Raw genomic sequence first — 144,179 nt, 5'->3', positions numbered from 1 at the left:
ATAATCACTCTCCATATATCGCTTATGGCTGGAAGACATGTCAATATAAGAAACATTAGTAATTTATATGTAAAACAGTGTAGCAAAACAAGTAAACTTTACATCAAATGATCAACTAATATAAAACTACATATGTACATTCAAACTTAATATAAAGAATAATAATTAAAAACCCGAAAGGCATAGGGACAAAATAAAACAAACAATGCACAATTTTGTTATACAATTAAAAGGGTAAATATTTTAACAAAATAGGTAATATGATTTCTTTTTTGTATTTGCTTAACGTCCTATTTACAGCCAGGGTCATATAAGGACGTGCCAGGTTTTGGAGGTGGAGGAAAGCTGGAGAACCCAGAGAAAAACCATCGGCCTACGGTCAGTACCTGGCAACTGTCGCACGTAGGTTTCGAACTTTCGACCCAGAGGTGGAGGACTAGTGATAAGGTGTCGGGACACCTGAACCACTCGGCCACCGCTACCCCCTAAATGTATGTAAGCAGTAGCTGGTGACAATTTTAACGGTGAGTTTCCTAAATTTTGTAAACGAATGTCGTTCTACAAAGAAGTATCAATAATGCCTAACGATAATCCGTACACGACCTCGGAGCTTAGAAAAAAAAGAGAATCAAGAAAAGGTTGAATAAAATTGCGAGGTTAACCAAAGCTATTTCAGACATTTATAAATCAAAATCACAACGAAACAAAGTTAAAACATGACCAAATGCGCGTATCACTTTTACGAAAATGTTCATGGCATTATTGGTGGGTATTCATTTTCCAATTTTAAGTCATATTGGCGCCTACTTAAAAGGGAAAATGCTACCATAAAGGTACATCAGGTGAATTGAACCAAAAGGTATTTTCTAAATAACATTTTTTCTACTGTTAGTCTAAGTGAGACCAGCGTTTCTCAATGCTCAATTTTTGGGCCACTTTTGTTTTCAAATCTTTCAATCTGCCTCTCGTCTATTTGCAGATAATTCTTTACTGCTGAAGTCATCATAATCTTGTCTTGAAATTCAAGAAACTTTGAATATTGATCTAGATAAGTCAAACACATGGGCTAAAACATGGTTGGTTACTTTTGAGCCCGATAGGACAGATGTGTTTTTTGATCGGTAATTTTGCAAACATTCATAATGATTAAGATTTACTGATCAATTTTAACTTTTAGTTCTGATGCAAAATGGGGAATATGCTTGCGAATTGTGGGATGGATGTGCTCAATTCGAATAGGAAAAGCTAGAGAATGCGCAAAGAGAAGAAACTGGAAACTCTTGTTAGCCGTAGAAAACGTAGAAAACTCTAACTGCTGTATAAGACGCACACCAAATTATCTCTGGGACTTCATAAATCATCTACTTCCATCTGTCATCGGTGAAAACCTTAAATTGAGACTCACTCTTTTATACCATCTACTCTTGACAGAATGCCTTAAATGATACAGTACGGATACTCCCTACCTTAGGTGTATCGAAGCCTTCGTTAAGGTCTAATTTAGATGTTAACACTTATTTATTTCTTATTATAGAGATATGATTTTTTCATAGAGATATAAGTCTTCTAGGTGTAAATGTATATTGTGTCACTACACTTCTAGGTGTAAATGTATATTGTGTCACTACACTTCTAAGTGTAAATGTATATTGTGTCACTACACTTCTAGGTGTAAATGTATATTGTGTCACTACACTTCTAGGTGCAAATGTATATTGTGTCACTACACTTCTAGGTGTAAATGTATATTGTGTCACTACACTTCTAGGTGTAAATGTATATTGTGTCACTACCCTTCTAGGTGTAAATGTATCTTGTGTCACTACACTTCTAGGTGTAAATGTATATTGTGTCACTACACTTCTAGGTGTAAATGTATCTTGTGTCACTACACTTCTAGGTGTAAATGTATATTGTGTCACTACACTTCTAGGTGTAAATGTATATTGTGTCACTACACTTCTAGGTGTAAATGTATATTGTGTCACTACACTTCTAGGTGTAAATGTATATTGTGTCACTACACTTCTAGGCGTAAATGTATATTGTGTCACTACACTTCTAGGTGTAAATGTATATTGTGTCACTACACTTCTAGGTGTAAATGTATATTGTGTCACTACCCTTCTAGGTGTAAATGTATATTGTGTCACTACCCTTCTAGGTGTAAATGTATATTGTGTCACTACACTTCTAGGTGTAAATGTATCTTGTGTCACTACACTTCTAAGTGTAAATGTATATTGTGTCACTACACTTCTAGGTGTAAATGTATCTTGTGTCACTACACTTCTAGGTGTAAATGTATATTGTGTCACTACACTTCTAGGCGTAAATGTATATTGTGTCACTACACTTCTAGGTGCAAATGTATATTGTGTCACTACACTTCTAGGTGTAAATGTATATTGTGTCACTACACTTCTAGGTGTAAATGTATATTGTGTCACTACACTTCTAGGTGTAAATGTATATTGTGTCACTACACTTCTAGGTGTAAATGTATATTGTGTCACTACACTTCTAGGTGTAAATGTATATTGTGTCACTACACTTCTAGGTGTAAATGTATATTGTGTCACTACACTTCTAGGCGTAAATGTATATTGTGTCACTACACTTCTAGGCGTAAATGTATATTGTGTCACTACACTTCTAGGCGTAAATGTATATTGTGTCACTACACTTCTAGGTGTAAATGTATATTGTGTCACTACACTTCTAAGTGTAAATGTATATTGTGTCACTACACTTCTAGGTGTAAATGTATATTGTGTCACTACACTTCTAAGTGTAAATGTATCTTGTGTCACTACACTTCTAGGTGTAAATGTATATTGTGTCACTACCCTTCTAGGTGTAAATGTATATTGTGTCACTACACTTCTAGGTGTAAATGTATATTGTGTCACTACACTTCTAAGTGTAAATGTATATTGTGTCACTACACTTCTAGGTGTAAATGTATATTGTGTCACTACACTTCTAAGTGTAAATGTATCTTGTGTCACTACACTTCTAGGTGTAAATGTATCTTGTGTCACTACACTTCTAAGTGTAAATGTATATTGTGTCACTACACTTCTAGGCGTAAATGTATATTGTGTCACTACACTTCTAGGTGTAAATGTATATTGTGTCACTACACTTCTAGGTGTAAATGTATATTGTGTCACTACACTTCTAGGCGTAAATGTATATTGTGTCACTACACTTCTAGGTGTAAATGTATATTGTGTCACTACACTTCTAGGTGTAAATGTATATTGTGTCACTACACTTCTAGGTGTAAATGTATATTGTGTCACTACACTTCTAGGTGTAAATGTATATTGTGTCACTACACTTCTAAGTGTAAATGTCTATTGTGTCACTACACTTCTAAGTGTAAATGTATATTGTGTCACTACACTTCTAAGTGTAAATGTATCTTGTGTCACTACACTTCTAAGTGTAAATGTATATTGTGTCACTACACTTCTAGGTGTAAATGTATATTGTGTCACTACACTTCTAGGTGTAAATGTATATTGTGTCACTACACTTCTAAGTGTAAATGTATATTGTGTCACTACACTTCTAAGTGTAAATGTATATTGTGTCACTACACTTCTAAGTGTAAATGTATATTGTGTCACTACACTTCTAGGTGTAAATGTATATTGTGTCACTACACTTCTAAGTGTAAATGTATATTGTGTCACTACACTTCTAAGTGTAAATGTATATTGTGTCACTACACTTCTAAGTGTAAATGTATATTGTGTCACTACACTTCTAAGTGTAAATGTTTATTGTGTCACTACACTTCTAGGTGTAAATGTATATTGTGTCACTACACTTCTAGGTGTAAATGTATATTATTTTGCATATATTTACACCATTTTTTGGATGGATGACTTGTCAGAACGAACGAGAGAAGGAAAGATTGATAAAATACAAATTAATTAAATATCACTTTAAATTATACTTGCCCTATTTGTAGTTTCTGGGTATAAGATACTGGTGGACAACCATCAGTGCACTAATGATATGCGATAACTCGTATGTAATCTTAGATAGGCCTATACAATACTTGTTGATAGTTACTGTAAGCTAGACTTCTCAATCCAACTAAAGAATTTGTAATGTTTACATAAGTTCCAAAGCTAGATAACAAGTGACGAATAACAACTTTAAAACGTGCATTCAATGATTGTACAGCTTACTGGCGACAGTCATAATAAAAGTCTAAAATCAAAGTTTCAAACATTAAAACTAGAGATCCATGGGCCTTAATGGTCACCTGAGTTTTGAAATATTTCTGTCAAATTCACCCTTCTTGACCCCGCTCATCAACCACTGGGTGTTAGTCGGGCCAAACATTTGCATATCACCAAAATGCCTTCCAAAACTGCTAATTCTAACCAAGCTACATGAAGAATGAATTTCAAAAATTTTTTTTAACAATTGATGGTCAAAAATGTGATTTTTTCCTGATATCAACTATAGTTAAGTTTACCTCCTCCCCAGGGGTAAACGTGAGACCCCAGGGACATGAAATTCAACATTTTTGTAAAGCACCTTAGAACTGTCCCATCAATGAAGAGAAGAGTATCCTAGTTTACCTTATTCTTGAGAAGATTTTTGAAATTACAGTTAATTTGACCCGTTTGTTTGGCCCCGCCTACCAGCCCCAGGGGGTCAGTCAGGGTCAACATGTGCGTGCTATCAAACTGCTTTCTATTGATGACAACGTTAACCAATTTAGAATGAAAATCAATAGAAATCAAACAAATGATAGTCAAAATTGTGATTTTTCTATATAAACCAGAGTAAAGTTTACTCCCTTCTAAGGGGCAAGCGTGAGACCCCAAGGTCATGAAATTCACTATTATGGTAATCTATGAAGAGTATTTGATTCTACCTTATTTTGGTTATCAAACAAATGACAGTAAAAATTAAATTTCCCATTATAAACAAAAGTAAAATTTACCCCTCCCCCCGGTTCATGAAATTCACAATATCTATGAAGAAAATTTTATTCTATCTTATTTGGGTCTTCAGAAGAAGATTTCAGTCAAGTTGACCTTTTTGACCCTGCCCCTCAGTCTCCCGGGTGAATGGAACCATATAATTCACAATTGGGGTTGACCTGGTGCCATGAAAAGTCTTTGCAACATTTCAATAAGATTGGTTCAGGGGTTACTGCCACTTTGTCTCAGGTGACCTAAAAAGGTTCAAATGTACTGAAATCGACATATATGGTCTTCAATTCCGTTACACAATATCATCCAAAAATTACAAGAATCAACAACAAAAGCTAAAAAGGCTAAAATATATAAATATCTAAATTTGTATTAATGTAATACTCCAATACAAAAAGGAATTCTACAAGTGTATGAGCAATTATATCAGATACTAGATATTTGTAGTCAAATTGACACACGTCGTCGCAGACTGTCATGAGGATGTAGCCATAGATTAGGATTGATGATGTAGCCATATATTAGGATTGAGCATGTAGGCATAGATTAGGATTGAGCATGTAGGCATATATTAGGATTGAGGATGTAGGCATAGATTAGGATTGATGATGTAGGCATAGATTAGGATCTAGGATGTAGCCATAGATTAGGATTGAGGATGTAGCCATAGATGAGAATTGTAGACTTCTTTCTGTTGCCTGTTAGAGCAGCATTATTGTTCATATACATTGTACGTGTGTCAGGTTGTCAAAGGTATCACATGAGAACACTGACACTACAAAGTTCATATGTACCAAAGTTAACCGAACAGTATATAATGTCGCGATGTTAATGGTAGCTATGTAGGTTCCACTAAAAAAAAAAAAAAAGTTACTGAATGTCCTTTCTTCTGTAACATAGCGATACCTACTTCCCAGAATAGATAATCTACTCTCCGGAAAGACAATGACAGGTAACTGGTATCTGGAATTGTAATTCAAATGGCTGGATTTGACCCAACTCACCTCCTGTCAACTGTACGGGACAACCACTAAGTATGATGCGACTTTGCATAATTCAATTTGTGGTCAGCAAAGGGGGCACCACGTTTTGTCATTTCACACCTCGTTTATCAGGCTGTCTCTGGAAAACCTACTTCTTGACGCTGGCGAACTTAATGAACGCTGCAAAAATGGCCTTACTTCCTGTTGTGGCATTGGAATGTCCGTTTCGTCATCCTCCTCCGTTTCACCGTCAGCATTGTGATAATCCACCTCTACCATTGGGTTCTGCAACTCGGCATGACGTCTTATCGAAAACAGATTCAGTAGAATGTTTTCAGTAGGATAAGATAAGTGAGGGGAAAGGCGTTATACAAAAGCAGGCCGCAGGTCGTCCCTATCCATAGCACGATTTCTACGGAATGGAAAAGTTAGGATGCACACGTCAAAACCTATGTTTTCGTAACATATAAATTATGACAAAATTACAAAAATGTATTCAATGTGTGGACCCCTTTTGGCCCCGCTCCCCGTGCCCCTGGGGGGTCAGCCCCATCATATGCATAAATTCGAACCCCACCCACCTTGGGATGTTTCCTATTAAATTTGGTTAAATTCTGATCAGCGGTTCGGAAGAAGAAGTCAATTGTGTTGACGGACGGACGGACAGACGCCTGGCTCAACGGTATGGCATAAGCTCACCTTGGTCCTTTGGACCAGGCGAGCTTATAATGGAAAAGACAATGAAATTTCAACGTGTTTTGCTTATCATTACAATTATTTCACTGTTTGAAAATCTTTGTGTTTATACTAAAATTACGTATACAGACTACTTACGGTCAAACAATATTACTTACCTTAACGCCTTTCTTTTTTTCATTTTAGGAAAACAAACTATACAGACGATTATTACAACTGCAACGGCAGTTATAACAAAAGGAACTGCTATATGTACGGTGTTTTCACATGTCTTTCCTGTGAACATAGAAACGATTAATCATAAAACGTGGGAAAATGATAATAAATAAAAAACAATGTGCTTTACTGAACAGGATTTCTCTCTGTATACTACAATTTACAGTGATTCGGTCAGAGTAGGAATAAAACCCTTAGGTGTTGCTGGTCAAAACAATGGCTGCCAGCTACTTTCGGCCTGGAGAGCTTTCGAATGCTAGCATTTATAATCCACAGCACAAGAAATAAAACAACTTCACAAGTTATGAGAGTAATATTTTATAATTAAAACAAAATGTGGTCAACACAAAATAATTATAAGCGCCGTTATTGATCTAGGAATTATCAAATTGTCAAGTCAATGTCGTCACACTCACAGGGGCTCGTTTCCGAAATGCAAGACACGACATTAAACATTAACATTAAAAGTCCAGTATTCATGTAAAAAATTGAGAAAAATCGACATGGTTTCCGGTGTGTGTGTTAATTGGATTTTAGTTTTGTGGTTTTTCACTGATGTCAAAGGCCTACCTTACAAAATCAAGCCCGTATGAAGTTAAAAATCGTCTGCTAAGATGTGACTGGTCAGACTTGAATCTGTTTCGAACAAAATACAAATGTATCCTTTGAATCGTTTTCACCTACTGTCAAGACGACTTTCATTTAGAATTTAAGAACTGATATTCTTCTAAAAATAACGTAAATCCAGTCGATAGAAACTTAGGTGTTTCCGAGGAATCGAGTCTGTCCTGTGCAATCTAGTCAAATATGTACCATTGTAACATGTTACTCGGAACACTTATAACAACAAAACCAGTCAAATATGTACCATTGTAACATGTTACTCGGAACACTTATAACAACAAAACCAGTCAAATATGTACCATTGTAACATGTTACTCGGAACACTTATAACAACAAAACCAGTCAAATATGTACCATTGTAACATGTTACTGGGAACACTTATAACAACAAAACCAGTCAAATATGTACCATACAAAAGTTTATTGTGATATATAGAAGATAAATGTGTACCATAGCCCAAACCGGCCGGTGTAAAAGTGATAATGTACGCATCACTATAGACTGCGTTTTGAGACTAAATGGCGAGATTTTCATATAAAAAGAAGAAAAAAACATCTGTGCGTGTTTACATGAAAGAGATGGCTGTAAATTTAGTACCAGATAAGTCAAATACATAGTTTACTTATAAAATAATTTATTGTGTGAGTTAATATTTAGTTTTAATAACTGATTTTATTCGCAGGGTAGCAAGTGTAACTTCCAGCACAACGAGTATCCCGCAGAACTTTCAAAAAGTAATATGAATTGCTCGTTCGTCTCGTCCTACGCGGCATACTTCGCTCTCTAAGCTACTATCTGTCCATCTTGTTGCCGATGTGAACGGTCACACCGCGTTGGGAATCCCATGAAAACGAGGTCTAAACCTCGTCAGATAATAATGAGACTAAGGTCTTATGAGGCTAAACGAATTCTTTTGAAATCTAGTAAGAAGTTCAGAGAGTGTCCTACTACAAATTCGGTGTCGGTAAACGAGGATCTGACCAAACACCGCGACAAACTTGCGTTTCACTGCCGCCAATTCATTATTATTAGCGAGGAATCCATCTAACGCAGTGGTCCAAACCTGGACCTGGGACGGGAAGAATGAATTACCATGTCTCTAATTATTAACGTATGTATAGGTGTGTTGATGAATACATTTGTGTAAAGGTGTGTTGATGAATACATGTGTATAGGTGTGTTGATGAATGCATGTGTGTAAAGGTGTATTGATGAATACATGTGTGTATAGGTGTGTTGATGAATACATGTGTGTATAGTGTGTTGATGAATGAATGTGTGTATAGGTGTGTTGATGAATACATGTGTGTATAGGTGTGTTGATGAATGAATGTGTGTATAGGTGTGTTGATGAATACATGTGTATATAGGTGCGTTGATGAATACATGTGTGTATAGGTGTGCTGATGAATACATGTGTGTATAGGTGTGTTGATGAATACATGTGTGTATAGGTGTGTTGATGAATACATGCGTGTATAGGTGTGTTGATGAATACATGTGTGTATAGGTGTTGATGAATACATGTATGTATAGGTGTGTTGATGAATACATGTGTATAGGTGTGTTGATGAATACATGTGTGTATAGGTGTGTTGATGAATGCATGTGTGTAGGTGTGTTGATGAATACATGTGTGTATAGGTGTGCTGATGAATGCATGCGTGTTTAAGTATGCTGATGAATACATGTGTGTATAGGTGTGCTGATGGATGCATGTGTGTATAGGTGTGCTGATGAATGCATGTGTGTATAGGTGTGCTGATGAATACATGTGTGTATAGGTGTGTTGATGAATACATGTGTGTATAGGTGTTGATGAATACATGTGTGTATAGGTGTGTTGATGAATACATGTGTGTATAGGTGTGTTGATGAATGCATGCGTGTTTAAGTATGCTGATGAATGTGTGCATGTGTGAGCTAATGAATGAATGTGTGTATATGTAGGCCGATGTCTGTATATGACAATTGTAGGCGAGTGATTGTGTGTCAATATGGCTAGCCATGATGTAACCTTTACATGCGTCGTCGTGTAAGTGTCATGGTGCATGTGCATAAGCGTTCTAGCGGCTATATCTGTGTGTACTCAATAAGGTGCGTGCTGGTGTATATATATATATATATATATATATAATATATTAAGTGTTGGCGAATTAAGTATCGGCTGAGGAGGAGGGGGGGGGGGGGGGGGGGGGGGGTCGTTTTTACAACATTACGATATTTTTCGTTGTTTATACCTACTATATTTGTGTAACTGTTCCATGTTCTATGTCTATATGTGATCGTATGTAATTTACCTGTGTCTTAATAAAGGGGCAGATTGCCTCGAAAATTCGACAATTTACTTGTCTGTACTGTCGTTATTACTACTTGACACACACACACACATATATATATATATAATATAATTATCCTGTTTTTGATTGATTTTTCTTATGTATTTACTGTATACATATTTGCATATATGAACATTTGATTCATGAATTACCATTTACTATTTTGCACCCGCCAAATATGCATGCTGGTGCTTATTGGGTAAGTGATATAATGTACACATATGGCTGTGTGTTTAGTAAACAGCAGGCCAAATTACAATCATTCCCCCTTAATACTAGATGCCTACCCGATGTAATATAACAATTTTCATTTTCAATTTTAATGTTTTGTTACTTATGTTATTGTACTGTGATGACTTACGAAACCTACTTTCATATTCCTATTGAGAAGTCATTTGTACTACTAAACTCTATTTACTTTATTACTCAGTGGCACTTTGTTTTATCACCTGAACCTCGTCTTCTGCAAACTGAATATATTTGGACACGGAGATATCCTTACTATGCCTATCATATTACATAATGTCTGTTGATTATTTTTCGTACCGTGTCAGTATCGGTTTGTATCATGCGAGGTCAAGTCGGTTACCCTTGAGCAAACAAATAGACCTACTTTTTGTATTAGCGACCAATTTATTTTTTGTTTACAACATCAATGCGCTACCTATTATAGTTATTCTTTATGTGCTTATTGATGATAAACATTCCTTAGACACGTGTACTGTTAAGAAGTTGGATAAATATTCTGATACTATACACCTTGTACATACACTTCCTATTTTGAAGTATATTGTATCCTATATACTGGTATTATTTTCATGTCTTTATTTCCCCCTTTTACGTTATGGATCGTACCCTGACCTTGTCTTTACATGTGTTATTGAAAGGTTTTTTTACTGTGACTGGTATATTTTTTCTGATATGTTTTCTAAAATTACTCCTTCGCTGTGGCGATATTGAAAGTAACCCGGGTCCCGAACGTCCATCCCCTTTCTGATTTATCCATTCTAAACCAAAACTACTTATCGGTGGTGCACTACAACGTCCAGAGTTTATTACCAAAAACAGACATAATTTTAGTGAACTATATCAATATGATATTTTATCATTTACTAAAACTTGGTTATCATTAAATACAGAAAAGTCAGACGATCTTTTCCATTCTAAATTTCCTGACCCATTTGTAAAATCTCGGTCAGATATGGTGGGCAGACGTATTGCCGTATATGTTGATAAAAGTATTACTGCGATCCGTCGTTCGGAATTTGAAGTAAATAATCTTTAATGAATTTGGATAGAACTACAGTTTAACAACAAATGATTATGCTGGGAACTTTTTATAGACCTCCAAACTCTGGAAATAAAATTTGGAATTTAATAAATTATTCTATTGATATGGTAGCTAATTATAAATCTGACAATATTTTAATTACAGGTGATTTTAATGAAAATCAGTTAGTTACTAATTCGCATCATATCATTGACATAATGTATCGATATAATTTCATTTAATTTGTTGACGAGCCTACTCATTTTACAGAACACTCTTCCTCTCTTTTAGATATATTTATGACAAATGATATAAATGTTATAAAGGAAGTTGTTGTGGGCGAATCCTTTTTACCAGCTGAGACTAAATACTACTGTCATATTTACACTTTTTTAGATATTGGTCTTAATACTTTTAATATGAGTATCGAAATGGATATTTGGTTATATAAGAATGGTGATTATAAGATGTTTTGTGATAGATTGAATGATATATACTGGATTAGTCCCCTTGAATATTTAACAATTGATGAATTCGCTGGGTTTTTTAATTCCACAATTTTGAACATTGCAAAAGGATGTATTCCTAATAAAACTGTAACAATAAGGCAAAATGAACCACTATGGATGCATAATGAAGTTAGAAAATTAATAAGGGTTCGGAAACGATTACATCGGAAAGCTAAATGTACACAAAATCCATATCATTGGCTACAATTTAGACAGACAAGAAATAAATGTATTGATGCTATTACGAGAGCAAAAAATGAACATATTTTAAAGTTAACCGGTAAGATCAAATGTATGTCTACATCGACAGGAGACTGGTGGAAATTGATTAACACTTTTACAAATTTTCAGCCAAAACATCTCATATACCAACGCTGACGCATAATAATATATACTATGGAGATAATAAACAAAAAGCAGATATTCTTAATAACTACTTTATTAGTCAATCTACGATTTATGACTCTAATATAACACTACCCTGTAATGTAAATACCCCTGATTAAATAATAAATAAAAATATTAATATTACTGAACAAGATGTTGAAGATGCAATCAATATGTTAGATATTTCCAAAGCTTCTGGTCCTGATAAAATGAGTCAAAGAATAATTAAGGCAGCAAACACACAGTCTGTTATTTCAATTCTTGCCAAATTATGGAAAATAGCGAATGCTACACCAGTTTTTAAGAAAGGCGATAAAACTACTGTTTCAAATTATAGACCCATATCTTTGATAAGTATTGTTGGCAAATTAATGGAAAGGTGTATTTTCAAACACGTTTACAATTTTTTTAGAGATACAATTTTTTTTACAAATTGTGAATCAGGGTTCACACCTTGGGATTCTGCAACAAATCAATTGCTAGACATTACAAATGATATTGGGAGGGCTTTAGACGCGGGTAAAGAAATTATTGCCGTATTTTGTGATATAAGTAAAGCCTTTGATCGTGTTTGGCACAGGGGTCTTATCCATAAATTGAAAGAATCTGGCATATCTGGGAAACTAATAGCTTGGTGCGAAAATTGTTCATCTGACAGAAGTCAAAGGGTTGTAATAAATGGTATTTCTTCGGAAACTCAATATATCAAAGCAGGTGTACCTCAAGGTTCAATCTTAGGACCTCTTTTCTTCCTTGTATACATAGATGATATTGTGAATGACATAAATTATAAAATAAAATAATTTGCTGATGATACAGCCTTGTATATTTAGCAATATATTTTGCTTTTATTATACCTATTTTGAAATATTCTGATATTGTCTGGGATAATTCACCAAATTACTTGTATCAAAAATTAGAAAACATTCAAATAGAAGCAGCAAGAATAGTTACAGGTGCTACAAAATTGTCAAGTGTAAATTTATTGTATAAAGATGTGGGATGGGAAAAAATTATCTAAAAGACGGGAAAATCACATAATTGTACAGTTTCATAAAATGTATCACAAGAAAACTCCATTTCATCTATCAGATCTTATTCCAGGTAAAGTATCAGATAGTCCTAGGATTAATACACGAAATTCAAATAATTTACTCTCAATTAATTGCAGAACTCAGTTTTACAAAACCTCATTCTTAAATGCCTCAATACAGTTATGGAATGCATTACCAGTTGATATTCGAGAAAATCCGTCTGTCAGTATAATCAAAGGTTTTTTTACAAAGGGACAAACTAATAATCCCCATTTATTTAACATTGGAAATAGAAATATTCAAATCTTACATACAAGATTAAGGCTCAAATGTAGTAATCTTAAACAGCATTTATATATAAGAAATTAAGAGGAAAGTCCATTATGTTCGTGTGGGTTAGTAGAAAGTACTTACCATTTTTTAATATCGTGTGACAAGTACAACATTATCAGACAAAATACCTTATTTCAGTTAGATATACTATTAACTGAAAAAACTTTGCTATGGGGAAATGATACTTATTCAATACAGAAAAATGATCAAATATTCTTGACAGTACAAAATTATATTAAGCTAAGTAAACGTTTTAGCTGATATTTTTGAACCCATTATGCCATCTATCGAATGTATAATAACATACATTTATACGTAGCTGTATAAGGTAATTTTCTTTCCAGTTTTCACTGTTGTTTATTTCTACTAATAATTCTATTCACCACATAGATATATGTCTATTGGTTTTAATTGTAGCCAATAACTATCATTATTTCATTTCATATTGATGTAAGGTGTTCCAGTTCGAAGATTTAAATTTGCCTTTGTATGTAAATGGGAAAGGAATTAATATAAGCTCTAAGCTTGTTTTCCCATCCCATAAAAATATTTGTATATGTATTGAATATTTTGATTAATGAATAATAATATTGTTTAAACTAATTTCAACGACGGAATCCCTCTTTGATGACATATATATATATAAAAAGGCATGATAATTAAAGAATTGTAAAATAAATATGCACTTTGTGCTAATTCTAAAATTCAAAATTGAGACGGCTATAATGCTATGATATAGCGGTATACTCGTATAAGGGCTTGAAATCATTATAATCCTTGATTAAGATAACAACAGAATGCTGTTTCCAATACTTACCATCGGAAGTCTTATCAACATGCGTTTGTTTTGAACCGCTTTCCACCGAAGCATTATACATCCTTTTACACTTCGTTAACTTCATTCCTAAAGACAACAAATATATAATCTTTACGATAACACTATTGTAATTCGTGTGTGGTTATACTTAAAATTTCGTTAAGATATTTTACAGTTGATACACATTCTCTCTTTATTACGTCAAATCAGTAAATGTCAATATGATTTTCTTTCAGAATCCAACTTTTCTTACCGTCGGTGTTACGAATGACAGGTCCACACTCAAAAGGTGTGTCTATTACACTATGAATACACGGACTGTCAATGTTCTCTTCATCATCACAACTCTTGTAGCTTTCCTGGACACTGGACTGATGTTTGCACTTCCTAATAACCTAGATCAACAAAAGGTGGATGGTATAAAGGTCACATATATATGTATGTTAACACAACACGATCACACAGAACGGACTGTTTCTGTTATTTATTCCACTGATGCGTGTTTGTAAGGGGGTACTTACAGAGATATTCTGACAGCGGTCTCCATGGTAGTGGCCTATCCCATTCCGTACTGCAATGTAAGGTGACAAGTCTTTGAAGCTAGCTGTGTCTTATTACAGTACATATACATACTTTTCACAAATGATGCTCCAGAAGTACATCATAGTTCGTACAGTACATTATCTAGAAGTACATCATATTTAGTACAGTACAATATTTAGAAGTACATAATAATTAGTACAATACATTATCTAGGAGTAAATCATATTTAACACAGTACATTATCTAGAAGTACATCATAATTAGTTCAGTACATTATCTAGAAGCACATCATAACTAGTACAGTACATTATCTAGGGGTTCATCATTTTTAGTACAGTACATTATCTAGAAGTACATCATAATTGCATTTAATATGATAATTCGAACTAATACATTCATTTTTAAGACCAAGGGAAGGAAAATGCGAGTTTTGCGATTACACGATATGTGTAATGCTAAAGTAGAAATGAATTATACAATGTACTTACCCGTCAGACACCAATAATACTTACCCGTCGGACATTAATGATACTTACCCGTCGGACACCAATGATACTTACCCGTCGGACATTAATGATACTTACCCGTCGGACACTAATGATACTTACCCGTCGGACATCAATAATACTTACCCGTCGGACACTAATGATACTTATCCGTCGGACATCAATGATACTTACCCGTCGGACACCAATAATACTTACCCGTCGGACATTAATGATACTTATCCGTCGGACACCAATGATACTTACCCGTCGGACGTTAATGATACTTACCCGTCGGACATTAATGATACTTACCCGTCGGACATTAATGATACTTACCCGTCGGACACCAATAATACTTATCCGTCGGACATTAATGATACTTACCCGTCGGACACCAATAATACTTACCCGTCGGACATTAATGATACTTACCCGTCGGACACCAATAATACTTACTCGTCGGACACCAATAATACTTACCCGTCGGACATCAATAATACTTACCCGTCGGACACCAATAATACTTATCCGTCGGACACCAATAATACTTACCCGTCGGACATTAATGATACTTACCCGTCGGACACCAATAATACTTACCCGCCGGACATCAATGATACTTACCCGTCGGACATCAATGATACTTACCCGTCGGACATTAATGATACTTATCCGTCGGACACCAATAATACTTACCCGTCGGACATCAATGATACTTACCCGTCGGACATTAATGATACTTACCCGCCGGACATCAATGATACTTATCCGTCGGACATCAATGATACTTACCCGTCGGACACTAATGATACTTATCCGTCGGACATGAACGATACTTACCCGTCGGACATTTACACTTATAGATGGGTCCTGGTGTGGCGCTACAGTTAGACTCCTCTGTTATCAGATGACCTCCATTAAAACATGCTTCGTTGCTATCGCAACCTGTGGTTAGATTTTTGTTTATAATAATTATAAATGTAGAGACGGTTTTTTATTTACGATAGTTATACATATAGAGACGGTTTTTAGCTCTCTGGACGGAGTCCAGGAGAGCTTACGCAGTCATTCTCATGTTTTTGCCGGAAGTAGAATTATTAAAATTTTGTGGACAGAGGATATCAGAAACAGTGGGACTGTCAGAATGGATTTCAAGACACATGATTGGGGTCGACACGAACTAGATTTGATAAGAAATTTGAGTTGTTAATTGTTTTCATTTTCGAGTAATCGTCAATTTACGGTGTCATTTTGGACATATTCGGTGTCACAGGGACATGCCGAACGTTATTCTGAGGAGTTATGAGGCAAAGTTCCTATATCAACCCACTGTAATGTGTATATAGTAATGTGCTGCAACACACGTATCCCTGTGCCGCTGCAAAAAAAATGCTGCTATGCGTGTTACTTTATACACATTATGTCGTCTGCTACAGTGTACAGAGTGTCTCGCGAGGTATACGTATACGTCCCTGGCAAACACACTGATATGAAACATTACTATGTGAACGGATTTTGACAATATTTCGTCATGTTATGAAGAAATGTCCATAGTTTCTTATCATAATATTAATTTATTTTTCCGTTGAGTATTTATGGAGCAATACAGAATTGTCTACACTGATAATTTCCGTGTGACGCCATTTCTCTATATGACGTTACTAAAATAACGTCAAAATGGCGTTCAAAAAATTAGGTATTGTATAAAAAAATATATGATTTCTCTAGTCATATACATCGGAAAACAGTGAAAATATTATGAGATGAAACAGGAAACAATTCTCTATAAGAGTACAAAATTTCATTTAAAACGATCAATACACAAAGTCAGGAAAATTCATTGAAAAAGTTAAAAACACAAAGAATATATAGCAAAATTAAAAAAAAAAAAAAAAAAAGACTAAAATTGGCACGTTACTGTATCAACGTCCAGAGAGCTACGAGGCCCTTGGCCTCTTGTTTTTATTACGATAGTTATACATTTAGAGGCGGTTTTTATTGTATTTTTATCAGGCCACAATGTTAAACAATTAGCATCATTCATTAAAAGGAATAAACGTATCATACGGCATACACTTTGAATATAGTGAGCAGCGAGTTTTTTTGGTGATCTATTGTATAATGGTACATTTATGCATATTAATATGTGGTCAGGTTATAAAGTAAAACAGTATACAAAGTTACATGGTTTTATTGATAGTACTCCGACACACTAAAACAGTATACAAAATTTTATGGTTTTATTAATAGCACTCTGACACACTAAAACATTATACAAATTTTCATGGTTTTATTGATAGCACTCTGACACATAAAACAGTATACAAATTTTCATGGTTTTATTGATAGCATTCTGACACACTAAAACAGTATACAAAGTTTACTGGTTTTATTGATAGCATTCCGACACACTAACACAATTATTACATCTTTATGTGGTGAGTTGATAAAATACAATTGTAAACACAGTCATATCATTCCATGGTTGTTTGATTTGTATAATAGTAACAATAAGCTAGCATTGTGAACGTTAACATCAATAAGTATATAAATTCTTACGTACAAAGTTTCCGCTGTTTTGGGTCACAATCCAGTTCCAGTTGAGCCGTGATGCCAGCACAAAAGCATTCCAGTGTCACGTATACATGATCCCCTCCATATTGACAAATTATTTTGTTTTCTGTAAAATACATGTTACACAAAAAACATTGAAAAATTTAGTCAAGTTTCTACATAAATACATGTAAGAGAAAATCACAAAATGTTTGGACCAAGAGGCAGAATGGGCTTGCATCGCTCACTCGGTATTCACTTCTTAGATAATTCTCTGCCTTTCAGTTAATCAGACGTCATTTGAATGTTTATATAAATATTAAAGGTCATTTATTTTCGCAAACGTTGCTATGTTTTCAAAGGAAGCTACTAGCAAAGTATCATGATTCTTGTCCATTTGGTGAGAAAAGGTCGTTTGAATGCTTTAACAAATTTGAACTCTGTGACCTTGAATATGAGACAAGGCGATATATTTTCATTAACTTTAAGGGGGCTCCATCCCAGAAACCTATCAGCTAAATACCATGGTTATAGGCCTTTGATATGAGAGAAGCCATTGGAATGCATCAACAAAGTCGACCCCTGTGACCTTGACATTTGTGAGAAGATGTTTGAATATTTTAAGAAATTTGAAAACTGTGACCTGAATGTAAGTCAGGGACTGGTTAGTGAGGACACCCTTAAATGTTTCTACAAAGTTTACCCAGGGGCGCTCAAGGCATTTTTCTCAAACCTTGCGCGACTCCATCCCAGGAACCTATCAACCAAATACCATGTTACTACTAATCGCTAGATGATGTTTAAATGATTTAACGTTGACCCCTGTGACGTTGAATATTGGCCAGGTCTTTACTTTTCATCAACTTTTTCAAGACATATCCAAAGAACTTATCAGCCAAGTATTTTCACCCTTTGACTCTAGGTTAATGAGAGGAAGTCAATACAAGCTATGGACAACGGACAACGGATGGATGGACGGACGGACGCAGCACTACGTCATAAGCTCGCATTGCCTGGCCTTAATGACCAGGACAGCTGAAACCTTTATAGTCTAGTGGTTCCTTTGTCACCACCCTAGTTGTTATTTCCAGAGTGTAACTTTTCCTGACCTACATTGTGACGGGTGTCGTCAATGAGACGCCTATCCTTTGGAACACCTGTTTATCCTTTCACGTCTTCAAGGATCTCCATATCAATCTATATTTTTGTTTATATTTTGCCCACGTTTTATCGCGTCCGATTTAGAATGACGGTTTCGTTATTTTGTCGGTATTCTCTGTAATTTTTTTCATATATAATAATAGCAATTAATTATTCACTATCCTACAAAAAGTCTTATGTTATTTTTGAAAAAATCTTCATTTCTTTTTTACTTGTATTTTGCCTACAAATTAATAACCTTAAATTTGCTACTGTTAACCTGCTTTTGTATTCATTTATTTCATGAACAGTGGAATTTTGTAAATCTAGAACAGCTATAAATATTTGTTATTAAAATTCGTTTACTTGCCTGATTTCTGTTCAGTACACTGCATCCTGGTTTTTGCTAAAAACGTAAACAAAAAGAAAAATAATAACACAAAAAAATAAGTATGGAAATCGTCCTGTGTGTAAAATTTGTGTAAACACATAAAGAAAAGTAAATATTGTTGAGAGCTTAAACGTACAGTTAATATATCTTACTGGCATTATTTGAAATTCTTTGACATTTAACAAATAGCTAAATAACCAGTACACACTTACCAAGCAGCTTTTTATAGTCCATGCTATGTATATACTGGTGTGTCGAGACAAATACACACGTGTCAGAGTCTGAAAAATACGAGTCGTAAATTATTAGTGTACATGAGCTGTCTGCCAGAAAACGTGTTAAAAAGGGTGGTCATACTAAACTAATACATATGGTTATTTTATCATTACGTCGACCATTTCCTAACACAGTCAATGTTGTTAGTCGCGTGTGTTAAGTAGATTAGTGTGGGAAGTGTTCCGTTACCTTGTATATCATGTCTAATTCCTTATGAATAGCTACGCCGGTCAAGAATAATATGCATAATTATTTTGTACATAACTCCTTCCCTTTATTCAACATTTTAGGTCTGTTTTCATTACTTCCTTTATATATACATGTATATTTTATATGTTGATTTTCATAGTTTGGACTACGCCTAGCATTACTGACGAGTCCTAGAAGAAATAAACACTGGTTTGATGCAGTTTTATATATTATAAAAATCATATAAGGGATACTTTTCATTTGTTGTCATTTGTCATACAGATAATGTCTTGTTTTGCCAATTCAATTCCTTAGGAACCAGATGATCGATTCAATCTATCCGAAAAGAGCATCACCTGGGGCTACTGAATTTATGTCGCAAGTAATGTGTATCAAAATCTTAGCGGACAAATTGTTTTGATAATTTTTGCGATTTTAAACCAAACACCGTTTTTTTAACATGAAACATGATAATATAACGTAAGATTTGATGAGGAGGATGTACAAAGGCATGATTATAATTGATACGAGGGGATGTACATGGGAATGATTATAATTGACGAGGGAATGTACATGGGAATGATTACAATTGACGAGGGGATGTACATGGGAATGATTATAATTGATACGAGGGGATGTACATGGGAATGATTATAATTGATACGAGGGAATGTACATGGGAATGATTATAATTGATACGAGGGGATGTACATGGGAATGATTATAATTGACGAGGGAATGTACATGGGAATGATTATAATTGACGAGGGAATGTACATGGGAATGATTATAATTGACGAGGGGATGTACATGGGAATGATTATAATTGACGAGGGAATGTACATGGGAATGATTATAATTGATACGAGGGAATGTACATGGGAATGATTATAATTGATACGAGGGGATGTACATGGGAATGATTATAATTGACGAGGGAATGTACATGTGAATGATTATAATTGACGAGGGGATGTACATGGGAATGATTATAATTGATACGAGGGGATGTACATGGGAATGATTATAATTGATACGAGGGAATGTACATGGGAATGATTATAATTGATACGAGGGGATGTACATGGGAATGATTATAATTGACGAGGGAATGTACATGTGAATGATTATAATTGACGAGGGGATGAACATGGGAATGATTATAATTGATACGAGGGGATGTACATGGGAATGATTACAATTGACGAGGGAATGTACATGGGAATGATTATAATTGATACGAGGGGATGTACATGGGAATGATTATAATTGACGAGGGAATGTACATGGGAATGATTACAATTGACGAGGGGATGTACATGGGAATGATTATAATTGACGAGGGAATGTACATGGGAATGATTATAATTGACGAGGGAATGTACATGGGAATGATTATAAATGATACGAGGGGATGTACATGGGAATGATTATAATTGACGAGGGAATGTACATGGGAATGATTATAATTGACGAGGGAATATACATGGGAATGATTATAATTGACGTGAGGATATTTACAAGGGAATGATTATAATTGACGTGAGGATTTACATGGGAATGATTACGATTGACATGAGGATATTTACATGGGAATGATTATAGTTGACATGAGGATTTACATGGAAATGATTATAATTGACATGAGGATATTCAAGGGAATGATTATAATTGACATGAGGAGGATTTACAAGGGAATGATTATAATTGACGTGAGGATTTACATGGGAATGATTATAATTGACGTGAGGATTTACATGGGAATGATTATAATTGACGAGAGGATTTACAAGGGAATGATTATAATTGACGTGAGGATTTACATGGGAATGATTATAATTGACGTGAGGATTTACATGGGAATGATTATAATTTACATGAGGATATTAACATGGGAATGATTATAATTGACATGAGGATTTACATGGGAATGATTATAGTTGACATGAGGATATTCAAGGGAATGATTATAATTGACGTGAGGATTTACATGGGAATGATTATAGTTGACATGAGGATATTAACATGGAAATGATTATTATTGACGAGGGGATGTACATGGGAATGACTATAATTGACATGAGGAGGATATTCAAGGGAATGATTATAATTGACGAGGGAATGTACATGGGAATGATTATAATTGACATGAGGAGGATTTACATGGAAATGATTATAATTGACGAGGGGATGTACATGGGAATGATTATAATTGACGAGGGAATGTACATGGGAATGATTATAATTGATACGAGGGGATGTACATGGGAATGATTATAATTGACATGAGGAGGATCCACATGGGAATGATTACAATTGACGAGGGGATGTACATGGGAATGATTATAATTGACATGAGGATTTACATGGGAATGATTATAATTGACATGAGGAGGATTTACAAGGGAATGATTATAATTGACGAGGGAATGTACATTGGAATGGTTATAATTGACATGAGGAGGATTTACAAGGGAATGATTATAATTGACGTGAGGATTTACATGGGAATGATTATAATTGACGAGGGAATGTACATGGGAATTATTATAATTGACGTGAGGATATTTACAAGGGAATGATTATAATTGACGTGAGGATTTACATGGGAATGATTATAATTGACGAGGGAATGTACATGGGAATGATTATAATTGACGTGAGGATATTTACAAGGGAATGATTATAATTGACGTGAGGATTTACATGGTAATGATTACGATTGACATGAGGATATTTACATGGGAATGATTATAGTTGACATGAGGATTTACATGGAAATGATTATAATTGACATGAGGATATTCAAGGGAATGATTATAATTGACGTGGGAATGTACATGGGAATGATTATAATTGACATGAGGATTTACATGGGAATGATTATAATTGACATGAGGCGGATTTACAAGGGAATGATTATAATTGACGTGAGGATTTACATGGGAATGATTATAATTGACGTGAGGATTTACATGGGAATGATTATAATTGACGAGAGGATTTACAAGGGAATGATTATAATTGACGTGAGGATTTACATGGGAATGATTATAATTGACGTGAGGATTTACATGGGAATGATTATAATTGACGTGAGGATTTACAAGGGAATGCTTATAATTGACGTGAGGATTTACATGGGAATGGTTATAATTTACATGAGGATATTAACATGGGAATGATTATAATTGACATGAGGATTTACATGGGAATGATTATAATTGACGTGAGGATTTACATGGGAATGATTATAATTGACGTGAGGATTTACATGGGAATGATTATAATTGACATGAGGATATTCAAGGGAATGATTATAATTGACATGAGGATTTACATGGAAATGATTATAGTTGACATGAGGATATTAACATGGAAATGATTATAATTGACGTGAGGATTTACATGGGAATGATTATAATTGACGTGAGGATTTACATGGGATTGATTATAGTTGACGAGGGGATGTACATGGGAATGATTATAATTGACGAGGGGATGTACATGGGAAGGACTATAATTGACATGAGGAGGATATTCAAGGGAATGATTATAATTGACGAGGGAATGTACATGGGAATGATTATAATTGACATGAGGAGGATTTACAAGGGAATGATTATAATTGACGAGGGGATGTACATGGGAATGATTATAATTGACGAGGGGATGTACATGGGAATGATTATAATTGATACGAGGGGATGTACATGGGAATGATTATAATTGACATGAGGAGGATCCACATGGGAATGATTACAATTGACGAGGGGATGTACATGGGAATGATTATAATTGACATGAGGATTTACATGGGAATGATTATAATTGACATGAGGAGGATTTACAAGGGAATGATTATAATTGACGAGGGAATGTACATTGGAATGGTTATAATTGACATGGGGAGGATTTACAAGGGAATGATTATAATTGACGTGAGGATTTACATGGGAATGATTATAATTGACGAGGGAATGTACATGGGAATGATTATAATTGACGTGAGGATATTTACAAGGGAATGATTATAATTGACGTGAGGATTTACATGGGAATGATTACGATTGACATGAGGATATTTACATGGGAATGATTATAGTTGACATGAGGATTTACATGGACATGATTATAATTGACGTGGGAATGTACATGGGAATGATTATAGTTGACATGAGGATTTACATGGGAATGATTATAATTGACATGAGGAGGATTTACAAGGGAATGATTATAATTGACGTGAGGATTTACATGGGAATGATTATAATTGACGTGAGGATTTACATGGGAATGATTATAATTGACGAGAGGATTTACAAGGGAATGATTATAATTGACGTGAGGATTTACATGGGAATGATTATAATTGACGTGAGGATTTACAAGGGAATGATTATAATTGACGTGAGGATTTACATGGGAATGGTTATAATTTACATGAGGATATTAACATGGGAATGATTATAATTGACATGAGGAGGATTTACAAGGGAATGATTATAATGATTATATTATAGTGATTATAGTGATTATAGTGATTATAATGATTATAGTGATTATAGTGATTATAATGATTATAATTTACATACCTGCAGCTAACAGCGTGAAATATGCAGTGAAAAATGCAACAAAAACTGAAAAGAGTCTTTGTAACATTTCAGTTTAGATCTGTAATAAAGCAAAATTAACATGACAGGAATTCCATACCAGAGATGTTTTTACACAGAATTAAACATGGAATTTACATTGAAATCATCACAGGAGAGCTGAATTTTAAAAGTGGTCGTCTTTGAATCTGAGGGGCCCCCAAAAATATCAATATTCTGTTATGACCATGTTAACAAAATCTTGAATTCCTTTCTGTAAAACTTAAATTCAATAAAGTTTTTGGCCGCTGTGGTGGCTATTTTTTATACGTGATGAACCTAAAAAAAACAACATTTGGTCAGGACTATGTACTTATCGCTTTTCAATGAAAACCTTCAGTAGAACTTGAAGTTCAAAATAGATTTTCAAGATTGCTTTCACTTTTAATTCCTGGTTCTTTTTCATTGAATCACTTCAAAAATGTAAATTGATTTGGACAACGCATGACGACGTATTCATCACAGTGCAACTACGACAGGAATTAGCCCAATGTATCATGTGCACTATGTGTTGGTGGTCCGAAGCGTACATTTGACCACTTCACTATTAACAATGTGTCAATACACGCTGCAGCAACCATGGCTGCCGTAGCTACCAACGTCGCACCACACTCTGCATTTTATTTTCTTCGGACTGTATTTAAACGATTTATTTGATTGAACGCTACCCATAGGTAACCGTTGCCAACTGCGGGCATACTACCGTACATGTATACGCAGTCAAAATGAGGTACAGTCCTTAAATATTTATGCACAGCAGTTTATTCTATATGAATATCAATAATTTACCTACCGTTTAGTATTATCTAATGATAACATAATAGTCTAGTAATTATAATTAAGTACCTCTAGGGGAAGGGTTACTACCTTAACACCATTGAACTAGTCTTTGTATATCTGTACCACCTGTTTCCACCTTAAGGAGAAGACTTCGATAGGCTATGCCTAGTGTTTAATCCTATTGATTTTTCTATTATGTCAATAAAATTTGTTGAAACTGAAATATATTTGAACATATAACATTGTTTTATAAAATATGTTCACATCTTTAAATTAAAGTACTAACATACAGATGCGGTTTATTTTATTGAAAGTCTATTTTTAGTTTCCACTGTCGAGAGATGGAAAAGGGAATTCCCTTAAAAAATAGTTCCGGCAAGTATCATGTGAGATACTAACAGAAACATAGATAAAAACTGTGGGTTATTATTGTAAGATTACATAGGTGTGTGATTAAAACAAAACCATGAGTTTCTTGTGCAGAGGAAAATATGACGGGTGTGCCAAGAGACAAGTCAGGTCAGCACATACGGGTGGTTTTGCCTAATGACATTTCTTCATATCTAACACATCCGAAACAAGCTTCTAACTTTTGGATCATAAATAATATTTATTATGCATGGGAAGCCATAGATTCGTCAATAATGACCTGGTCTATATAAATGACAGTGTGCTGAAAATGTAACAAACCTATAAATGACCCCCGGAAAGAATGTCCTAGAAGCTTTTGAAAATTCTACGAAACCTATGGAAAATACATCCGATATTCAAAACCCAATTGAAAGGACCGTTCTGTGAAAGGTAGCGAAAAGTCAAAGATATCATTTTCTTAATCAGAAGTGTTCTCATGTTGTTATCGTCTTTAAAGATACCTTGCGGCGATTTAACAAAATAAAATATCATCTTACATTTTAATCGATGTATACCTTTTTATTTGTCAATTTGAAAGAAACAGGGGTAAATGTTGTTCAAAAAATAGAAATACAGAAATGAGGGTGGGTCGGAAAAACTGCTCGTTTTCTGAATGTAGGAAGTTCAGACGTACCTAAGTAAGATCGCCCGAAAATTCGGACTTCTACATAGCAAGATCGTCAGAAAATTCCGACTACAACATAAATAGTAAGAAAATTCGGATTATTATATAGTAAGATCGTCAGAAAATTCCGACTACTACATAAATAGTAAGAAAATTCGGATTATTATATAGTAAGATCGTCAGAAAATTCCGACTACTGCATAAATAGTAAGAAAATTCGGATTATTATATAGTAAGATCGTCAGAAAATTCCGACTACTACATAAATAGTAAGAAAATTCGGATTATTATATAGTAAGATCGTCAGAAAATTCCGACTACTACATAAATAGTCAGAAAATTCGGATTATTATATAGTAAGATCGTCAGAAAATTCCGACTACTGCATAGTAAGATCGCTGGAAAATTCGGATTAATACATGAGGTCGTCAGAAATTACTTCGACTACTACATATATAGTGCGATCGTCAGAAAATTCCGACTACAACCTACACTGTAGTCAGATCGCTAGAAAATTCGGTGAAGTGTTTTTTCTTCAGAATGTTTTTTTTTTTTGCCTTTTTGACCCAAAATACATGTAAAATAACAAACTGTAGATTCTGCAAACGTGGGATGTTTCAGCGAATGGTTTGACCCATTTTTTCTTACTCGAAACGCTGCTATTCGCCGGTAGTTACCTACATACATGTACATTTATATATTAGCCGTATACACATTTCGTTCTGTGAGGAAATCTCCGTTATCGGCCCCCTTACTACACTTCAAAAACTTCTCCTTGCCCGACTAGAATGGGCACTGATATCAAAACACTGATCACGGCCCGATCACAATAAATATGTCACTTGATATAATTATTTTGTTACTTACTGGTTAATCGCCTACACAACTGTCTTTGTTAGGTTTCATCTCACCCACAGACGCTTGCATATAAAATGTGAATAAAAAAAAAATACATGACATGTAGTGTACAGTGGAGTACACGGCTGGACGGCTTCATGAACGAAACGGAACCTCACCACACTTCAATCGACTAAAAGATGGCGCAAACGATATCCGACCGTCACCAAGAAACATTCATCTTGAACCTATTGTGTCACATAATACGAATTGTTAATCCAAAACAAATTTAATCCGTGAAAATATCACCGAATTCCTCCTCGGGTCTCACCAACACACGTATTGTCAGCGTGGATAGCCTTCTGTTTATGTGAGTCATATGTCAGCCAGAACGTAAGTCATTTACACTGTAAACACGCACACCATACGCAATGACGGCAGTTACAATAAACATAGGATATCTGAATGTCGTTCTTGACCTACATAATAAACTCAAAAAGAAACTAGATTTGATCAAGATCAAAACACGGGATTTCCAACAAGAAAATGATCGCAGACATGTTCTCGTTCTGACGAACGCTTTTGTACGTTTTACCTACGATTTCTCTTCGTTTTCTCTTCGCTTCCCTTCTTTAACCAATCTTTAAAATAACGTTTTCTTTCACATACGATGAAAATATACCGCTTTAAAAGAATTTGAATTTTTCGATTTTGTATAATTTGACCTCCGTGAATCGTGTATCCCGTACCTTGTATCGTGTTTACTGTACTGTGAATCGTGTATCTCGTACCTTGTTTCGTGTTTACTGTATTGTGAATCCCGTTCCATGTATCATGTATCCCGTATTGTATTATGTATCCAGTAACATGTATCGTCTATCCCGTACCGTGTATCCTGTAGTGTGTATACCGTACATTGTACCTTATATCGTGTTTACTGAACAGTGAATCGTGTATCTCGTACCTTGTTTCGTGTTTACTGTATTGTGAATCCCGTTCCATGTATCATGTATCCCGTATTGTATTATGTATCCAGTAACCTGTATCGTCTATCCCGTACCGTGTATCCTGTAGTGTGTATACCGTACATTGTACCTTATATCGTGTTTACTGAACAGTGAATCGTGTATCTCGTACCTTATTTCGTGTTTACTGAACAGTGAATCGTGTATCTCGTACCTTGTATCGTGTTTACTATACTGTGAATCGTGTATCTCGTACCTTGTTTCGTGTTTACTGTACTGTTAATTGTGTATCTCGTACCTTGTATCGTGTTAACTGTACTGTTAATTGTGTATCTCGTACCTTGTTTCGTGTTTACTGTACTGTTAATTGTGTATCTCGTACCTTGTATCGTGTTTACTGAACAGTGAATCGTGTATCTCGTACCTTGTGTCGTGTTTACTGTACTGTGAATTGTGTATCTCGTACCTTGTATCGTGTTTACTGAACAGTGAATCGTGTATCTCGTACCTTGTATCGTGTTTACTGTACTGTGAATTATGTATCTCGTATCGTGTATCCCGTATTGTATCCTGTATCCGGTAACATTTATCGTCTATCCCGTATCGTGTATTTCATAGCGTGTATACCGTATCTGGTACCTTGTATCGTGTTTACTGTACCCTGTATCTCGTACCTTGTATCGTGTTTACTGAACCATGAATCGTGTATCCCGTACAACGTTTCGTGAATCCCGTAACGTGTATTGTGTATACTGTATCATGTATCTCGTACCAAGGAACCGTGTATCTCGTATCAAGTATCGTGTATACCATACAGTGTATCATGTATCTAGTACCATGCATACCGTACCGTGTATCTCGTACCAAGTACCTTGTATCTCGTACCAAGTATTGTGTATACCGTTCCGTGTTTCGTGTGTACTGTACCGTATATAGTGTAGCCCACACCATGTATCGTGTTTACTGTATCGTATGTCGTGTATCCCGTAAAAATATCGTGAATCCTGTACCGTCTTTCGTGTATATCATACCGTCATCTTCGGGTTTTATTTTTTTTTTTTTTTTTGATGATTTGACCTTGGAACGTTGCATATATCTTCATAAAAGCGTTTTCTTCTATAGATGATCAAAATAAACAGATTTTAAAAGAATTTGAAATTTTTGATTTTTTTTGGCATTTGACCTCGGTGACCTTGAACGAAGGTCAAGGTCAATGAAAAGTAATAGAATTTGTAGGCATCCGTACGTGCTATCACTGGGCCAAATATCATATCTGTGTATGTAAAGATATTTGAACAGAGGATAATTAAGTGCATTTTTGGGACAAATTTGAATTTTGGCGGGAAAACAAACATTTTTTAAAGTGCTATTTCTACGTCATTTTTTATCGCACGACCATAAAACTTGCACAGTTCGTCTTAATTAAACATGCACTTTAAAATGAACTTAAAAAGTTAACTCAATTTTGTTTTTGAGTTTTTGACCTTGATTTGACCTCATGCTTAGACCTTGACCTTGACATATTTTCTGATAACATGTTACGGAGAAAAGTTAGCTCTGACCATAACCTACAAGATAAACCGATTGTGCAAGAAATCAAAGTACTGGAAGTACTGTAAACGAACATTATTGTTTAATGCAAAATCAGTAATCTTCTTAGTTTTAAGTTGATAAATTTACTGATATCGGTTTAGGAATTAATTGCAAATAATTTGAAATGTTTGCAGCTGTTCTGATTTGATTGTACACATGCATGTTTCTGTAAGGTCCTAATTGAAATTGGAAGTTTGTTGATCTATCTTGGATCGATGAAAATAAAATATGTCTTCTTTCTTTCGGGAAGGCATCATCAGTTATAATACAGCCAGGACTCTGTGACCTTATTGATGCCAACTTCTAATATGAACTAAATTTAGGCTTGTTCCATCGTTAGTTTGGCATACATAGTTGTATTTCAACTTAATATGATGAAACACACATAAAGAATTACTGAAAACCAAAACCAGAGCTGCTAATCAAGGCCCGAATTAGGAATGTATCCTATTGAAACTGTACTCAAGCATTGATGGTACTTCAAAACAAAAAACTTGACTCCTTTTGTTCAGGAATCATTTGATGTTAATAAATCTGTATATGAGAAGATAAACTTCTGGTATAATTACAGGATGGTAAACAATGTGATAAAGAATAACAACCAGATAAAGACCATCTTCATCGAATAATTCAGAAAAAAGGAAAAGAAAACTTCAAGATTCATTTTCAACTTCAAACCTGATCACAAAGATTACAGTCCATTCGATGGGACGACACATTCCCTATTTATTGTCCTTTTCCAATGTTGATCATCCAATCATACTGAACCACACAATTCAGCAATGTAATTGCACAGATCACACCTTTATGTGGTGAGAACATTTTTGGGGGTGTTATAAGATTCCATAACTGTATGCAAATTGTGAAGCATTCCATATCTATAACTATATATATATATATATATATATATATATACAGTACGTGTATATATTTACACATATCAAAATTGGAATGACACAGGAGATTTGCAAGTTTAAGTCCACCATCAGTCATGGGAGGTTTATGTAAAATGTTATATTTACCGGGGTAATTAGTAATTTTGAGAATATATTTATGAAGCTCTATTCTGTACATTCTACAAGTGCTTAGAGAATGGACACAATTTTATGTTCTCCAATGTCAAAATTAATCATATGTAAAATATTAGGGGCTTATTCGCCATTCTAGGCCTGATTGCCGTCATAGTAAAATTACCAAAATGGACTTGAAATCAATATTTTTAAGAGAATGATCTATGACTTGAATATTTCATAAAAATAATGTAATACATCGTTTATTCACTTCATTCAGATCTTCAGACACCACATAATTTGTGAAGTCATATATAGAAATATATGAACCATTTTGTTATTGATTTATTCACACAAGTAAGCACTAGATGTAAGCAGTAAGTATATGTACCGCTATCTACTGGCATGACTTTGAGTACAGTAAACTACACTCGCTTTGTGGATATTGACAGGATAACATATATTTACATACTAATTCAATTTTAGAATTGTAACTGAAATCTTGTAACAGCATGGCACAAATAGTCATCTGAACATGTGTTGTATATTGAAAAATTATTTAAGGTAAATTTTCAGTTTATCAATTCATTGATTACTCCGTGTTTGAAGTATGGTATAGTGAGAATTTCAAGTCCTGATCATGACTTGATGAAAATTTTAAATTAACAACTTATTAAAATGAATTTGTTTGAAAAATAACACAAGTTCCACAGCAATATTATATAGAGAATCCATCACAATATATCAAAAGTTATAAAACTACAAATAATAATTAACGGCTGAATATCAAATTAAGTGAATATCACAAGTCTTTTTGCATTTGTTTTTAGATAATCCGGATTTCCGTTTTCCAGCTTTAACAAAAAAACGAGAAGTATTTTAATTGCCGTTATAGTTGAATTACCAAAATGGACCTGAAATCAGTACTTTTAAAAAAAGAATGATCTATGACTTGAATATTTCATAAAAATAATTTAATACATCGTTTATTCACTTCATTCAGATCTTCAGACACCGCATAATTTGTGAAGTCATATATAGAAATATATGAACCATTTTTGTTATTGATTTATAGTTCACACAAGTAAGCACGAGATGTAAGCAGTACGTATATGTACCGCTATCTACGGCATGACCGAGTACAGTAGACTACACTCGCTTTGTGGATATTGACAGTATAACATATATTTACATACTAATTCAATTTTAGAATTATAACTGAAATCTTGTAACAGCATGGCACAAACAGTCATCTGAACATGTGTTGTATATTGAAAAATTATTTAGGTAAATATTAACTCATTTGCTTGACTTCAATTTTCAATTTATCAATTCATTGATTACTGTGTTTGAAGTATGGTGTAGCGAGAATTTCAAGTCTTGAACATGACTTGATGAACGTTCTAAATTAAAAAATTATCAAAATGAATTTGTTTGAAAAATAACACAAGTTCCACAGCAATATTATATAGAGAATCGATTACACTATTTCAGAAGTTATAAAACTACAAATAACAATTAATGGCTGAATGTTAAATTAAGTGAATATCACAAGTCTTTTTGCATTTGTTTTTAGATAATCCGGATTTCCGTTTTCCGTCTTTGAAAAAAAAATACGTAGGCGTATTGCATAGTAAACGTAGCCATGTGTACATATGTAACAGCTGATTTCAATCAGATTGACTTAACATGAACTTAACACCGTCTCAGTAGTTCGTCACAATCGAAAATTTGATCGTGAATTCGGTATTTGCAAATTCTTTCAAAATACTTCCAGGTAAAGGAAAAAAATGCATATGGTCTCTAGATATACACACACCAAAGATTAATAGATCCTATATTGGGTCCATTCTCTCGTAAAAATATCGATTCGGGTCCACTATCGGCCATTTCGGTAATTCAACTCTAACGACAATCGGGCCGCGATTCGCAAATGAAAAATTAATTTAAAATTCGTAAACCTCTAATATTTTACATATGATACAATTAGGCATTGAAAAACATATATGTGGGTCAATTCTCTGAAAATAATGCCAATTTATATTATAATTGAGCCCCATTTTTCTTCGTTTCGGTATTTCCAAGTCTGCTTCACCTGTGGTCCGTTTCAGTAAATATTCTCGACTTTGCCGAAATAAAAACAAGCTATATAATTGTTCATTTTAAACATGACAACTGCCGACCCGACGTATCTAAAAGTGTTATTGTTGATATCATCTTAATATATTGCCGTAGTTATCTGTCACTTCGATTGTAAACCCCCTGCCAAAGGCATGGAAGAATCGACCAATCAAATTGGTTTAACGTTTGATTTCCGTAATCTTGCAGTTACCTCCCTTACAACAGTAAATACGTTCCAAGTATCGCCTACAACAACCAATCCCGTGCACATGGCAAACAAGATATTATCATTTGCATTTGATTTATTGGTCGTTTTCGTCAAAGGAAAATGGAATATGGGAATCGATGACAATGTTAACGCTATGACCAGTCACCCCGACCACAAATGCCACCTAGTATCTACCTTTCTCGCAAACATGTACTGTACGCAGTACAGTAACCTATAGTATGATACAATGTATCGTCTCGTATGCCATTATTGATATATTTCTTTCTCTAAATTATAGAAATATTCATCTAGTTGATAATGATGTAACATTCTAGAATATATATAATACACATTTAAGTAAATCGCGGACATATTTGCAGACCGATGCTATAATGTCAGCCGTTTTGGAATGAACACGGAAGAGCAAAACTTTCTAAACATCCGGAGACGAATGCGCCTGCGCAATATTTGTTTACATAAATATATTGACCTGGAGTTATTCGTAAAGTTCAGGTTCATTTAGTCTTCACATTTCGCTAGCGTTATGCATTTCTCAAATCGTATGCATCTTGAAAACATCTACTGAATACATTTCAACATTTTCGGTAAAACTACTACATAAAACGAAGATGTTTTTGCAAGTAAATTATTTGAAGCGTAAGGCAATGGGGGCAGCCATATTTCATTGAAACAGACAGTAGATGGCGTATTGGTGAATGTGGCTACCAAATATGGTCATATTTCTCAGTCCAGTTCTTGATGGCAATAACCGGCAATTAATGTTCGTTTAAAAAAACGAACAAACAAACAGCTACAGTTAAAAGATTTTTTTTTAAATTTTAGTTTTTGGGACTATTTGATCTTGAATGAAGGTCAAGGTCAATGATAAATGATAATGTTTGTAGCTATTCTTATATGCTATTGTTGTGCCAAAAATCAAGTCTGTAGGTGTATAAATGACGGAGAAGAAGCATTTTAAGTCCATATCTCCGTCATTTTTTATCCGATTATCAAAATCAAACAAGAAATATCTTTAAAAAAGATAAACGGCATAGTTTTAATGCTGGTGGTTATAATGTAAAACTACTGGTGAAATAAATTAACGAACTACGATGTAATTAATAAATGCGCAGTTTCAGCACGGATAACAAAATTATATCAGTTTGAATCATTTTTGGTGATAATAAGACTACAAATGTGTCATTTGAATAGATGCATCCACTTATTCAGCTTGCATTCAATTTAAAAGGGACATCACGGTAAAAACGTTGCAATTTTCACTGAATGTACGCGTTTTGTTCCTTTCCAGTTATGTTTCTGTGCTGTTCCAATGTTCACAGTCAATCCCTATGTCCAGCTTGACCACTCGATTTAGTTGGGAATCCCCCTCTAAATTTAGCGCGGAAATTATTTTTAGATCATTACGTGACTGTTTTGAAATCGTGGCAACACAAACACACGATAGTTTACAAGGCGATATCTATATTCCATCTGGGTTAGTTGGATAACGATATTATACACAGTGGTTTAAATGTTAAATAACACGTTCTGTAAATATTACGGCACACATATTTATGTGTAAATAAGTGTAAACACTGTTCATATAGTATAGTGACAGTAGCGATGTACTGGTACAGACTGTATTTGTGTAAATATTACCGAGATTATCATGACCTACTATCAAACAATCAAGCAGAATACGAGCGGCGTCCGTATTACTGCTGGTTTCATGTTTGAACTGTTACAATCTATTGTACTGCTTCCCAAGTTTAATTCTAGGATTGTGTTTGACCCATTTTCCTATTATTCTCTTCATTGCGGAAGCTGTTATAGTTTTCAAGCGCAGTCGATTCACATTGGAAGCCATTTTTGTTTCCGTATATGTCACAACATTTGCATATTCAGCATTTTGCATTGACCGCTACATTGACTAATCACATACTTCATCTTGACCAGAACGCCACCTGTCGCGTCATATCCGGGGCCAAAACCAAATTAGACGGCTATGCCGAAAAATTTGCACACTCCGTCTCAGTGGTTCATGCCACAGGGGCTTGACACGATTTTCCAAATGATGGTCCATATATATATGTATTATAGTGTCAAGGGAACTAACAACACAGAGGGGGAAAACGAATGTATTTTTTTAAAAAATATTTTTTTTCATTCTACGGGCCAAAGATCTTGACACTATAATACATATATATATGGACCATCATTTGGAAAATCGTGCCAAGCCCCTGTGGTTCATGCTCTTTCAAGCGAGAGGAAAAAAATGTTTAGTTTCAGAATTTTTTTTCCGACATTTTGTTTACCCCATAGCGAGGTCGTGACCTTGACATATTCTCTGATAACATGGCATGGGTAAAAGTTAGCCCCGACCATGATCTACAAGACGCACTGGGTGCGTATGGAATCGAACGAACTTTTATGAAGTTATGATCGTTCTAAAATCGTTTTTAAAAAATCTATTTTTAGATCTGTGACCTTGACCTTTGAACTTATGATCACCAAAATGTTTGTGTAATGTTCGGCTTGAAGTTCTCTATCATGTACTAAAATATGAACGTTTTGTCTGTTTCCGTTTTCGAACGAAAGTGTTATCAAGAAGTGTTAAGAATAATTATATAAGTATTTATATAATAATCCGAATTTTTATGTTAATGACCGTAGCGACTAAACAACAACTGTTCTGAATACATATTGACAAAATTAGATGATATGACCACACGGGAACATTGTACGATGTTTACTTGCCGAAATATACGCAATTCAATTCCAATCCAAACCTCCACACAGCTTCAGGTCGCCATCTTTGCTCAAATCAAAGCATCTGTGCGTTTGAAAGAGTCAGTACTGCAAAGCTTCTAAACGATCTTGTGATAAAAATTTTAAGATTATAATAGAAACGAAATGTGAATTTTAAATTGATTTGATTTCAATTATTTTGCTTTAGGTTAGCGAATCGTAGCAATTATTTACGATGGAACTTTAATGTTCCACTAAATACTGATCACAATATTTTTATTTTTACATTTTTTTTATTTCTTTCACTTCGGTTCATTTTAAGTGGCAATTTAGATTTCCTAATAAATTCGCGGGAAATGAATTTGATGACGTAACTGGAAGCCCACATGCTATTAGAACGTGACCCGGAAGATATGCATGACGATAATAAAAACAGAAGATAATTTAACATTATACCGGATTTTTTTCGCATTTTTTGCGACACTAATGTGCTAAAATACAACGGAAGGTAACACTGATTTTGTTCATAGCTATCGTATCAAGTAAAACGAACAGTTATTGCGGAAATAGCAGTATTTACTTTACCTAGTTGAGATATACCTACTTTCGTTTTACAGTTTACAGATATGGTCGTATAAATAATTCACCTTTTCAACCATAGTCGGTCTAATTGCTTATCCGCGGGATTTTTCAATTAAGAATATTTGTACTTCTCATGTACAGTGCATCTTTGTTTAAAATTGACTGGTATGCAGGTCTGATCCGACTTCCCTCGTGATCAGCTGACCCTGACCACAGGTCCACGTTACGATCGTATCCTTTCGTAAACACTTCATAATAAATGTTTATATTATCCACGGCAGATTCATCTTGATTACTACAATTTTCTACCTTCTTGCAGATATATAATGTTAAAGATAATGTAACTATAAATTGAAAAATACTGCACATATCAACGTATTTTTTTTAACCATAAATGTTTCGCACTAAACAAATCGTATGCCGTCTCCACACAATAATTATCATTTCAACATCCCATAATTTACGCAAATACGATGCGAGCGCCATAAGCGCGAGCCAATTTTTTTTTTTTTTTTTTTTTGCGAGGGGTCTGGTGCCGCCCAGCGGGTCCAGGGCAACGCAGAAAATAAATATAGTACATTTGCAATCATTCGGGATCGGCGTGGATCCAGGATTTTTTAAAAGGGGGGTCCAGTAATTTAGTGATAATGCGAGCCGATTTTTTCCCTTCTTTTTGCGAGGGGTATTGGGGCCGCCCAGCGGGTCCAGGGCAGCGCCCTGGTATGGTGGACCAGAGGAGCGAAGCCCCCCGGCGGAAAATGAATAGAGTGGGGGTACGTAATTTCGCACACTTTCGGTATGTTTTTAAATACATTTACGTCAAATCAATTTCAAATCAAGAAAGAATACCTCACATTGTTAGATGTACAAATGCTTCGTAACATACAAGTGTGCAACCTGATATGTGCACACATATCACTGCGCAAGGGAGCTGTTGTTAACTTGTGTTTATTGCTGGGTTTGAAAACGATCGGTTACGTAATTTCGCACATCCATCTAACTTCTTTAATTTTGTTGGTAAAAATAGTTTCCAGTCATTTTGTAGACAAACAACATCCTAAACTAAGATAAAGCCCAATGCCATGATTAACAAGGATGGATAGTATTGCAACAGCAATACAAAGTCCCCTTCCTGACCTAGGAGTGCACCTGTTCATTTCCCATTTTATAAACTGTTATACTGATCATGTATACCAAGTTTCGTTAAAATCGGAGAAGTACTTTAAGAGGAGTTGTACGGACAAGCCTCAACCAATGAGAAGCCGGAGGTCATTTTGAAAAATGTTTTTTCGAAAAATAGGATGCACAACTACATGTTGTACTGATAATGTATACCAAGTTTCGTTAAAATCGGAGTAGTACTTTAGGAGGAGTTGTCCGGACAGGCCTCAACCAACGAGAAGCCGGCGGCCATTTTGAAAAATGTTTTTTCAAAAAAGGAATGTGGGAATACCTGTTCTAGGTAAATGTTCCCTTTTTTCGGAGGAAATTTTTTAAAGCCTTAAAAATGGGAATATTTTTTTCCGAAAATGTTTTCTTGAAGGTAACGAAAAAACTTAATCTTGTACATCCGGAACATTCGACAACAGATGCCAGTTCCGTTTCATGTTATACGGTTTTTCCTCATTCGTACCTATCGGTAATTATTATCACTCTATTCACGTTTAAACCGCTCATTCTTATCCCTGTTGTTTTTATGTCTTGTTCTCATTATGAAATCAATCAACTTCACAAATTATCATCAACTTATCGAATCTATGTGATGAAGTTAAGCAAAATTTCGTATTAAGATATAAATATTGACTTACCGGGCTAGTGCAGACGACCGACACACAGGTCTGAGGATTGATATACTAGTATTAAAGTCGGAATGTTCCGGAGACCATCAAAGTTTGTGTTTGTTGACCTTAGGCAAACGGAAGGTTGCTGCAAATTTCATAGAAAGTATGTCTTTTTAATCAAATTTTAACTCTCTTATTCATAACAATGCCCGTATGCTCTCATTCGGCTAACCTCGGCTCAGTTATAATATACATATTCAGTCAAAAATACGATTATGCAACACATTTACCATAAAAACGATTATACAGTTTAACAGACTTTAATTGAACGTAACTGTGCATTATGGTTTACATCCGCTTTCACTTTACCTTTCATCCACGTACTCATTCTAATGAGAGCCGTTACTTTTTATTTCAATTTCATTCGTAAACCATTATTATACAGTTACGCGTTGATCCCTACATCCGCCATAAAAGACGGGTAAATAATATATGATACACAGTATATGACACGTGATGTACAGTATACGACATGTGATATACAGTATACGACACGTGATATACAGTATACGACACGTGATATACAGTATACGACATATGATATACAGTAAATGACATATGATATACAGTATACGACAAATGACAGTCGTTCCTGGTATTTATTATAATAATAATACTATATTGTACTCCAAATTACTTATATCAAATTATTTTATTGAAATTTACATTCAACACCGTTGTTTGAACTTAACGCGCATATCGCTATATACACCAACAATGGAGATTGGGGGTGTTGTATTTGTATTGTAGGCTAGTATTTCTACCACGACCCAAAAGGCCAGTGCACATATCTGCACAAAGTTTTGTATGGAATTATCCATGTAATCCTTAAACTTTAAAATAAACCGTTTTGCTCTTTCTAGCATTAAAATATCGCTTTTTGGAAGGCATCATAATTCCTTATTACACGGAGACACCATAATTCACGCCTATTATTACATGGAGACACCATAATTCACGTCCAATATTACATGGAGACACCATATTTACGCCCATTATTACACGGAGACACCATAATTCACACCAATCAAAACAATGGAGACACCATAATTCACGCCAATTAATACACGGAGACACAATAATTCACGCAAATCATTACAATGGAGACACAGTAATTCACGCCCATTAATACATGGAGACACCATAATTCACGCCTATTATTACACGGAGACACCATTATTCATGCCCATTTTGATTGATTTAAACATATTTTATTTGTAATTTACAATTTGTTACAAAGGGATTGGGCACAAGTTTTCCAACTTATATTAAGCCCTCTCCCGATACAATTTTACATTGAGAGAAAATTCACATGATGGCAGTTTTATTTACATATTTACAATCTAATTTTATAAGAAGTAGAGAAAGAGAGAGAGACAGACAGAAGGGGAGTGAGACGGAGAGCCCATTATCGCAAAGAGGACACCATATTCACGCCCAATATTACATGGAGACACCATAATTCACGTCCAATATTACATGGAGACACCATATTCACGCCCAATATTACATGGAGACACCATATTCACGCCCAATATTACATGGAGACACCATAATTCACGCCCATTATTACACGGAGACACCATAATTCACGTCTACTATTACACGGAGACACCATTATTCATGCCCATTATCACAAAGAAGACACTATAATTCACGCCCATTATTACACGGAGACACCACAATTCAGCCCATTATTACACGGAGACACCATTATTCATGCCCATTATCACAAAGGGGACACTATAATTCACGCCCAATATTACATGGAGACACCATAATTCACGCCCAATATTACATGGAGACACCACAGTTCACGCCCATTAATATATGGAGACACCATAATTCACGCCCATTATCACACGGAGACACCATTATTCATGCCCATTATCACAAAGGGGACACTATAATTCACGCCCAATATTACATGGAGACACCACAGTTCACGCCCATTAATACATGGAGACACCATAATTCACGTCCATTATTACACGGAGACACCACAGTTCACGCCCATTAATACATGGAGACACCATAATTCACGTCCATTATTACACGGAGACACCACAGTTCACGCCCAATACTACATGGAGACACTATAATTCACGTCCATTATTACACGGAGACACCATAGTTCACGCCCATTATTACACGGAGACACCATTATTCATGCCCATTATCACAAAGGGGACACTATAATTCACGCCCAATATTACATGGAGACACCACAATTCACGCCCATTAATACATGGAGACACCACAATTCACGCCCATTAATACATGGAGACAGCACAATTCACGCCCATTATTACACGGAGACACCATTATTCATGCCCATTATCACAAAGGGGACACTATAATTCACGCCCAATATTACATGGAGACACCAGAATTCACGCCCATTAATACATGGAGACACCACAATTCACGCCCATTAATATATGGAGACACCATATTTCACGCCTATTATTACACGGAGACACCATTATTCATGCCCATTATCACAAAGGGGACACCATAATTCACGCCCAATATTACATGGGGACACCACAATTCACGCCCATTAATACATGGAGACACCACAATTCACGCCCATTAATATATGGAGACACCATATTTCACGCCTATTATTACACGGAGACACCATTATTCATGCCCATTATCACAACGGGGACACTATAATTCACGCCCAATACTACATGGAGACACCATAATTCACGCCCATTATTACACGGAGACATCATAATTCACGCCCAATACTACATGGAGACACCATAATTCACGCCCATTATTACAAAGGAGACATCAGAATTCACGCCGATTATTACTTGCACGTACTGCACAGTACTCTTCATACTGTTAAACTATTGTTCGACATTGCACCAACACATGATATCGTTAATTTCTGGAGGACGACGCTCATATATTTCGATAGTCTTCTTCCTGTACATTTCGGCGTCGATTTCATTATCTGTAGGCACCCACACATTATCATCGTTCGGACATATAAATGTAGATTACATCACAGGTGCCTGACTCGTTTTATAAAATAATAACATATAGAGTACATATAAATGAGAAAGGTTCTGAACTCCCCCAGGCTTGAAATCTGATGTATTTATTTCTAAGTACCGTAGCTTCGGTTGTATTGGGTGGATTTTTTCGAAGTAGGACTTAAATTGAAGAGAAATGGTCAATCTTTAAAATAAGCCAAACATGTTGTCGATTTCTCGATATTAGTTTACGAAATCGGGCGTGAAACTTCAAAATCCCCTCGATTTTGTTTAGTCGGACAAGTTGACGTATCGGGGTCAACACACTTTGACTCTATTGGACATAGCTTTAAATACGAAGTCCACGGGTTAATCAAGAGGTACGCTTCATCAGATCACCGAATACAACTATTACATACACTTACTTTATGTATTCGAGCACCCTATCGACGGCCCTTGGACTTTTTATGCATACAGATAGCAGATTTTCCCCTTGAGTAGCCATGTTGTGCCAGCCGCGGTGAATTTAAACAAGCATTCTGATTGGTTAAACACATTTCTACAACCAATCAGAAAGCATTACTTAAATGGCGAAGGAATTAACTTCCATTCTACAATGTTTTCCCCAGGAAAAATATAGAAAGGAGTTTCCTTAAAGTGAAGAGAACTGGTAAAATTGGGGTCTTTTTTATAAAGACCTACTTTTCATATTTGTTCTGGTTTGGCCACAATTGTGCTTTCAAAGACAACAACCGCCAGCAAGATAGAGAAAAAAAACCACACAAACAAAACGCATGTTTGTCCGCGATATATGTCTTCTGATCTACTAAATCTATAATCATATATTGTAACTACTTAATTTAAAAAAACCCTTCAAAATCTGATTTTAAAATGATAATATACATATGTATCAGGAGCGTGTCGGGGCCAGTTTGCGTACGTCAAACTGCACCCGACTCGCCCTTGTGGACCAACAACCCAGGTTCGATGGGTAACTTGTATCTGTCGTATAGAGAGAGAACAAACGTCTTGAACTACAATTAACACTTTATTAACGATGACATAAACATTTACAACATAAAATTACATATAAATGGACAGCAGCATAAGCCTACATGTAGCTATACAATAAACATCCTAACCTAAAACCACCCCCATACCTGTACGACCTAACTAAACCCAACATCCCAACTAATACTACCCACCCAAGACCCTACATACCCTAACGTTACATTAGTACTAGCGAGAAAGACGTAACAGCACACAGGAAAATAATCCATCAGACTGCCCAGTATACGATACACCACCCTGAATTTATCCCACTTTTTAACAATACAAAACTATAAGGACCAATCACGACAGAGGATACACAGGCACGACAGACACTGACAAAAAAGCAAGCGACTACGAACAATGCACGACAAAAACATCGACCAGAGACAGAACACGTGAACAGAGGACTAGCAAATGTCAAAGTGACACAGGTACACATAGTACAGACACAACATATAGACATGACATATAGTTATCGTTAAGCTTAACCCTGTCAGCTTAACCTGTCAGTACATATATATACGATAACATCCCCGCTACACATATAAGGAAGCAGTTTTGATTCGTGAATTTTACTGATATTTTAACTAAATGATGCAAATCAGTTTGTGTTTGTTTTATAAGAAATTGTCCCAAAACCTACCAGCATGTGGACGCAAAACAGTAAACACAACTGCGTTATATATCGGGCTTACTGACTGATACACACAGTAGCGGCCGCATTGCATGATATTGCGGTGTTTACATTCATGAAAAAACTAAGTATATCACTGATAGATATCCATGTATAAGATAGTACATCATGTAGGCTACAACTCACCTGCTTCTTCTCGGTGTGTGCATGAGCTTGGCTTCCTCAAAAGTGTTGTGGAATACCAAGAATATCTAAAAATAGCTTCCCGGTATTCCCATTTCATAAATAAATAAGCTGTCTGGCTACTACTAAAATGCTGGACGACGGATAAACGGAACGATTGAACATGCTAAAATTATGTCTGATGGATCTGCCACTGTGCCTCCGCACTGGGATATATACATGTAGCACGTAACACCACAGACACCCTAGGCCTGCTTACGCATATGGCGAGTGATACCAGTGTATCGCTTGTGATGATAATCAAAAATGATAATTGAAACCTCAATTTTAGCCTGTTTTCCCTCAATTACTTGTGTTATGGTAACATGCATAGCTAGTAAAATATATAATATATATATATATATATAAGGGTCAAAGAAGTAATATGAACAGTATAATCCAGATAACACTGGATCCTCACTTAAATGTATGGAGGATACGAAATCCGCCCCTTTATCAAAACACAAAAAAAATCACAAATACAATCACATAATATATATAAGAAGTACTGGAAATACAATAAAATACAATAAGAATAATGTTTTAGTAACTGGAGAAACCACAATGAACCCTTCGGCAAACGTGGGCCGAAGGCGGATACTAGCGTGACTGCATCATGTTCAAACACTAGAACGCTATGCGACCAACGGCAGAGATATTTTGAATTCCCCCGCACGTGAAAGTATTCCGAAGAGTTCAAAGACGATATATAACATTTAGAGTATTACACAAAGTCTCATAAATATGAGTACCACAGGCTGGACACAAACACGTGTGTGGTGTAAACAAATTTAAAACATGTGACATGAATGTAATGTATGCAGTGAAGTTGATTCCTTATTCCTTATTACATTACTTATTCGATCCCATCATTACATATTCGTTTCCCCTTTACTAATTAACCCTTTGAGCGGTTCAAAACTTACCATAAACATTTCCATTCCATTCCTTACTTACACCTTATTACTTATTCAGTTCTTTCATTACTTATTTGAATCCTTCATTACTTACTCGTTTTCTCTTTACTAATTAACAGTTTAAATGGTTCAAAACTAATTATTATTAAACATTCCCATCATCAAGTCGACCATTCCGATCGTTATCCATACCTTATAACTTATTAAATTCCCCCATTACCTATTCGATTCCTTAATTACTTTTTCGATTTCTCACTTTAAATGGTTAAAAACTAACCATTAAACATTCCCAATATCCATTCCACCTTTCCATTCCTTTTCCATACCTTATAAGTTATGGCAATGTTTATTCGTTAGTTCTATATCATTTTTATTTTTCATAAGCAACTGGAAAACAATAGGTAATGAATCGAATACATAATGAGGAAATCTAAAACATAAAGAGTTCTGATTAAGGAATTAAAAGTTAGCATACATAATGAAACTGTTAAATCAGTTTTATAAACATTTGTCAATAAGCAATGGGGAATCGAACAAACGATCAGAAACTCGAGCAAATAATTACTTCTAAATTGGGAACGGAAGATTCAATAGTATTATACCATTTATATAGTGTTTATAGGCAATGCAGAATTGAATATGTAAAGAGATGTGGTAGGGTCAATAGTCATCTCATTGTATTGTCAAGTGTATTTATATGTGTTACCGGTTACAGAGAGTGTTCTCTGTTTACCTGTGTGTCTATTTATAGTGTCCATGTGCGTTCAGTGGTCATGTAATGTTGTGTCTATATCGGTAACCTGTTTGTCCGGTTGTGTCCAGGTATGTCAGAGTGTGAAGTGCATGCAAGTACATTTAGTGACACCACCTCAAACATTAAAGACTAATTTTGAGGAAATAAAACAATAATTGATTGTTTGCTTATTGGTTATATACAGATACAATTTGTTACAATTAGATGCTTCATAATATAGTAATCATATCTAATTGATTTATTGAGAGATATTGTAAAAAAACCAATCTAAGTAATACATTACTGCTACATGTTTATATACAGTATACTACTATTATGTAAGTACATATGAATATATATTTCATTTTTTTATAAGTATATTCCGAAATATTTAATCCAATCTTATTGTTGGATGAGTCACTTTTGAGTTCCATGTATGCTGAAATAGACTATACCTAAATATTTACATTTGCTCCGCATTTTCCCATTGACACAACGCTAAGAAGCAGTTGCCACCATACACTTATAAAGAATAACGCTCTTCCGTGAATTAATTCATATATTCTTCTCACTGAGAACCTGCTTCTTTATGAAAATTCTAATATATCAGAACAGGAAAATGAATTCATTTTCATGCATACTCAGCAATATATCCAAGATTCTCTCAATACACTGTATGATGCTGTCAAATAATGATGTAATCATTTGAATATTGTTGTAATAGATCTTTTCCTATGCCGACGGCACATGAGACACGGATATTCAAGGACATTTGGAATGACCAGGAGAACGACAACCAAAGCTCTCGATCGATCGATCGATCGACTATATCGACAACAACATGAAAATCACTGTTCATAGCTTAAAATATAATGTTCAACAGGTAAACGCATGCAATGTTATAATAGCAAAAACAACATGTTGGTAAAGTGGGGATGAATCCTATGATGGTGTAAACGTGACTGCAATAGGCAAATATTTCAATTTCTACTCAAGTTGGACTCGATGAAACTACCAAACTTAATCTGTTTCATTTGCTCATGAATTTGACCAGATTAACACTGATCAGTGCGTATGAATACATGGTTAAAATCCTTCCGCGGAACGATTTCACTTTTTCTACATTGTTGTTATAAACATGGATTATTTATTAAAATTATCAAATTTATAATGTATTCTTGTATTTCATGAAAGACCAGATATGCTAGATACTTCTATTTTGACAAAATAATGCTGTTTTTAATCCTAAAATTGCGGACTATTTTACTCGACCGACTAGACATGCACAATCCGGAACTCCTCGGGCTTTTCCGCATTTGGACTTGCACAAGCTTTGAGACATTAATATCTAGACCGCCTTTTCTATTCGAAAAAAAAACAATTGAAATATAAGGATTGAATCTTGATTTGATCGATTTCATGGGGTCATGAATTGAGTTGCTCTTGAGACAAATTCAACATGAACTGCTTCGCAGTTCATTAAATTTGTCTCAAGAGCAACTCAATTCATGACCCCATGAAATCGACCAAATCAAGATTCAATCCTTAAATATTTCAATTTCTACTCAAGTTTGACTCAATGAAACTACCAAACTTAATCTGTTTCATTTGCCCATGAATTTGACCAGATTAACACTGATCAGTGCGTATGAATACATGGTTAAAATCCTTCCGCGGAACGATTTCACATTTTTTACATCGCTGTTAAAAGCATCGAATAATTATTAAAATTATCAAATTTTTAATGTATTCTTGTATTTTATGAAAGACCAGATATGCTAAATACTTTTATTTTGACAAAGTAATACTGTTTTTCAATCCTAAAATAGCGGACTATTTTACTCGACTGACTAGACATGCACAATCCGGAACTCCTCGGGCTTTTCCCCATTTAAACTTGCACAAGCTACAAGATATTAATATCTAGACCGACTTTTTTATTCGAGAAAAAAAATTGAAATATAAGGATTGAATCTTGATTTGGTCAATTTCATGGGGTCATGAATTGAGTTGCTCTTGAGACAAATTCAACATGAACTGCTTCGCAGTTCATTAAATTTGTCTCAAGAGCAACTCAATTCATGACCCCATGGAATCGACCATATCAAGATTCAATCCTTAAATGATTGTCCTTGTTTGTCATCATGGGCAATGTGTTCTATAAATCATCCAGCTGAATGCTACATTAAGTGAGACGTTGTGAATTATATTGCCATGCAATCAAATGGCATCGAATGTAAAGCATTAAGATAATGGAAGACACGACAAATTATTGTCCTCCCTCCAACGTCCTCCCTCTGTTGTAATTGTCCTCCCTCCCACGACCTCCCTCTGTTGTAATTGTCCTCCCTCCCACGACCTCCCTCTGTTGTTATTGTCCTCCCTCCCACGACCTCCCTCTGTTGTAATTGTCCTCCCTCCCACGACCTCCCTCTGTTGTAATTGTCCTCACTCCCACGACCTCCCTCTGTTGTTATTGTCCTCCCTCCCACGACCTCCCTCTGTTGTAATTGTCCTCCCTCCCACGACCTACCTCTGTTGTAATTGTCCTCCCTCCCACGACCTCCCTCTGTTGTTATTATCCTCCCTCCCACGACCTCCCTCTGTTGTAATTGTCCTCCCTCCCACGACCTCCCTCTGTTGTAATTGTCCTCCCTCCCACGACCTCCCTCTCTTGTAATTGTCCTCCCTCCCACGACCTCCCTCTGTTGTTATTGTCCTCCCTCCCACGACCTCCCTCTGTTGTAATTGTCCTCCCTCCCACGACCTCCCTCTGTTGTAATTGTCCTCCCTCCCACGACCTCCCTCTGTTGTTATTGTCCTCCCTCCCACGACCTCCCTCTGTTGTAATTGTCCTCCCTCCCACGACCTCCCTCTGTTATTATTGTCCTCCCTCCCACGTCCTCCCTCTGTTGTAATTGTCCTCCCTCCCACGACCTCCCTCTGTTGTAATTGTCCTCCCTCCCACGACCTCCCTCTGTTGTTATTGTCCTCCCTCCCACGACCTCCCTCTGTTGTAATTGTCCTTCCTCCCACGTCCTCCCTCTGTTGTTATTGTCCTCCCTCCCACGACCTCCCTCTGTTGTAATTGTCCTCCCTCCCACGACCTCCCTCTGTTGTAATTGTCCTCCCTCCCACGACCTCCCTCTGTTGTTATTGTCCTCCCTCCCACGACCTCCCTCTGTTGTAATTGTCCTTCCTCCCACGTCCTCCCTCTGTTGTTATTGTCCTCCCTCCCACGACCTCCCTCTGTTGTAATTGTCCTCCCTCCCACGTCCTCCCTCTGTTGTAATTGTCCTCCCTCCCACGACCTCCCTCTGTTGTAATTGTCCTCCCTCCCACGACCTCCCTCTGTTGTTATTGTCCTCCCTCCCCTATAAAGAACTCACATTTCTCTCGGCAACATGTCTGCAATCGTTGATGTGGAGGAACTTCAGAATATTCTGAAATCAGTTTCTACCCATTGTGTGTTGGACCCAGTTTGATCGTTGGCTGATCATTGTAGTACTCCAGTATTCCTCCATGGAAGGTTTCTTTATTATGCTCATGTTGAACATAATTGCTAGAAAGCTGTGGAAATCTGTCATTCCTATCCTTTTCCATTCCCTGGTTCTCGATCTTGGTCGAATATTTTGGTCATATAATTGACCCTTGGCGTACCTGCATTATTTTGAAATACCCATATTGTATACTCCTTAATAGTCACAAATACCGAGTACATGTACACTGATACGTTCCCCTGGGGTAGCTGTATTTAGTATATTGATAAAACCTCAAAAGATACATGTACACTTATACATTCCCCTGGGTAGCTGTATTTAGTATAAAACCTCAAAAGATACATGTACACTTATACATTCCCCGGGGAAGCTGTATTTAGTATAAAACCTCAAAAGATACATGTACACTTATACATTCCCCGGGGTAGCTGTATTTAGTATAAAACCTCAAAATATACATGTACACTTATACATTCCCCGGGGTAGCTGTATTTAGTATATTGATAAAACCTCAAAAGGATACATGCTGTATTCCCGTTTACTTTTACAGCATAAACTCATTTCAACGACGAAAAGTCACCCAATTGTAAATAAAATAAGGGCATCATGTAGAGGAGACACGACTTGTGACGTCATTATGTTGAGGTGACACGACATGTGACGTTATTATGTAGAGGAGACAGGACTTGTTTATGTAGAGGTGACACGACTTGTGATGTTATTATGTAGAGGAGACAGGACTTGTTTATGTAGAGGTGACACGACTTGTGACGTTAGTATGTCAGAGGAGACACGACTTGTGACGTCATTATGTAGAGGAGATACGACTTGTGATGACATTATGTAGAGGTGACACGACTTGTGACGTTATTATGTAGAGGAGACAGGACTTGTGATGACATTATGTAGAGGTGACACGACTTGTGACGTTAGTATGTCAGAGGAGACACGACTTGTGATGACATTATGTAGAGGAGACACGACTTATGACGTCATTATGTAGGGGAGACACGACATGTGACGATATTATGTAGAGGAAACACGACTTGTGATGGATTTCTCACAGAATGTATCGAATTTTCAAACATCAAATGAAAGTGCTCATAAAGTTGGGATTTTTCCGATGTGAGGACCAAAGTCGGATTTTAGCGATCAATCTATAAGGAGTTATTTTAAGGATAGCGGGATAACAAAGGATGCAATTTATGTGATGATGACTACAAATGAACGCGCACGTATAAAGAATTAATAACAGAGAAAAAACTCTTATTTGGACATTTAACTTAAGCTATCGCTCGGATACTTCACTTCAGCTTTATATAAGCCGAACACTAGACTTGATCAAGCTATTGCTCGGACACCTAGTTTTAGTTAGCGTTTGGACACCTAACTTTGGTTAGGGTTCGGATACCTAACTTTGGTTAGGGTTCGGACACCTAACCTTGGTAAGCGTTCGGACACCTAACTTTGATAAGCGTTCGGACACCTTACATTTTTAATCTCTTATTTAGACCAGCATGATTTTATGAGCACGAATGAGAGCCTGTATGTGACAGCGCGTTACTGAGAGAGCGCTTGGAGTGTTTCATTTCAAATGTACACAGTGTGATTTAGAGTTTGAATTTTGAGGTTTATAATCGAAAGACAAAACATATTTAATAGTCTGATTTAGTATTGTATATTTCACTGGAATGACTCGAGAAGTTCGTTATCTCAAAAATGATATTTACCAAATCTGTTTATTCAATAATTAATGCTCACTCAGTACAAATACATTGGAAAATCACGTGGTCAAATAATTATCAACACGACCGCATTATTGGTAGATTTCCACGTAAAATACGCTACACGCATGCATCGATCCTACACAACCACTTCTACAGGCGATCTCCGTCTGTGGATTTAATGTATGTATATATATCTATATAGAACTTCTACTCGTATATTTTATATATTATTTACAGTGGGTCCGATGGGAGAAAGTGAGGGTAAATGAATGTTGTTAATGTAACTCTAAATGTGGCAGTGCTATACTTGTATAACACGGAGAGCTGCATAGAGGATAGTGAGCCTCTGAATATAAATGGTAATTCCCAGAACATAAATAGGCTCTCTGTCATGGTGGGTTATTGGGTAAAAATAGCCATGCGGCTTTACAATCACTGGTGAATATCACTAAAAAATTCCCGGATATTAAAACTGTACATGATTTCTAACATACAGCTTTGATTTGATAGATGTTATAAAGTTGTTGGTAATATGGTTTGAATTTGTTTGATATTAAGGATATTATATTCTAAAATATAATTTGGTATGGAGGTTCCCTCGGGTAAAACATATGTAACAGGAGAGGAGAAAATGTAGCGGCCAGACCGGGGTTCGAACCCGGGACCTCCGGACACTAGCCGGATGCTCTACCAATGTGAGCTACCTGGTCACCGATGATCGACACAGTCTACACACCTCCCTCCTTTTTTTCCCAAGTCTTCGCCCTCGAAGACATACGAGACCCTTAAACCACCACCGTGGGTATTTTAGTTGGGCGCCAAATTTATAACAGGAGAGGAGAAAATGTAGCGGCCAGACCGGGATTCGAACCCGCCACCTCCGAACACTAGCCGGAAGCTCTACCAATTGAGCTACCTGGTCACCGGTGGTCGACCATGTCCAGTCCCGCTACCCATATATAGAGTAGGTGATAAATAGTTCCCTCGGGTAAAACATATATACAGTAGGTGATATACCGGTCCCTCCGATATAATATACAGCAGGTGATATACCGGTCCCTCGGATATAATATACAGTAGGTGATACACCGGTCTCTCGGATATAATATACAGTAGGTGATATACCGGTCCCTCCGATATAATATACAGCAGGTGATATACCGGTCCATCGGATATAATATACAGTAGGTGATATACCGGTCCCTCGGATATAATATACAGTAGGTGATATACCGGTCCCTCGGATATAATATACAGTAGGTTATATACCGGTCCATCGGATATAATATACAGTAGGTGATATACCGGTCCATCGGATATAATATACAGCAGGTGATATACCGGTCCATCGGATATAATATACAGCAGGTGATATACCGGTCCCTCGGATATAATATACAGCAGGTGATATACCGGTCCCTCGGATATAATATACAGCAGGTGATATACCGGTCCCTCGGATATAATATACAGCAGGTGATATACCGGTCCCTCGGATATAATATACAGTAGGTGATATACCGGTCCCTCGGATATAATATACAGTAGGTGATATACCGGTCCCTCGGATATAATATACAGTAGGTGATATACCGGTCCCTCGGATATAATATACAGTAGGTGATATACCCGTCTCTCGGATATAATATACAGTAGGTGATATACCGGTCTCTCGGATGTAATATACAGTAGGTGATATACCGGTCCCTCGGATGTAATATACAGTAGGTGATATACCGGTCCATCGGATATAATATGCAGTAGGTGATATACCGGTCCCTCGGATATAGTATACAGTAGGTGATATACCGGTCCCTCGGATATAATATACAGTAGGTGATATACCGGTCCCTCGGATATAATATACAGTAGGTGATATACCGGTCCCTCGGATATAATATACAGTAGGTGATATACCGGTCCCTCGGATATAATATACAGTAGGTGATATACCCGTCCCTCGGATATAATATACAGTAGGTGATATACCGGTCCCTCGGATATAATATACAGTAGGTGATATACCGGTCCCTCCGATATAATATACAGTAGGTGATATACCGGTCCCTCCGATATAATATACAGTAGGTGATATACCGGTCCCTCGGATATAATATACAGTAGGTGATATACCGGTCCCTCCGATATAATATACAGTAGGTGATATACCGGTCCCTCGGATATAATATACAATAGGTGATATACCGGTCCCTCCGATATAATATACAGTAGGTGATATACCGGTCCACCCGATATAATATACAGTAGGTGATATACCGGTCCACCCGATATAATATACAGTAGGTGATATACCGGTCCCTCGGATATAATATACAGTAGGTGATACACCGGTCCCTCGGATATAATATACAATAGGTGATATACCGGTCCCTCGGATATAATATACAGTAGGTGATACACCGGTCCTCCCGATATGATATACAGTATGTGACGTACCGGTCCCTCGGATGTAATATACAGTAGGGGATACACCGGTCCCTCTGATGTAATATACAGTAGGTGATACTTCATTGATGCCATAGTTGATCCTGATATTCGCCTGCGCTTGCGAGAAGCCCAGTTAGACACCTTAACCCACGCTGAAATTATTGCTATGCGGCTTGAATTCCATAAATTACCGGATAGGTTCAGAAATCGACCGGTTCGAGCTTTCGAAGGGAGAAGTGACAAAGACAAAATATCAACAAATCCTCTTTTGATTCTTCGAATGTCTCTGCCAATGATCAGTTAACTCAGTCTCTAAGAAGCGAGATTGACAGTCTGAGAAAGAAAGTGGAAATCGCAAGACACATGGAAACTCTGGGCGAGGTTTTAATCCTCCAAATTCTAATCCAAAGCGGTCAAATCAGAACGAGAGTAACTCAACAAGTAATCAAGAAAAGCATCCAACGGCAAAGCTGACAAAAATTCGGATAAATTAAGAGGCCACACCGTAGCCCGGCAAACAACTTGTTCCGGGGCCCAACCCATTAGTAGTCCATAACACATGGAACAATGAAGAGGACGGAGGGCGTCTTTGTTACGGCTAATGTGGAGGGCTCAAATGTCAGTTTCTTGGTCGATACTGGAGCTTCCATTACGTTACTGCGGACAGAACTTTTAAAAGTGTTGTCTGAAAGGTTGGCTAAGGAAGCTAAAAGGATGAATAAGACACTGCAACCGGTGAGGTGTCACCGCTACACGGTCGGTTGAAAGTAAACATAAAAATGGGTGAAAGGAGCGCCACTCATACAGTTTAGTTTGCTGATATACAAAACGACGGTATCCTTGGTGCCGACTTCCTCACCAGTAATGGATGCAGTATTCTCCTAGATTCCTTAACTCTTGAGATAGGAGGGCAAATGGTACCATTACAAATGTCTCTCTCAGAAGAAAGCTCCACGTGTTGTCGCGTAGCTATTGATGAGACGGTAGTAATTCCCCTAGGAGTGAAGTTCTTGTCCGTGGTACACCCGTAGACCAGCATAAACCAGGCCAAACTTGTGTTATAGAACCAACGGTGCGTTTTATCGAGCAAAGCCATGTTTTTTAGTCAAGACTGTTGTGGAACCTAATAGTTCAGCGATACCTCTACGGTGAATGTCACAGAATGACCACTTACGGTACATAAGGGTACGGTTGCAGCTCGAGTGTAAAGATCATAGTGAACCTGTATCTGAGGTTGCTAATTCTGTTCCTGAGCTTCTTTTAGATCTCTTTAATCACTCGAAGGAAAAACTTACAGGATATCAGCAACAACAGGATGCAGATATGTTGGTAACTTACAGTGACATCTTTTCAGTCTGACATCGGTATTACAAATATGGTCGTGCATGAAATTGACACCGGTAGTTCAAAACTCATTCGCCAACCCTCGTAGAATTCCGTTGGCAAAGCAAAATGAGGATGAGAAAAAAGTCGAAGAAATGTTACAAATGGGTGTCATTGAGAGAGCTAGTGGTCCGTGGGCATCACCCATTGTTTTAGTGAAAAAGAAGGATGGTTCAACATGCTTTTGCATTGACTACCGCAAGTTGAATGACGTAACGGTAAAGGACATTCATCCCCTCCTGAAGAGAGACGATACTCTGGATACGCTATCCGGAGCTATGTGGTTTTCCACATTGGATCATAAGAGTGGCTATACTGGCAGGACCGACAGAAAATCGCCTTTGTGACTGGTAATGGTCGGTTTTGGTAATTTAAGATCATGCCCTTTGGTCTCTGCAACGCTCCTGCCACCTTTGAGCGTCTGGTGGAGCAAGTATTGACAGGTTTGACCTAGAAGCTTTGTCATGCGTACTTGGACGATGTGGTAGTATTCGGATATACTTTTGAACAAGATCTAGATCATCTTACACAAGTCTTAGAAAGTGTGCGCTCCACAGGCTTGGAGTTGAGTCCTGAAAAGTGTCGTCTTTTCCAGCGCAAAATTCATTTACTGGGTCACCTGATTTCTGGTCAGGGTGTTGAGACAGATCTGGAAAAGGTTTCCGCTGACCGAGATTGGCCTTCGCCAAAATCTATCAAATAAGCAAGTTTTCTTGGTATGAGCTCTTACTATAGACACTTCATCAAAAACTTCTCAACCATTGCTCGGCCCCTCCATCAGCTGATCGAATCCGGCCATGTTTTTGAGTGGACTGTGAATCTGCTTTTCAAGAACTTAAAGACAGGATGGTTGCTGCTTGGCATATCCACAGAGAGATACAATGTTGATGCCAGCGACACTGGTGTTGGAGCAGTTATCTCCCAGGTCCAAGATAGCCAGGAAAGAGTCATTGCTTATTTGAGCAAATCCATGAGCAAGCCTGTAAGATCTTACTCTGTGACGAAAAGGGAATTGTTAGCTCTCGTAAAATCCGTTAAGCAGTTTCGTTGCTATCTGTATGGTCGTTACAAAGTGCGCAAAGATCACGGATCCCTTTGTTGACTTAAGAATTTTAAGAACCCTGAAGGCCAGCGTGCTCGTTAGCTTGAGCTCTTGTCACAATATGACTTTTAAATCGAGCATCGGAGAGGGAAGAGTCATATGGATGCTGATGCTCTCCCCAGGAGGTCTTTTGCCGGGACATCATGCTCATATTGTGACAAAGTAGATGCCAAATACGCTGTTCACGGTAGTGTCGGTGGCGTTGCGGTATTGAGGAAGGCAATTCGTTCCAACTTCTCAAGTCAGAACATATTCGTTCCTTCTGAAAACAATGTTGATAGTTGGATGGAGCCATTACATTGGAGAGGTTAAAAGATTTACAAGGCAAAGACAAGGTATTGAGTATAGTTGTGGGTTGGAAAGAAGGGGGACAAAGACCTTTATGGGAAGACATTTCAGATCGGTCTCAATGTGTTAAACATTATTGGTCTCGATGGGACGCTTTGTATCTCAGGTCTGGTGTTCTCTTCAGAAGATTTGAGAATGATGATGGTCTATCCACTGAATGGCAGATAGTGCTGCCAGAGGTCCTACATAAAGTTGTTCTTAGAGAACTCCACAACTTGGAGACTGCAGGTCATCTAGGCGTTGCTAGGACGCTAGGAAAGGTGAGGACTAGATATTACTGGTGTGGACTAAGGAAAGACGTTGAATATTGACGCAGGACTTGGGATATTTGTGCCCGAAGGAAGCGTCCTCTCAAATCTCCAAAAGCTCCCTTGCAGTAGTATATAGTCGGTGCCCAACTTCAACGTATTGCTTTTGATGTTATGAGTCCGCTTCCGGTAACACATCTTGGTAATCGCTACGTGTTGGTCATCTGTGATTACTTCACCAAATGATGGGACGCCTACCGAATTCCTGACCAAGAGGCTGTAACTGTGGCGGAGGTGCTGGTGAATCGATTTATGTCTCAGTTCGGTGTACCCATGCAAGACCACTCTGAATGTGCCGAAATGGTTTGCTTCAGATGCAATCTGTGACGAAATGTTTTGCTTCGATGACATTGATAAATTGACAATTCGCCCTGAAAGTGAAATACACACATCTGGGAGGTCACCCCGACGTGACCCCTTATGGGATATTGTTGGATGTTCATGCAACGCAGTGCGAATGACCATCTACATTTTAATTAGATTGGGGACAGCGTCACGTAGTTAGCTTTTGATTATGTATGACATGTAATTATTAGCCTGTGTATGTATGCCTGCATAGATACGTGTGTTTGGGGACATAGTCTGAGTGTCTCGGGGGACATACGTCCGAGTGTGTCGGGGACATACGTCTGAGTGTCTCGGGGGACATACGTCCGAGTGTGTCGGGGACATACGTCCGAGTGTCTCGGGGATATACGTCCGAGTGTGTCGGGGACATACGTCTGAGTGTGTCGGGGACATACGTCCGAGTGTCTCGGGGACATACGTCCGAGTGTCTCGGGGACATACGTCCGAGTGTGTCGGGGACATACGTCCGAGTGTGTCGGGGACATACGTCCGAGTCTGTCGGGGACATACGTCTGAGTCTGTCGGGGACAAACGTCTGAGTGTGTCGGGGACAAACGTCTGAGTGTGTCGGGGACATACGTCTGAGTGTGTCGGGGACAAACGTCCGAGTGTCTCGGGGACATACGTCTGAGTGTGTCGGGGACATACGTCTGAGTGTGTCGGGGACATACGTCTGAGTCTGTCGGGGACATAGTGTGAGTCTGTTGGGGACATACGTCTGAGTGTCTCGGGGACATACGTCTGAGTGTGTCGGGGACAAACGTCTGAGTCTGTCGGGGACATACGTCCGAGTGTGTCGGGGACATACGTCCGAGTCTGTCGGGGACATACGTCTGAGTCTGTCGGGGACAAACGTCTGAGTGTGTCGGGGACAAACGTCTGAGTGTGTCGGGGACATACGTCTGAGTCTGTCGGGGACATACGTCCGAGTCTGTCGGGGACATAGTGTGAGTCTGTCGGGGACATACGTCTGAGTCTGTCGGGGACAAACGTCCGAGTCTGTCGGGGACATACGTCTGAGTCTGTCGGGGACAAACGTCTGAGTGTCTCGGGGACATACGTCCGAGTCTGTCGGGGACAAACGTCTGAGTGTGTCGGGGACATACGTCTGAGTCTGTCGGGGACATACGTTTCAGAGTCTGTTCATGTCTCTCATAACAAACTATATACAGAACAGAAACTCTTTGTGATCGGCTTCAAAAATATTCCATGGCATGTCTCCATATCATTTAAGAGATATTGTACAACCATTTTAGGTACTATATTGTCCTGGAAACGAGATGATAATCAGTATTTCTGGATGTTTTGATATTCCTATAATAATTCATGTAGTTGTTGATATATTTCATTAACCGGATTTGTTTTGGAGATGACTTACATTTGTTTCTTACGTAATGGGAATTGTTGAAATTGAAACTGAATTAAATACCTGCCGTGTCTGTTCTGTATCTACGGTCGTATGCACATATTTGTGTGATTATTTTAGATATTGACGCGATGATACGATGGCCGATATCGGACGGGCAAAACAGTGTTACTAGTAGTACGTTTTTGTCAACGAAAAATGTACGTACATATTATGTGTCAAAAATATCTACTGCTAGTAGTAGATAAATTTGTACACAAAAAGTGTACGTACAAATCCTGTGTCAAAAACCTGCTACTAGTAACACATTTTTGACACAAAATTTGTACGTACATAGTTTGTGTACAAATTTATCTACTACTTCTAAATATCAATTAACATTCTTTCCTATCTTGATTGATCGCCTTGTGGTCGTATGTTGACTGCATCCGATAGAAATACGAGAAAACAATTAACTTTTGTCACATTCGCACGAGGCAAACCAGACATATTTCGGTTTTGAGTGATACCATTCTTCCATTACGCTGGCTAGGATATTCTGGCTTTACTTAACGTCATACTTTAAAGCCAAATGCTTCAAAGGAAATGTTTACATTTCGAGATCTTAACAGTTTTCAAACTTAATATATATCTAACCAATCATCGCGAATCAAAAACTGGAGGAAAATGTGTATTTATGAAAGTAAATGGGATATTCCCAAAAATAATAACTGGGTCCGACAGACCAAGTTTCCATGCGAAATAGTCATATAATGCAACAGGCGTGTAATCAGTCTATACAAAATGGTGGAACGCCGAATGCTTGAGCCTGCCAAAACACAGACAGATTCTGCCCAAAAGTAACGTAAAAGGGAATCAGCAAAACCCGAGTATTTCCTAGGAATAGGAAATGATTCGTTGGAACTTAGCGAGAGAAGAAAAGGGACTAGACTCGATTCCGATTTTGCTGGACGCCTATTGGATTGCTGGTTAGCTTTTGCAGAGACGTATATCACACGTCTCTGGCTTTTGAACATTGTCAACTTCACCGATGTTTGGTTTATTTTGTTCACTTATTACGCGAACATTCTGTTAAGATGTTAAAATTAAAGCATTAACAGTCAAAATTCCTCACGTATACTCGTAACGTAAATTACGGTCATGTGTGTACAATAGCTAGTTTATGTTCAGTGCACGTTGTCATAGCCTCGTTCTCGGCTCCATGACAAATCTTGCGATAAAAAGAAATGCGGCGACCGCAAGTTAATTTTATACACAGATCCTCCGGCCAAGCGTCCAGCCCAGTGGTCATTTTTATAGGAGAGCACGAATGAACATCTTTGACTGCCATTGATACATGTGCGCAACTAGAATCTTAGGTTATTTGGGAGTATGTGGCTTTAAATTCGAGCAGACAATTGGGTTCTGGCTTGCATTACCTTATCAGGCAAAATCAGCATACGACCGCATGGTAATCAATCAAGAATAAAAGGAATGTTAATTGATATTTGGAATTAGTAGATGAATTTGTACACAAAATATGTACGTACAAATTTTGTGTCAAAAATGTGTTACTAGTAACAGGTTTTTGACACAGGATTTGTACGTACACTTTTTGTGTACAAATTTATCTACTACTAGCAGTAGATATTTTTGACACATAATATGTACGTACATTTTTCGTTGACAAAAACGTACTACTAGTAACACTGTTTTGCCCGTCCGATATCGGCCATCGTACGATGAACATGTTGAAAAATAGAGCATGAGTTTAAATGACTTTTAGGCATTATGTCTGCCTGCAATGCGTTGTATTCAAAACAAGATGAGGGTGAGGTTTTGAAAGGTTAGATAAACAAAATATTTAGAGATTATTCAATAATGTATGTTGCATCTGGGTTAGCTAACGTAAACTTTTCCATGTTAGCCACAATAAAATAGACATGGTCTGTTTGGTTAGCAAACATATAGTTGTGTCTACGGCTGAAGCGACTCAGGTGCAGTTTATGTTTTTGGTAAGGAGTCTTATACAATACATAAATAGGGACTTATTATACAATACATAAATAGGGACTTATTATACAATACATAAATAGGGACTTATTATACAATACATAAATAGGGACTTATTATACAATACATAAATAGGGACTTATTATACAATACATAAATAGGGACTTATTATACAATACATAAATAGGGACTTATTATACAATACATAAATAGGGACTTATTATACAATACATGAATAGGGACTTATTATACAATACATAAATAGGGACTTATTATACAATACATAAATGCCTTTCAACTCCTAAAAAAATAAAAATGAAAATGGAAAAGGGGATCTCTCTATACATGCTGAACGTTTTAAAAAGAATCATGTGTGAATTTTGACGAAAGTATTGATACAATAGCAAAACAAGTTGAGAAGCTTGAAGATTTGGAGAAAGCAGTCGATGAGATCTACGTCAGTATGAGTAAAACTGACGAAATAGTGACAGAAAGAGTCTGTAAACTTTATGGGTAGATGTACCCAATGATGATCTACTCAAAGGTCAATCTAATGCTGACGATTATGTAGTTGTGTAAGAACTTATAATATAATATATAATTAAATGAATCACATGACCTAGCCTACATATGTGTGTAGTGTATGTATACATATGAACCAGAGTATAAAAAAAAATAAGATAAAAAACGAAACATATTTTCTGCTGCAGTCATACATAAAAACAATCAAAATGTTTATTCTATTTTTACCATTTTCTGTATTTGTAAAAAAAAATATCTTTCTTTTTTTCAAAATACAAAAATATATATATATATATATTTGCGGTATTTTGAACGTACACTTGTATTCCATTCATAATTTTTATATTCATGAGACAGGGACCTTTCATAAAAAAAAAGTAATTCGAATGGAAATGATAATTTTGGTAAATTTCAGGGATATAAAAGTATTGTTCAAAAGCATTTACTTTAGTCTTTCTAAATTTTTCAAATAGTTTTCTATGCATGATTTAATCAAAGTGTGATCACAATTTATTCATAAAAATACTTTTTTTAAAATATCTACCATAATGAATTGAATTTCATTTTACAAAAACGCACTTTAATGATGATATTATGTGCACATGTATATAATATCAAATGAAATTCTATTAGTTTGATTTTTCACAAAATAAATAAAGATTACTGGGCTATATCATGAGTAATAATCTGTTAATTATTATTATTACTATCATTTCTAAATATCCTCCTAACAACTTACAAATGTACGAGTTTATATTTCATCAGTGTGAGACAACAATCCTAGATGTAAATTCGTCTTGACATGGTTGACATACATGTGTAGCGGAACTAGACCGGGTCGATCGTCGGTAGAGCATCCGGCTAGTGTTCGGCGGTCCCGGGTTCGAACCCCGGCTGGCCGTGCATTTCCCACTCCTATTACACATGTACATCTTTGTATGTCGCTGGTCTTGACAATAAACTTTTTTTCTTTAAACAAAATGTGTAATATCATAAAACGTGGCTAGTTCTACTCCTAGTCGGTAAACAGAATAAAACATCTTTCTTCAGACAAGTACTCCTTCACGTCTCTGACCTTGATAACCTTGTCTTGGTAAGATTGAGCATTAACTTGCCCCTGACCAATGGGTCTATTTAACCACTCAATCAAATCAACCGCATGTGCCTGCCTCGTTTTATAGAATAATGACATATAAGAGTACATATTTACTCTTATATGTTATTTTTTTATAAAACGAGTCAGGCACCTGTGAATCAACAGTATTCAAATTTCGCGGGGAATAAAAAACGTGATAGGAGCTCTCTAATGTGTAGCCCAAACGTTTATTTTCTCAATCATGAAGCGAAACGTCTAACTGACATTGATGGTACACAAAAAACAAACATCATCACCGGTGTCCGATTCTGAGAAACCAGAACTAGGAATTATTTCATGCCAAGAAAAACCAGTTTGTTAGAATTAGCCATAGTTTCATGGACATTTCTAGATCTGCATTCAGGCAGTAAGGTAGTACGTTTTGGCACGGTCCATGACCAGACATGTAATGTGTCGCGTCCTAATTAAGTTGTAGCATATCACAGGCGTCTGAAGTTCCGACAGTAAACTGAGATATAATACCATATAAAAAATAAGAGTATCTACTATTCTTTTTTTGATAGTAGATACTCTTATTTTTATATGGTATTATATCTCAGTTTACTGTCAGAACTTCAGACGCCTGTGAGCATATGCATCCCGTTGGAATTTAGCCAGTTTCCTCTGGCCCGGCCTGACACCATATACCCCAGACATGGTGTCAGGGCCAGAGTAAACACGGGCTAGTTGGAATATTGTGTAGTTTCACCCCTTTCGGAAAATGTTGTTGTTAATCAACTTCATGTCAAAATCATTATATTGGTTATCTGTTCGAGTATGTAACAAAGTAATTATATAACATGTAGGTGAAAACTAAGAGGGTTCGTCGTTTAGCCGCTGATATCGGATATTTCTTCTTCTGGTAATCTGTTGGCCTAGAATGTAATTTCATTATTTTTTTCGAGTGTTCTCAAGTCGAAGTAACGGGAGCCATAGTGATCAAATTCTTCTGATACTGTTTATGATTTTGTATACATGTACTTTAACAACATCTGCATGTTTCTTTCAATATTGGAGACTTAATAAGCCAATTGACTTGATCGAGTTGTTGTATTTATGGCAAGTCGTTTAAGCCATTCACTCTCTGGGTGACTGTCCTCTAGATGTTTACAGATAAAAAGGAAGGTTAAAACCTGATCTTGCAATTATATAAACTGCAGTTGAAATCCTGACAAAACAGTTTGATTGTGTACCAAGTTGGTGAATTTTATATCGCGGATACAAGCAGTGCCTTTGTCACATACGACACAAGACAAGCACACCGGAATTCATATTAAATGCTCGATCTCCATATATACAATGTATACATGTACAAAATGATGTACATATATGTATTGTAAAAGTAGAGAGTATAAGGTCACCTTAAAGTTCAAGCTAGCAGGAATTTCCTGTTTGCCTTGACAGCTAAAGGTGACTGGTCGCTAGTTAGAAGCCCAGCACGGGCAGGGTAGTTTTTATTTCTCCTTCCTATTACAGATTTGGTGCCATTGCATGACTACTTCATGTAAAAGCTTTTGGAAATTGAAAGGCTTCCTTGAGGATAAAGAACTTAGCTACAGTTGTATATAGGTTTTGGTTGTCTTTGGGGGTGAAGACTTTGTAAGGAGGAGAGAGTATAAGGTTGCATGCCATACTTACTCATACTAGTAGGATAATATGTTCCTTTCCAGTTTGCAGTGTGAATGGGAGTTGAAATGGAGTGCTATACTCAGCTATCTCTACGTTGTCTATAATGTGGCATGGATTTCAAAGAAACAGAATCTAAGTTCAGGTTTTATTCCTCCAATGTAATATACCTCATAAGAAATCTGTCTGAACAAAGTGGTATGGCATATTGTGGATATTCTATTGTAAGTTTTGTAATGTTAGCAGTGATACGACTCAAGATCTCCTTGTATAAGAAGGTGAAGCTATGCATAGATGAATCTCTGAATGTATGCCTAGTTATTACTATAGTAAGATACCTTTTGGCTAAATATTCTTGTGAAGGTTTTCTATATTGACACTATATATATGCAAGTAACTGTATCCTTATCATACTTAGAAAGTGGAGTTGGGTTTCTTTATACAGTGCCATAGCTTAATAGAAAACTGGTCTAGATCTGTTTGGATGTTTATTTTAACTTGGGAGGCTCTGGTTGTCTCCTATGTTGCTTTTCCAGTCACTTCTTTAGTTCTCTAACTTTCACTTTAATGATTTTCTCACATCTTATTCAGACACCAGAAATCTCAAGCCAAAACATGGCTGGATTCTTCAAGCAAGTTGTTGGAGGAATTAAAGGGATTGTGGATGCAGCATCAGCCAACATCAGCCCATTTAAAGTGCAAGTTGTAAAGCCTGAAGATCACTCAGGGTAATTAAGTTGGTTTTAATTAATGTTTTCAAAGCAATTTGTATGACTTTCAAGGTCGTCTGACGACCTAATAGCTATCCTATTACATGCTTTCACTTTGTGCATCTCCATATACTGTCTCTTGTTCTTACTGAGCATTTCAGTTTTCCTTTCAAGTCTCTCTGGTTGAAGTCAGCTCAAATTGAACTGAAGTGGTCATGAGACGGTCTTGAACACACAGTTTGAATTATTTTTTGGTTTCACTGCACTGCAGGTGCCATTTCACTGAAAATTGGTGGGAATGTTAAGGAAGCTTTGAGGGACAACAAAGTGTTGTTGTTTTTTTTCGTCTGGTGAAAACTTTGACATGGCAGGCATGGCTGCTATTTTGAAACATGATTTCGGAAACATTGTTTTCGTATAAACATCACCTAATTTTAAACTTCTTTTCAAGTTTAACCAGTTGAATTCAGCTCCAACTTTCCTGAAATGATCTTGAGATGGTCCTGACCTAGTCTTGAAGCTGCCATCTTGAAAAACACGTTTCAATCTTTTTTTCAAGTTCCACCCATGGGATTCAGCTCAAACCTGCCTGAAATTATCCTTAAATGGACCAATTGTTGTTATTTTTAGAGTTGGTCCAAAATCCAAGATGGCCACTATGGTCATCATCTTGAAAAACACATTCCACACATTTGAAGTTCCATCAGTGAGATTCAGCTCGAACTGCCTGAGATGATCCTGATATGACCAATTTTTTTTTTTTCGATCTGGTTCCAAATCCAAGATGGCTGCCATGGCCAACAATAGAGTGGTTCTCCTATAGGCCTCTAATAGGAGCCTATATAGAGCTGATATCAAGTGGTCTTAAAAAAGGAATGGTGTCTCCCAAGAGGTTTGGTATCAAGAAGGCCAATACATATTCATGTATTTCTCATGAAATACACATGCACTTTGAAATAAAAAAAATATAATTGTACTACACTTGCTATAGTATACTTCAATATAGTTCACTTGTCACTATATAGTCAGATGACTGATAAGGCCCATGCGTTGACCTCTTATTTTTTGAAGTTTTATTTCCTTTGTGAGGTCATATATTAAAGGGCTAGCAATTTATAGCAATACATGTATAATGTAGCCTGTCATATCCAGCATCATGACTATTCTGTCATCTTTTCTTACATGATCAATATTTAATAATATGTATTTTATATGTTGTGTTCAACAATGTGTAAGCTTAGATTGATTCATATCAGTTAAGTTTTGTGTAGATAAATGAATATTTCATGATTTTTCATTTTTATTAAACAGTAATTCTAATAGTAATCTTTAGATTTACCAGGGAATATATCTACAAAAATGCTTCCTTAAGCCTTGTTTCAAATTGACATACACTTGTAATTCAAAATATTTTAGTGTTATAAACTAATGTGTTCAGGATTTGTCAATCTAAAGTATGTAGGGATGTGTCGTTATCATTAAAATATGATATTCTGATTAAAAAAATCATCATTCCTTTCATATGAAGGTGTGACTGTCAACAACAGAGGCCTATGATTATAAGAAGGTCATGCATAGATGAACTTTATACTGTTACATATCAGGAAAATCATCAACCAATGAAAAAGCTTCTTACTAACAATTATTTTGGTGAAATGTTGGAGAATCTTAGTTAAAATTTCAAGTTTACAAATGTCAAATAATTATAAAAACTTACAAGGATATGTGCACAAGATTAATGAAAGCAAAATTTAAAGGATGTACACTTAAGTTTAAAAATGTTTTGTCCATAGATTGACAATAAGGAATAATGATGGCAATGTGACGCTGTTCCGTAGATCTGGCAGTTATGAGTGTGTGGTCTATACAAGGGGAGTACAAAGCAAGATCTTCAGGTGAGCATATCTAGATGTACATGTGTAATTGGTTAAACCTCAGCATTATAGGTCTATGATTGATGTTTTTGCCCATAAATGGCTAAATTGTAGCCAACCTTTTTTAAAACAAATTACAATAGGATTAACGATAACCCCCCCCCCCCCCCCCCCCCCCCCCCTGGCAAGTCTATGAAACCGTATTGATTTAGTGTTTGGTGCCATGTAACATTAACGATATGAAACAGAATTTTTTCTTTTTCCTTGTCAAAAAAATAATATAAAGATAATAAAGATATAATATATTTTCCAAACATCTCTGTATTTTTTCCCTAATTGCATGATTTTGATGTGAGTTTTACATTTAAATGTCGCTTATTTACATTTTCATGAAAGAAGTATTAGTATTAGTTGTACTTTATACCAAATGTGGTACATGTATAAAGTAGACCGTTTTTTTTTATTTAAAATAATATCCTCAATTTCAGTTATACATTTGGTTACATTAAACAGTTATATTTATTTATGTCTGTGGATGTGTTAAGTTTTGTCAAACTGTTACTATTAGACACAGGTATTCTAAAATTTTGCCGAAACCATTTTCTCATTTGAAAGCTTTGATCGATTTGAAATGGTAGCAAATTTTCTTAATACTTTATAACTTATGCTTGAACCCAGAAGCTCAATCAGTCAAATTTAAGGATAATCAATATAATTTTTTTATTGCAGCATATTCCGTCTGACAAATGAGGGGGAGGCTTATGCTTTGTTTAATGTCTTCACACCTAAACTGAATGCCTTGACAAACTGTAGTAGCTCTATGGCTAATGAAAAGGTCATGCAGAAAGTGTGTGATTGCATGCGGGACCATCAGACCTGGACAACAGCCCATGTTGCTGCTTTTGTTGGCTTGTTTGAATGCTTTAAATTTACAGACATTAAGAGGTCAGTGCATTGTGAAAAACCCCAAACATACTCAATAAAAACCGAAGTAAAAAAGAAAACATTTCAGCTATTAGCCCACCATCTTCAGATGCTAGGCTATTCAAATCGCCCTGCGTCACTCGTCTGTCAGTGGTCCTTCTGTTGTGTGTCAGTTGTCGATTTGTTGTCCCTCCAAATTTCAACAATCCTTGTTATTGATACATCTTGAAAAATACTGGATGGATATTTCTCAAACTTCATGTGTAAATTCACCTTGGTCCCTAGTTGTGCCAACACAATTTACATTTTTGATCAGATAAACGAAATAGATGACATACTGCCTTCTCGGATTTTGAGAATTGAAGTTTGTTATTGAAATTTCTTGAAAAGGATATTCCTTAAACTTTATTAGACCACCATCATCAGATGGTGGGCTATTCAAATCGCCCTGCATCCGTGGTCCGTGGTCCGTCCCTCCGTCCGTCCGTAAACAATTCTTGTTATCGCTAATCCTCAGAAAGTACTGAAGGGATCTTAAATTCTCAAATTTCATATGTAGGTTCCCCTCAGTGCCTAGTTATGCATATTGCATTTTGAGACCAATTGGAAAACAAAATGGCCGACAGGCAGCCATCTTGGATTTTGACAATTGAAGTTTGTTATCGCTATTTCTCAGAAAGCACTGAAGGGATCTTTCTCAAATTTCATATGTAGGTTCCTCTTGGTGCCTAGTTATGCATATTGCACTTTGCGACCAATCGGAAAACAACATGGCCGACAAGCAGTCATCTTGGATTTTGACAATTGAAGTTTGTTATCGCTATTTCTCAGAAAGCAATGAAGGGATCTTTCTCAAATTTCATATGTAGGTTCCCCTCAGTGCCTAGTTTTGCATATTGCATTTTGAGACTAATCAGAAAACAACATGGCCGACAGGCAGCCATCTTGGATTTTGACAATTGAAGTTTGTTATCGCTATTTCTCAGAAAGTACTGAAGGGATCTTTCTCAAATTTCATATGTAGGTTCCCCTCAGTGCCTAGTTTTGCATATTGGGACCAATCCAAAAACAACATGGCCGACAGACAGCCATTATCGCTAAATCTTAAATTTTATATATAGGTTCCCCTTGTTTGAAAAGTACTAGCTATAGAGGGCTGTTTCTGAATTTACACAGATTTAGTAAGACTTAGAGGAAGGGAAAAGTAGAGAAAAGATCAATCTGACATGGAACCTATGAAGATCATTCAATGGTGGGCGCCAAGATCCCTCTGGGATCTCTTGTTTATCGGTTCTCCTTGTTATGTAGATGTGCTAATTTAAGTTAGATTTTTCATCTGGAAAAGAAAATAGCTGTCATTGGGCCATCTTGGATTTTGAGAATTGAAGTTTGTTATCTCTATTTCTTGAATAGTACCGGAAGAATATTTCTCTAATGTGATGAGTAAGATCCCCTTGGTCCCTAGTTGTGCCAAATAAATTAGGTATTTAGGTCAGGAAAACAAAAGGGCTGACAGGTAGCTATCTTGGATTTTGATAATTGAAGTTTCTTATCGCTTTTTCTTGAAAAGTACTGAAGGGACGATTCTACTTGTTCTTGCATGATATTAGATTATTAAGAGTAAATGAAGCAAGAAGGAAAAGTAGAGCGAAGATTTGTCTGACATAGAACCAAGAGGGATCATTCTTTGGTGGGTGCCAAGATCCCTCTAGAATCTCTTGTTATATAAGAGATTTGCAAAATTTGCCAATCTCTTATGTATGCTGATGAGATGCTGTTATTTTTATATGAAAACACTACTGTCCAATTGGAATTTTAGATTGTGTCTGTATTGTTGAATTCACTTTTCACTTACTTTTGACATGTTTTGAACTTGTCTCTGTATACATAAATTGTGTTTAATTCAGACTCTTTATGAAAATGAGATTAGGCACAGATATTTTTATGTTGTACCATGTCATGTCTGACATTAAATATAAAGATATCTGGAAGTAAAATGCTAAGTACAATGTAATCTTCCTTTTGAATGTTTACAGTCTCATAAACAGTCAATGTACAGCTACAAGCGCTACCCCGATGATGGCAGCCATTATCGGGAGACAACTTCAGTGTGTCCAGGAGCTACAGGCCTGTGGTGCTTCCATGGAAGTTCAAGATTTAAATGGAGACACTGTATACCACTATGCTGTTCAAGCAGACCCAAAGACCATACCTGTAACTACCATAAAATATTCAAATTCCTTGTGATTTCAACTGTCCTATATTTGGGTTTGATATTTAACTTTTCCATAAGAATCCATTTTCTACTGGAGACATGGGTGTAATAGACTCCAGTTTATCCTTTGTACCATATTATATGTAAGCAATAAATCTGTGTATCAGACTTCATTTAAGTCTGAGACCTTTATATCAGACTCCATAATAGACCTTGACCTGTGTACCAGACTCCATGTTAGACCTTTACCTGTGTATCAGACTCCATGTTAGACCTTGACCTGTGTATTCGACTCAATGTTAGACCTTGACCTGTGTACCAGACTCCATGTTAGACCTTGACCTGCGTACCAGACTCCATGTTAGACCTAGACCTGTGTACAAGACTCCATGTTAGACCTTGACCTGTGTACCAGACTCCATGTTAGACTTTGACCTGTGTATCAGACTCCATGTTAGACCTTGACCTGTGTATCAGACTCCATGTTAGACCTTGACCTGTGTACCAGACTCCATGTTAGACCTTGACCTGTGTACCAGACTCCATGTTAGACCTTGACCTGTGTACCAGACTCCATGTTAGACCTTGACCTGTGTACCAGACTCCATGTTAGACCTTGACCTGTGTACCAGACTCCATGTTAGACCTTGACCTGTGTACCAGACTCCATGTTAGACCTTGACCTGTGTACCAGACTCCATGTTAGACCTTGACCTGTGTATCGGACTCCATGTTAGTCCTTGACCTGTGTACCAGACTCCATGTTAGACCTTGACCTGTGTACCAGACTCCATGTTAGACCTTGACCTGTGTATTCGACTCCATGTTAGTCCTTGACCTGTGTACCAGACTCCATGTTAGACTTTGACCTGTGTACCAGACTCCATGTTAGACCTTGACCTGTGTACCAGACTCCATGTTAGACTTTGACCTGTGTACCAGATTCCATGTTAGTCCTTGACCTGTGTACCAGACTCCATGTTAGTCCTTGACCTGTGTACCAGACTCCATGTTGGACTTTGACCTGTGTACCAGACTCCATGTTAGACTTTGACCTGTGTACCGGACTCCATGTAAGTCCTTGACCTGTGTACCAGACTCCATGAAAGTCCTTGACCTGTGTACCAGACACCATGTTAGACCTTGACCTGTGTACCAGACTCCATGTTAGTCCTTGACCTGTGTACCAGACTCCATGTTAGTCCTTGACCTGTGTACCAGACTCCATGTTAGACTTTGACCTGTGTACCAGACTCCATGTTAGACTTTGACCTGTGTACCAGACTCCATGTTAGACCTTGACCTGTGTACCAGACTCCATGTTAGACTTTGACCTGTGTACCAGATTCCATGTTAGTCCTTGACCTATGTACCAGACTCCATGTTAGTCCTTGACCTGTGTACCAGACTCCATGTTGGACTTTGACCTGTGTACCAGACTCCATGTTAGACTTTGACCTGTGTACCGGACTCCATGTAAGTCCTTGACCTGTGTACCAGACTCCATGAAAGTCCTTGACCTGTGTACCAGACACCATGTTAGACCTTGACCTGTGTACCAGACTCCATGTTAGTCCTTGACCTGTGTACCAGACTCCATGTTAGTCCTTGACCTGTGTACCAGACTCCATGTTAGACTTTGACCTGTGTACCAGACTCCATGTTAGACTTTGACCTGTGTACCAGACTCCATGTTAGACCTTGACCTGTGTACCAGACTCCATGTTAGTCCTTGACCTGTGTACCAGACTTCATGTTAGACCTTGACCTGTGTATCAGACTCCATGTTAGACCTTGACCTGTGTACCAGACTTCATGTTAGACCTTGACCTGTGTACCAGACTCCATGTTAGACCTTGACCTGTGTATCAGACTCCATGTTAGTCCTTGACCTGTGTATCAGACTCCATGTTAGACCTTGACCTGTGTACCAGACTCCATGTTAGACCTTGACCTGTGTATCAGACTCCATGTTAGACTTTGACCTGTGTATCAGACTCCATGTTAGTCTTTGACCTGTGTACCAGACTCCATGTTAGACCTTGACCTGTGTACCAGACTTCATGTTAGACCTTGACCTGTGTACCAGACTCCATGTTAGTCCTTGACCTGTGTATCAGACTTCATGTTAGACCTTGACCTGTGTATCAGACTCCATGTTAGACCTTGACCTGTGTACCAGACTCCATGTTAGTCTTTGACCTGTGTACCAGACTCCATGTTAGACCTTGACCTGTGTATCGGACTCCATGTTAGTCTTTGACCTGTGTACCAGACTTCATGTTAGACCTTGACCTGTGTACCAGACTCCATGTTAGACCTTGACCTGTGTACCAGACTCCATGTTAGACCTTGACCTGTGTACCAGACTCCATGTTAGTCCTTGACCTGTGTACCAGACTCCATGTTAGACCTTGACCTGTGTACCAGACTCCATGTTAGACCTTGACCTGTGTATCAGTTTCATGTAAGTCCTTGACCTGTGTACCAGACTCCATGTTAGACCTTGACATGTGTATCGGACTCCATGTTAGTCCTTGACCTGTGTACCAGACTCCATGTTAGTCCTTGACCTGTGTACCAGACTCCATGTTAGTCCTTGACCTGTGTACCAGACTCCATGTTAGACCTTGACCTGTGTATCAGACTTCATGTTAGACCTGCACCTGTTTAAGGTCCAAAGGTAAACAAACCTAGCTGATATATAGTTATAAATGAGTATTGCTGTAGTGCTTGTGATATTTGTAGGTATTGACTCGCATTGACGTTAACAAGGTGATGGACTGGATGAACCACAAAGGCCAGACCTGCCTCAGTGTAGCTTGTGAGAAGGGCTTGTCAGAGGCAGTAGAGGAACTGATACAAGCTGGAGCTAACCCATGTATTTCCTCGGCTGATAGCTTTCCGATCCACTTGGCTGTCAAGGCAGGTTACATCAGGTAAACAAAGCATAGCGGTTGCTGAATTTTTAGTAAAATCTTATAAATCATCAGTTTTTGATCCAAAAGAATGCATTGCAAAATTCAATGGTTCTCAATATTGTCATGTTCATTTACTTTAATCTTAGAATATCACTCAAATTTCAAATCATCTATTAAGTGAAAGCAATTAAAGGTATTAAATTGAGAATTGATTAGATTAAAAATTAATTGATTTTGAAGTCAGAAATTGAAATGATATCTGCACACAATTCTGTAAAAAGGACCTCTGTTATTCTTAAAATATTCCAGTAATCATGAAAGACTGATTTCTAATCAGATTGCCATAATGTCCTTGACCAATTTGTTAATTTTATATATACGTTGTATATAATTATATTTTTCGTAAATAAAGCAAATGTTTATTATGCCGTTCAACAAAGTGGTTGAAGTCATTTAGTGTAAGTCTTAGTGAGAGAGGTGGGTAAGTTTTGCCAAGTTTGCTGTGGATTGTGAATAGTTAAAATGTTTATATGCTTACCATTTCTTTAAGGGTTATATAAATACAGTAATCCTGTGCAATCAGATTGGACTTTTTGTTTTTTTTTAACTTTTGACATGTATTGAAATATTGCTTAATTTTTATTACATTTTGATCTGTTTTTTGTCATAAAAGTAGGAATAAGAGCATTTCCCAATTTTGTATAACCATATAATGCATTCTTGATAACATTTCTTGAAGTTAAACCACATTGTGTCGTGTGGAACATGTAATATTCTAGCTTTGTCTTGTACTTGGTAGGTGTGTGGAAATTCTCTTGAACAAGTTTCCAGACCTGGCGAGCTTGCAAGATAACAAAAATGGAGGTACTCCATTTCACTGGGCAAGGACTGATAAGGTATGCTATGAAATGATTATTAGATAAATCTTTGTCCCTTTTTGGCCCGTAAATTTTTGTCTCTTAGGCTTTTTGTTATAAAGAGGCTTGGTTACACATTTGTGCAGTGGTTGGTTTCCTCGCATGAACGAACAACATATTATGAAGACGTTGTCAGCAGATGGTGGAACCATTTTCTAATATGAGCGCACTGAAATAACCAGTGGATTTTTAGGGGCTGCAACAGTTCAGTTGGTTAGAGTGCCAGCCACGTAATATTAGGTGAAGATCTGAGGTGTGTATTTCGGAGCTCCCCATTTGTGTTGGGTTGTGTTTCTCAGGAAGCTGAGAAATGGGCCGGTCTATGCTGTTGTGGTTGTGTCCATGGGCAAGACACTTTACTCTAGTTGCTCTGGATGGCATGCCACAGGGCCTCTGTATGTTGTTCAGTGTGGTAGTCACCAACTACTACAAGAAAGCCCTGCTTCAAAATGACCCCGGCTGTTCAAGGGGTGATAGGGCGATAAATTAAACCCAGCAAACAAACAAACTGTGGTCTGAAATTAACCTGCATAGCCACCTTGTGCTTGGTTAATCTAAAGAGAAATATATTGCCAAACTAAACAGTGGATAACTTAGAAATTTTATTTTTTTTAAAAGTGTTACATCAGGGACAACAGATTGATTTTAGCTTCTTCAGCATCTCCTGGACTCACAGAAATGTGTGATTTACAGTAATGGTCAAGTCTGATCGAAATCAATGTCATTATGCTACCTTCTACATGATGCATTACTCACAGCTGAGGTTCCAAAGTCATGGATGGAGCTCGCTTACTTGTTCACAATCCTGTTCAAATTTATCAGAACAAAATGACGATTTTATAACTAAATTAAAACAATTATCAGTATTTGCATTCTCTAAATTGATAGAAATATCACTATGATAACTGTTGAATGCTTTAAACAAATGCAGATGATGGAGCTGTTGTGTAAAACTAAATGTGATGTGAATGTTCGGAGTAATACCAGCCACACACCTCTACACATCATGCAGCAGGAAAAGAGGATTGATTGTATAATGGTGTTGTTGTGTTACGGTGCTGACGCCAGGATAGCTGACCAAAATGGAGACACACCTCTACACCTAGCTGTCCGGGTAAGCTTGAAACTGTATGATATGTATGTTGTTAACTTTCTCTATAACAATCAATGTTCACTGTACATAAATTTGTGTGGTTTTCAGCCCACATCATCAGATGGTGGTTTATTTAAATGGCTTTTCATCCATTCTTTAACCTTATTTCTCAGAGAGGTTTTGGCAGATCTAGTGCTGGTTACAAGTGACATACTTTTTGACTATGGGCTATTTTTTTCAATTTGTTACATATTACCTAAATTTCATGTCATAATCAGTCATATCATGACCACCTAGCCTCAGGGTATCTATATACACAAAATAAAACTTATCATAGTAGCCACCAGAAGGCCCAAATTGGCACCCCTCCTTATCATAGTAGCCATCAGAGGGCCCAAATTGGCACCCCTCCTTATAGTAGTCACCAGAGAGCCCAAATTGGCACCCCTCCTTTTGTCCTTTTGACATGATGTGTGCTTCGTTGATGCGTATTTGTTTTCTCATGCAAAATATGGTGGCAAGCTAAGTCTTTTCTGATTGCATATAATTATAAATCGTTAGGCTTTTGATAGCATGTACAGCTACCACAAAAAAATTCAACTTCTTTTGAAAAGTATAAGCTGATTGATTACACAAGCTGGGATTGATTTGTTTTGTTTGTGAAATATTGTTGATGGGTCTGTAAGAGTTGCCCCACTTTGCAAGCTGACCGTATCAATGTAAACAACCTGCGAATCCCAACATTTCAAACCTTACTTGTGGATTTCTTCAATTACACATTGTAATAAGAATTGCTCTAGATGAATTCTTGTTAATATACTGTGATGTTTTGGTGTCATTTTCTGTCCAGATAACCACTGAAAACAAGTGGAGATAACACCTTAAGCTGAAGTTTTGTGACCGCTGATCGCATTAGACAGCTAGCTGGGAGGCTGCTTATTTAAGGGTATCATTATATAGTGTTTTCTATCAGGCGAACTTACAGACTGATCTACATTATTATATATACATATACATTTAAGGGAGGTGATCGCTTATTTCAGGTGATCGTGCTTAAGTAGGTTTCGCTATATCATAATATTTTCCTTAAATGTGTAAATACCAACTTAATGTAAGTGTTCATTTGATAGAATGATGATGTTGAGATGGTGCGTACTTTGGTGGTGTTTGGAGCAGACGTTAATCTGCGTAATGCACAGAACCAGACAGCCAGACACATCGCCACTGTAAACAACAGCAAGAACAAGTAAGAACTGACAAGTACCAATTTATTTAAGGGTTAACTGTAATATTTTTTTTACGTTATTGAGCAATAACACAAAAAACTGGGGTGTACTCTGAATAAACCGCAAAGCGGTTTATGAAAAGAGTACACCCCAGTTTTTTGTGTTATTGCTCAATAACGTAAAAACAATATTACAGTTAACCCTTATAATTTAATTAACAACCATAAGAAACATTTTCATTAAGTTTAACATGTTTATTTTGCTCCAGATATTTAAAAACACATCGATAAATACAAAATCCCGTGAACAACGATTACTCCGCTGACGTCCTTTTATTTTTTTTATGTTATGAGATGATAACATAATTTTTTGAGCCAATGAAAATGCTTGTTACAAGCAAAATTAAATTATAAGAAAAAAAAGGGACAGAATGTTATACAAACTGAATGTTTTGAAAATTCAGTAAATATTGAAATATTGTGTATTGTACTTTTTGTCTGGTAACTTTATATGGTAATGCTTTTATAGTCTATTAATACTGTAACAGTAATTATTGATGAACTGGAAATCTTTGAAATCAGAGGAGCTGAGCCCAATAGGAAAATAGAGTTACATATGTCCTTTTAATCTCTACTAGTCACGAATGAGTGAATGGATTTTGGTCAAATTTGGTCAGAAGTATCCTTTGGAGGAAAGGGAATTAGTTTTGTATAAACGGCAACACTCCGGGGCAGGAAAAGCAGGTCCAATAGGAAAAAAATGTAGCAAATTGTTTCAAATCCTTCTGCTGTCAGAATGGAAGAATCAATTTTGTATAACACATTGGTTTGCGGTTTGGTTAATTGTAGCTTTAAATAGAACTTTTCTGTTATTCTGTTAACCACTTTGTTATTACTCTTGTTATTGAATTTTCACCACTCAAGTGGTTCAGTCATTTTGTTGAAACTTCAATATGTTTGCATTGGACAGACATGTGACAAGTTCAACTGATTGGTAAAAGGCCAATTTTTGCTGTCACATTCATACTGATTATATATATAGAGGATTTTAAATATCAAAGTTATAGTCAAGATCAAAGGTCAGTGTTACTGTATGTAAAATTGGCACCAAATATGTCATAGGTATGTTATTCCGAACATCAAACAGGAGGCTGGGTTACACATATTATGAGCCTTATTCACTTTCTCTTAGCTTAACCTGACTACAATTGTAGCACTTTTTATGCTACTTGATTAATATGAAATAAAATTGATTTGAAATGCGTGTTTATTAGTCCCAGCTACTGAACTATAGGGATTGTGGGATTGTGTTGTGTTTGTTAACCATCCTTTTACACTTTAGCTTGCCTATATAGGCTATGTCACCAACATCACTATCAATTGTCACTGAAACTCTTTGCTTGGGGCATGTGTTCAACTGGATGAAGCAGTTTGTCACGTTCTTAATTCAAATAATTCAATTTGACCTGCATCTTGTGGGGGACTATAATTCACCAAATTATTGTTTACCAATAATGAATAGTTTTTTGATGATGGTATAAATAGATAATAATTTGGTGAATCTTGTACTGTTATCATGACGTCCTGTCTTTACAGAGATATAATCATTTTCATACTGCATGTGTCTGGGGCACGGCGTTGTTCTGCTGAGGTAAAGGGCTGTCAGAAAGGCTGTTTCTGTGAGGGAACTTATGCTGGTACCCCTGATGAAACCATGAAAAACATGATGGATGCCGATAAAACAGGTACAACAATATAAAACAACTGATCGGGTTGAGGTTCTTCATTTTATTGCTGGTGTACCAGTTTTAGGTGAACATTGCAGGGCTTAAACAGGACAACCAGAATTTCAGTTTCAATTTAAAATCTATACCTATTTTTTTCTGTTCAACCAGAAATTTAATATATTTTCTGATTTACAAAAATAAGTTAGAAATTAATAGACTAAGTGTAACATCATTTTCAGCCATTCTGGATGAAATGTTTGCATCGTTCCCTTTTGACGAGACATTAACCAAGGCGGAAGAGGCAGGATTTGGTCTTGATTCACCCGACTCTGGCACTGGTATTCCACCAGGTGATAGAGTAAGTAAACTTACCTTATATGTATAAATAAAATCCAGCAATTATGATAATAGAAACTATATAAAGGGGTACATTGATGGAATCAACAGAGACATTGTTCATCAATAATGATTCTTTGGAAACTGCAGAGAAAGATAAAAGGAAATCATGATCATGATCATTTTCTCACCTGTTTTACTTGGACATGGATGTTTTATTGTTACAGAAATTGATCTGTGTTCTCATCTAGTCTACTTAGACATGGAGGTTTTATTGTTACAGAAATTGGTCTGTGTTCTCATCTAGTCTACTTGGACATGGAGGTTTATTGTTACAGAAATTGATCTGTGTTCTCATCTAGTCTACTTAGACATGGAGGTTTATTGTTACAGAAATTGATCTGTGTTCCCACCTGGTCTACTTGGACATGGAGGTTTTTTGTTACAGAAATTGATCTGTGTTCCAACCTGGTCTACTTGGACATGGAGGTTTTATTGTTACAGAAATTGATCTGTGTTTTAACCTGACCGGTCTACTTGGACATGGAAGTTTTATTGTTACAGAAATTGATCTGTGTTTTAACCTGACCGGTCTACTTGGACATGGAGGTTTATTGTTACAGAAATTGATCTGTGTTTTAACCTGACGGTCTACTTGGACATGGAGGTTTTATTGTTACAGAAATTGAACTGTGTTTTAACCTGACCGGTCTACTTGGACATGGAGGTTTTATTATTACAGAAATTGATCTGTGTTCTCACCTAGACTACTTGGACATTCAATTCAATTCCCTATTAGTCTTGAGAGTGTACATCTCATTGGCATTATTCATACAATTACATCAGCACGGCTAGAGCAATGCATTGGCATATGACATTATAGCATGCATATCTATACATGTATATAACTATGATTCAATAAAGTGAAATGAATAGTATGGATCAAACTACTAGTTACTCAAAGCCATCACAGTAGAAGGTAGTAAATATTGATGCATGTATATAAACTTGCCCAGATTACATAACTATTTAACATTACCATTTGATAGTAAACTGATTACACATTGTCACTAGCCCTCCACCTCTGGGTCGCGAGTTCGAAACCCACGTGGGGCAGTTGGCTGGTACTGACTGTAGGTTGGTGGTTTTTCTCACGATACTCGCCTTTCCTCTTCCTCCAAAACCTGGCATGATCTTAAATGACCCTGGCTGTTAATAGGAATGTTAAACTAAATAAACCATACTGATAAAAGCATGATTTTAAAAGGCGTTGTATTACATCTAATACACAGTTTTCATTCACAATATCAGCACCCACTTGTCTCAAAATTATACTTAGCATCTTAAGAAAACTACATTGTAATGAAGAGATCTTGTTCATTTAAAAGAAAAGATCACTGTCTTTACCATGTCTCATCCTAATTTTAAAATGCTGTTATTTTATATCAGTTGCTCTGTCTTGATGGAGGAGGTATACGAGGACTGGTGCTCATTCAGATGTTGATGGCTATAGAGATGGAGGCTGGCATTCCCATAAAGGAGTGTTTTGATTGGATAGGAGGGACCAGTACAGGTGGAATCTTGGCTCTCGGGATTGGTATTGGTATGTTCTCATTAACTTCTCAACCTACTAACAGTAACTGTTATCTTAATATGCTATTATTAAAATGTCTCGCACGTTGCAAACACGTGGATATTTCTGGGTTTAAAGGACCCTCAAAATAGAAAATGAACCATCTTATTTACCATTTTCTTTAACCATATATAGAATGGCACCACTGATTTTAAATTCATCAAATATTTGAAAATGAATATTACTTTTAATTATATCAGTTTATTCTGTAAATCCTGCATCATGATTTCTTGCCTTCCGAATATTTTAAAGATCCAAGGAACATGTATTAAGGATGTTTCTACCACAATACCCTGTGTTATTCAACTTTCAGACCATCAGTTAATCATTACAGCTGTTGATTAACAATCTGTTTATACCACACGTGGTATAAACTCTGTACGCATTTTGATTGGCTAACACGGTGAACTTTGACCCAAGCTGCAATTGTTATTGACGTCATCAATAATCTAATGACGTCACATCACCGGGACCCGGGCGTCACCAGTACACTTTATTTGCATACGCGAAATTATACTTGGCCACGTTTCCCTTTGATTCAAGCCGATATTATTGTGGTAGAAACAGGTCACACGACTCGAAATTGTTGGATATGGAATTTATTTCACACTCGTAAGTTATTTTTTAAAAGTTGCAAAAAACACTCGCTAAAGCTCGTGTCTTTTGTAACTTTTAAAAAATAACTTACTCGTGTGAAATAAATTCCATATCCAACAACCACTCGTTGTGTAACCTCTATTTAAACAAAAAGAAAAAAAATAACAAAAAATAAAACAAAAACAAATCAAGTTAATCAATTAAATATACTTGGACTTAACTGATCAGAAGTTAACAAAAGATCATTTTGGAAAAAATAGAAATGTTATATTATAATAGTGATTATTGATCAGAAGTTGATAAATTTTCTTTTGTGTGAGCTGTTTTTGTTGTTTGTTCCATAGGAAAATCCTTGACGTATTTGAAAGGACTTTACTTTCGTTTAAAAGACGAGGTCTTTACTGGAACAAGACCATATGCTACTGAACCATTTGAGGAAATGTTGAAAAGGGAATTTGGAGATACTAAAGTGATGACAGATATCATTCATCCAAAGTAAGAATCTAAGATTGTGAAATGTAGCGTGCTTATCTGTGTCACATGCATTACAAACACAACAGGCATGGAATTAAAACATTGCCAATTTAGATTTCATAATTCAAAAAAGGTTTTAATGATTCAACATTGATTATTATAGATAATCATTTAAAAGGATACAGGTTGGAACATTTCTGGCTGTTCTGTAGATTTTAAGGGCTCTAGATTTTCTGATGACTTGTGAAACCGTTGTCAGCATAATAATATATCTCTCATTGTCAATTTGAACAAGTAAAATTGATGAGAATACCCCAGGCCAGTTTAAAATTATAAATTAGTGCAACTAAATATAGCACATTGATAATAATGAATCTGGAACTGAAGTGTTACTGGATCCTTGATGTGAAGTGCTTGGTAAATAAACAAATGTGTACACTGTTCATTTATAATTTCATTGCTTTGTTGCTACGTTTATTTCTTGTCAATTTTTAAAAGGAGCACAAATGATAGATATTTCAAATTGTTAAGCTAATAAAAATTAAATAAAATGTAATCCTGTTGTTATGCAATCAGGGTGCCTGAGTAAATTTATCTACATATTTATTAATTATTATATAATAATAGATCTTTGTGTCATATTTAAGTAGAAAGTCCATCTGCTTTGTTCCTTGTAAGGTGTAATATCTTTACAGGGTTGTGGTAATGGGTGTGTATGGAGACCGACACCCTACAGAGTTACACCTATTTAGGACCTACTTCCCAACCATCCAGAGGGAATTCACCACCACAAAAAATGGGGTCAAGTTTGACCCACCTCCCCTTCCTAATGGTAAAACTATTATAATTATTATCAGTCCAGGCAAGACTTTATGTGATGTCCTTCACTTGCCACACTAGTATATGTATGCTTTACAAAAATAGTCGAGATTGAGGACAAGGTGATTTTTATTTATTAGAGATCAAGTTCACACCTGTGTAGAGTTTACCTGTCAAATACAACCTGTCTTATAATCAACAGCCACATATAACTAGTTACCATAGATAGAATTCCTGTCTGAGGCCAGTTCTATAAAACAATGAGCCATTGTTTGGTAGACACCTACAAAACATCTTATTGCAAAATAATAAAAATTCATATTTATGTGTGCAATTTACTTTAAAAATTAAAAAAGCAACAAATGTCTTGTTTCCAGAACAAAAGATGTGGCAGGCAGCACGATCGAGTGGTGCAGCTCCCACCTACTTCAGAGCTCACGGCAGGTTTGTGGACGGGGGAATGATATCCAACAACCCAACACTAGACATGCTCACCGAGATCCACGAGTACAACACTGGACTCAAATTGAAGGTATATTGAAAACCTGATACTTGCTTTTGTATCATGGTTAGATGTAACTGATTACTTATTGAAAAAAAAACACATCTTTGCCAGAGATTTTACTTATTGAAAAAAAGCACATCTTTGCCAGAGATTTCAGAAACAGAATGAAATGGATTTCAGAAAATGTTTGATTATATATTATAGCTTTCACAAAGAATTGTACCACACCTGATGATTCCAGTCCACACTGTAGTAATGATAATGGATACAATGGAAGCAAATTCTATTTCATTGTCTTGAAGTGTAGTTCACATTCTTCTTTGAGTCATGAGTTATTGACCACTAGTATCCAGACCACACATCCTACTTTGAGTCACAGGTTATTAACCACTAGTATCCAGACCACACATCCTACTTTGAGTCATGAGTTATTGACCACTAGTATCCAGACCACACATCCTACTTTGAGTCATGAGTTATTGACCACTAGTATCCAGACCACACATCCTACTTTGAGTCATGGGTTATTGACCACTAGTATCCAGACCACACATCCTACTTTGAGTCATGAGTTATTGACCACTAGTATCCAGACCACACATCCTACTTTGAGTCATGAGTTATTGACCACTAGTATCCAGACCACACATCCTACTTTGAGTCACAGGTTATTGACCACTAGTATCCAGACCACACATCCTACTTTGAGTCACAGGTTATTGACTACTAGTATCCAGACCACACATCCTACTTTGAGTCACAGGTTATTGACCACTAGTATCCAGACCACACATCCTACTTTGAGTCACATGTTATTGACCACTAGTATCCAGACCACACATCCTACTTTGAGTCATGGGTTATTGACCACTAGTATCCAGACCACACATCCTACTTTGAGCCATGGGTTATTGACCACTAGTATCCAGACCACACATCCTACTTTGAGCCATGGGCTATTAACCACTAGTATCCAGACCACACATCCTACTTTGAGCCATGGGCTATTAACCACTAGTATCCAGACCACACATCCTACTTTGAGTCATGGGCTATTAACCACTAGTATCCAGACCACACATCCTACTTTGAGCCATGGGTTATTGACCACTGGTATCCAGACCATACATCCTACTTTGAGCCATGGGGTATTGACCACTAGTATCCAGACCACACATCCTACTTTGAGTCATGGGGTATTGACCACTAGTATCCAGACCATACATCCTACTTTGAGCCATGGGGTATTGACCACTAGTATCCAGACCACACATCCTACTTTGAGTTACTATTTTTGTTTGATAGAGTAACAAATTAGGGGCATTAATTGTATCAAGGTTTTTCATAGAGTAACAAATTAGGGGTATTGTATCAAGATTATAGAGTAATAAATGAGGGGCATTGTATCAAGGTTTTTGATAGAGGAACAAATGAGGGGGATTGTATCAAGGTTTTTGATAGAGGAACAAATGAGGGGGATTGTATCAAGGTTTTTGATAGAGTAACAAATGAGGGGGATTGTATCAAGGTTTTTGATAGAGTAACAAATGAGGGGGATTGTATCAAGGTTTTTAATAGAGTAACAAATGAGGGGGATTGTATCAAGGTTTTTGATAGAGGAACAAATGAGGGGGATTGTATCAAGGTTTTTGATAGAGGAACAAATGAGGGGGATTGTATCAAGGTTTTTGATAGAGTAACAAATTAGGGGGATTGTATCAAGGTTTTTAATAGAGTAACAAATGAGGGGCATTGTATCAAAGTTTTTGATAGAGGAACAAATGAGGGGGATTGTATCAAGGTTTTTGATAGAGTAACAAATGAGGGGGATTGTATCAAGGTTTTTGATAGAGTAACAAATGAGGGGGATTGTATCAAGGTTTTTAATAGAGTAACAAATGAGGGGGATTGTATCAAGGTTTTTGATAGAGGAACAAATGAGGGGGATTGTATCAAGGTTTTTGATAGAGGAACAAATGAGGGGGATTGTATCAAGGTTTTTGATAGAGTAACAAATGAGGGGGATTGTATCAAGGTTTTTGATAGAGGAACAAATGAGGGGGATTGTATCAAGATTATAGAGTAACAAATGAGGGGGATTGTATCAAGGTTTGGTAGTCACAGCGACAAGTGAAGTGCATTCTAGAAAGTTTTGATTTATTTTCTGTGTGATGTTCTCAGAATGAGGCCCACCTCACCCACCCACTGGCCTGTGTTGTCTCCCTTGGTACTGGTCGTATTCCTGTTGTTCACAATGAACACATTGATGTTTACCGTCCCGAGAGTGTGTTTGAGATCCACAAAGTGGCCAAGGGAATATCTGGACTTGTCAGCATGCTGCTGGATCAGGTAAGCAGGAATAAAGTTTTAGAGACGTAAAATGAAATTTCAATTATTTGCATATTAATTTGATTCACATGGACATGCTGTAAAAGTGCAAAAAGAATGCATTTAGAAAAGATTGAACACTTAACTGGTATTACAGAATGAATATCGAACAGATTACTCATACTAGCTGTTGTAAGCAGGTTCCGGGCATAAGACTAGAAGGAACACCTTTTAAATGTAAATTTTAAAAGACAACATAGGGAACATTCTGGAACATTTTCTTCAGGCTGGTAATGTAAACATGATAGAGGTTATAAGTGTGTCGTTTTAACGACTGACAGTGTAGTCATAGAAACATCACACTCTTAAATATCATATTAGTTGTGTTATGTAAGTTCTATCAAATATAGGGAACAGTTTTCTTCAGGTCGAGGATTCTCAACATTATCTTAAATCTTTAAAAAATTTCTACCAAATTGAATGTAACACTATAAATCCCTTTCTCCAATTTTACCATTTTTCAAAACCTAAAAAAAAACACTGGTATAATTGATTGGCATCTGGAAATCACACTTGCCTTTTACCAAGGCAACCAAGGCTCAGTTCCCCAAATATACCTGAAAAGGTACGGGTTACTTGCTCATGCAACCACAAGGTTTTCTAAATGTACTCTCAGGCACCTACATGCTTCCCTTGAACATTCACAACAAGTGATTAATGTGCGGTTTCATTACTATAATGAATTCAATTTTTAAATTAATTAAAACACTAGCATTAAGAAATGTTAATGAAATTCAAATTCAGAAATGAACTAAGTGGGTCAGTAATGTTTATATGTAAGTAGAACTGTTACAACATTAATTTACCAGGCTACAGCATCTGAGGGGAGTCCTGTGGATCGATCACGAGCTTGGTGCAGCATGCTAAATGTTCCCTTTGCACGATTCAGCCCCCACCTGTCGCTGGACCTACCCCTGGATTGTCATGACAACAAACAACTGATCAACATGATGTGGGAAACACAGTGTTACATTGAGGCCAACAAACACCGAGTCCAGCGTGTGGCCAGCATGCTGAGAAAATACCACCGCATAAACATGTCCCTACGACCTCCATCAGATAGCTCCCAACTGGTGGAGGTGGAAGGCACATAATGTACTATTTAGAATTCTCGGTTAATCCTCCTTCAATGTTGAGTCATTGAGCATTAAAAAAGAGCTTCTTTTTCTCTTTTAAAATTAAATCTACTTATTGGTAATCATCTTATAGTTAATTATCGCAGGGTTTGCTAAATGTAATGAAGGAGGAACCTTGAGAGATACATTGGTAGTGAAGTGATATTAAGGCATGAAAATGAGGGTCACAATTATGAATATTATTGACATTTTACTGTTAAGTAAATGACATTTATGGACTTTTTGTTAATAAAGAATAGTTTGTAGTATAGTGATTACCAAACATGACATTCTAGGATTTTGTTTTGACAGGGTATAAAATGTGGGAACAAATTGCTTTTTGTAACTGCAGCATATTTTTAAGTGTGCCATTTATAAATGTTATCTATACCTCTACCTTATACATTCTAACTGTGATCTATGTAAGAGTTATCTCCCATATATTTAATGCCATACTAGATGTTGTTTTTTCCATCTGACAGTGTGTAATCATGGCATATCTCTCATGAACTCTAAAAAAAAATTGAAAATCTGTAATACCATGTTAAAAAAAAATTTGAAAATCTGTAATTACTATGTAAATGATAATGCCAAATCAGGTCTCGTATTCCATTATGGAGAGAATTATATAATAACCCTTAAGGCCTTTATTAAATGTTGATCACAATTTAGTTGTCAAAATTTTTAGTATTGCAGAATGAAACTATGGTCTTTTGTCCACAGTTTAGAGAGTTATGCACCTTTGCTTGCTGCCTGTTACTTCTTTCCAGGGCTCACTTGGATAGTGGAGTATGGTGTTAACTGTCTCACTGTTTATAGTTTGTAAACATAGTAATGATAGTTTACTGTATATTACCCTCGCTCTCTAGGGGTAGATTACAGGAGGCAAAATGTAACATCTGTAAGCATTTTCAAATAGTAAAAATAATTCAAGATAAACAGTACAGAATGTGGCTGATCCTGTGGGTAAAACACTGAATGTTCTCTTTTACAAAACTGACCATTCATATAACTTTGAGAATCATGTTGATATATATATAACTTAGACCTTGTTTTGTACAAACTAGTTACACAATACTATGTACTTAATGCCAACGTTTATTAGTGCTCTACCAGCTTTATTCCTTGAGGAATTTCAATCAAAACTCACTCAATGATAAAGAACCATAATATCTCAGAAACTTTTGATTTCCTGGGATTTTGGGTCAAGGTCACTGTTACAACCTTTAGAAGATGCTGGTAGGGGACAAGTGTTCCTTAAGCAATATCATGTATCTTGTTATTATGTAAAAAAACAGATAGTATATCCCTCAGGATATATTATACATGAAATTATGGTATTTGTTTATTTTTGACAGTAGGCAGAGTTTGTCTAGATGTGAGAATAAGACAATGGAATTGTGATATACTATCTTATATAACTGAATAATTACATAATTATATTGAAATAGATGTGAAAGGATATGAAAGGATATTATTACATAACTTTAATGTATCGGGTTATTTTATTCGTGTGATTGCTCAAAACTGTGCATCCCTCCAAGTAAGATAAACCTGTAATGATTAATGTATAGACCTGTGATATATGTGTGGTCAGGTCTAGTCATCTGGGCAATATACTACAGGACTGGTACAATTCTTGTTGATATGCAAGATTATATTCAACAAATTGGTGATCATGTGACATGTACATAGTAAATGATAGCGATATACTTTTCCCTATACACAATGTGATGTGTTCCACTGTATACCCGATATATAGCGACCTAGAATAATATTTGGATTTTTGACACAAGTTTATTACTGATGTTGAATTCGTTAGTATGAACTCAATATTACTTTGTACCTATTAGAGACTATAAGTTTGGTACTTAGAAATCTATCCTAAACCTGCACCAGGCTTAATTACAAGCAGATAGTGGCTGTGTACATGTTGTAACAGGGACAATGAAGGGGTGGGGTGCAAAATAGAATCATGTCCAGTTTATACTTTTCTTTTGGAAGTATTGCAGCTCATATTAATGAAATGAAGTTCAGAGGATCACTCATTGTTTTCAGGTCATCTGCAAGGTCAAGATGACATACAGTGGTCATCTACAAGGTCTAGATGATATACAGTGGTCATCTACAAGGTCAAGATGACATACAGTGGTCATCTGTAAGGTCAAGACGATATACATTGGTCATCTGCAAGGTCAGGATGACATACAGTGGTCATCTGCCAGGTCAAGATGACATACAGTGGTCACCTGCAAGGTCAAGATGACATACAGTGGCACCTACAAGGTCAAGATGACAAACAGTGGTCATCTGTAAGGTCAAGACGATATACATTGGTCATTTGCAAGGTCAAGATGACATACAGGGGTCATTCCCTTAGCGCTGGCATCAGAATCGGGCGCTCGTTTAATTACTCAAACAATGAAATACCCGGTAGCAATGAAACTTGCGACAAAATCTTTAAACATAAATTACTGCTCAAGTTTGATTTTGATGTTGATCTGAGATTCATTACCCAGTGGGGCCACGGTGGTCGAGTGGTTAAGGTGTACCGACACTTTAACACTAGCCTTCCACCACTGGGTTGCGAGTTTGAAACCTACGTTGGGCAGTTGCCAGGTGGTTTTTCTCCGGTTACTCCGGCTTTCCTCCACCTCCAAAATCTGGAACGTCCTTAAATGACCCTGGCTGTTAATAGGACGTTAAACAAAAACAAACCAAACAAATCATTATCCAGTGGTTTGCCTACTGTTTGCCTACTGTACTGGAAGCTGAAAGTGGTTGGTGTTGAATGACTTTTAGAGAGATGGTCAATACTGGTAATACTGTAGATCAAAATATATAACGAGATCCTCAGCCCACTTAATCAGCCAGTACATTCCATCCTCCTGATTTGTATTATCTAAGGATTCATGGCCTTTGTGTATATTTAATTCAGCAAAATCATTGTAGCCAGGTATTAATGATATACTTGACATGATTTATTGAATTGATGATTTGTATTCCATTGTTGAAATTATTGTTATGAAATGAATAATTTAAAAGTTTATAATTATGTAATGGATATGACATAGGAGTAAATCTGTACGTGCTTGATATATATCTCATTAAGATTTTTTTGATCAGTTTGTTAATCTATTTTGAATTTAATTAAATTGTACATTCAATTTGTGTACCTGAATTATGAGTAATAATGATTATTTGTTTTATTTATTGACAAGTTGTACCTTCTTGATCAAAATTGATTTGAACTTTGTTGTGATGTAACCATTCCTATGTCTATTGACACATTACTTTTTTTATGATATGAAGGAGCATTCAACTTGTTATTAATTGTTTACATTTCTATGAGATTGATATTGTTTAATCATGCACTTTATATAACATTTTTTTGTTACATGTATAACTTACATGGTTATTGATTGTTATATGTAAATGTCCCGACCGTACTTTATATGTATGGTATAACCTCTTTATGTTTAGTGACAGTAATGTACCCGAGTAGTGTATTTAATGACACTGTTTAATAGTCCCATACTTTATGCAAGTCTTTTAGGTTTGTTCTATGTGATTTAAACAAATGGAAGATAGAAAGTTTACAATAGTCATGACCATAGTTAACATAAAACTGCAGATACATGTCATCCTACTGAATATTCTGATCATCTGTCATTTTGTTTTTCCAGTACAAGCATTTTTTTGGGTATAAATTGCTTATCATGGGATATTGGCCGCTACGATGTATGAAATTTGCTACATTGTGAGGCCATGATAGGAGCTGATCTGAGTAACTTTCTCGCTTATAAGAAAGCCTAATATACAACCATGATGTACGTGCCATTTCTTAGAATGAAAAAAAATATAATTTATTTATATGTACAAGATGAAAGTTGTACAAACAAGGTAAAAAGTCATACAATTGAGATAATATTGTCATACATACGAGATAAAAAAAAGTTGTACAATTTTATTAACTTTCTATGAAGGTATCCTTATAGAAAAAGTATATAAATAACCTTACCAATTAGTCAAGACCAACAGTCCTGTCATCATGCATATACTGACCCCTAGGGATCTGAACAATGTACCACAAACAATTAATTCACACTATGGATAACAAAATTAAACTCCATTCATATTCTCATGTATACTATGCATGGTCCCTAGTTGTGCATATTGCAGTTCGTTTCCCTTGGTCCCTAGTTGTGGATATTGCATTTTAGGACCGATCAGAAAACAACATGGCCTATGAAGGCGGTCATATTTGATTTTGACAATTGAAGTTTGTTATTGCTATTTCTCAGAAAGTACCCAAGGGATCTTTCTCAAATTTCATATGAAAGTTCCCCTTGGTCTGTAATTATGCATATTGCATTTATGGACCAATTGGAAAACGACATGGCTGAAAAATTGAAGTTTGTTTTACTGTTTCTTAGAAAGTGCTGAAGAGATCTTTCTCAAATGTCATCTGTTGGTTCCCCTTGGTCCCTAGTTGTGCATTTTGGGACCGATCCAAAAACAACATGGCCGACTGGCAACCATCTTGGATTTTGACAATTGAATTTTGTTATGGCTTGTTCTCAGAAAGTAATTGTTTTGGAGGCATGATAATGATGAACAAAAAACGAATAGAATAGGTCATTTTAGAATAGGAGAGGGGAAGGACTGAAATATTTTGGCGAGATGGCAGGTGAAATAAGAGGAATCATTAGGAATTTGGTTTTCAGTAGATAGTTCTCACTGAATAGCGGCATTAACTTCAGGCGCATATGTTATTGTATAACAGTGTAAGTATTGTTGTGTATGTGATTGTTCAGCATTGTCTTCCGTTAATAATCAAAACTTGGGAGTCTGTAGCTGTGAACGCTTCAATAAAGCAATAGATGTGATTTTATCCTTTGTTAGATTGTTTGTTCTATGGGAGTCAATTAATGTAATAAGTCTCCGTCATATATAAAGTGATCATTATGAAAATGTGTATTACATAATAAACATGTACTACTTTTAGCCTACCATTTCCCATCATCAGATCCTTGGTCTTCTATAGACTCCTTGTAATCATTATCTATTATATGATTCTTGAGAAGTGTTGGAAAACAAATTTCTCTGAGTCTGATCATATTGGGAAAGCAAAGTATCCCCATGTTAATCAGAGTTAATGGCTGCAGGTGGCTAATACAAAGTGTACACATTTGATTTTTACAGTTGAAGTTTATCATTACTTTTTCTTACGAGGTTCCGGAAAGTTCAGTGTATGAACTACACTTGATTTTTCTGTTAGTCTCATGTTGTGACATTTAATAATTGACTAACTGGCAAAAAAAAAAAAAAAAAGATAAAATAAAATAAAATGGCCGACCCGACCGGTGTCCATATTGGATTTTGACAGTTGATGTATGTTATTATCCCCTCACAGTCTAAGAGGGAATATATGGATAGGCTCATAGGTACATTAAAATGATGTCCCTGCTCTACCCACTGACTTATTTACTATCATCATTTCTTGTAGACCATTTATTTACTCAAAGTATATAGCTTAAAGCTAGACATAATTGCAACAGCATTTATTTCCTGGTTTTTGGAGGGTGGATACCTACATTTTAACAGGTAAAATATCTACTAAAATTGACAGTTTAACTCCCATTAATCAATTCATATCAAAATAGTTTAACAATCAGATTAAAAACAAAATGTATATAGATTGTACCTATATTTTATTGTTCAGAATGGTGAACTTTTTAACGGTTTGATCAAATTGACATAAGAATGGGTATTGATTAACCTGATTTCTTTCATGATATCCACATATCTTAGGAGAATATGCACAGACGATAGTTTCATGAGAATTTCAGCTCTAGCCTTTCATATTCAAATGCAAGTTGCATGAAACCAAAACTCTTATTGAAGAAAGTTAAATACATGCCATATTTCAATGCATTTGTTCTAAGCTAATATTTACATTAATTAGCATTGCATTTTTTCTCCTGCCTTGAAAAATGCAATTAAAGCCTGTATGTTCAAAACTTAAATGCATTTTGGCAATATTCATGGCACAATATTTCTTTAATGTAATAAATAGCTCCTATTGACTTTTTTCTTTTAGCCTAATCTGTATTATTCATGGACTGTATTTTCCTGAAACGTCATGAGTATAGCCCTGCCTGATGGTTACCTTCTGGACACAGTAGAACCTTTTCCTGGAAGCATATTGATGCAAAGATTACAAAAACCATCATGGATAGTCTGTCGTGGCTTGAGAAAAATGACAATGCCATTGTTGATCAAGGGTTTAGGGATGTTTTGCCAGATTTGGAATCACTTGGTTTAACAACAAAGATATATTCTTATCTAAAACCTTGGCAGGCTCAACAAAAGCTACCAGCATATATAAAAATAACACCAACAAACATTCAACGATAAATGAGAGAATGAATCACCGCCCCAAAACAACATACACTCTACTGCACCCTGTATACCGTTGACCAGTATATTATCACCCAGGTTCGTCCCTACTCCCTTGTGTATCTGGAGATCTGATATTGCCACCCTTATATTCTAGCACCTGTTTAGATATGCCCCTATTCACCTTTATACCAGATGAGTTAGCTGTGGACCATTCTCTGTACATCGCCGTCTTTCACGTGGCAGCATCTGTGACCAGTACCTGATAATATGTTATCTCCATACAGATGTGCTTTCTTAATTCGAGGGACCTAACCTAATTAAGTCATGGACCCTACAATGCATGTGAAAACACTAAATCCCACTTCATTTTACCCTGGCCCCTCTACCATATTGAACAATATATTGCGCCTTTTGTTCCCTGAAATCATGAATTAACTTTTGTAACATCAAACCCCTTATTTTGAGAGAAAAACCAGTGCGCAAGAACAATATTTGTTTTTCATATAAAATATTTATGTGATGCATAGAAATATCTGAACTCCAGTACTCCAACATCTTAATCTCTTTCTCTGATAAGCCTGCTTGTCGCTTCTGTGGCAGCCCCAAATCGAAATTAGTTTTGTAATTTCTTTCATTGAAGTCTATTAAAATTCAGCTTTCTTGGGAACTATTGCAAACTGATATTTGGACAAAGGAGACTGATACAAATGGCCAAAATGGTCCTAGGTTCCCATGCATAATGGCAATGTATTGTTTACCATAATGTACTGGACAAATTTTATTTGATACCAGGAATACTTTCTTTACAGCCACAGCCACCTTAGTCAGTTAGACGAAGAGTCATTTCAAATATATTACCTATCTTTGTATCCTGTATAATACAAATCTATGAATCATATCCGTATCGGCATACAGTTGATTCACAGACTTTGAAGAAAAAAAATCATTATGGCTGCAGCAAATATGTTTCATCAATGTGTTGAGCTACATGTTAAAGACAGCCTTATGATATTTAAGAGAATATCAGTAATGACAAGGCCGTTAAATAAAGTTATATCCCTAGTGTTCGTTTGCCTCCTCATACCTGCTAACATTTAACAAGAACATTCGACAAGAAAACTTGACATTGGATAATCAATTAAATCCACCTAATTAAAATTAGACTTGTAATTTCCATTCCTCTACGATACTCTACAGTATTGCAGTGTATCGTAGAGGAGCGGCAATTAGAAGTCTAATTTTAATTAGATTGCAATTAAATCAAACACGAAAAGATGGATAATTGACATCACATGATCTGAACGAGAGGTTAAATTATTGAGTATCTCAACAAAAGCCTGATTATCAAAATATTTCTGTGCAAAATTCACTCTTGAAATGTTTACAGTGCCATTGCTATTGAAAGCAAATCCAAAAAACGTAGCAATTTACGCACAGAGAAACAGCTTCTGGGTCACTTGAACACAAACCAATACTTTCTAGACTAAGCACCACAACCTAATCCATGTTACCTGCACTATATGTAAATAGTTCTAGATCTGCGCTAGAAGTCCTGGTCAAATCAATGAAGGTACCATTGGAACTTTAGAAGAATTCTTACCACACCCAAATATCCCCAACACTCCTTTTCATTTGTCAAACGAATAAAGTGGTTTGGCCTTGAAGTCCCAGCCCATACATTCTCCTATGAAAGACTCTTGTACCTGATACAACTGGCAGACTTACATAATATCCTCTAAACTAATAAATTGGTGGCCCTTAAACTGAACTGAATTTTTTGATGTCTTTTAAAATGAAAGTTACTTCCTGAACCTAGCCTTCAGGTATCCTTCAGTCTTGTCAGTGGTAAACCTTATAACTCTTGACAGATATTATCAAAACAGTTCATGGTTTTATCATTTTCCCATCCCCGAAGAAAAGGTCAACAAGATAATGTTTAATACATTTACTTTGACACTCTCTATAAACTAACATCTCCAAAACTTTTGAAAATTTCCAAAAAGCTTCACATGAAAAACACTTCATCCCTTAGGTAAGCACTGGTCAACAAAGTGTTCTCCAGCTTCAGCCACTTCCCCCACCCCCGCCCAGGTATCGTTACAACTTGCTCATCATTGTCTATATCTAATCCTAAAAAGACATTTTACAAGTGACTGTACCTTCAGTCTTGTCCTAACTTTCGACTAAGCCTTTATACCATTATCAACACTAAACCAAATGATGTTTTATACACTGAAATAAGTGACTCATCATTGGAATCATTGCAATGTCATTCTTTGGATGTAATGGTTTTGGATGTAATGGTCCTGGATGTGCCAATAAAAAACCCAAACGTTCAAATTTGGTTTACTTTTAAAATGGGGCCTTTCACCTTTCCAGCATCCACCTCATGCTATAATTTTGACACAAGAATATCATGATTTTGTAAAGCTGTGAGAACACAAACTTATAGACTCTCTTTGTTATCTTGAACCTGGGTGATACTAATATTTGCTATATGGAGGTGTTTGGGGGGTGCTTGACGAGCACGAATTGTTCGTCGAAATTTTTCACCCCATACCCCTAGAATGATTTTGCTGCCAACCGGACAACATGCATATACACGTACTTTAACATTTGCTACGCCCTATCGTGCCGTTCTGAAAATATTGCAGCATAATGATTAAAGCCTCGATCCGTCCAAGCTTTTATTGATTAAATTTTGCTCTTAGTCCATTATTGTTTCAACACAAAAACATCAACAACTAGGTTTAAGTGTCCTGGTGATTTGAATTAAAGCAGTGAATTTATACGCTATATCATTATATAGATAATGTATATCTTAATATTTTCAAACGACAGTTAACTTGAAGAAGAATTTAGAAGAGTTTTTTAGAATATTTTCAAAAGACAGTTTCAGACAAGAAATCAGAAGTCGGCGTTAAAAAATAGTTTTTATTTAATTCCATATCGAAATTGTCGTAAACTCAGAGTTGGTGTGTGCTATTTTATTTCTTGTAAAGCGTTCCCTCGAAATATCAGAGTTACTTCCCTTCCTACGGATTCTTTCCTATCTTCACAAAACTCACCAACCAGCCGCCAAATAGCTTCCGTAGTGGACAACCACAATGTTCAGCAAAATAGTAACTTCAACCACTCAAGCAGGACTACACATTCCGATGATCCTGTAATACCAAAAACGCACTGTAAGTCCAACACAACGCCTAGTGATAGACAGCCAACTCTCTGTCACCTTGCCACAGGAGCTCGAATCATTGCCCCCTCGACTGATGGAAAAATACCTACACTTTAACAGAAAAGAGTATATTTTGAGGAGCATATGCCTAGTATCCCTCCACACTCGACACACAAACGACCAAAGCATGCTCTAACCCTCCAAAGCACCTTACCTATAAGCTCACTTAAATTCGTAAATAATCCGTATCCATGCTGCAACCACCTCAAAGTCCTTCCTCTGCATTACGAGACACTATCCACGATCCTATTTTGGGAGGGTCAACAAGAGAAGAGACCGGAACCTCAGCGCAGAAGTCTAGTCAGCGTAGCAACTCTTCTCGTCAAAAATATGAAAACCAATGAGCTTTACATGCATGAGAGCCTTAAAACAGTGGATATACTTATGTATCCAACTTTTAACTTCAACACCTTGATTACCTGTCAACTGTACATAGCTCACACTCCAAGCTGTAGACGAGGGGATCCAATTCCGCCCTTACAAACACCTAGAAGATATGGAGGGACAGGAATGCTCTAAAAGAATAACTGTAACTCCACAAATTTCAGAATGTACTGACGGCCTGAGCGCATAGTTGTACTTGAACTAGATTCCGAACCACCAGTGTGTATAATTAGAGTTTACATGACCTGTCGAGGTAACACAACCAAGGAAGAGTTTGAATCAACAATAAAAGAGCTAGAGGAAATACTTAACAAATACACCCACCTCTATGCTGTTCTCTTCTACCAGGATTTCAAATCCTCATTAAGCTGGAACCCCCATAACGAGAGAGACCTCCGTTAAGGTAATGCATCAACTCTAACGAGCTCAACTGTACCAAAACAGGAACCCCTTCGTTTTCCATACCAGTGGAAATAACAAAGTAGAGCTTAAGTACATATTCAAAAACAGCTTAGCGATTACACCCCTCCACAGAAGTTATAACAATGCCCGTGACTTATAATAACGTATCAGATCACACGCTACTGTAAACAAAGATTCGCGTTCTCCTTGAGGGAAGGAAAAAAGAAACTACAAACTGAATCCAGAGTAATCGGGTGAAATGTGACCAAGGAAGTTATCGCAGATACATCAAGGAAAAGGTTACGCTCCCGCAAAGCCAAGCCAAACTGTTATACATGACTTTGCTGAGGAAGGGGTAGACAGGTTCTCGAGGAAGCTGTATTATTTGACATACTAAGAGCCCCCCCCCCCCCCCCCCCCCCCCCCCCTAGTAGAAATATACAAATAGCAGCTCGTAACAGATAAAAAAATGTGGTGGGAATGGAAATCCAACGGATCACCAACGGATCACAACAACCCATCATTCATGTCCATGTGACAAGCAAAAGAAATTACTAAGACGTGCACAACGTATGGCTACAAGTAGGGAAAGGCAACTACAACTTATGAAGAAAATGAAAGCAAACAATAATGATAAAACATTTAATAAACTCGTACAAAGCCAGCGATTTACCATAAATAAAGCAACCAGTGTCCTTAATGTTGAAAAAGTGACCCCGAACACGCCGAAAGACATCACTAAGGGATGGTCTACGCACTCAAACGAATCCCAGCAACTATAGGGGAATAGCAGTCACTCCCATCAAATTGAAGGTTCTTGAGCATATCCTCCGGTCGACATTCAGAAAATCTACTCGGCACCAAATCCAAATTTCAATCAGGATTTACGAATGGAATGTCGCCATTGCGATCAGCGCTAATTACTAGTATCACAGAATGCCAGCTAGAAACAAAAGCAAAGCAACAAAAGACGATCCTTACAACCTTAGATTCTCAGAAAGTCTTCGACGTATTAGGTCATTCCTTACTCTTACAGAACCTGTTCACAGAGAGAATAGAAGGACCGGCATGGCTTCTCCTACAGAAGTGGAGTGGCAAGGAAATCTTTCATCACCAATCCACCTGTAACAAGGAGCCAGACAGGTCGGAACGTTATCAACTGACCACTATAAACGATACAATAACCTTCTGCTTCTTAAACTGGAGGAAAATTATCAAGGAGTTCCAATCGGAAATATAAATATACATGTACCACATACCACCAGTGCAGATGACCTGTCCTTAATATCAGGGAAACCAAATGCTCAGAGGAGTAGAAGAATTTAGCAACATGAATAGATAACGCATTAACCCAAACAAAAGCTCTGTTACAATCTTCATAGGCAAGGCCCACCTTGTATTTCATTTCAACATATTTTATTGTATAACATTTATACAAATGGGTTAGACAGCAGGCTAGGCCTATATAAGTCTTCCCCAATACAAACAGAAAAATAGTAGAATTAAACTAAAACAATTGAAAGTGAAGAAGTATAAGGATTATGTATATAGATATAAGTCAATGGAGATAAAATATCTATGGAGATGAAACATCTTTTATGAATATATTGATTTTTATGGTCAAAGGGAGGTAATTATAAAAAGAACCAACAGTTAGTGGAAAAGGGAGGTAATAAGGTTCCTTTGTCAGATTATGATAATGTTACAGAGTTATAAAAAGATTTTGTTCTCAGTTAATAGCTATTGCTTAGATACAGGATTGGCACCCAGCCTTAAATCCAGCAGCACCAGATTTTCAGGCATAAAATGTCTTACTCCTCCTTCTGTAGCCATCCATCTTAGTGTGCTAGATTCAGACTGAATGCCCCTGCATCCAAGCAAAGTTTTCATATTTTAGATATAACAAACTGTGTAATTATACGTTTGAATAAGAAGATTCTAGTTGAATATACTAGTTTTGAATTAAACAAATCAATCAGAGATATTCAGGGATCAGCTGACTTTTGAAGCAGGTCGCAGATTAACCACATTCTTATATCAAGAATATGAACAATATAGAATACAGTAAAACTCGGATAAGTCGAAATCGACGGGACCAAGCAAAATAGTCGACTTATCCGATGGTTCGACTTATCCGTGTTTGTATACGGAGACAAAATACCCGACTATCATCGGTTGTATGCAGAACAAGTACTTGCGTGATAACATAGTCGAAAATAAGTAATACATAATAACAAATTATATGTAAATACAGGTAAAATAATAATCAAAAACTAATTGAGTGAGTCAGGGTCTAGAAAATAACGTTTGAATAAGTATGGTTAATTTTGAGTTTAATCAAATCGCTTACTATCTTTAATGTATTTTTGAACGGCATTCAGAATGTTGATATTAAATTCATCAGACAACAAGTAATTTCCATGTGTTAATACTATAGTGGTTAGATGATGCTGGTTATTGATATTTTGTTTCAACTCTTGCCTTTGCTGTTCATATAAGCAGCATTCAAAAAAGTAATGGTATGAAGTTTCATCCCCTTGATTACATCTGCACAATGGTGAATCAATACGATGATCATTAAAACGGTCAAAATTGAAATTACTTGCATTATTTCTAAGTTGACATATATATGACATTTCTTTTCTAGTACCTTTATTTTTAAAAATGTCCGTTGTACGGATTAGACCCTGGTCTAAATTGACGGGAGTGATCAGTTTCTTAAAAACACCCAGGGATGGTGAATTTAGAATTTTAGTGTCAATGGAATTAAATTATCATAGCATAGTTGGGAAAAAGCTGTTAAAAGCCCACCTTGTATCATCCAAGCTTTAAGGTAACAAGATACCTACCATTAAATCTACTACTCATGATCATCTAGGGATATTTCGATCGACCAAACAATCTATTGATATTGAAGGGGAAAATTACCCTGGGCCGCAAAACAGCATATACTTCCTCCTCGATGCTGGTCTGAATGCAAAAACAGAACTACGGCAGGATGCAAAATGTCATATATGGTCTACTTATGTCATACAGTAAGGACCTTAGCTTTTAATACTTCTACCCTTTTCCCCCGCGATTTATGGTGACGAGTGTACACGGAGAAATAATCATCGTGTTTCCTGGTGATAGACCAATTATGCCGATCGATCACCGGGGCTAAATCATCAAAGATCGCGGTGACCAAGCGTGCCGCGGTGAACCTCCGCGATCGAGACACTGAGGATCACAGAGGATCACAGAGGATCAGCAGGACTCATCGGTGCTGACTCATGCGATACAATTTACCTGTAATATGAATCGGTATGGAGTAATTACATGTATATAACTGACACCCATCAACGCTATGATCGATGTGACCAGGGACGTACGGTATATATATTGCCATTGGTTTTAATTGTTTCCATCTCTTATAAATGCCGTAGATTTAAACAAAAGTTTTACTTAGCTTGAAAATATATTTATTTTTTTATTTGTCACTATAGTCGTAGTCTAGAGGGGACATAGACAATGTGTAGTATATTTAGATATATAAAGAACTGTAAAAAATCCTCTGTGTGTCGCTGACAGGTAAAAGAAAGTAGATTTGATGGAAGTTATTTCTAGTAGATCTAAGAATCACTGTGTGATGATCATTTATCATTTCAAACCTTTCAATCCAAGTAAGGATATAATTTGCATACTGGTGTAGGGCCAGAACGCACTAGCCTACTATATGAAAACATTGAATGTTCCGTCACCGTTTGGTGTCGCTAAGATTTAAGGTGTAAATACAATAAAACCGGTGTGAAATCGCACGTATCTTACCAATATGGATAAATTGGATATTTGTTTTTACCTCAGATCACCCATTTAGTCCCACCTAGGTGTTTTATTCCGTCAGTATAGACCCTTGCTTTACGCTAGTCAAAATTTCACGCTGTTGACCTGCCATTTTGTAAGTGACAGTACGACTAACAACCCGAATCGGAACGCAATGGACCGAAAAGACCACATATAATTAGGGATTTCCATTTCGGATGGAAATCCCTATTGTTATTGTTATGTTTTTTTCTTCTTCTTCTTCTTCTTCTTCTTCTTCTTCTTCTTCTTATTATTACAAGCTAACCGATAATATTTATAGTATTTATATTAAAGTATTTAAAATGTTGCCGTTATCCATCCATGTAAGAATATATAAAAGAAGTATTATGTGACCAGTAGCATTGGGTTCTAATACTTTTTCATGTAGGGAAAGCATGGTCTTTCATTGATATGTGCAGTATTTTTCTATCTATAGTTACATTAATTTATCTTTAACATTTGTCTTTCAAATCTTAAGCTACATTTAGTATTCGAAGCAACTGGTTTTCATTTGACAGAAATAGTGACATTGACCTTTGTGCAGTATTGTGCAGCAACCCAATAAGAGGTCATATCACCTTCTCTGGACCTCTTTTTGATATTGAGAAAAAAAGGGTTTAACATTTTAACATATTTGACGGCTGTGACCTTGAATTTTGTATCATTTCACCTGCATACTACAGGCCCAATACCAGGAATCTTGGCCTCAAGGTTATTCAGTTGAAGATTTTCAAGGTTTTTGCACGTCAGGTTCCAGTGGTCTTTAATGAAGGTAAAGGTCATTCATTAAAACAAACCTATAGCAGCATTCAAGATTCAAGACCATCACTACAGAATGCATGTGCATTTGAATTGTTGAATTGTCCTTTTGTGTCCCAGCCCTCCTCCTTGGGAGTCAGCATAGTGCCTCAAGATTCTTAAACAACAATCAGACCAGCCAAATAATGCCCAAGACCAAGTTTGAAAAGATCACCAAGTAAGCCATACAGAAGAAAAACAATTGAACCAGAATGTTATCTTGGACTTCTGTGCTGAATATGTGCTGATCTGACAGATCCGCCAATTCAAAATGTCTTATAACAAAACAAAATATTTTATCAAAATTATTGTTAAAAAGGAAGAAGCAGAGCATTTCTATATATATATATACATTTTATGTTACAGAGACATGCAAAATATTGATGTACATATATTGCAAAACAAAAAGCAAATTTTATAAATCAAAAGCAACTAAATATATCAATTGTTTAACCAAAAGGAAACTGGAAACAAAGAAATGAGGAGAAACTTTTGAAGATATTTAATAGAAGGAAGTGTAAAGACCCATGTGAGAGACTTTAACCACAGAGATATTATCAAAATAACAAATAAGCCTTGTTATATAGAAGATATATATCTGATTTATATGAATATGTCCTCCTCCCCCCAGATTTTTAGATTTCTTGAACTGGATGAATTGGAGAAATGAAGTCAATGTCACTCAATACAATAACCTATTCCATTTTTCACCCACTTTCAAATATCATCAGATGTATATGAGGTGTAGAACAATTGGAAACAAATATGAATGGCAATCTGCTAGAATAAGATGTATCGGAAAGAAAACAAAGGGGCACAACTTTTCAAATTAGTGAAAATCCAACCCTTAATTTAGAAAATGATCATCTGTCATTTGAGAATGTGTTCCTAAACCAAAGTCAACAACTGTATGAGAGCTTGTCAGTGTCTAACTTCCGGTAGTGGGGCAAGAGGAAACTCTGAATACTCATTAATTAGTCTCATCAAAGGTCTTTGACCTGTTAGAAGGTGAGGTTGCCAGATCTATTGATTAATAAAATCTGACATCCTGTGTATTGAAATCAGACCAAAAGTAATGCAGTATATGTCAACAAGTATTTTTGGATTGACACACCAAATATGTTAATATGAATGTTTAAAAAATATTTCTTATTACTGCTAACACATACATGTATATTCTACAATTATTTCAATATATTTACATGACTTAAAAAGTTGTTGCAAAGTTTATCAAACAAAAACAAAACAAATCCCCACAAAAAAAACTTTACACAGATGAACTTAATTTAGACAATCAAAGCTGGTATTGGGTAAAATGAACTTAATTTTACATCTTCATACCGTGCTTACACAGGCCATCATTCAGAACTGACTGAAAAAAAACCCTTTGCTATTCTTTTTAAATTTGTTGTTGACATTTCTCTGATCTTCAATAACCAAAGGTTGTTTTTTAATTTCACATTTTCATGACTAATAGGCCAAACACAGTAAAAACTGTGTCTCTACTAACCCGACTGACCCTTAAAAATCTTGAATGCTTTTTTTCCAAAAAAAATTCAGTGTTTTTATTGTTATGCAAATACAAAAAATGTACTTGATACGAATGTGTAGTCCATTCCTGTTTAAAAATCCAGGTCAGTAATACAAGGTACATATACATAATATTTGGGGAAATATTCTCTGTGTTTTTATATGATCAAATGAAAGATAACTGATAACTAACTTCTTAACCTAAAGGGAAAGACATACTTAGGTTGCCAGTGCTGGAACATTTAAAAAAAAAAAAATTTTTTTTTAAAGTTTTTCACATTAATACCATATGGATATGAGACAAACACGAACATACGGCAGACTCCTGAAACATGTATTAATGCACACAGCAGGGGTCGACATTAAGGCTTGTCCGCTTGTCCGGTACCAGACTAAATTGCTGTCGGACAAGTGAAAGTATCAAAACACTTGTCCGACGGGACAAGTAACAAATATTGTCTTCATGTTGTTTATTTACATTCTGAAATCAACATTCACAAGACTTCACCTTATACTTATGATAAAAAAGAAACGTTCATAACGAAAATAGTTTAATTCCGAACACTATGCAGATGATAACTAAACTTTCAAATTCCATGTTTTTCAAAAATATCCAATCAGCCCCATTGGTGTCTTTGAATTGAATATGCATGTTGGAAAAAAAGAGAATATGAATAAAAGCGTACAAGGAAATTGCAAGTAAATTTGAAGGACTAACTTGTCAACAGATGCTGATTCTATCAGGCTCGCTATTTATTGCAAGATTTAGCAAATATAGTATTTGAGATATTTATGCACTATTGCATTTCTGCAATTATGTTCATGTTTTAGTCAGTTTATTTCTATTCTTATAAGACTAGTTAAGTTTCTGTAAATCGAAAATAGGCAGTCAGTAGCAATTTTTTTTCTTCATTATGTAACTTAAACAAAACACCAATAAATATCAGTAATATAGTTGTCATTGCAATGTTATTTTACTGCATGACACACAGACATTAAAAAACATCATTAAACTTACGGTATTGAAAATTTTCAAGTGGGAGAAGTGATAATTCCATTCGGAAAAGTGAATATAAATGTTACTTGTCCAAAGGGACAGTGTAGAAAAAAGTCAATGTCAACCCCTGACACATTCATCACACACATGTATGTCACTATCGGGGAAGGCCGTCCATAAAGGACCCCCAGCTGTTGAAAGGTGTGTGTGTGTGTGTGTGTGTGTGTGTGTGTGTGTGCGAGCCTGCAAATCCTTGTTTAAAGCATTGGGAGGATGCTCAACGAACCTGTTGTCTTTGGGTGTGAAGACTTGATAAAAGGAGGGAGGAATGTTGCGGAACTGGACTGGGTTGATCATCGGCGACCAGAAAGCTCAGTGGTAGATCTAGAATTTGGAGGGTCCTGGGTTCGAACCCCAGTCCTGCTACTACATTTTCTCTTTCTCCTGTTACATATCTGTTTACCTATGACTTATCTAAATCTGTGACACATTTGATGCATGCACATATATGTCCGTTTCTGTTGTTTGCATAAACAGTATGATTAATATCCAAAATAAAAATAAATATTCTTTACCACTTTCAAAATTAGTTTATTGCTTTAAAATTGAGTAAAAATGTCCCTTATTTTAGGTAAAACCCCCTTAAAATAATCATCAATCTCCGATATTGAAAGTATGGCATGTATGCCGTTTACCCTGTAACTCATGACCAGTCAACCTGTGACAGGTTGCATTGTGAGTCATATAGTAGAAAGACAGGTTATGAGCTCGAGTCATATGATATGGTAAACATAAGTATGAAGTCAATACAGGGGGTGGAGACACAACGTCCCAGAAGCAGAGACGTGTATATCATATGCACGTCTCTGCCAGAAGGTAGAAAATTGTAGTCATGCAGACGAATCTGCCGTGGATACAGACATTTAAATTATTATGCAGTGTTTACAAAAGGATACGATAGTAACGTGGCCCTGTGTCCGGGTCAGCTGAGGGTAGTCAGATCAGACCTGCAGACCAGTCAAATTTAAACAAAGATGCACTGTACATGAGAAGTACAAATATTCTTGTTAGACCAATTAAATGCTACGATTCGCTAACCTAAAGCAAAAGTAATTGAAATCAAATTATTTTAAAATTCATATTTCGTTTCTATTACACTCTTAAATTGTTTTATCACAAGATCGTTTAGAAGCTTTGCAGTACTGACCCTTTCAAACGCACAGATGCTTTGATTTTAACAAAGATGGCGATCTGAAGCTGTGAGGCGGTTTGGATTGGAATTAAATTGCGAATAATTCGGCAAGTAAACATCGTACAAGGTTCCCGTGTGGTCAGATCATCTAATTTTGTCAATATGTATTAAGAACAGTTGTTGTTTAGTCGCTGCGGTCATTAACATAAAAATTCGGATTATTATATAAATACTTATTTAATTAATTACAAGCTAACCGGTAATAAGTATTTATAGCTCTATTAAAGTATTTAAAAGGTGAAAATTGTAGTCATCCAGACGATTCTGCCGTTGATATATTTATTATGAGGTGTTTACAAAAGGATATGATAGTAACGTTGCCCTATGGTCAGGGTCAGCTGAGGGAGTCAGATCAGACATGCAGACCAGTCAATTTTAAACAAAGATGCACTGTACATGAGAAGTACAAATATTCTTAATAGAAAAATCTCGCGGGTAAGTAATTAGATCGACTATGGATGAGAAGATGAATTATTTAATATGACCATAACAGTAAACTGGAAAACGGAAGTAGGTCTAGCCTAACTAGGTGAAGCAAACACTGCTATTTTCGTAATAAATGTTCGTTTTACTTGATACGATAGCTAAGAACAAAATCAGTGTTACCTTCCGTTGTATTTAAGCACATTGGGGTCTCAAAAAATGCGAAAATAATCCGTTAATGTTCAAGATCTTCTGTTTTTATTATCGTCACGTTATTATGGGTCACGTTCTAATAGCATGTGAGCTTCAGGTTACGACATCAAATTCAGTTCCCGCGAATTTATTGGGCAATCTAAATCAACACTTAAAATGAAATGAAGTGAAAGAAATAAAAAATGTCTGAATAAAAATATTGTGATCAGTATATTGAGTACCACATTAAAGTTCCATCGTAAACAATTGCTACGATTTTCTAACCTAAAGCAAAAGTAATTGAAATTTAATTATTTTAAAATTCATATTTCGTTTCTTTTATAATCTTAAAATTTGCATCACAAGATCGTTTAGAAGCTTTGCAGTACTGACTCTTTCAAACGCACAAATGCTTTGATTTGAACAAAGATGGCGACCAGAAGCTGTGGGGCGGTTTTGATTGGAAATAAATTCCGTATATTTCGGCAAGTAAACATCGTACAATGTTTCCATGTGATTTTTTGTCATCTCTCACTGGAGGTGCCCAAAAAGATCCGAACCTCCTAGCAGCTTTAGAAATGACGTCAGAACGGCACGGTGAGCGTCACCATATTCCGTAGTATTGTAACCACGCTACCACGGACGCGCGGTTGATTGTTTACCGATGGAAGTTTTGCCGGAATGAGCAGGTTTGCCTGTTGATCACATACCACTGGAGGTGTCCAAAAAGATCCGAACCTCCTAGCAGCTCTAGAAATGACGTAAGAACTGCACGATGAGCGTCACCATATTCCGTAGTATTGTAACCACGCTACGGCGGATGCGCGGTTAATTGTTCACCGATTGAAGTTTTGCCGGAATGAGCAGGTTTTCCTGTTTATCACATCCCACTGGAGGTGCCCAAAAAGATCCGAACCTCGTAGCAGTTCTAGAAATGACGTAAGAACTGCACGATGAGCATCACCATATTCCGTAGTATTGTAACCCCGCTACCGCGGACGCGCGGTTAATTGTTCACCGATGGAAATTTTGTCGGATTGGGCAGATTATCCTCTTTATCACATCCCACTGGAGGTGCCCAAAAAGATCCGAACCTCCTAGCAGCTTTAGAAATGACGTCAGAACTGCACGGTGAGCGTCACCATATTCCGTAGTATTGTAACCACGCTACCGCGGACGCGCGGTTAATTGTTCACCGATGGAAGTTTTGCCGGAATGAGCAGGTTTTCCTGTTGATCACATCCCACTGGAGGTGCCCAAAAAGATCCGAACCTCCTAGCAGCTCTAGAAATGACGTCAGAACTGCACGGTGAGCGTCACCATATTCCGTAGTATTGTAACCACGCTACCGCGGACGCGCGGTTAATTGTTCACCGATGGAAGTTTTGCCGGAATGAGCAGGTTTTCCTGTTGATCACATCCCACTGGAGGTGCCCAAAAAGATCCGAACCTTCCTAGCAGCTCTAGAAATGACGTCAGAACTGCACGGTGAGCGTCACCATATTCCGTAGTATTGTAACCACGCTACCGCGGACGCGCGGTTAATTGTTCACCGATGGAAGTTTTGCCGGAATGAGCAGCTTTTCCTGTTGATCACATCCCACTGGAGGTGCCCAAAAAGATCCGAACCTCCTAGCAGCTTTAGAAATGACGTCAGAACGGCACGGTGAGCGTCACCATATTCAGCAGTATTGTAACCACGCTACCGCGGACAGGCGGTTAATTGTTCACCGATGGAAGTTTTGCCGGAATGAGCAGGTTTGCCTGTTGATCACATCCCACTGGAGTCGACCAAAAAGATCCGAACCTCCTAGCTGCTCTAAAAATGATGTCAGAACTCAACGGTGAGCGTCACCATATTCCGTAGTATTGTAACCACGCTACCGCGGACGCGCGGTTAATTGTTCACCGATGGAAGTTTTGCCGTAATGAGCAGGTTTTCCTGTTGATCACATCCCACTGGAGGTGCCCAAAAAGACCCGAATTTCAAAGCAGCTCTAGAAATGTTGTCAGAACTGCACGGTGAGCGTCACCATATTCCGTAGTATTGTAACCACGCTACCGCGGACGCGCGATTAATTGTTCACCGATAGAAGTTTTGCCGGAATGAGCAGGTTTGCCTGTTGATCACATCCCACTGAAGGTGTCCAAAAAGATCCGAACCTCCTAGCAGCTCAAGAAATGACGTCAGAACTGCACGATGAGCGTCACCATATTCCGTAGTATTCTAACCCCGCTACCGCGGACGCGCGGTCAATTGTTCACCGATGGAAGTTTTGTGGGAATGGGCAGATTTTCCTGTTTATCACATCCCACTGGAGTCGTCCAAAAAGATCCGAACCTCCTAGCTGCTCTAAAAATGATGTCAGAACTCAACGGTGAGCGTCACCATATTCCGTAGTATTGTAACCCCGCTACGGTGGACGCGCGGTTAATTGTTCACCGATGGAAGTTTTGCCGGAATGAGCAGGTTTGCCTGTTGATCACATCCCACTGGAGTCGTCCAAAAAGATCCGAACCTCCTAGCAGCTCTAGAAATGACGTCAGAACGGCACGATGAGCGTCACCATATTCCGTAGTATTGTAACCACGCTACCGCGGACGCGCGGTCAATTGTTCACCGATGGAAGTTTTGTCGGAATGGGCAGATTTTCATGTTTATCACATCCCACTGGAGGTGCCCAAAAAGATCCGAACCTCCTAGCAGCTTTAGAAATAACGTCAGAACTGCACGGTGAGCGTCACCATATTCCGTAGTATTGTAACCACGCAATCGCGGACGCGCGGTTAATTGTTCACCGATGGAAGTTTTTGCCGGAATGAGCAGGTATTCCTGTTGATCACATCCCACTGGAGGTGCCCAAAAAGACCCGAATTTCAAAGCAGCTCTAGAAATGTTTTCAGAACTGCACGGTGAGCGTCACCATATTCCGTAGTATTGTAATCACGCTACCGCGGACGCGCGGTTAATTGTTCACCGATGGAAGTTTTGCCGGAATGAGCAGCTTTTCCTGTTGATCACATCCCACTGGAGGTGCCCAAAAAGATCCAACCTCCTAGCAGCTTTAGAAATGATGTCAGAACGGCACGGTGAGCGTCACCATATTCAGCAGTATTGTAACCACGCTACCGCGGACAGGCGGTTAATTGTTCACCGATGGAAGTTTTGCCGGAATGAGCAGGTTTGCCTGTTGATCACATCCCACTGGAGTCGTCCAAAAAGATCCGAACCTCCTAGCAGCTCTAGAAATGACGTCAGAACTGCACGATGAGCGTCACCATATTCCGTAGTATTGTAACCACGCTACCGCGGACGCGCGGTTAATTGTTCACCGATGGAAGTTTTGCCGGAATGAGCAGGTTTACCTGTTGATCACATCCCACTGGAGGTGCCCAAAAAGACCCGAATTTCAAAGCAGCTCTAGAAATGTTGTCAGAACTGCACGGTGAGCGTCACCATATTCGTAGTATTGTAACCACGCTACCGCGGACGCGCGATTAATTGTTCACCGATGGAAGTTTTGCCGGAATGAGCAGGTTTGCCTGTTGATCACATCCCACTGGAGGTGTCCAAAAAGATCCGAACCTCCTAGCAGCTCCAGAAATAACGTCAGAACTGCACGATGAGCGTCACCATATTCCGTAGTATTGTAACCCCGCTACCGCGGACGCGCGGTCAATTGTTCACCGATGGAAGTTTTGTCGGAATGGGCAGATTTTCCTGTTTATCATATCCCACTGGAGGTGCCCAAAAAGATCCGAACCTCCTAGCAGCTTTAGAAATAACGTCAGAACTGCACGTTGAGCGTCACCATATTCCGTAGTATTGTAACCACGCAATCGCGGACGCGCGGTTAATTGTTCACCGATGGAAGTTTTTGCCGGAATGAGCAGGTTTTCCTGTTGATCACATCCCACTGGAGGTGCCCAAAAAGATCCGAACTTCATAGCAGCTCTAGAAATGTTTTCAGAACTGCACGATGAGCGTCACCATATTCCGTAGTATTGTAACCCCGCTACCGCGGACGCGCGGTTAATTGTTCACCGATGGAAGTTTTTGTCGGAATGAGCAGATTTTCCTGTTAATCACATCCCACTGGAGGTGCCCAAAAAGATCCGAACCTCCTAGCAGCTCTAGAAATGACGTCATAACTGCACGGTGAGCGTCACCATATTCAGCAGTATTGTAACCACGCTACCGCGGACAGGCGGTTAATTGTTCACCGATGGAAGTTTTGCCGGAATGAGCAGGTTTGCCTGTTGATCACATCCCACTGGAGTCGTCCAAAAAGATCCGAACCTCCTAGCTGCTTTAGAAATAACGTCAGAACTGCACGGTGAGCGTCACCATATTCCGTAGTATTGTAACCACGCTACCGCGGACGCGCGGTTAATTGTTCACCGATGGAAGTTTTGCCGGAATGAGCAGCTTTTCCTGTTGATCACACATACTGGAGGTGCCCAAAAAGATCCGAACCTCCTAGCAGCTTTAGAAATAACGTCAGAACTGCACGGTGAGCGTCACCATATTCCGTAGTATTGTAACCACGCTACCGCGGACGCGCGGTTAATTGTTCACCGATGGAAGTTTTGCCGGAATGAGCAGCTTTTCCTGTTGATCACACATACTGGAGGTGCCCAAAAAGATCCGAACCTCCTAGCAGCTTTAGAAATGACGCAGAACTGCACGGTGGGCGTCACCATATTCCGTAGTATTGTAACCACGCTACAGCGGACGCGCGGTTAATTGTTCACCGATGGAAGTTTTGTCGGAATGAGCAGGTTTTCCTGTTGATCACATCCCACTGGAGGTGCTTAAATAGACCCGAATTTCAATGCAGCTCTAGAAATGTTGTCAGAACTGCACGGTGAGCGTCACCATATTCCGTAGTATTGTAACCATGCTACCGCGGACGCGCGATTAATTGTTCACCGATGGAAGTTTTGTCGGAATGAGCAGGTTTTCCTGTTGATCACATCCCACTGGAGGTGCCCAAAAAGATCCGAACCTCCTAGCAGCTTCAGAAATGACGTCAGAACGGCACGGTGAGCGTCAACATATTCGGTAGTATTGTAACCCCGCTACCACGGACGCGCGGTTGATTGTTCACCGATGGAAGGTTTGCCGGAATGAGCAGGTTTGCCTGTTAATCACATCCCACTGGAGGTGTCCAAAAAGATCCGAACCTCCTAGCAGCTCTAAAAATGACATCAGAACTGCACGATGAGCGTCACCATATTCCGTAGTATTGTAACCACGCTACCGCGGACGCGCGGTTAATTGTTCACCAATGGAAGTTTTGCCGGACTGACCAGGTTTTCCTGTTGATCACATCCCACTGGAGGTGCCCAAAAAGATCCGAACTTCATAGCACCTCTAGAAATGACGTCAGAACGGCACGGTAAGCGTCACCATATTCCTTAGTATTGTAACCACGCTACAGCGGACGCGCGGTTAATTATTCACCGATGGTAGTTTTGTCGGAATGAACAGGATTTCCTGTTGATCACATCCCACTGTAGGTGTCCAAAAAGATCCGAACCTCCTAGCAGCTGTAGAAATGACGTAAGAACTCCACGGTGAGCGTCACCATATTCCGTAGTATTGTAACCCCGTTACGGCAGACGCGCGGTTAATTGTTCACCGATGGAAGTTTTGCCGGAATGAGCAGGTTTACCTGTTGATCACATCCCACTGGAGGTGCCCAAAAAGACCCGAATTTCAAAGCAGCTCTAGAAATGTTGTCAGAACTGCACGGTGAGCGTCACCATATTCGTAGTATTGTAACCACGCTACCGCGGACGCGCGATTAATTGTTCACCGATGGAAGTTTTGCCGGAATGAGCGGGTTTGCCTGTTGATCACATCCCACTGGAGGTGTCCAAAAAGATCCGAACCTCCTAGCAGCTCCAGAAATGACGTCAGAACTGCACGATGAGCGTCACCATATTCCGTTGTATTGTAACCCCGCTACCACGGACGCGCCGTTGATTGTTCACCGATGGAAGTTTTGCCGGAATGAGCAGGTTAGCCTGTTGATCACATCCCACTGGAGGTGTCCAAAAAGATCCGAACGTCCTAGCAGCTCTAGAAATGACGTAAGAACTGCGCGATGAGCGTCACCATAGTCCGTAGTATTGTAACCACGCTACCGCGGACGCGCGGTTAATTGTTCACCGATGGAAGTTTTGCCGGAATGAGCAGGTTTACCTGTTGATCACATCCCACTGGAGGTGCCCAAAAAGACCCGAATTTCAAAGCAGCTCTAGAAATGTTGTCAGAACTGCACGGTGAGCGTCACCATATTCGTAGTATTGTAACCACGCTACCGCGGACGCGCGATTAATTGTTCACAGATGGAAGTTTTGCCGTAATGAGCGGGTTTGCCTGTTGATCACATCCCACTGGAGGTGTCCAAAAAGATCCGAACCTCCTAGCAGCTCCAGAAATGACGTCAGAACTGCACGATGAGCGTCACCATATTCCGTAGTATTGTAACCCCGCTACCGCGGACGCGCGGTCAATTGTTCACCGATGGAAGTTTTGCCGGAATGAGCAGCTTTTCCTGTTGATCACATCCCACTGGAGGTGCCCAAAAAGATCCAACTTCCTAGCAGCTTTAGAAATGACGTCAGAACGGCACGGTGAGCGTCACCATATTCAGCAGTATTGTAACCACGCTACCGCGGACAGGCGGTTAATTGTTCACCGATGGAAGTTTTGCCGGAATGAGCAGGTTTGCCTGTTGATCACATCCCACTGGAGTCGTCCAAAAAGATCCGAACCTCCTAGCAGCTCTAGAAATGACGTCAGAACTGCACGATGAGCGTCACCATATTCCGTAGTATTGTAACCACGCTACCGCGGACGCGCGGTTAATTGTTCACCGATGGAAGTTTTGCCGGAATGAGCAGGTTTACCTGTTGATCACATCCCACTGGAGGTGCCCAAAAAGACCCGAACCTCCTAGCAGCTTTAGAAATGACGTCAGAACTGCACGGTGAGCGTCACCATATTCCGTAGTATTGTAACCACGCTACCGCGGACAGCGCGGTTAATTGTTCACCGATGGAAGTTTTGCCGGAATGAGCAGGTTTGCCTGTTGATCACATCCCACTGGAGGTGCCCAAAAAGATCCGAACCTCCTAGCAGCTTTAGAAATGACGTCAGAACTGCACGGTGAGCGTCACCATATTCCGTAGTATTGTAACCACGCTACCGCGGACGCGCGGTTAATTGTTCACCGATGGAAGTTTTGCCGGAATGAGCAGGTTTTCCTGTTGATCACATCCCACTGGAGGTGCCCAAAAAGATCCGAACCTCCTAGCAGCTCTAGAAATGACGTCAGAACTGCACGGTGAGCGTCACCATATTCCGTAGTATTGTAACCACGCTACCGCGGACGCGCGGTTAATTGTTCACCGATGGAAGTTTTGCCGGAATGAGCAGGTTTTCCTGTTGATCACATCCCACTGGAGGTGCCCAAAAAGATCCGAACCTCCTAGCAGCTCTAGAAATGACGTCAGAACTGCACGGTGAGCGTCACCATATTCCGTAGTATTGTAACCACGCTACCGCGGACGCGCGGTTAATTGTTCACCGATGGAAGTTTTGCCGGAATGAGCAGGTTTGCCTGTTGATCACATCCCACTGGAGGTGTCCAAAAAGATCCGAACCTCCTAGCAGCTCTAGAAATGACGTCAGAACTGCACGATGAGCGTCACCATATTCCGTAGTATTGTAACCACGCTACCGCGGACGCGCGGTTAATTGTTCACCGATGGAAGTTTTGCCGGAATGAGCAGGTTTTCCTGTTGATCACATCCCACTGGAGGAGTCCAAAAAGATCCGAACCTCCTAGCAGCTCTAGAAATGACTGTCAGAACTGCACGGTGAGCGTCACCATATTCCGTAGTATTGTAACCACGCTACGCGGGACGCGCGGTTAATTGTTCACCGATGGAAGTTTTGCCGGAATGAGCAGGTTTGCCTGTTGATCACATCCCACTGGAGGTGTCCAAAAAGATCCGAACCTCCTAGCAGCTCTAGAAATGACGTCAGAACTGCACGATGAGCGTCACCATATTCCGTAGTATTGTAACCACGCTACCGCGGACGCGCGGTTAATTGTTCACCGATGGAAGTTTTGCCGGAATGAGCAGGTTTTCCTGTTGATCACATCCCACTGGAGGTGCCCAAAAAGACCCGAATTTCAAAGCAGCTCTAGAAATGTTGTCAGAACTGCACGGTGAGCGTCACCATATTCCGTAGTATTGTAACCACGCTACCGCGGACGCGCGATTAATTGTTCACCGATAGAAGTTTTGCCGGAATGAGCAGGTTTGCCTGTTGATCACATCCCACTGGAGGTGTCCAAAAAGATCCGAACCTCCTAGCAGCTCAAGAAATGACGTCAGAACTGCACGATGAGCGTCACCATATGCCGTAGTATTGTAACCCCGCTACCGCGGACGCGCGGTCAATTGTTCACCGATGGAAGTTTTGTCGGAATGGGCAGATTTTCATGTTTATCACATCCCACTGGAGGTGCCCAAAAAGATCCGAACCTCCTAGCAGCTTTAGAAATAACGTCAGAACTGCACGGTGAGCGTCACCATATTCCGTAGTATTGTAACCACGCAATCGCGGACGCGCGGTTAATTGTTCACCGATGGAAGTTTTTGCCGGAATGAGCAGGTTTCCTGTTGATCACATCCCACTGGAGGTGCCCAAAAAGACCCGAATTTCAAAGCAGCTCTAGAAATGTTTTCAGAACTGCACGGTGAGCGTCACCATATTCCGTAGTATTGTAACCACGCTACCGCGGACGCGCGGTTAATTGTTCACCGATGGAAGTTTTGCCGGAATGAGCAGCTTTTCCTGTTGATCACATCCCACTGGAGGTGCCCAAAAAGATCCGAACCTCCTAGCAGCTCTAGAAATGACGTCAGAACTGCACGGTGAGCGTCACCATATTCAGCAGTATTGTAACCACGCTACCGCGGACAGGCGGTTAATTGTTCACCGATGGAAGTTTTGCCGGAATGAGCAGGTTTGCCTGTTGATCACATCCCACTGGAGGTCGTCCAAAAAGATCCGAACCTCCTAGCTAGCTCTAGAAATAATGTCAGAACTGCACGATGAGCGTCACCATATTCCGTAGTATTGTAACCCCGCTACCGCGGACGCGCGGTCAATTGTTCACCGATGGAAGTTTTGTCGGAATAAAAAAAAAAAAAAAAAAAAAAAAAAAAAAAAAAAAAAAAAAAAAAAAAAAAAAAAAAAAAAAAAAAAAAAAAAAAAAAAAAAAAAAAAAAAAAAAAAAAAAAAAAAAAAAAAAAAAAAAAAAAAAAAAAAAAAAAAAAAAAAAAAAAAAAAAAAAAAAAAAAAAAAAAAAAAAAAAAAAAAAAAAAAAAAAAAAAAAAAAAAAAAAAAAAAAAAAAAAAAAAAAAAAAAAAAAAAAAAAAAAAAAAAAAAAAAAAAAAAAAAAAAAAAAAAAAAAAAAAAAAAAAAAAAAAAAAAAAAAAAAAAAAAAAAAAAAAAAAAAAAAAAAAAAAAAAAAAAAAAAAAAAAAAAAAAAAAAAAAAAAAAAAAAAAAAAAAAAAAAAAAAAAAAAAAAAAAAAAAAAAAAAAAAAAAAAAAAAAAAAAAAAAAAAAAAAAAAAAAAAAAAAAAAAAAAAAAAAAAAAAAAAAAAAAAAAAAAAAAAAAAAAAAAAAAAAAAAAAAAAAAAAAAAAAAAAAAAAAAAAAAAAAAAAAAAAAAAAAAAAAAAAAAAAAAAAAAAAAAAAAAAAAAAAAAAAAAAAAAAAAAAAAAAAAAAAAAAAAAAAAAAAAAAAAAAAAAAAAAAAAAAAAAAAAAAAAAAAAAAAAAAAAAAAAAAAAAAAAAAAAAAAAAAAAAAAAAAAAAAAAAAAAAAAAAAAAAAAAAAAAAAAAAAAAAAAAAAAAAAAAAAAAAAAAAAAAAAAATTTTTTTTTTTTTTTTTTTTTTTTTTTTTTTTTTTTTTTTTTTTTTTTTTTTTTTTTTTTTTTTTTTTTTTTTTTTTTTTTTTTTTTTTTTTTTTTTTTTTTTTTTTTTTTTTTTTTTTTTTTTTTTTTTTTTTTTTTTTTTTTTTTTTTTTTTTTTTTTTTTTTTTTTTTTTTTTTTTTTTTTTTTTTTTTTTTTTTTTTTTTTTTTTTTTTTTTTTTTTTTTTTTTTTTTTTTTTTTTTTTTTTTTTTTTTTTTTTTTTTTTTTTTTTTTTTTTTTTTTTTTTTTTTTTTTTTTTTTTTTTTTTTTTTTTTTTTTTTTTTTTTTTTTTTTTTTTTTTTTTTTTTTTTTTTTTTTTTTTTTTTTTTTTTTTTTTTTTTTTTTTTTTTTTTTTTTTTTTTTTTTTTTTTTTTTTTTTTTTTTTTTTTTTTTTTTTTTTTTTTTTTTTTTTTTTTTTTTTTTTTTTTTTTTTTTTTTTTTTTTTTTTTTTTTTTTTTTTTTTTTTTTTTTTTTTTTTTTTTTTTTTTTTTTTTTTTTTTTTTTTTTTTTTTTTTTTTTTTTTTTTTTTTTTTTTTTTTTTTTTTTTTTTTTTTTTTTTTTTTTTTTTTTTTTTTTTTTTTTTTTTTTTTTTTTTTTCCGATAGAACCGGGAAGAGCGGGTTTTTGTTCACCAGGAGGTCCCAAAAAGTCAAAACCCCAGACCCAAAAAAAGATTAAAAAAACTCAAAGGGTCCCAATGCATGTAGGTCCCCCTTCCGGGACCCCCGGGGAAGACCCGATAATTTTCCCGGGAAATGGGAAGTTTTCGATAACCCAGGGGTGCCGACCCAACCCCAGGTTTAAAAAAAACCCCGAAAAAACCCAGGTGACGTCCCCCTATTTCGTATATGAAAGAACCGGGGCGGTTTTTTTCCCGATGGAAGTTTTTGGGGAAAGGATTTTTCCCTTTTATCAACCCACTGGAGGTGCCCAAAAAGCCCCGTTTTTAAAGCGCTTAGAAATTTTCAAAACTGCCCCCCCCCCCCCCCCCGGTAGGTACCAATCCGAGGTAATGTCCGGGGAGGGGTTTTTTCCCGAGGGAAGTTTTGGGAAACGGGGTTTCCGGATCACACCCCAGGGGGGGCCCAAAAAAATAAAAATCCTGGTTTGAAATACGGAAGGCCCCCGGTAGGGCAAAATTTTCCCCGGTTTGTCCACCCCCCCGGGGAAAACCCCCCAAATTTTTCCCCCCCAAATTTGGGAAGAGAAGTATTTGGGTCACAAATAGGTTTTAAAAAACCAATCCGCGCCCAGAAAAAAAGTCAAACTGATTTTGGCCCTTTTAAATTTCCCGTGTAAACCCGAAAAACCGGGACCCGGAAGTTAAGTAAATTTTTGCCGGAATGAGCAGCTTTTCCTGTTGATCACACATACTGGAGGTGCCCAAAAAGATCCGAACCTCCTAGCAGCTTTAGAAATAACGTCAGAACTGCACGGTGGGCGTCACCATATTCCGTAGTATTGTAACCACGCTACCGCGGACGCGCGGTTTAATTGTTTCACCGATGGAAGTTTTGCCGGAATGAGCAGCTTTTCCTGTTGATCACACATACTGGAGGTCCCCAAAAAGATCCGAACCTCCTAGCAGCTTTAGAAATGACGCAGAAACTGCACGGTGAGCGTCACCATATTCCGTAGTATTGTAACCACGCTACAGCGGACGCGCGGTTAATTGTTCACCGATGGAAGTTTTGTCGGAATGAGCAGGTTTTCCTGTTGATCACATCCCACTGGAGGTGCCCAAAAAGATCCGAACCTCCTAGCAGCTTTAGAAATGACGTCAGAACTGCACGGTGAGCGTCACCATATTCAGCAGTATTGTAACCACCCTACCGCGGACGCGCGGTTAATTGTTCACTGATGGAAGTTTTGGCGGAATGAGCAGGTTTGCCTGTTGATCACATCCCACTGGAGTCGTCCAAAAAGATCCGAACCTCCTAGCAGCTCTAGAAATGACGTCAGAACTGCACGGTGAGCGTCACCATATTCCGTAGTATTGTAACCACGCTACCGCGGACGCGCGGTTAATTGTTCACCGATGGAAGGTTTGCCGGAATGAGCAGGTTTGCCTGTTGATCACATCCCACTGGAGGTGTCCCAAAAAGATCCGAACCTCCTAGCAGCTCTAAAAATGACATCAGAACTGCACGATGAGCGTCACCATATTCCGTAGTATTGTAACCACGCTACCGCGGACGCGCGGTTAATTGTTCACCAATGGAAGTTTTGCCGGACTGACCAGGTTTTCCTGTTGATCACATCCCACTGGAGGTGCCCAAAAAGATCCGAACTTCATAGCACCTCTAGAAATGACGTCTGAACGGCACGGTAAGCGTCACCATATTCCTTAGTATTGTAACCACGCTACAGCGGACGCGCGGTTAATTATTCACCGATGGTAGTTTTGTCGGAATGAACAGGATTTTCTGTTGATCACATCCCACTGTAGGTGTCCAAAAAGATCCGAACCTCCTAGCAGCTGTAGAAATGACGTAAGAACTCCACGGTGAGCGTCACCATATTCCGTAGTATTGTAACCCCGTTACGGCAGACGCGCGGTTAATTGTTCACCGATGGAAGTTTTGCCGGAATGAGCAGGTTTACCTGTTGATCACATCCCACTGGAGGTGCCCAAAAAGACCCGAATTTCAAAGCAGCTCTAGAAATGTTGTCAGAACTGCACGGTGAGCGTCACCATATTCCGTAGTATTGTAACCCCGCTACCGCGGACGCGCGATTAATTGTTCACCGATGGAAGTTTTGCCGGAATGAGCAGGTTTGCCTGTTGATCACATCCCACTGGAGGTGTCCAAAAAGATCCGAACCTCCTAGCAGCTCTAGAAATGACGTCAGAACTGCACGATGAGCGTCACCATATTCCGTAGTATTGTAACCACCGCTACCGCGGACGCGTGGTTACTTGTTCACCGATGGAAGTTTTGCCGGAATGAGCAGGTTTGCCTGTTGATCACATCCCACTGGAGGTCGTCCAAAAAGATCCGAACCTCCTAGCAGCTTTAGAAATGACGTCAGAACTGCACGGTGAGCGTCACCATATTCCGTAGTATTGTAACCACGCTACCGCGGACGCGCGGTTAATTGTTCACCGATGGAAGTTTTGCCGGAATGAGCAGGTTTACCTGTTGATCACATCCCACTGGAGGTGCCCAAAAAGACCCGAATTTCAAAGCAGCTCTAGAAATGTTGTCAGAACTGCACGGTGAGCGTCACCATATTCGTAGTATTGTAACCACGCTACCGCGGACGCGCGATTAATTGTTCACAGATGGAAGTTTTGCCGTAATGAGCAGGGTTTGCCTGTTGATCACATCCCACTGGAGGTGTCCAAAAAGATCCGAAGCTCCTAGCAGCTCCAGAAATGACGTCAGAACTGCACGATGAGCGTCACCATATTCCGTAGTATTGTAACCCGCTACCGCGGACGCGCGGTCAATTGTTCACCGATGGAAGTTTTGCCGGAATGAGCAGCTTTTCCTGTTGATCACATCCCACTGGAGGTGCCCAAAAAGATCCAACCTCCTAGCAGCTTTAGAAATGACGTCAGAACGGCACGGTGAGCGTCACCATATTCAGCAGTATTGTAACCACGCTACCGCGGACAGGCGGTTAATTGTTCACCGATGGAAGTTTTGCCGGAATGAGCAGGTTTGCCTGTTGATCACATCCCACTGGAGTCGTCCAAAAAGATCCGAACCTCCTAGCAGCTCTAGAAATGACGTCAGAACTGCACGATGAGCGTCACCATATTCCGTAGTATTGTAACCACGCTACCGCGGACGCGCGGTTAATTGTTCACCGATGGAAGTTTTGCCGGAATGAGCAGGTTTACCTGTTGATCACATCCCACTGGAGGTGCCCAAAAAGATCCCGAATTTCAAAGCAGCTCTAGAAATGTTGTCAGAACTGCACGGTGAGCGTCACCATATTCGTAGTATTGTAACCACGCTACCACGGACGCGCGGTTGATTGTTCACCGATGGAAGTTTTGCCGGAATGAGCAGGTTTTCCTGTTGATCACATCCCACTGGAGGTGTCCAAAAAGATCCGAACCTCCTAGCAGCTCTAGAAATGACGTCAGAACTGCACGATGAGCGTCACCATATTCCGTAGTATTGTAACCACGCTACGGCGGATGCGCGGTTAATTGTTCACCGATGGAAGTTTTGCCGGAATGAGCAGGTTTTCCTGTTGATCACATCCCACTGGAGGTGCCCAAAAGATCCGAACCTCGTAGCAGCTTCTAGAAATGACGTAAGAACTGCACGTGAGCAGTCACCATATTCCGTAGTATTGTAACCCACGCTACCGCGGACGCGCGGTTAATTGTTCACCGATGGAAGTTTTGTCGGAATGAGCAGGTTTTCCTGTTGATCACATCCCACTGGAGGTGCCCAAAAAGATCCGAACCTCCTAGCAGCTGTAGAAATGACGTAAGAACTCCACAGTGAGCGTCACCATATTCCGTAGTATTGTAACCCCGTTACGGCAGACGCGCGGTTAATTGTTCACCGATGGAAGTTTTGGCCGGAATGAGCAGGTTTACCTGTTGATCACATCCCACTGGAGGTGCCCAAAAAGATCCCGAATTCAAAGCAGCTCTAGAAATGTTGTCAGAACTGCACGGTGAGCGTCACCATATTCGTAGTATTGTAACCACGCTACCGCGGACGCGCGATTAATTGTTCACCGATGGAAGTTTTGCCGGAATGAGCGGGTTTGCCTGTTGATCACATCCCACTGGAGGTGTCCAAAAAGATCCGAACCTCCTAGCAGCTCCAGAAATGACGTCAGAACTGCACGATGAGCGTCACCATATTCCGTAGTATTGTAACCACGCTACCAGCGGACGCGCCGGTTAATTGTTCACCGATGGAAGTTTGCCGGAATGAGCACGTTTTCCTGTTGATCACATCCCACTGGAGGTGTCCCAAAAGATCCGAACCTCCTAGCAGCTCTAGAAATGACGTCAGAACTGCACGATGAGCGTCACCATATTCCGTAGTATTGTAACCACGCTACCGCGGACGCGCGGTTAATTGTTCACCGATGGAAGTTTTGCCGGAATGAGCAGGTTTTCCTGTTGATCACATCCCACTGGAGGTGCCCAAAAAGATCCCGAACTTTCATAAGCAGCTCTAGAAATGATTGTCAGAACTGCACGGTGAGCGTCACCATATTCCGTAGTATTGTAACCACGCTACCGCGGACGCGCGGTTAATTGTTCACCGATGGAAGTTTTTGCCGGAATGAGCAGGTTTTCCTGTTATCACATCCCACTGGAGGTGCCCAAAAAGATCCGAACCTCCTAGCAGCTCTAGAAATGACGTCAGAACTGCACGGTGAGCGTCACCATATTCAGTAGTATTGTAACCACGCTACCGCGGACGCGCGGTTAATTGTTCACCGATGGAAGTTTTGCCGGAATGAGCAGGTTTTCCTGTTGAATCACATCCCACTGGAGGTGCCCAAAAAGATCCGAACCTCCTAGCAGCTCTAGAAATGACGTAAGAACTGCACGATGAGCATCACCATATTCCGTAGTATTGTAACCCCGCTACCGCGGACGCGCGGTTAATTGTTCACCGATGGAAGTTTTTGTCGGAATGAGCAGATTTTCCTGTTGATCACATCCCACTGGAGGTGCCCAAAAAGATCCGAACCTCCTAGCAGCTCTAGAAATGACGTCATAACTGCACGGTGAGCGTCACCATATTCCGTAGTATTGTAACCACGCTACCGCGGACGCGCGGTTAATTGTTCACCGATGGAAGTTTTGCCGGAATGAGCAGGTTTTCCTGTTTTATCACATCCCACTGGAGGTGCCCAAAAAGATCCGAACCTCCTAGCAGCTCTTAGAAATGACGCAGAACTGCACGGTGAGCGGCACCATATTCCGTAGTATTGTAACCACCGCTACCGCGGACGCGCGGTCAATTGTTCACCGATGGAAGTTTTGTCGGAATGAGCAGGTTTTCCTGTTGATCACATCCCACTGGAGGTGCCCAAATAGATCCGAACCTCCTAGCAGCTCTAGAAATGACGTCAGAACTGCACGGTGAGCGTCACCATATTCAGCAGTATTGTAACCACGCTACCGCGGACGCGCGGTTAATTGTTCACCGATGGAAGTTTTGCCGGAATGAGCAGGTTTTCCTGTTGATCACATCCCACTGGAGGTGCCCAAAAAGATCCGAACCTCCTAGCAGCTCTAGAAATGACGTCAGAACTGCACGGTGAGCGTCACCATATTCCGTAGTATTGTAACCCCGCTACCGGGGACGCGCGGTTAATTGTTCACCGATGGAAGTTTTGCCGGAATGAGCAGGTTTGCCTGTTGATCACATCCCACTGGAGTCGTCCAAAAAGATCCGAACCTCCTAGCAGCTCTAGAAATGACGTCAGAACTGCACGATGAGCGTCACCATATTCCGTAGTATTGTAACCACGCTACCGCGGGACGCGCGGTTAATTGTTCACCGATGGAAGTTTTGCCGGAATGAGCAGGTTTTCCTGTTGATCACATCCCACTGGAGGTGCCCAAAATGACCCGAATTTCAATAGCAGCTCTAGAAATGTGTCAGAACTGCACGGTGAGCGTCACCATATTCCGTAGTATTGTAACCACGCTACCGCGGACGCGCGATTAATTGTTCACCGATAGAAGTTTTGCCGGAATGAGCAGGTTTGCCTGTTGATCACCATCCCACTGGAGGTGTCCAAAAGATCCGAACCTCCTAGCAGCTTAGAAATGACGTCAGAACTGCACGGATGAGCGTCACCATATTCCGTAGTATTGTAACCACGCTACCGCGGACGCGCGGTTAATTGTTCACCGATGGAAGTTTTGTCCGGAATGAGGCAGTTTTCCTGTTGATCACATCCCACTGGAGTCGTCCAAAAAGATCCGAACCTCCTAGCTGCTCTAGAAATAACTGTCAGAACTGCACGGTGAGCGTCACCATATTCCGTAGTATTGTAACCACGCTACCGCTGGACGCGCGGTTAATTGTTCACCGATGGAAGTTTTGCCGGAATGAGCATGTTTTCCTGTTGATCACATCCCACTGGAGTGCCCAAAAGATCCGAACCTCCTCCTAGCAGCTCTAGAAATGACGTCAGAACTGCACGGTGAGCGTCACCATATTCCGTAGTATTGTAACCACGCTACCGCGGACGCGCGGTTAATTGTTCACCGATGGAAGTTTTGCCGGAATGAGCAGGTTTTCCTGTTGATCACATCCCACTGGAGGTGCCCAAAAAGATCCGAACCTCCTAGCAGCTCTAGAAATGTCGTCAGAACTGCACGGTGAGCGTCACCATATTCCGTAGTATTGTAACCACGCTACCGCGGACGCGCGGTTAATTGTTCACCGATGGAAGTTTTGCCGGAATGAGCAGGTTTGCCTGTTGATCACATCCCACTGGAGGTGTCCCAAAAAGATCCGAACCTCCTAGCAGCTCTAGAAATGACGTCAGAACTGCACGGATGAGCGTCACCATATTCCGTAGTATTGTAACCACGCTACCGCGGACGCGCGGTTAATTGTTCACCGATGGAAGTTTTGCCGGAATGAGCAGGTTTTCCTGTTGATCACATCCCACTGGAGGTGCCCAAAAAGATCCGAACCTTCCTAGCAGCTCTAGAAATGATTGTCAGAACTGCACGGTGAGCGTCACCATATTCCGTAGTATTGTAACCACGCTACCGCGGACGCGCGGTTAATTGTTCACCGATGGAAGTTTTGCCGGAATGAGCAGGTTTTCCTGTTGATCACATCCCACTGGAGGTGTCCAAAAAGATCCGAACCTCCTAGCAGCTCTAGAAATGACGTCAGAACTGCACGATGAGCGTCACCATATTCCGTAGTATTGTAACCACGCTACCGCGGACGCGCGGTTAATTGTTCACCGAAGGAAGTTTTTGCCGGAATGAGTAGCTTTTCCTGTTGATCACATCCCACTGGAGGTGCCCAAAAAGATCCGAACCTCCTAGCAGCTTAGAAATGACGTCAGAACTGCACGGTGAGCGTCACCATATTCCGTAGTATTGTAACCACGCTACCGCGGACGCGCGGTTAATTGTTCACCGATGGAAGTTTTGCCGGAATGAGCAGGTTTTCCTGTTGATCACATCCCACTGGAGGTGCCCAAAAAGACCCGAACTTCCAAGCAGCTCTAGAAATGTTGTCAGAACTGCACGGTGAGCGTCACCATATTCCGTAGTATTGTAACCCCGCTACCGCGGACGCGCGGTTAATTGTTCACCGATGGAAGTTTTGTCCGGAATGAGCAGGTTTTCCTGTTGATCACATCCCACTGGAGTAGCCCAAAAAGATCCGAACCTCCTAGCAGCTCTAGAAATGACGTCAGAACTGCACGGTGAGCGTCACCATATTCAGTAGTATTGTAACCACGCTACCGCGGACGCGCGGTTAATTGTTCACCGATGGAAGTTTTGCCGGAATGAGCAGGTTTGCCTGTTGATCACATCCCACTGGAGGTCGTCCAAAAAGATCCGAACCTCCTAGCAGCTCTAGAAATGACGTCAGAACTGCACGGATGAGCGTCACCATATTCCGTAGTATTGTACCACGCTACCGCGGACGCGCGGTTAATTGTTCACCGATGGAAGTTTTGCCGGAATGAGCAGGTTTTCCTGTTGATCACATCCCACTGGAGGTGCCCAAAAAGATCCGAACCTCCTAGCAGCTCTAGAAATGAAGGCAGAACTGCACGATGAGCGTCACCATATTCCGTAGTATTGTAACCACGCTACCGCGGACGCGCGGTTAATTGTTCACCGATGGAAGTTTTGCCGGAATGAGCAGCTTTTCCTGTTGATCACATCCCACTGGAGGTGCCCAAAAAGATCCGAACCTCCTAGCAGCTCTAGAAATGACGTCAGAACTGCACGTGAGCGTCACCATATTCCGTAGTATTGTAACCACGCTACCGCGGACGCGCGGTTAATTGTTCACCGATGGAAGTTTTGCCGGAATGAGCAGGTTTACCTGTTGATCACATCCCACTGGAGGTGCCCAAAAAGACCCGAATTTCAAAGCAGCTCTAGAAATGTTGTCAGAACTGCACGGTGAGCGTCACCATATTCCGTAGTATTGTAACCACGCTACCGCGGACGCGCGATTAATTGTTCACCGATGGAAGTTTTGCCGGAATGAGCAGGTTTGCCTGTTGATCACATCCCACTGGAGGTGTCCAAAAAGATCCGAACCTCCTAGCAGCTCCAGAAATAACGTCAGAACTGCACGATGAGCGTCACCATATTCCGTAGTATTGTAACCCCGCTACCGCGGACGCGCGGTCAATTGTTCACCGATGGAAGTTTTGTCGGAATGGGCAGATTTTCCTGTTTATCATATCCCACTGGAGGTGCCCAAAAAGATCCGAACCTCCTAGCAGCTTTAGAAATAACGTCAGAACTGCACGTTGAGCGTCACCATATTCCGTAGTATTGTAACCACGCAATCGCGGACGCGCGGTTAATTGTTCACCGATGGAAGTTTTTGCCGGAATGAGCAGGTTTTCCTGTTGATCACATCCCACTGGAGGTGCCCAAAAAGACCCGAATTTCAAAGCAGCTCTAGAAATGTTTTCAGAACTGCACGGTGAGCGTCACCATATTCCGTAGTATTGTAACCCCGCTACCGCGGACGCGCGGTTAATTGTTCACCGATGGAAGTTTTTGTCGGAATGAGCAGATTTTCCTGTTAATCACATCCCACTGGAGTAGCCCAAAAAGATCCGAACCTCCTAGCAGCTCTAGAAATGACGTCATAACTGCACGGTGAGCGTCACCATATTCAGCAGTATTGTAACCACGCTACCGCGGACAGGCGGTTAATTGTTCACCGATGGAAGTTTTGCCGGAATGAGCAGGTTTGCCTGTTGATCACATCCCACTGGAGTCGTCCAAAAAGATCCGAACCTCCTAGCTGCTTTAGAAATAACGTCAGAACTGCACGGTGAGCGTCACCATATTCCGTAGTATTGTAACCACGCTACCGCGGACGCGCGGTTAATTGTTCACCGATGGAAGTTTTGCCGGAATGAGCAGCTTTTCCTGTTGATCACACCTACTGGAGGTGCCCAAAAAGATCCGAACCTCCTAGCAGCTTTAGAAATAACGTCAGAACTGCACGGTGAGCGTCACCATATTCCATAGTATTGTAACCACGCTACCGCGGACGCGCGTTAATTGTTCACCGATGGAAGTTTTGCCGGAATGAGCAGGCTTTCCTGTTGATCACATCCCACTGGAGGTGCCCAAAAAGATCCCGAACTTCATAGCAGCTCTAGAAATGTTGTCAGAACTGCACGGTGAGCGTCACCATATTCCGTAGTATTGTAATCACGCTACCGCGGACGCGCGGTTAATTGTTCACCGATGGAAGTTTTGCCGGAATGAGCAGCTTTTCCTGTTGATCACATCCCACTGGAGGTGCCCAAAAAGATCCGAACCTCCTAGCAGCTCTAGAAATGACGTCAGAACTGCACGGTGAGCGTCACCATATTCCGTAAGTATTGTAACCACGCTACCGCGGACGCGCGGTTAATTGTTCACCGATGGAAGTTTTGCCGGAATGAGCAGGTTTTGCCTGTTGATCACATCCCACTGGAGGTGCCCAAAAAGATCCGAACCTCCTAGCAGCTCTAGAAATGACGTCAGAACTGCACGATGAGCGTCACCATATTCCGTAGTATTGTAACCACGCTACCGCGGACGCGCGGTTAATTGTTCACCGATGGAAGTTTTTGCCGGAATGAGCAGGTTTACCTGTTGATCACATCCCACTGGAGGTGCCCAAAAAGACCCGAATTTCAAAGCAGCTCTAGAAATGTTGACAGAACTGCACGGTGAGCGTCACCATATTCGTAGTATTGTAACCACGCTACCGCGGACGCGCGGATTAATTGTTCACCGATGGAAGTTTTGCCGGAATTATTACGTTTGCCTGTTGATCACATCCACTGGAGGTGTCCAAAAAGATCCGAAGCTCCTAGCAGCTCTAGAAATGACGTCAGAACTGCACGTTGAGCGTCACCATATTCCGTAGTATTGTAACCCCGCTACCGCGGACGCGCGGTTAATTGTTCACCGATGGAAGTTTTGTCGGAATGAGCAGATTTTCCTGTTGATCACATCCCACTGGAGGTGCCCAAAAAGATCCGAACCTCCTAGCAGCTCTAGAAATAACGTCAGAACTGCACGGTGAGCGTCACCATATTCCGTAGTATTGTAACCACGCTACCGCGGACGCGCGGTTAATTGTTCACCGATGGAAGTTTTGCCGGAATGAGCAGGTTTTCCTGTTGATCACATCCCACTGGAGGTGCCCAAAAGACCCGAATTTAGCATCTCTAGAAATGTTTCCAGAACTGCACGATGGCGTCACATATTCCGTAGTATTGTAACCCGTAACCGCGGACGCGCGGTTAATTGTTCACCGATGGAAGTTTTTGGGGAAATTTAGCGGGTTTCCTGTTATATCACATCCCACTGGGGGCCCAAAAGCCCGAATTCCAAGCTCTAAAAATGGTCAGAACTGCACGGTGAGCGCACCATATCGAGTATTGTAACCACGTCCCCGGGGCGGAAACGGGGGGGGGGGGGGGGGGGGGGGGGGGGGGGGGGGGGGGGGGGGGGGGGGGGGGGGGGGGGGGGGGGGGGGGGGGGGGGGGGGGGGGGGGGGGGGGGGGGGGGGGGGGGGGGGGGGGGGGGGGGGGGGGGGGGGGGGGGGGGGGGGGGGGGGGGGGGGGGGGGGGGGGGGGGGGGGGGGGGGGGGGGGGGGGGGGGGGGGGGGGGGGGGGGGGGGGGGGGGGGGGGGGGGGGGGGGGGGGGGGGGGGGGGGGGGGGGGGGGGGGGGGGGGGGGGGGGGGGGGGGGGGGGGGGGGGGGGGGGGGGGGGGGGGGGGGGGGGGGGGGGGGGGGGGGGGGGGGGGGGGGGGGGGGGGGGGGGGGGGGGGGGGGGGGGGGGGGGGGGGGGGGGGGGGGGGGGGGGGGGGGGGGGGGGGGGGGGGGGGGGGGGGGGGGGGGGGGGGGGGGGGGGGGGGGGGGGGGGGGGGGGGGGGGGGGGGGGGGGGGGGGGGGGGGGGGGGGGGGGGGGGGGGGGGGGGGGGGGGGGGGGGGGGGGGGGGGGGGGGGGGGGGGGGGGGGGGGGGGGGGGGGGGGGGGGGGGGGGGGGGGGGGGGGGGGGGGGGGGGGGGGGGGGGGGGGGGGGGGGGGGGGGGGGGGGGGGGGGGGGGGGGGGGGGGGGGGGGGGGGGGGGGGGGGGGGGGGGGGGGGGGGGGGGGGGGGGGGGGGGGGGGGGGGGGGGGGGGGGGGGGGGGGGGGGGGGGGGGGGGGGGGGGGGGGGGGGGGGGGGGGGGGGGGGGGGGGGGGGGGGGGGGGGGGGGGGGGGGGGGGGGGGGGGGGGGGGGGGGGGGGGGGGGGGGGGGGGGGGGGGGGGGGGGGGGGGGGGGGGGGGGGGGGGGGGGGGGGGGGGGGGGGGGGGGGGGGGGGGGGGGGGGGGGGGGGGGGGGGGGGGGGGGGGGGGGGGGGGGGGGGGGGGGGGGGGGGGGGGGGGGGGGGGGGGGGGGGGGGGGGGGGGGGGGGGGGGGGGGGGGGGGGGGGGGGGGGGGGGGGGGGGGGGGGGGGGGGGGGGGGGGGGGGGGGGGGGGGGGGGGGGGGGGGGGGGGGGGGGGGGGGGGGGGGGGGGGGGGGGGGGGGGGGGGGGGGGGGGGGTCCCGATGGGGGGGTTTTGTTTGGGTTTTTGGTTGGGGTTTTGTTGAAAAATTGGGTCCCCAAAAAACCCCGCCCCAAAAACAACCCCCAAACCCCTTTTCCAAACCCCCCGCCCCCCCACCCAATTTACCAAAAGGGCCCCCCCCCTTTTTCCCCTCCCGGGGTTTGCCCCCCCACCCCCCCCCCCCCAAAAACCCCCCCCCCCCCCCCCCATTCCCCCCACCCCCCCCTTTTCCCCCCCCCCCCCCCCCCCCCCTGGATTTCCCAAAAAAGTCCGAACCCCTAACTTAAAAACGTCAAAACTCAGGGTGGGACCCCCGAATTTTTAACCATCCCGGGAGGGGAAAAAGTTACCGGGAAATTTTCCCCAAATGGTTTTTTTCCGTTGACCCCTCTGGGGCCCCAAAAAAGACCCAAAACCCCGCCTTTTTAAAAAAAACTAGAATACGAGACGCCCCATATTCCATATTGAAAAAACCACGCTACCGCGGACGCGCTTTAAATTTTTCCCGGGGAATTTTTGCCGGAATAGCATTTTTCCTTTGATCACCATCTGGAGGTGCCCACAAAGATCCGAATCCTGCCTCCGACAGCTTTAGAAATGACGTCATAAAACTGCACGGTGGGCGTCACCATATTCCCGTAGTCATTGTAACCCCGTTCGGCAGACGCGCGTTAAATTGTTTCACCGATGGAAGTTTTGCCGGAATGAAGCAGGTTTACCTGTGACACATCCCACTGGAGTGCCAAACGACCCGAATGTCAAAGCCATCTCTAAAAATGTTTGTCAGAATGCACGGTGATCGTCACCATATTCGTAGCTTTGTAACCACGCTACCGCGACGGGCGCGATAATTGTTCACCGATGGAAGTTTTGCCGGAATGAGCAGTTTGGCCTGTTGATCACATCCCAACTTGGAGGTTTCCAAAAGATCCGAATCCTCCTACAAGCTCCAGAATAACGTCAGAACTGCACGATTACTTCCACCATATTCCCGTGTATTGTAACCCCGCTACCGCGGACCGCGGCGTCATGTTCACCGAGGTAAGTTTTGTCGAAGGGGCAATTTTCCTGATTTTCATATCCCCCTGAGGGCCCAAAAAGATCCGAACCTCCTAGCACTTTAATAATAACGTCGAACTGCACGTTGAGCGTCACCATATTCGTAGTTTGTACCACGCAATCGCGACGCGCGGTTATTGTTCACCGATGGCAGTTTTTGGCCGGAATTAAGCAGGTTTTTCCTGTTGATTCACATCCCCTGGAGGTGCCCAAAAGACCCGAATTTCAAAGCAGCTCTAAATGTTTTTCAGAACTGCACGGTGAGGCGTCCACCATCTGCCGTATATTGTACCCCGCTACCGGGACGCGCTTTAATTGTTCAACCGATGAAAGTTTTTGTCGGAATGAGCAGATTTTCCTGTTAACACAACCACTGTGATAGCCCAAAAAGATCGAACTCCTAGCAGCTCTAGAATTACGTCTAACTCACGGTGAGCGTCACCATATTCAGCAGTATGTACCACGCTAAACCGCGGACATGCGGTTTAATTTTTTCACCGTGGAATTTTTGCCCGGAATGAGCGAGGTTTGCCTGTTGGATACATCCCATGGAGTCGGTCCAAAAGATCCACCTCCTACTGCTTTAAGAAATAACGTCAAGAACTGCACGGTGAGCGTCACCATATCCGGAGTATTTAACCCACGCTAACCGCGGACGCGCGGTTATTGTTCACCGATGGAAGTTTTGCGGGAATGAGCAGCTTTTCCTGTGATCACAAACATCCTGGAGGTGCCCCAAATAGATCCGAACCTCCTAGCATTTTAGAAATAACTTCAGAACTGCAACGGTGAGCGTCCCATATTCCGTAGATTGGAAACCCGCTACCGCGGACGCGCGGTTATTGTTCACCGATGGAAGTTTTGCGGAATGAGCGGGTTTACCTTTGATCACATCCCACTGGAGGTGCCCAAAAAGACCCGATTTCAAAGCAGCTCTAGAATGTTGTCAGAACTGCAGGGTTGAGCGTCACCATATTCGTAGTATTGTAACCACGCTACCGCGGACGCGCGATTAATTGTTCACCGATGGAGTTTTTGCCGGAATGAGCAGGTTTGCCTGTTGATCACATCCCACTGAGGTGTCCAAAAAGATCCGAACCTCCTAGCAGCTCAGCAATCGTCAGAACTGCACGTTGAGCGTCACCATATTCCGTAGTATTGTAACCACGCGTCCGCTACCGCGGACGCGTGGTTACAATTGTTCCCGATGGAAGTTTTGTGCGGAATGGGCAGATTTTCCTGTTTATCATATCCCACTGGAGGTCCAAAAAGATCCGACCACCTCCTAGCAGCTTTAAAATAACGTCAGAACTCCACGTTGAGCGTCACCATTTCCGTAGTATTGTAACCACGCAATCGCGGACGCGCGGTTAATTGTCACCGATGGAAGTTTTGCCGGAATGAGCAGGTTTTCCTGTGATCACATCCCACTGGAGGTGCCCAAAAGACCCGAATTTCAAAGCATCTCTAGAATGTTTTCAGAACGCACGATGAGCGTCACCATATCCGTAGTATTGTAACCCGCTACCGCGGACGCGCGGTTATCGTTCACCGATGGAAGTTTTTGTCGGAATTAGCAGTTTTCCTGTTATCACATCCCACTGGAGTAGCCCAAAAAGATCCGAAGCTCCTAGCAGCTCTAGAAATGACGTCAAACTGCACGGTGAGCGTCACCATATTCCGCAGTATTGTAACCACCTACCGCGGACAGGCGGTTAATTGTTCACCGATGGAAGTTTTGGCCGGAATGAGCAGATTTGCCTGTTGATCACATCCCACTGGAGTCGTCCAAAAAGATCCGAACCTCCTAGCAGCTTTAGAAAAACGTCAGAACTGCACGGTGAGCGTCACCATATTCCGTAGTATTGTAACCACGCTACCGCGGACGCGCGTAATGTGTTCACCGATGGAAGTTTTGCCGGAATGAGCAGCTTTTCCTGTTGATCACACATACTGGAGGTGCCCAAAAAGATCCGAACCTCCTAGCAGCTTTAGAAATAACGTCAGAACTGCACGATGAGCGTCACCATATTCCGTAGTATTGTAACCACGCTACCGCGGACGCGCGGTTAATTGTTCACCGATGGAAGTTTTGCCGGAATGAGCAGCTTTTCCTGTTGATCACACATACTGGAGGTGCCCAAAAAGATCCGAACCTCCTAGCAGCTTTAGAAATGACGCAGAACTGCACGGTGGGCGTCACCATATTCCGTAGTATTGTAACCCCGTTACGGCAGACGCGCGGTTAATTGTTCACCGATGGAAGTTTTGCCGGAATGAGCAGGTTTACCTGTTGATCACATCCCACTGGAGGTGCCCAAAACGACCCGAATTTCAAAGCAGCTCTAGAAATGTTGTCAGAACTGCACGGTGAGCGTCACCATATTCGTAGTATTGTAACCACGCTACCGCGGACGCGCGATTAATTGTTCACCGATGGAAGTTTTGCCGGAATGAGCAGGTTTGCCTGTTGATCACATCCCACTGGAGGTGTCCAAAAAGATCCGAACCTCCTAGCAGCTCCAGAAATAACGTCAGAACTGCACGATGAGCGTCACCATATTCCGTAGTATTGTAACCACGCGTCCCGCGGAGCGTGGTTAATTGTTCACCGATGGAAGTTTTGCCGAATCATAACGTTTTTCCCTGTTGATCACATCCCACTGGAGGTGCCCAAAAAGATCGAAGCGTCCTAGCAGCTCTAGAAATGACGTCAGAACTGCACGTTGAGCGTCACCATATTCCGTAGTATTGTAACCACGCGTCCGCGGACGCGGGTTAATTGTTCAACCGATGTAGTTTTGCCCGAATCAGTAAAGGTTTTCTGTTGATCACATCCCACTGGAGGTGCCCAAAAAATCCGAAGCTCTAGCAGCTCTAGAAATGACGTCAGAACTGCACGTTGAGCGTCACCATATTCCGTAGTATTGTAAACACGCGTCCGCCGTAGCGCGGTTTAATGTTCACCGATGGAAGTTTTGCCGATCATGACGTTTTTCTGTGATCACATCCCACTGGAGGGCCAAAAAGATCCGACCTCCTCGAACCTACCCCGGTGGGGGTAAATTCCAAGTTTTCCCCAACCCTTTTTTTGGGTTCCCCCCCGGGGGTTTTTAAAAAAAAAGGGTTTTTAAAAAAAATTTGCCTTTTTTTTCCCCCCCAAAAAAAAAAACCCCCCCGGGGGGGGTTTTTTTCCGGGGGTTTTTTTTTTTTTTTTTTTAAAAAATTTAAAAAAAACCCCCCCGGGGGGAAAATTTTAAAACCCCCCCCCCCCCCCCAAAAAAACCCCCCTTTTCCCCCCCTTTTTTTCCCCGGGGGGGTTTTCCCTTTTGGTTTTTTTTAAAAAACCCCGGAGGGGAAAAACCCGGGGGGGGGAAAAAAATTTTTTCCACCCCCTTTTTAAAAATTTCCCCCCCCGGGGGGGCCCAAATAATTTCCCCCCGGGGGGGCCCCCCCCGGGGGGGTTTGGGGGTTTTCCCCCCCCCAAAAAAAGGGTTTTTTTGGGGGGATTTTTTAAACCCCCCCCTTTTTTAACCCCAAAAATTTTTTAAAAAAAAATTTTTTTGGGGGCCCCTTTTTTTTTTTCCCCCCCCCCGGGGGGGAAAAATTTTTTTTTTAAAAAAAAATTTTTTTTCCCCCCCCAAAAAAACCCCCCCCCGGGGCCCAAAATTTTTCCCGGGAAGTTTTTTTTTTTTTTTTCCGTTTTTCCCCCCCCCCCCCCCCGGGCCCCAAAATTTTTAAAATTTTTTTTGGGGAAAAAATTTTTCCCCTTTTCCCCCCCCGGGGCCCCCAAAAATTAAAAAAAAATTTTTAAACCCCAAAAAGGGGGGGGGGTTTTGGGGGGTTTTAAAAAGGGGAAAAAATTTTTTTTTGGGGGTTTGGGGGGCCCCCCCCCAAACCCCCGGGGCCCCCCTTTCCCTTTTTGTTTTAAAAGGCCGGGGGGGTTTTGGGGGGCCCCAAAAGGGCCGGGGGGGGGGGTTTTTGGGGGGGGTTTTTTTACCCCCCCGGGAAAAAAAAAAAGGGGCCCCGGGACCCCCCCCTTTGGGGGGAAATTTTTAAAAAAATTTAAAAGGGGGAAAAGGGGGTAATTTTTTTTGGGGTTTTTCCTTTTTTTTTTGGGGCCCCTTTTTTCCCCCCCCCCTTTTTTTCCCCAAAGGGCCGGGGGGGTTTTTTTTTCCCCCCGGGGTTTTTTCCCCTTTTGGGTTTTTTTTTTTTTTTTTTAAAAAAAAAAAACCCCCGGGTTTTTTTTTTGGGGGGGGGCCCCTACCCTTTTTTTAAAAATTTTGGGGGGGGGGTTTTTTTTTGGGGGGGGGTTTTGGGGAAAAGGGGTTTTTTGGGGGGAAAATGGGGCCCTTTTTTGGGGGCCCCTTTGGGGGGGGGGGGGGAAAATTTTTTTTGGGGGCCCAATTTACCCCGGGGGGGTTTTTTTTCCCCCCAAGGAAGGGGGAAAAAGGGGTTTTTTTTTTTTGGGTTCCAAAAAAAAAAGGGTTTTATTTAAACCCCTTTTTTTTTTTTTTAAAAGGGGGGGCCCCGGGAAAAAAAGGGGGTTTTTTTTCCCCTTAAATTTTAAGGCCCTTTTTTTTTTTTTGGGGGGGGGAAAAAAATTAACCCCCCCCCCCCAAAAACCCCCTAAAAAAAATTTTTTTGGGAAAACCCTTTGGGGGGGGGGGGTTTTTTGGGGGGTTTTTTTTTTTTTCCCCCCTTTAACCCCTTTTTTTAAAAATTTTCCCCTTTAAAATTTTTTTAAAAAAAAAGGGGGGGGGGCCCCCCGGGGGGCCCCCCAAAAGGGGGTTTTTTTGGGGGGGGGGGAAAAAAATTTTTTTTTAAAAAAAATTTCCATCCCCCCCGGGGGCCCAAAAACCCAATTTGGGGGGTTTTTTTTCCCCGGGGGGGGGGGGGGGTTTTTTTTAAAACCCCAAAAGGGGGGGAAAAAGGAAGGGGGGGGGGGTTGGGTTTTTTGGGGGGGGAAAAAAAATTTTTTGGACCCCCGGGGGCCCCAAAAAGGGGCCCCCAAAAGGGGGGGGCCCCCTTTTGGAACCCCCCCCCCCTTTTTTTTAAGGGGGGGGTTTTTTTCCCCCCGGGTTTTTAAAAAAAAGGGGGAAAAAAAAAGGGGGGGCCCGGGGGGGGGGGGGGAAAAAAAGGGTTTTGGGGGGGGGGGGTTTTTTTGGGAAATTTTTTAAAAAAATTTTTTTTAAAAATTTTTGGGGGAAAAAACCCTTTCCCCCCCAAAAATTTTTTTAAAAAACCCAAAAAATTTTGGTTTTCCCCCCCCGGGGGGCCCCCCCCCCAAAAAAAAAAAATTTTGGGGGGGGGGTTTTTTTTTCCCCCCCCCTTTTTTAAAAAAATTTCCCCCCCCCCTAAAAAGGCCAAAACCGCCCCCCTTTTTTTTAAAAAAAAACCCGGGAGGGGGCCCTTTTTTTCCCCCCCGGGGGGGGGGGTTTTTTTCCCCTTTGGGGGGGGGGGAAAAAACCCCGGGGGGGAAAAAAAAAAAAACCCCCCCAATTTAAAAACCAGAATTGCCCCGGGGGGGGGGTTTTTTTAACCGGGGGGGCCCCCGGAGGTTTTTTTTTTGGGGTTTTTTTTTGGGGGGCCCCCCCCCCAAAATTTAAAAAACCCAAAAACCCCCCCCCTTTTTTAAAAAAAAAGGGGGGGGCCCCCCAAAAATTTTCCCCCCCAAGGGCCGGGGGTTTTTTTTTTTAAATTTTTGGGGGGGCCCCCCCCAAAAAAAAATTTTAAAAAAACCCCTTTTCCCCCCCGGTTTCCCCCCCGGGGGCCCTTTTTTTTTAAAAGGGGGGGTTTTTTTTTTTTTTTTTTGGGGGGGGGGTTTTTTTCCCGAAAAAACCCCCAAAAGGGAAAAAATTGGAACCCCTTTTTTTTAAAACCCGTTGGCAAAAATTTTTTTTTTAAAAGGGGCCCAAAAAGGGGGTTTTTTTTAAAAAGGGGGGAAAAATTTTTTTCCCCCCCAAAAAAAAACCCAAACCCCCCCCCAAAAATTTTTTTAAAAAACCCCCCCCAACCCAAACCCTTTTTTTTTTCCCCCCCCCGGGGGGGGGGTTTTTTTTTAAAAAAATTTTGCCAAAAATTTTCCGGTTTCCCCCCTTTTAAAAAAAAAAAAATTTTCCTTTTAAAGGAACCCCCCCCCAAATTTTTTTTTGGGGGGTTTTTCCCCCTTTTTCCCCCGGGGGGAAAAAAAGGGGGGCCAAAAAAGGGGAAAAAAAAACCAATTTCCCCCAAAAAAAAACCCCCCCCGGGGCCCCAAAAATTTTTTTTTTTTAAAAACCCGGGTTTTTTCCCCCCCCCTTTTTTTAAAAGGGGCCGGTTTTTTTGGGGGCCCCCCCCCCGGAAAAACCGGAAAAATTTTTTTTGGGGGGGCCCCCCCCAAAAAAAAAGGGGGGGGGAAAAAAAGGGTTTGGGGGAAAAAGGGGTTTTTTTAAAAAACCCCCCTTTGGGGGCCAAAAAAAAACCCCCCCCCCAAAAAAAAACCGAAAATTTTTTTTTTTTTCCCCCCCCCCCCCCCCGGGGGCCCAAAAGGGGAAGGGTTTGGGGGGATTTTTTTTAAAAAGGGGCCCCCCCCCAAAAATTTTTAAAAAACCCAAACCCCCCCTTTTCCCTTTTTTTTAAACCCCAACCCCCGGTTAAATTTTTTGGGAAGGTTTTTCCCGGGGGAATTTTATTTTTAAAAACCCCAACCCCCCAAAAAAATTTTCCCCCCAAAGGGGGTTTTTTTTTTTTCCCCCCAAAAGGGGCCCCCCCCCTTTTTTTTTTTTTTCCCAAAAATTTTTTTGGGGGGTTTTTTTTCCCCCCCCCCCAAGGGGGAAAAAAAGAAAAAGGCCCCTTTTTTTGGGGGGCCCCTTTCCCTGGTTTTCCCCCCCCCCAAGGGGGTTTTTTTTCCCCTTTTTTTTGGGGGGGTTTTTTTTTTAAAAACCCCCCCCAAAAAAAAACCCCCTCCCCCCCCAAAAAAAAATTTAAATGGGGCCCCTTCCTTTTTTCCCCAATTTTCCCCAAACCGGGGAAGGGTTTAAGGTTTTTTTTTGGGGGGGTTTTTTTTTTCCCCCGGGGGGGGAAAAAAAAAACCCCCCCCTTTTTAAAAAAAAAAAAACCCGGGGGGGCCCCCAATTTTTGGAAAAAAACCCCCCCCCCGGGGGGAATTTAAATTTTTCCCTTGGAATTTTTTGCCGGAATTTTTTTCCCCTTTTAAAATACGGGAAAGGGCCCCAAAAAAACCCCCCCCCCCTTTTTAAGAAAAAAAAAGGGGGGGGCCCACCATTTTCCCGGTATTGAAAACCACGCAAAAAGGGGGGGGGTTTTTGGGGGGGGGGGGGGGGGGGGGGTTTTTCCCCCCAAAATTTCCCCGGGGGGAAAACCCTTTTCCCCCCGGGGGGGGGGGGCCCCCCCTTGGGAAAATTTCCCTTTTTGGGGGCCCCAACCCTTTTTTTTTCCCGTAATTTGGGGGGTTTTTTTTGGGAAAGGGGAAAAAAAAAACCCCCCTTTTAAAACCCCAAAAAAAAAAAAAAAAGGGGGGGGCCCCCTTTTTTTTTTTTAAAAAAAGGGGGGGAAAAATTTTGGGGGGGGGGGGGTTTTTGGGGGGGTTTTTTTTGGGTTTTTTGGTTTGTGGGGGGGGTTTTTTTTTTTTTTTAAAAAAGGGGGGGGCCCCGGGGGGGGTTGGGGGGGGGGGGTTTTAAAAATTTTTTTCCCCCTTCCCCGGGGGGGGGTGGGGGGGTTCCCCCAAAAAAAAACCCCCCGGGGGGGGGCCCCCCGGGGGGCCCCAAAAAAGGGGGAAAATTTTCCCAAAATTTTTTTCCCCCTTTTTCCCACCCTTTTAAGGGGGGCCCTTTTTTTTTAAAACCCCCCCTTTTTTTTCCCCAACCCCGGGTTTTTCCCCCCTTATTTTCCCCCCCCAAAGGGGGAAAACCCCCCGGGGTTTAAAAAAAATTTTTTTTCCCAAAAAGGGAACCCTTTTTTCCCCCAGGGTTTTTTTTAAAAAACCCTTCCTTAAAAATGGGGCCCCCAAAAACCCCCCTCCCTTTTGGGAAAAAAACCCCAGGGGGGCCCCCTTTTTTTTTAAAAAGGGGGGGGGTTTTCCCCCCCAAAATTTGGGGGGGGCCTTTCCAAACCCCCAATTTTTCCCCAAAAAAAACCCCCAAAACCCCCTTTTTAAAACCCCCCCCCCCCCCCCCTTTTTTTTTAAAAACCCCAAAGGAATTTTTTTTTAAATTTTTTGGGTTAAAAAAAACCCCCTCCCAAAAAAAAAAACCCCCCCCCCTTTTCCAAGAATTTCCCCAAAAATTTTTTTTTTTTGGGGGGGGGTTAAATTTCCCCCCTTTTTTTTGGGGAAAAAAAAACCCTTTAAAAAAAATTTTAAAAAAAACCCCCCAAAAAACCCCCAAATTTTTCCCCCCCGGGGGGGGCCCCCCCCCTTTTTTCCCCCCGGGGGCCCCCCCCCCCAAAAAAAAAAAACCCCCCCCCTTTTTCCCAAACCCTTTTTGGGGGGGAAAAAAACCCCCCTTTGCCCCCAAAAAAAAGGGGGAAACAGGGGAATTTTTCCCCAAAATTTTCCAAGGAAACCCCCCCCCCCAAAAAAACCCCAAAAACCAAAATTTTTTTAAATTCCCCCCCCCAAAACCCTAAAAAAAAACCCCGTATCCTATTGTCACCGTATTTGTGGAAGTTTTGCCCGGAATCCGAGAACGTGTTTCCTGTTCATCACATCCACTGGAGGTGCCCAAAAAGATCCGAAGCCCCTTAGCAGCTCCAGAAATGACGTCAGAACTGCACGTGAGCGTCACCGTATTCCGTAGTATTGTAACCACGCGTCAGCGGGTAGCGCGGTTAATTGTTCACCGATGAAGTTTTGCCGAAATCATTACCGTTTTCCTGTTGATCACATCCACTGGAGGTGCCAAAATAGATCCGAAGCTCCTAGCAGCTATAGGAATGACGTCAGAACTGCACGTTGAGCGTCACGAATATTCCGTAGTATTGTAACACGCGTCCGGCGGATAGCGCGGTTAATTGTTCACCGATGGAAGTTTTGCCGAAATCATAGGTTTTCCTGTTGATCACATCCCACTGGAGGTGTCCAAAAAGATCCGAACGTCCTAGCAGCTCTAGAAATGACATAAGAACTGCGCGATGAGCGTCACCATATTCCGTAGTATTGTAACCACGCTACCGCGGACTGGCGGTTAATTGTTCACCGATGGAAGTTTTTGCCGGAATGAGCAGGTTTTCCTGTTGATCACATCCCACTGGAGGTGCCCAAAAAGACCCGAATTTCAAAGCAGCTCTAGAAATGTTTTCAGAACTGCACGGTGAGCGTCACCATATTCCGTAGTATTGTAACCCCGCTACCGCGGACGCGCGGTTAATTGTTCACCGATGGAAGTTTTTGTCGGAATGAGCAGATTTTCCTGTTAATCACATCCCACTGGAGTAGCCCAAAAAGATCCGAACCTCCTAGCAGCTCTAGAAATGACGTCATAACTGCACGGTGAGCGTCACCATATTCAGCAGTATTGTAACCACGCTACCGCGGACAGGCGGTTAATTGTTCACCGATGGAAGTTTTGCCGGAATGAGCAGGTTTGCCTGTTGATCACATCCCACTGGAGTCGTCCAAAAAGATCCGAACCTCCTAGCTGCTTTAGAAATAACGTCAGAACTGCACGGTGAGCGTCACCATATTCCGTAGTATTGTAACCACGCTACCGCGGACGCGCGGTTAATTGTTCACCGATGGAAGTTTTGCCGGAATGAGCAGCTTTTCCTGTTGATCACACATACTGGAGGTGCCCAAAAAGATCCGAACCTCCTAGCAGCTTTAGAAATAACGTCAGAACTGCACGGTGAGCGTCACCATATTCCGTAGTATTGTAACCACGCTACCGCGGACGCGCGGTCAATTGTTCACCGATGGAAGTTTTGCCGGAATGAGCAGCTTTTCCTGTTGATCACACATACTGGAGGTGCCCAAAAAGATCCGAACCTCCTAGGAGCTTTAGAAATGACGCAGAACTGCACGGTGGGCGTCACCATATTCCGTAGTATTGTAACCACGCTACAGCGGACGCGCGGTTAATTGTTCACCGATGGAAGTTTTGTCGGAATGAGCAGGTTTTCCTGTTGATCACATCCCACTGGAGGTGCTTAAATAGACCCGAATTTCAATGCAGCTCTAGAAATGTTGTCAGAACTGCACGGTGAGCGTCACCATATTCCGTAGTATTGTAACCATGCTACCGCGGACGCGCGATTAATTGTTCACCGATGGAAGTTTTGCCGGAATGAGCAGGTTTTCCTGTTGATCACATCCCACTGGAGGTGCCCAAAAAGATCCGAACCTCCTAGCAGCTTCAGAAATGACGTCAGAACGGCACGGTGAGCGTCAACATATTCGGTAGTATTGTAACCCCGCTACCACGGACGCGCGGTTTATTGTTCACCGATGGAAGGTTTGCCGGAATGAGCAGGTTTGCCTGTTAATCACATCCCACTGGAGGTGTCCAAAAAGATCCGAACCTCCTAGCAGCTCTAAAAATGACATCAGAACTGCACGATGAGCGTCACCATATTCCGTAGTATTGTAACCACGCTACCGCGGACGCGCGGTTAATTGTTCACCAATGGAAGTTTTGCCGGACTGACCAGGTTTTCCTGTTGATCACATCCCACTGGAGGTGCCCAAAAAGATCCGAACTTCATAGCACCTCTAGAAATGACGTCAGAACGGCACGGTAAGCGTCACCATATTCCTTAGTATTGTAACCACGCTACAGCGGACGCGCGGTTAATTATTCACCGATGGTAGTTTTGTCGGAATGAACAGGATTTCCTGTTAATCACATCCCACTGTAGGTGTCCAAAAAGATCCGAACCTCCTAGCAGCTGTAGAAATGACGTAAGAACTCCACGGTGAGCGTCACCATATTCCGTAGTATTGTAACCCCGTTACGGCAGACGCGCGGTTAATTGTTCACCGATGGAAGTTTTGCCGGAATGAGCAGGTTTACCTGTTGATCACATCCCACTGGAGGTGCCCAAAAAGACCCGAAGCTCCTAGCAGCTCTAGAAATGACGTCAGAACTGCACGTTGAGCGTCACCATATTCCGTAGTATTGTAACCACGCGTCCGCGGTAGCGCGGTTAATTGTTCACCGATGGAAGTTTTGCCGAAATCATAACGTTTCCTGTTGATCACATCCCACTGGAGGTGCCCAAAAAGATCCGAAGCTCCTAGCAGCTCTAGAAATGACGTCAGAACTGCACGTTGAGCGTCACCATATTCCGTAGTATTGTAACCACGCGTCCGCGGTAGCGTGGTTAATTGTTCACCGATGGAAGTTTTGCCGAAATCATAACGTTTTCCTGTTGATCACATCCCACTGGAGGTGCCCAAAAAGATCCGAAGCTCCTAGCAGCTCTAGAAATGACGTCAGAACTGCACGTTGAGCGTCACCATATTCCGTAGTATTGTAACCACGCGTCCGCGGTAGCGCGGTTAATTGTTCACCGATGGAAGTTTTGCCGAAATCATTACGTTTTCCTGTTGATCACATCCTACTGGAGTCGTCCAAAAAGATCCGAACCTCCTAGCTGCTTTAGAAATAACGTCAGACCTGCACGGTGAGCGTCACCATATTCCGTAGTATTGTAACCACGCTACCGCGGACGCGCGGTTAATTGTTCACCGATGGAAGTTTTGCCGGAATGAGCAGCTTTTCCTGTTGATCACACATACTGGAGGTGCCCAAAAAGATCCGAACCTCCTAGCAGCTTTAGAAATAACGTCAGAACTGCACGGTGAGCGTCACCATATTCCGTAGTATTGTAACCACGCTACCGCGGACGCGCGGTTAATTGTTCACCGATGGAAGTTTTGCCGGAATGAGCAGCTTTTCTGTTGATCACACATACTGGAGGTGCCCAAAAAGATCCGAACCTCCTAGCAGCTTTAGAAATGACGCAGAACTGCACGGTGGGCGTCACCATATTCCGTAGTATTGTAACCACGCTACAGCGGACGCGCGGTTAATTGTTCACCGATGGAAGTTTTGCCGAAATCATAACGTTTTCCTGTTGATCACATCCCACTGGAGGTGCCCAAATAGATCCGAATCTCCTATGCAGCTCTAGAAATGACGTCAGAACTGCACGTTGAGCGTCACCATATTCCGTAGTATTGTAACCACGCGTCCGCGGACGCGCGGTTAATTGTTCACCGATGGAAGTTTTGCCGAAATCATAACGTTTTCCTGTTGATCACATCCCACTGGAGGTGCCCAAAAAGATCCGAAGCTCCTAGCAGCTCTAGAAATGACGTCAGAACTGCACGGTGAGCGTCACCATATTCCGTAGTATTGTAACCACGCGTCCGCGGTAGCGCGGTTAATTGTTCACCGATGGAAGTTTTGCCGGAAATCATACGTTTTCCTGTTATCACATCCCACTGGAGGTGCCCAAAAGATCCGAAGCTCCTAGCAGCTCTAGAAATGACGTCAGAACTGCACGTTGAGCGTCACCATATTCCGTAGTATTGTAACCACGCGTCCGCGGTAGCGCGGTTAATTGTTCACCGATGGAAGTTTTGCCGAAATCATAACGTTTTCCTGTTGATCACATCCCACTGGAGGTGCCCAAAAAGATCCGAAGCTTCCTAGCAGCTCTAGAAATGACGTCAGAACGGCACGTTGAGCGTCACCATATTCCGTAGTATTGTAACCACGCTCCGCGGTAGCGCGGTTAATGTTCACCGATGGAAGTTTTGCCGAAATCATAACGTTTTCCTGTTGATCACATCCCACTGGAGGTGCCCAAAAAGATCCGAAGCTCCTAGCAGCTCTAGAAATGACGTCAGAACTGCACGTTGAGCGTCACCATATTCCGTAGTATTGTAACCACGCGTCCGCGGTAGCGTGGTTAATTGTTCACCGATGGAAGTTTTGCCGAAATCATAACGTTTTCCTGTTGATCACATCCCACTGGAGGTGCCCAAAAGATCCGAAGCTCCTAGCAGCTCTAGAAATGACGTCAGAACTGCACGTTGAGCGTCACCATATTCGTAGTATTGTAACCACGCTACCGCGGACGCGTGGTTAATTGTTCACCGATGGAAGTTTTGCCGGAATGAGCAGGGTTTGCCTGTTGATCACATCCCACTGGAGGTGTCCCAAAAGATCCGAACCTCCTAGCAGCTCCAGAAATGACGTCAGAACTGCACGATGAGCGTCACCATATTCCGTTGTATTGTAACCCCGCTACCACGGACGCACCGTTGATTGTTCACCGATGGAAGTTTTGCCGGAATGAGCAGGTTTGCCTGTTGATCACATCCCACTGGAGGTGTCCAAAAAGATCCGAACGTCCTAGCAGCTCCAGAAATGACGTCAGAACTGCACGATGAGCGTCACCATATTCCGTAGTATTGTAACCCCGCTACCGCGGACGCGCGGTCAATTGTTCACCGATGGAAGTTTTGCCGGAATGAGCAGCTTTTCCTGTTGATCACATCCCACTGGAGGTGCCCAAAAAGATCCGAACCTCCTAGCAGCTCTAGAAATGACGTCAGAACTGCACGTTGAGCGTCACCATATTCCGTAGTATTGTAACCACGCGTCCGCGGTAGCGCGGTTAATTGTTCACCGATGGAAGTTTTGCCGGAATCATAACGTTTTCCTGTTGATCACATCCCACTGGAGGTGCCCAAAAAGATCCGAAGCTCCTAGCAGCTCTAGAAATGACGTCAGAACTGCACGTTGAGCGTCACCATATTCCGTAGTATTGTAACCACGCGTCCGCGGTACCGCGGTTAATTGTTCACCGATGGAAGTTTTGCCGAATCCATTACGTTTTCCTGTTGATCACATCCCACTGGAGGTGCCCAAAAAGATCCGAAGCTCCTAGCAGCTCTAGAAATGACGTCAGAACTGCACGTTGAGCGTCACCATATTCCGTAGTATTGTAACCACGCGTCCGCGGTACCGCGGTTAATTGTTCACCGATGGAAGTTTTGCCGGAAATCATTACGGTTTTCCTGTTGATCACATCCCACTGGAGGTGCCCAAAAGATCCGAAGCTCCTAGCAGCTCTAGAAATGACGTCAGAACTGCACGTTGAGCGTCACCATATTCCGTAGTATTGTAACCACGCGTCCGCGGTAGCGCGGTTAATTGTTCACCGATGGAAGTTTTGCCGAAATCATAACGTTTTCCTGTTGATCACATCCCACTGGAGGTGCCCAAAAAGATCCGAAGCTCCTAGCAGCTCTAGAAATGACGTCAGAACTGCACGTTGAGCGTCACCATATTCCGTAGTATTGTAACCACGCGTCCGCGGTAGCGCGGTTAATTGTTCACCGATGGAAGTTTTGCCGAAATCATAACGTTTTCCTGTTGATCACATCCCACTGGAGGTGCCCAAAAGATCCGAAGCTCCTAGCAGCTCTAGAAATGACGTCAGAACTGCACGTTGAGCGTCACCATATTCCGTAGTATTGTAACCACGCGTCCGCGGTAGCGCGGTTAATTGTTCACCGATGGAAGTTTTGCCGAAATCATACGTTTTCCTGTTGATCACATCCACTGGAGGTGCCCAAAAGATCGAAGCTCCTAGCAGCTCTAGAAATGACGTCAGAACTGCACGTTGAGCGTCACCATATTCCGTAGTATTGTAACCACGCGTCCGCGGTAGCGCGGTTAATTGTTCACCGATGGAAGTTTTGCCGAAATCATAACGTTTTCCTGTTGATCACATCCACTGGAGGTGCCCAAAAAGATCCGAAGCTCCTAGCAGCTTAGAAATGACGTCAGAACTGCACGTTGAGCGTCACCATATTCCGTAGTATTGTAACCACGCGTCCGCGGTAGCGTGGTTAATTGTTCACCGATGGAAGTTTTGCCGAAATCATAACGTTTTCCTGTTGATCACATCCCACTGGAGGTGCCCAAAAAGATCCGAAGCTCCTAGCAGCTCTAGAAATGACGTCAGAACTGCACGTTGAGCGTCACCATATTCCGTAGTATTGTAACCACGCGTCCGCGGTACGCGCGGTTAATTGTTCACCGATGGAAGTTTTGCCGAATGAGCAGGTTTTCCTGTTAATCACATCCCACTGGAGGTGCCCAAAAAGATCCGAAGCTCCTAGCAGCTCTAGAAATGACGTCAGAACTGCACGTTGAGCGTCACCATATTCCGTAGTATTGTAACCACGCGTCCGCGGTACAGCGGGTTAATTGTTCACCGATGGAAGTTTTGCCGGAATGAGCAGGTTTGCCTGTTGATCACATCCCACTGGAGGTGCCCAAAAGATCCGAAGCTCCTAGCAGCTCTAGAAATGACGTCAGAACTGCACGTTGAGCGTCACCATATTCCGTAGTATTGTAACCCCGCTACCGCGGTACGCGCGGTTAATTGTTCACCGATGGAAGTTTTGCCGAATCATCAGGTTTTCCTGTTGATCACATCCCACTGGAGGTGCCCAAAAAGATCCGAAGCCCCCTAGCAGCTCTAGAAATGACGTCAGAACTGCACGTTGAGCGTCACCATATTCCGTAGTATTGTAACCACGCGTCCGCGGTAGCGCGGTTAATTGTTCACCGATGGAAGTTTTGCCGAAATCATAACGTTTTCCTGTTGATCACATCCCACTGGAGGTGCCCAAAAAGATCCGAAGCTCCTAGCAGCTCTAGAAATGACGTCAGAACTGCACGTTGAGCGTCACCATATTCCGTAGTATTGTAACCACGCGTCCGCGGTAGCGCGGTTAATTGTTCACCGATGGAAGTTTTGCCGAAATCATACGTTTTCCTGTTGATCACATCCCACTGGAGGTGCCCAAAAGATCCGAAGCTCCTAGCAGCTCTAGAAATGACGTCAGAACTGCACGTTGAGCGTCACCATATTCCGTAGTATTGTAACCACGCGTCCGCGGTAGCGCGGTTAATTGTTCACCGATGGAAGTTTTGCCGAAATCATAACGTTTTCCTGTTGATCACATCCCACTGGAGGTGCCCAAAAAGATCCGAAGCTCCTAGCAGCTCTAGAAATGACGTCAGAACTGCACGTTGAGCGTCACCATATTCCGTAGTATTGTAACCACGCGTCCGCGGTAGCGCGGTTAATTGTTCACCGATGGAAGTTTTGCCGAAATCATTAACGTTTTCCTGTTGATCACATCCCACTGGAGGTGCCCAAAAAGATCCGAAGCTCCTAGCAGCTCTAGAAATGACGTCAGAACTGCACGTTGAGCGTCACCATATTCCGTAGTATTGTAACCACGCGTCCGCGGTAGCGCGGTTAATTGTTCACCGATGGAAGTTTTGCCGAAATCATAACGTTTTCCTGTTGATCACATCCCACTGGAGGTGCCCAAAAAGATCCGAAGCTCCTAGCAGCTCTAGAAATGACGTCAGAACTGCACGTTGAGCGTCACCATATTCCGTAGTATTGTAACCACGCGTCCGCGGTAGCGCGGTTAATTGTTCACCGATGGAAGTTTTGCCGAAATCATAACGTTTTCCTGTTGATCACATCCCACTGGAGGTGCCCAAAAAGATCCGAAGCTCCTAGCAGCTCTAGAAATGACGTCAGAACTGCACGTTGAGCGTCACCATATTCCGTAGTATTGTAACCACGCGTCCGCGGTAGCGCGGTTAATTGTTCACCGATGGAAGTTTTGCCGAAATCATAACGTTTTCCTGTTGATCACATCCCACTGGAGGTGCCCAAAAAGATCCGAAGCTCCTAGCAGCTCTAGAAATGACGTCAGAACTGCACGTTGAGCGTCACCATATTCCGTAGTATTGTAACCACGCGTCCGCGGTAGCGCGGTTAATTGTTCACCGATGGAAGTTTTGCCGAAATCATAACGTTTTCCTGTTGATCACATCCCACTGGAGGTGCCCAAAAAGATCCGAAGCTCCTAGCAGCTCTAGAAA

The 144,179-nt window shown here is 39.9% G+C and overlaps 2 protein-coding genes and 2 long non-coding RNA genes across 4 annotated transcripts in view; 2 read left to right on the top strand and 2 right to left on the bottom strand.

Annotated features, from left to right (window-relative positions):
- Window positions 1–1,615, bottom strand: part of LOC117325758 — a 6,344-nt gene extending 4,729 nt beyond the window's left edge. Inside the window, exon 1 of the long non-coding RNA XR_004532375.1 lies at window positions 1–1,615. This exon is cut by the window's left edge and continues 1,839 nt beyond it. This is a non-coding gene — a long non-coding RNA (uncharacterized LOC117325758).
- Window positions 1,616–14,481: 12,866 nt separating this feature from the next.
- LOC117329906 (stress protein DDR48-like) lies at window positions 14,482–16,098 on the top strand. Its single transcript, XM_033888163.1, has 2 exons — window positions 14,482–14,593; window positions 15,215–16,098. Exons 1-2 carry the CDS (start codon window positions 14,482–14,484, stop codon window positions 16,096–16,098), a joined length of 996 nt encoding a protein of 331 aa, XP_033744054.1.
- Window positions 16,099–19,270: 3,172 nt separating this feature from the next.
- Window positions 19,271–24,456, bottom strand: LOC117325751. The gene is made up of 3 exons (XR_004532374.1): window positions 24,352–24,456; window positions 19,504–19,572; window positions 19,271–19,306 (listed from the first exon to the last, which is right to left on the bottom strand). It is a non-coding gene; the product is annotated as an uncharacterized LOC117325751 (long non-coding RNA).
- A 36,659-nt stretch (window positions 24,457–61,115) lies between these two features.
- Window positions 61,116–88,853, top strand: LOC117325741 (85/88 kDa calcium-independent phospholipase A2-like). The gene is made up of 17 exons (XM_033882185.1): window positions 61,116–61,232; window positions 63,078–63,214; window positions 64,990–65,091; window positions 65,800–66,015; window positions 68,031–68,208; window positions 70,958–71,148; window positions 71,930–72,026; window positions 72,979–73,161; window positions 74,271–74,386; window positions 75,962–76,110; window positions 76,332–76,450; window positions 77,878–78,031; window positions 79,003–79,153; window positions 79,828–79,964; window positions 80,329–80,483; window positions 82,638–82,805; window positions 83,654–88,853. The coding sequence occupies exons 1-17, from the start codon at window positions 61,158–61,160 to the stop codon at window positions 83,936–83,938; spliced, it is 2,613 nt and encodes an 870-aa protein (XP_033738076.1). The 5' UTR covers window positions 61,116–61,157; the 3' UTR covers window positions 83,939–88,853.
- Window positions 88,854–144,179: the final 55,326 nt, after the last annotated feature.

The sequence above is a fragment of the Pecten maximus genome, chromosome 1 (assembly GCF_902652985.1).
Source record: "Pecten maximus chromosome 1, xPecMax1.1, whole genome shotgun sequence".
In the NCBI taxonomy this organism is placed as follows: domain Eukaryota; kingdom Metazoa; phylum Mollusca; class Bivalvia; order Pectinida; family Pectinidae; genus Pecten; species Pecten maximus.
This window is presented reverse-complemented; position numbering and strand designations above follow the sequence as displayed.

What these genes read in the sequence shown, in the direction of transcription:
- LOC117329906 (XM_033888163.1), top strand. Translation starts at nt 14,482, where the DNA reads ATGAATACACGGACTGTCAATGTTCTCTTCATCATCACAACTCTTGTA. An exon ending in AGATCAACAAAAGGTGGATG is followed by an intron (nt 14,594 to 15,214) that starts GTATAAAGGTCA and finishes CTTACCCGTCAG; the next exon opens with ACACCAATAATACTTACCCG.
- LOC117325741 (XM_033882185.1), top strand. Translation starts at nt 61,158, where the DNA reads ATGCCAAGAAAAACCAGTTTGTTAGAATTAGCCATAGTTTCATGGACA. An exon ending in ATCTGCATTCAGGCAGTAAG is followed by an intron (nt 61,233 to 63,077) that starts GTAGTACGTTTT and finishes CATCTTATTCAG; the next exon opens with ACACCAGAAATCTCAAGCCA. An exon ending in ACTGGGCAAGGACTGATAAG is followed by an intron (nt 72,027 to 72,978) that starts GTATGCTATGAA and finishes AAACAAATGCAG; the next exon opens with ATGATGGAGCTGTTGTGTAA.